Here is a 144,179-nt window from a genome sequence, read left to right on the forward strand (position 1 = left end):
GTTTAAAAGCAGAGAACTAGAAGTACCTACTTTGCAGAAAAGAGCAGAGAATTTTTCAATACATTCCTAGCCTGAAAATTGTTAAAGTGTTAAAATGTTGATGACCATTACTAGAACAGGAAATAAACTGTTTATTGTCTCGGAAATAGTCCTGAGGCCAAATTCAGCCCTAGTCTCCTTCCTTTTCTATGGGGCAGTGTTGCCAATTATTCTGCTCAGAACATACACAAACTGGTGCTAAAAAAATAAAGGGTAGCTCCTAATTTGCAAGTACTAGGCCAAATTCCTTCTATATTCCACATATTCTCCACCCAGCCGGCTCCAAAGACTTGCTCCTCCTAACCTCTAGCCTGGGAATTTGCCCCAGTCATAAGCACCGACTCCGGGGCTGGAGCATCCATGAGAAAAAAATAGTAGGTGCTTAGCACCCACTGGCAGCACCCCATCCCCCCAGTCAGTGCCTCCCCCTCCCCCCAGCATCTCCCACCTTCTGGGGCCCCACCAATCAGTGCCCTTCCCTCCCAGCACTCCCTTCCTGGCACAATCAGTTGTTCCGTAGCATGCAGGAGGGGGGTGCAGAACAAAGTAGGAAGAGGCAGGGTGGGGTGGGGCCTGGGAAAGGGGTTGGAGTGGGGGCAGGACCTGAGGCAGAGCAGGGGTCAAGTACCCCGGTATCAAAGAAAGACAGTGCCTATGGCCCCAGTTACAATAATCAGTAGCCAGACACCAGTGGCTTAACGTCAACAGGCAAAGCTGCTCTTTGCTTCAGTTGGAATTGGAGTAAGCTGTGCTGATGCAAATCATGGCTTATACAAGTTTATCTTGTCTACATTAGGGGGTTGCACCACTGCAGCTGCATTGGTGCCTGGCCAAGGAAAGCTGTAATTGGGGGAAAATCCCACTGTAGATGAGGCTTTGTGCATACCTTGACCTGCTAACGACCCTTCCACTTGTCATAATCCCTACTCCATTGCTGATCATTGAGGAAAAAAAGTCTTTGGTATTTTTATTATAAAAATATGGTGACCCTGTTCCCGCTAGAACAAGAGAGATCCATTTCTGAGGAAACTCCCCAATAGCCTTGTTTGAAGGTTCTGTTTCATGTGAACTCACCTGAGGGGTCCAAGCTAGTTGGACCTCTGAACATGCCTCCTGGATAGAGCCAGACTCACAAGTTAGCTCCTGAACACTTGTCTTCCCCAGTGTGTAAATCACTCTTAGGCAGAAGAGAAGTGTCTGGACACATAGACTGGGGCAGCAGTGTGCATGTCCAGACACAGAAATACTGTAAAAACTTAGGTGCTCAATGAGTTTAGGTGCCTACAGGGTTCAACCAGAGTTTTGTGAACCATAGTGAAGCCTAAAACTGCCCTGCCCCGTGCTCACTACTCTCCCCCTTCAACTCCAGTGTGAGCAGCCTCAAGGAACTTGCAAACCCCAGCAGACCACCTGGGAATGCAGGTCAGAAAAGCACTGAGGCCACATGGGAGTAGCCAGGCAGCCCTCCTGCATGACAGCCTCCTGCCTCTCTATGTGCTGCCTTCCCAGCAGCCCTCTTCCCGCCTGCTTGAGCCCTCCCCACCTCCGAGCTGCCTGAGAGTGCGGCTGGTGGACACTCCGGCTGGCAGGGCAGCTCACGTTGCTTCCCTTCCGGGGAACATTCCATATCTGCTGGGAGCCCCTAACCTTGCTTGCCATGGGCCCCTGCACTCTGTCCTCAGCAGCAGCCCTGCAAACTGTGCTTCTCAAAGGGGCTTCTGGAGCCGGTGCATATGTGTTGCTGTGGGAGCTGCCATTTCAGGGCTGGGCAATAGGCTGCCACTTCCCTCCCTTGCCCTGCCCTCAGTAACCAGATTTTCAGTAGACACTGCCAGGGTCCCTTTTTGACTGGACTTTCTGGTCAAAAACTGGACACTTGGCAACTCTTCAATCTGGGCCCACGTGCCTCAACCCTACTCCCACACCAGCCAACCACAATCCCTATGCCACAGACCATACAGGGTCTTTATCCCAAGTCCTCTGCAACGGGGTATTCCTGAGATAGTCTAGCTGGCCCAAAGAGGTGGCAAGGCCATAATGAATCAGATTCACTTGCAGGACAACAGAGCAGTTAGAGGTAGCGTTGTCAACTTTCTAATCTCACAAAACTGAATACCTTAGCCCTGCCCCTTCCCTGAGGCCCCGCCCCCACTCACTACATTCCCCCTCCCTCGGTAGCTTGCTCTCCCCTACCCTTGGTGACTTTCACTTACCTGGGGCAGAGGGTTGGGGTGCAGTAGGGTGTGAGGACTAACTTGGGGTGCAGGCTCTGGGGTGGAGCCAGAAATGAGGGGGTCAGGGTGTGGTAGGGGGCTCCGGGCTGGGGTAGGGAGTTGGGGTGCATGAGACTCCAGCTGGGGTTGCAGAGTCTGGGGGGGGGCTGGGGATGAGGGATTCAGGGTGTAGGAGGAAGCTCCAGGCTAGGGGTGGGGCCGAGGGATTTGGAATGTAGGGGTAGCATCCCAGAGGCAGAAGATAGGTTGGAGAGATGTAAACCTTGGGAGGGACCAGAATGATGGCCACTGGGGAAGATGAGGACGACGACGGTGAGGAGAAAGATAATGGTTAAGTATGAGAGATCACAGTAAAGTATGTAAGATAATGGTTAAGTAGGTTAAGAAAGAGAAGGGTTTAAGTATGGATGTCCAAATGTACTTTCAGTATTATCTCCATCTGCCTTGCTGAGTTTAAGTGTGTGTATAATCTTTGCTAAATTATTAATATATATTTATATATATATATATAAATAGTTCCTATGGTGTGAGTGTTGCACCTGTGCACATTGGGGTTGCCAAATTTTATGATAATTTTATGATAATCTTACTGGGTCTGATCTTGGGACAAGAACCTGTGTATCCTCAAGTTACAATTATATATACCCAACTTTGGGTCAGACTACAGAGGTGCCAGGACAGGTAGGGACTAGCCTGCCTTAGCCCTGCAGCACCACTGACAGGAATTTAACGACCCAATCGGCGGTGCTGACTGGAGCCACCAGGGTCCCTTTTTCAGCCGGGCGTTCCCGTTGAAAACTGCATACCTAGTAAAGGTAAAAGCAGCAAAGAATCCTGTGGCATCTTATAGACTAACAGACGTTTTGGAGCATGAGCTTTCGTGGGTGACATGCATCTGACGAAGTGGGTATTCACCCACGAAAGCTCATGCTCCAAAATGTCTGTTAGTCTATAAGGTGCCACAGGATTCTTTGCTGCTTTTACAGATCCAGACTAACATGGCTACCCCTCTGATACCAATAAAGGTAGAAAGATGTTTTCAGCTCCTCTAACTTAATGGCAGCTCATAATCCTCATAGCCACATGCATTACTACCTGACATCTCTTGCCCCTCAATTTACCCTCTCCCACCCTCATCCTTACCCATTACCTGAAGGTTTCAAGGGGAACAACACAGGGCCATTTACAGTAATTCTACCTTGTATATGCACTGAGGGATTCCTTGAGTCAGCTGCAGGACAGTAATGGCACCTTTAAATGATATAGCGCATAGCTGGTCCAGAGCAAGAACAAAATATATCCTTCAGTCTGTTTGTGCATCTCCCCACTGCATTGCAATATCCACTGAGCTCTGACAGCACAACCAAAACACTCCGCCATGTGCTGTTCATAGGACAGCAGAGGGCCAGGGCAGAGGAAGAAGAAATGAAGATGGGAGAGGGGAAGAAGGGAACAGCTACCTCAGAATTCCAAATTCTGTACACCTGTGAAAAGTTCTATTAGTGCATTTATGTACAGTAGTAATTCCCTGAAGGACTTTAGTCCAAGATCCTTTCACAAACATTAAACTTCATAGCATCCCTGTGTGGGAATACTGAGGTAAAGTCTTCAAGATCCCATTTCAGCTAAGTACTTAGGCATGTATGTAACTTTCAGCACAGGAGTAATCCCACTGAACTCTATGAGACTACTCCTGTGCTGAAAGTTACAAGCATAACTGAATCTAACATGCTCCTATTACCATAATATCCATTACCATAATATCTCAGCATCTCCAATCTTTAAAGTATTTATCAGCACAACACCCCTATAAAGTAGGGTATATTTATGCCATTTTATAGATAAGGAACAAAGATGGAGAGGCTAAGTGACTGCCCCAAGGTGATCCTAAAAGTCTGTGGCAAAGTAGGGAACTGAATCTAAATCTCTGAAGTCCCAGGTTAGCTCCCTGACTGCTAGATCATCTCCAATTATAGGTTCAGTAATTTGCCCAGGGTCATACAACAATCAGTGGCAAAGACAGGAACAGAACCAAGGAGCACCCCAATCTACCTGCTCAGTAACATTTCATTTAACACAATTCAGTCTGAAGTAAATAAGTAACTATTCTTCCCACTAATTACAAATTTACTTGCTTTGGAAAACATACTTTATGGTACCTACTGTTTTTCATATTTTACTGTATTTCAAACAGGATTACTTGGAAGCATGTGCATTTGTGTTGGTTGTAGCTTAGTAACCATCAAAACTTCACAAAAAACTACTTTCATGCCCCCTAACTCCTCATTGAGATCTGACTGTTAACTGTCTTCTGAGGGAGGTTTTATTATGATGATCAAATGTCTATAAAACAGAAAATGAAAGTTACCTGTATTATTTTAGAAACCTGTGTGACCCTACCAGCATAATGTAATTCTGAAATTTGTACATTTAAACAAAACAAAAACAAAAACAAATGATCTATGATACTGATGGGCAGACCCCTCTGCAGATCACTGCAGGAGTCAATGAAGCTCTGAGGGTGAAGGGATCTGGACTCCTGGACCTCTTTATAGGTTTGCCAACCCCAAACATTCAAAAATTATGAGCTGGGGCTTTAAGAAAATATCAAATAGCATGAGCCGTGAATAAATTCCTGAGAGATGGCAACATTGTGATATTGCAGGATCGGAGCCTAAGTAACCCTGCACTGTGATGTGATGAACAAAATCTTTATTGTTTTCATAAATGTGACTTTTACATTTAAAAAATAATGCCTTGAGTACTTATCCTAGCGCACAGCTTCTCTTGCTGTCTGCAAATACCTAACCATTTTTAAAATTAATTATTCAGGTTAGTCATTTCCCTACCGCAAAGGGATATTTTTTCTCAAATGGCACTTAAACAAAGCAAGAAATCCTATTTCATTTGATTCACTTTGAGATGACATGCTGAAAACCACCTCAATATTACATAGTGAACAAACCCAACAAAAATGGCAATGGAAAATGGCAAGCAAGGCAGTGCCAGTCTCATTCACCACCCAGTGTCATACAGAAAACTCAGCATGGCAGTGCTATCAGCACCAGGGACATATGTCTAATTAAAAGGATTTTTTTTAAAATTTAACATACAGCTAGCTTAGCAGAATTCTAAATATAAATACGGTCGTAGATGGGTGAGCTCGGGTATAAATGGAAATGGCCAAAGGCAAAACAACTGTTAAAGTAGCAGGATTAGAACAAATCAGCATTTTATTCCTCTTCTATTAAGGAAACTTCTCTGCAGATAAATCACTGATTAAACAATGAAGGTATTAGATTAGACTGCATAATTAAAGGGAAAATGAAATGCACCCAACAACAGCCTGATATCCTTGTGCACTTTGGGAAACATTCTGCTGGCTTGAATGCAGAAGAATGAATGGCTGGGCAGATGTGTCGATGGGAGGGCTTTGGCTTCCTTGGCCATGGGATTCTGGTTTAGGAATGAAAGAGAGGTTCATCTACCTAATCAAGAAGTGGAGAAGCATCTTTGCATGCTGACTTGCCAACCTAGTAAGGAGGGCTTTAAACTACATTCAAAGCAGGCAGGTGACTAAATCACAGAGGTAAGCATCAATAAGGTGAACTTAACAGAGGGATAGATGTTGGTGGAGGAGAAGTGGAATCATAGGGTCATAGAAGCAATAAGAGGGAAAAATCGGTGGGGGAATCTGCTCCACAACTTATATGTCAATATTAAATGCAAAGAGTATGGGGAATAAAAAGGAAGTATTAGTAGATAATCTCAGTTATGACAACTGGCTTCACAGAGACTGAGGGGGGATAAGTGTCATGACTGGAATATTGGTAGAGAGGAATATTGCTTGTGCAGGAAGGATAGGCAGAGTAAGAAGGGGGGAAGATGTTGCAGAAAGAATATATACAGTACACATGTTCTGAAGTGCAGAAGGAGGCATGAGGCAGACCAGTTCAAAGTCCCTGGGTAAAGATAAAACGGGGAAAACTATAGTATGATGCTGTGGCAGGGGTCCATTCTAGACTACCAAATCAGGAAGAGGAGGTGGATAAAGCATTTTGAGAAAAAATAAAAATATCCAAAACACAAGACTGGTAATAATAGGGGACTCTAACTATACAGACATCTGTTGGAAAAGTAAAGTGGCAAAATATAAGTTCTTGGAATGTGCTGGAAACAACTTTTTGTTTCAGTAAGTGGGGAAAGTAGCAGGGCACTCAGCCATTTTAGACTTGATTCTGACCAACAGAGAGGAATGAGTTATAAAGGTGAAGGTGGAAGGCAGTTTAGGTTGAAGTCATCATGAAATTATAGAGTTTGTGATTCTAAGAAAAGGAAGTCATGACAGCAGCAGAATATAGACAATAGACTTAAAAAGCAGAGTTTAACAAACACAGAGAACGGGTAGGTAAGGTCCCAAGGGAAGGAAATCTAAGGCCTGGTCCACACTACAGCGTTAAATCGATTTAAACAGCGTTAAATCGATTTAATGCTGTACCCGTCCACACTACAAGGCACTTAAAATCGATTTTAAGGGGTCTTAAAATCGATTACTGTACTCCTGCTCAACGAGAGGAGTAACCCTAAAATCGATATTACTATATCGATTTAGGGTTAGTGTGGACGGAAATCGAAGTTATTGGTCCCATTCTTTTACTGAGCTACCCAGAGTGCACCACTCCGGAAATCGATGGTAGCCTCGGACCATGGACGCACATCACTGAAGTAATGTGCCCTAGTGTGGACGCTTAAAATCGATTTTATAAAACCTGTTTTATAAAATTGATTTTATTAATTTTGATTTTACTCTGTAGTGTGGACGTGGCCTAAGAGTTGTAGAACAGCTGACAGCTTCTCAGGAAGACAATATTAAAGGCACAACTGCAAATTCCAATGTGAAGATAAGAAATAGTAAGAAGCCAATATGGCTCCATCAGGAACTCTTTAATGACCTGAAAGGTATCCTACAAAAAGTGGGAACATGGATGAATTGCTAAGGAGAAGTACAAAAGAATAGTTGTATGCAGTGTTGTTGTAGCCATGTTGGTCCCAGGATATTAGAGAGACAAGGTGAACCAACTTTCGTAATGAGAGAGAGAAGCTTTCGATTTACATAGAGCTCTTCTTTCAGGTCTGGAAAATGTACTCAGAGCGTCACAGCTAAATACAAGGTGGAACAGGTCGTTGAGCATATATTTCAAAGCCCCGTTCAAGGTGAAGTGGCCAGTTAACATCCTTGTAGTCATAGGACAAAAAAGAGGGTCAGTTGGTTGCAATTTATTGTAATAAGCCACCTTGTCTCTCTAATATCCTGGGATGAACAGGCTGCAACACTGCATACAACTATTCTTTTTCTTTACTGGGATCATGATTTTTAGTTTCTAGCCAAGTTATGAATGTAAGCTCCCAGGCTCATCTTTTGAAAGTGTTGTGAGGATGAGGACTGATAGGCCAGATATAAAGTAATCACTTTGTGAAAAAGTGTTCACCCACAGGTGATCAGGTTTTTTTGTCTTTTACCAGTCCCCTGTGTGAATTCATTCGAGAGCAGAGTAAATGTCTAGTTTCACCCACATGGTATTTATTGGGGCATTTGGTGGTGTACCGCATCCAGAGCACATGTTGTAATAGGCATGTGTGGGACCCATAAACCTTGAAAGGTGTGTTATGAAGGTTGTTAATCATAGTAGCTGTAGAGATATGTCTGCAGGTTTTGCATCTGTTGTTCTGTTAGGGTCTGGTGCTGCTCTGAGTTGGTGCTAGGAGTTGTTATAAAGAGGACGGTGATCAGTTGTTCTCCTTGCCTTATCTTCAGCGGATATGAAGTAATGGGCTTAATCTGCAGAAAAGGAGACATAGGTTAGATATTAGGAAAAGCTTTCCAACTACAAGGATAGGCTTCCAAGGAGGTTGTGGAATCCCCACCACTGGAGGTTTTTAAGAACAGGTTAGAGAAATATCTGTCAAGGATGATCTAGATATTCATAGTCTTGCCTTAGTGCAGGGAGCTGGATTAGATGACCTCTCAAGGTCCCTTCCAGCCTTACCTTTCTACAAGTCTATTAACCTAGCAGCCATGCTAGAGCCTTCAAATTCCTGATTAACAGCTGTGTCTGGGTCTTGATGATACATGAAGAGTACATGACTAAAATCTTGGCTGCAGTTCTGGTAAGTGGTAAATCTCATGAAAAAGTGTGTCTGAGGGGTACTTTGTACAGAAAAAATGATCTAAGTTACCAGTGAAATTGGATGATAGTCATATATTTGTCTTTAACTGTAAGAGGTCTGCCTGCATGTCTACTAAGCTTAGAACTGTGTAGAAACTGCTGATGGAGCAGTTTACAGAATGGGAGACAGTCTGCTCTCTCCCCTTGGGATTTTATTAACTTTCTTTCTTTGTTGTTTTTCTTTCTTAATCTGAAATAAAAGACCCCCCATACATGCTACACATTTTGCTCCTTATAGGGGGCTAACATTTCATGTGTATCTGACAGTGACCTGCATTGCCAGGGCACTGGACTAGGTAATCTAATAGATTGTTTCCATCCCAATCATTTTGAGACTAAAAAGATAGCTATATGATTAAAGCACTAGACTTGAACTTTGGGGAGGTGGGTTCAGTTCCCTACCCTCTCCTAAATTTTTTACCTAATCTTAGGCAAATCACACTGCAGCTTTTCCCCCTGCCCCTCCCATCTGTAAAATGAGGACAATTTATTTCCTTTTCTCTATATTTGGATAGTACATAGCACAATGGCTATAAAAGTAAGCTATCAAACAGGTAGCTTAAGTCTATTAATAGGTGCACAGTATCTAGCACAGACTATGACTAGGGCCCCTATTCACTATGGCAGGGGTCAGCAACCTTTTGGAAGTGGTATGCCGAGTCTTCATTTATTCTCTCTGATTTAAGGTTTTGCATGCCAGTAATACATTTTAACGTTTTTAGACAGTCTCTTTCTCTAAGTCTATAATATATAACTAAACTATTCTTGTATGTAAAGTAAATAAGGTTTTTAAATGTTTAAGAAGCTTCATTTAAAATGAAATTAAAATGCAGAGCCCCCCCGTACCAATGGCCAGGACCCGGGCAGTGTGAGTGCCACTGAAAATCAGCTTGTGTGCTGCCTTCGGTACACGTGCCATAGGTTGCCTACCCCTGCACTATGGTAATACAAGTAATAGTAAGGTAGCACCTCTTGTGGGGGGGGGGTCTATGCTAAGTGAGCAAAACTCTTCAAAAGGCATTCTCAGGTGAAGAAAATGTTTAATCCTTAGTTTCAAAATATGCAATGTCCTGCAATCTAAGCTGCACATTTTAAACATGGGGATACCCAAATAAATCCAACATTTGCATGTGTTTGAGCCTGGGTAGGGGATCCAATGTCTTAGAGCATTGGGAACCTGATATGTTTACCAAAGAATCCCACATAAGCCCTGAAAAGAAGTAGACATACTGCAGTGCCCGCAGAATGTGTGCAATTGAAAGATATGAGCGACTGCAGTATATTTAAATAGGTGCTTCTCAACTTCTGAAATGCCTGAGAAGCAGAGCTCCCATAACTGAATTATACGTGTATTTCATTGTATGTGAACATACTTTAAAATGGAATAAGATTTACGGGGGGGAGAAGTAGATTGCAAGGGGAAGTTTCTTCAATCAGGAGGAAAAGCAGAGGGTGTCACCCAACCACTGAAAGGCTAAAGATTTGCCATTCAACAAATTTCTAATTGTTGTCATGCCTATATGCTCCTTTAACTATAGCAACAAAAATGAATGGTGCTCGCTTTTGTGGTGGTGGAGGGTTTTCTTCCCTTCCTCATGCTCTAGGGGCCTGGCAATACCTATACAATAGGGCAAAGAATCCTGTGGCACTTTATAGACTAACAGACGTTTCGGATCATGAGCTTTTGTGGGTGAATACCCACTTCATCAGATGCATACATCCGACGAAGTGGGTATTCACCCACAAAAACTCATGCTCCAATGTGTCTGTTAGTCTATAAGGTGCTACAGGACTCTTTGTCACTTTTTACAGATCCAGCCTAACACAGCTACCCCTCTGATATTATATAATAGAGATAAATACCACTCCAGGGATGGACAGCACACATGGTGAATCGGGAAAGCGTCTGAAGTGTCTTTACAAAATCACCAGATAGGGTTTCAGGGCTCAAATATATACATTTTATACACTTTGCTCTGATTTTAGTTCTGCTATGGAAATAATTTAGTTTAAATGGCATTTCGTCACAGCAACTGTGCTATTACTATCTGGAGCCCATAGTTAATTAATGGCCATTATCTATGACCTTTCCATTTACTTTACGGTGAAAATTCCAAAGTTCAAACACTATGTCTTTCTAAATTAGACTCTCACCCTCATTGCTGGGGCCAAGAAAAGCAGCATAAGTTAGACTCCATAGCAGCTTCTCTTCTTCGGGTGGCAGAATGGGAAAGCAGGAAGCATACATATTATCTTAAATTCACATTGGTGCTGATATTTTCAGCCTGGCACAATTTATAGACAACTTGCACTGCCAAATCGAAAAAAATTGGTTGACAGTCTACATATTGACTTTTAAGGAAGGCAACACCTGATCCAGTCTCCAAAGTCATTCACAAGCACAGTTTAGACCAGCATTTCATTACAGCTGTCAGAATTATTGTGAGTAACAACTAGCAAATCTGCAGGATTGCAGCTAAGCTTTGATTAATATTTAGGTATCCACATTTGCAGAAGCAACGTTTGTTATTTGCTTTTAAAATGCTTTTGATATTATAGCCCAGGATTTATAGAGAGGTATTTTTCTACAGGATGCTTCCCCCACTTTAATAATTTATCTTTTATCTTGGTTTCTGCCAGATGAAAGATTTTTTCCATAACTTTGTGAAAATTCTAAAGCAATTTTTATGCACACTGATCAAAGTTGGACTATTGGATTGATGCAATTAGCTGCTCATTAAAGTCACGGGTCTGACGCATTCCCATTGATTTGACTAACCTGATATTTTGTGCATTATAAAACTAAAAATGCTTGTAAGTCGTATATCATCTAGCAATTTACAATATTCTTCAAGTTAACATTGTACTTGAACATATTCCATGTAGGTCTAGCACATATGTGCTATGCGGCTCTATGTATGGAATAAGACATGCATCTAAGGCAGTTTCATGGCATTTGTGGAATTCAAATAATTTGTATTGGAATCCGGCACCTTCTGCTCTTTCTGCTGCTGTTCCTTGCCTTTCAGTTTGGTTATGTTTTCCACAAGGTATCAGACAATAACATGAGCTTTACAATCTCTTACCATCAGACTTCTGGGCTTGTTCTTTCTCTCTTAATTACTTCTATAAAACAATCCAAGTTTGAAAAAATCATTCCTACCATTTTTAGTTAGAATTTCGCCTGCACAACATTTCTGATTGATACTTCTGAGTAGGGAAGGGTGGTTATTTTAATGTACACTTCCAGAACAAGTCAATTGATTTTGATTAGAATTTCCGTCCCACCACTCAAAAAAAGAAAAAAAAATGGCCTATGGACAAAGACCAAATATGAAAAAAATTAACAAAGTAGGTTGCTTGAGAAAGTTATGAGCCTCTGAAGAAGAAGTTAGAATGGGAGTTGGAACTACCATGCCTCTTCCTAATTCACATAAGAAGCAATTCAGGGAAGTCCCATGGCATGTGTTGTACTGGAAGTCAGATAAGATGACCATAGCAGTCCTTCTGGGTTTTATAATGTATTAATCTTATATTGCATTGCAAACAAAAGTTATTCATCTCCACAACTCCCCTGTGTAGTAGGCAAGTATTATTGACCCTGTTTCACAGCTGGGGAAACTAAGGCAGAAAACTTAAATGGCTTGCTCAGAGCAATCAATGTCAGAATGAGGATGGGAATGCTCAAGCCCTTATCTCAATCCCATGCTTAGAGCACTAGATAATGTTACATCTCTTGCCACTTGAGCAGCCCCCCAGCAACATACACAGTCTCCACTGGCTGCTCAGCGGAAGAGTCACAGCTGAGTTGTAAGCCGTTGGCTGGTGGCCGTGGAGGAGCTTGCAGTATTTCTAAGTTCAATGATAGGAGCCCAGGCTGCACTCACTCTCTCCTACAACTGGGAATTGCTCTGAGGTCCCTCCAGATGCTGAGGGACATGTAGCCATAGGTTTTACAAATTTTAGGGATCTGTCCTGATTATCCATGAGTAAGGGGACTCAAAGTGGGTGACTAGGCTGTGATTTTTAGGAAGAATCACAACTGCAAATCTTCAATTTTCCAGATAGCTTTTTCTTTTGCGGAGAAAGGTCATTTCACATTTTTGAGGTTATCAATTTACTTTTTGAAATGGACACTGAGGTTACCTGTGACATATTCAGAGTCCCAAAATTCAAGTGGGGCCCAGCTCTGTGGACATTTTGGTTTCCAAAAGCCATTTCTACTTGGGATAGATAACAAAAAAAGACCTGATTGTATGCAGAGGAAAACACAACTAATGGATTTCAGCAGTATAAACAACAAAACTCTTGTTTCTCTATAGAGCAGCACAAACCAATTTGAATTAATAAGACTTGGAATCTCTTCTCTGACCAACTTGTGCATGGACCACTTCCTAATGTTAATGGAATTATACATATATGCAGTGAGAGGGAGTCTCCATAGCTGAGATGTTGGGACAGATCCTCAGCTAGTGTAAATTGATATCACGCCTTTGATGTAAATCAGCATTACCCTCTTGACAGCAGATGAGGCTCCAGCGCTTTACCTGGAGGTGAGAGCATGGCCTAGTGGAGAGGGCACTGGCCTAACCTCAGACCTGTGGATTCTACTCCCTGCTCTGCCATTGACCTGGAGCCAGTCCACTTCCTCTCTCGGTGCCTCAATTTTCCCCATCTGTAAAATGAGGATAATGATCCTGACCTCGTCTGTAACATGTTATGAGAGCCTCATGAAAAGCACTAACTACAAGCTAGTTATCTTCACTACCTCTATCGGAGATCCACAAAGTAGCCTCTAAAAAGGTCTTGAAAGAGTAACCTTCTTAATGAAAGAATGGGCTCTCTTTGTTGCAATTCTTATCTCCTTTGCCTTACTGTCTACATCTGATGTATTTTCTAAGTGCTCTCTGTGTAATGGCCTTTGCATCCAGGAACTTGAAGATGCTTTTGAAGTGCTATGCATTACTGCTCAAATGGCAGATGAAATAAACAAACAAAAAATCAAACCACAATGAAAATAGTGCTATTTATCCTGAAGCTGTCACTAAAGCACAGAAAAGCATGTTGCTGCCAGACCACACACAGCAAATGCAGAGATTATAAAGAGAGTTAAGTGGCCACCTATGAATATGAATCATATTTTGATGGAAATAAAGCAGAGGGAGCTTCATGCTGGGAAATATTCCATGAATGAGTCCAATGTAGTCATTCCATATGATAAAAGATGCCAGTTCATAATTCATAAGGCTCTTCAGTTCTGAAAGCCTTAAATACTGAGCCAGAAAAGGCTTCTTGTTAAGAGTCTTACAAGTCAGGCAAAATAAAATGGAGTTTTGCCCAAGTAAAGAGTTCAGGATGCAGCCATAAGAAGGAAATATTGCTCACTCCTCAGGAACAGAGGGCCTTAGAAACAGAAAAGCCAGTGCAATTCAGTGGTATGAATAGCACAGGATTTCTGGAACTTGTGCAAGGACTTAACTCCTCTACTTTGTGCTCCACCATAGAGACGGTTAGGAAGGAGACCGTGAAGGGAAAGAAGACATTGTCCCCACTGACCCAAGTCCAAGTATACAAGCTGGTGAAGAGAGGGGGATTTACACATAAAGCAATAACACATTGAGAGAAACAGAACGTGTGTGTGTGTGTGTGTGTGTGTGTGTGTGTGTGTGTGTGTGTGTGCTCTTGCCTTCTAGCACCACAGAAATTGCTCTGATTCCACTGGTTGTGTATCCCCCCCATGCTACTTATTTACATTCCCTCCACCAACACCTTTACCAATCCCGTGCAGCAATACTGGGTTTTTGGCCCTTTGCCTAGGGCCTGTGAGGAGCAGAGGTCTCCCTTCTCCAAGATCTGAGAGACGAGGCTCAAATATCCCTTCTCCTCTCTCCACTCACTTCCTTCCTGTGACTCCCTTATCAGTCTTGAGTTGGATCTTTAGTTCACCCTCCAGATACACACACCTGATTAGATAATTAACCTCAATTCCCCCTTAGAAGGCTAATTGAGATAATGGATTGATGTTAGAGGGATCAGAGTGGAGCATCACCTTTTAACTACCAACACTCTGGGCAAGTCTACACTACAAAATTAAGTAAAGCTAAGTTACATAGATGTACAGCCAGCACAGTAATTGAATCAGTTTTACACGCAGGGCCGGTTCTAGCCATTTCGCCACCCCAAGCATGGCCAACGCCGCAGGGGGCGCTCTGCAGCTCGCCGGTCCCGGTGGATCTCCCGCAGAAGTGGCTACAGAGGGTCCGCTGGTCCCGTGGCTCCGGTGGACCTCCCGCAGGCGTGCCTGCGGATGCTCCACTGGAACTGCGGGACCAATGAACCCTCCGCAGGCACGCCTGTGGGAGGTCCACCGGAGCCGCCTGCCGCCCTCCAGGCAACCGGCAGAGCGCCCCCCACGGCATGCCGCCCCAAGCACGCACTTGGCGCGCTGGGGCCTGGAGCCGGCCCTGTTTACACCTCCACACTATGCTCCTTCTGTCAGCAGCGCGCATCCTCACCAGGAGCGCTTGCACTGATTTAAATGCCAATGTGAGGCATTTGGGTGATGGTTTCTGAAAGGCAGTAACAGTCAGCATAAACAATGCAGCATCTACACGGACACAGCATCAAACTTACTACTTAAGCACTACGCCTCTCACAGAGGTGGAGTTATTAAGTCAGTGTAGTGGGCGACTTACATGGGTGGGTGCTACTTTTAGTGTAGATGCTTACATAGTTAAGTCCACATAAGCTGCCTTACATCAGCCTAACTCTGTAGTGTTGGCCAGGCCTCTGTCTCACATTTCTCCCCCTTGACTAGCTGTGAGGCTGTTCCTTCCCCACGCCCAACCCTCTTAAAGGTGGCATTAGACTCTTTGTGCTCATGCTTGCTCTATAGGGTGGCTGTCCATCCTCCTTCCACAGAAGTCACATTTTATAGGTGGGGGACTCTTCCTCATAACTCTTTCTTTCTGGTGAAAAGGGTACCTGGGACACTCTGGCTCTTGTCACCCCAACACTTTTCCCCTAAGCCTTGTTTTTACCATTTCCTCCACTCCCTGTTCCTAGGAAGGTTCCATTTTCCTCCTGGCTTGTTTCCTTTGGTCTAGGATTTTCTGATTCTTTTATTTCATGCCTTATTTCCTCATTGCCTTTTCTGCCACAGGGGACCCCTGTTTTCCTCTTACAAGGGAAGGGGCTCTTGTCTGTCCTACCAACGACTGGATAAGTTAGCCCATTGACTACTCCTACCCACTTCTATTTGAACTTCGCCTGTACCTCTGTGGGTATCTCCTTTCTCCATGAACACACTCCAACTCTAACCTCCCACCTGGCAGCATCCATTGAGGCTTCACCAAATCCTTCCAGACTGTCATAAACAGATAGTTAAGGGTTAATGTCTCTTTTACCTGGTTACAAGCAGTGAACCTGGACCACCTGACCAGAGGACCAATCAGAAGACAAGATACTTTCAAATCTCGGTGGAGGGAAGTCTTTGTTTTGTGGTGTTTGTTTTGTCTGTAGTTCTCTCTGGGTTCTGAGAGTAACCAGACGTACCTACAGGCTCTCTAATTTTCTGTTCAAATAGTAAGTACCAGTAAAAAGGCAGTTTAGTCTTTTTGATTGTTTTCTTTATTTGCAAATGTGTATTTTGCTGGAAGGAGTTTAATTTGTATTTGTGCTGGGGGGAAGGCTTCTCTCTAGTGCCTATAAGCTGAAAGACCCTGTAACCTTTACCATCTTAATTACAGAGACAACTTTTACTTTTTTCTTTCTTTTATTAAAAACTTTTCTTTTTTAAGACCTGATTGATTTTTTCCCCTTGTTGAGGCTCAAGGGAATTGAGTCTGTACTCACCAGGGAATTGGTGGGAGACAGAGAGAGAGAAGGGAGGGGGGAAGTGGAATCCCTCTGTTTTAGATTCACGGAGTTTGAATCTGTATTACCTCTTGGGGAGGGGAAAAGAGGAGGGGGGAAGGTGCATTTCCCTTTGTTTTAAGATTTAAGGAGTTTGAATCACAGTGATCTTCCAGGGTAACCCAGGGAGGGAAAGGGTTTACTTTCCTTGTGCAAGATCCAAGGGGTCTGGGTCTTGGGGTCCTCTGGGAAGGTTTTGGGGGGACCAGAATGTACCAGGCACTGCAAGTCCTGGTTGGTGGCAGCACTACAAGATCTAAGCTGGTAATTAAGCTTAGGGAGATTCATGCTGGTACCCCATCTTTTGGACGCTAAGGTTCAGAGTGGGGGTTATACCATGACACAGATCAATGAGCATCCCAAGGTGGTATCCACTAGCCTCCTCTGGAGCCTCCACCCCACTTTTACAAGGTTGGTGGACATTTTCTTGTTCTGCCCATCCCCTTTAGTCACAATCCACTTGCTGAATTCTGTGAACCCATATTCCATGACAGGACAGTCTCGCTTTATCTGCCCCAGATGCCCATGTTGGTAGCAAACCACTCCCTAGTTCCCTGAAAGAGTTCCACTCGTTTCCTCTTCCTTCTCCCACCTCCCGTTGCCCATGCTGCAATCCAGGTACCTTCCCTTTCTCACCAAGTCCATTCCCTGAAATGGCTGGACTTCTTTCTTGGGACCTGCAGGGTCATTGGCTAATGCCTCCAGACCCAAATGTGCTAATGCCTCCAGACCCAAATGTGCATTTTTGAGGAGGGTCTGGAGAAATTCTCCCAATAATATGCCATCTGCTATTTCCCCCACACTTTGGATGCCTGGCCTTAGCCAGTGAGTAGCTCAGTCAGGTAATTTTTGTGTAAGTGCTGTGAGCCATACCCCTCCAGTGACCTAAAATTTCTGACTAAATTTTTCCTCTGAGAATGCATCAGGGTCTTCCACTGCAGCAGTCCATCTTGCACAGGTTAACCCCAGGGTCCTTCCACTGTTCTCCATTGTGGGATTCACCAGATTCTGCTGCACCTGCAGCTGTTCCTTTATGAATTCTTGTAGATTCTATTGCTGTTCACCCTGTCATACAAGGAATGACTGTCTTTTCACATGATGGGACTACTGGGACAATTGCATGATCTTTTGCATTTCCTTTTGTTGTCCAAGTAACCATTGCAGAGTCTGCTACATTGCCTGGACACCAAATATTCACACTCGCTCCACCCCATTTGGTTCTCTGTCACCTCTGATGGGGGAAATTAATCCCAGAAAATCCCCATGTAACAGGGCAGCACTGTGTCCCTGCTCTCTTTTGTCACAAATCTACTCAGACTCTGCCAGTCAGGTAGCAATGTTGTACAGTTTATTTATATTTGCTCCACCCACACCTTTACAGTCCCATGCAGCAATGCTATTCACAATGTCCCGAGGAGCAGAGCTCTCCCTTCCCTGAGGGCCCTCAGGCTAGGCTCAGCTAGCCTTGTTACTTTCCTCACCTCATTTCCTTCCTGTGCCCTTCTTATCAGTCTGGAGCTAATGGGCTAATTGGCTCTTTAGCTCACCCAGCCCTAACCCTAACCCTAACCCCACCTGATTAGATAATTAACTTCAATCACCCTTACTGGGGGCAACTGATTGGTGTCAGAGTGATCAGAGTACAGGCTCATGTGGTAACTCCCAGCACTCTGTCACAGTTTGTGTATAAAATACAGGGCTGTGTATAAAAGACAGGGCTGCCCAGAGGGGGTGCAAGTGGGGCAATTTGCCCCAGGACCCGCAGGGGCCCCCACGAGAGTTTTTTGGGGCCCCTGGAGCAGGGTCCTTCACTCGCTACGGGGGCCCTGGAAAACTCTCACCGGGCCCAGGCCCCTGGAGCTTTTTCTGCTCCCGGTCTTTGCTGGCAGGGCATCCTTCCACTCCGGGGCAGAAGGATCCCCACCCCTGAATTCCTGCCAAAGCAGGACCCCCCACCAAAGTGCAGCCGGGTCTTCAGTGGTAATTTGGTGGCAAGGCGGCCATTCCTTTCCAGGACCCATTGCCAAAGTGCCCCAAAGACCCACAGCAGGAGCCCCCCACTGCCAACTTACCGCTGAAGCGGGGGCCCCCCCACTGCCAAAGACCCCAGGAATCCTCTGGGCGGCCCTGATTTTAGAACCCAAACCACAGCATCCACACTGCTATTTTTAGTACACTAGCTTGAGCCAAGCTAGCACAAGTCTGGAGGCTCTTTCCCAACAGCAGAGTAGATTTACCCTTAATGGCCTTGGGCAAGTGTAGCGAGGCACATGCTGGGCCTGTCTGTTTTCAGCCCCTGTTGCCCTCTCCAATCAGTCAGGAACATCTCAGCTCAATGCAACACCAGTTTTCTTTATTTACAGTTGTTTTCCCACCACCACTTCCCATCTATGTACAGGTTTTTCAACCAACTTTGCCAAGAGCAGGCCTGGCCAGCAGCAGACCAGAGGGCTCCCTCAGTGCCTGGCCTCTCTTCTCTTCATCCTCCTTGCTAGCTTCCTCCCACCTTTATAGCCCCTGGCTAATGAGGCTGGCAGGTGCTGCCCATTACCAGGCAGGCACAGGACTATCCAACCAGCTCCAATCAAGGGGAGTGGATTGGGGCTGGAGTGGCAGGGGCTGATTAAATGCTTCTCACTCATCAACACCCTGTCAAAGCCAGTCACTTATACTCTCTGCACTTCAACTGATGGGACAAAATGGGGATAATAGCTCCCTACCTCAAAGGAGTGCTGTGAGAATAAATCTCTTTAAAAAGATTGTAAGATGCTCAAATTAGTATGTTCATAGGATGCATAGATGGCAGCATTAAGCTAGGTGCTCCTCAGTCCTGCAGTTTTGTGAGTACTGGCTGAAAGGGGGACTCACTGACAGTTCAGCTCCATCTAGTCTACAAGGCCAGGGAGCCAGGACTCAGGGTCTATACCAATCAGCTTGATGTCCTGAAAGTGCAGTTTGTTCTGAAATGTGCTGATTGGTTTGGGGAAGTACATGTAAACTTTTTAAGTTTGTGTTTTTAACTACATTGGGTAGCCACTGAAATACTATGGATTTTTTTTTTCTGTTGAGTAATGGCAATGTATGTGAATAGGAAATAAAATTTTACAATCTAGTCATTTTTTATGTTGTCTGTGTATATTTTTTCCCAAATATTAGCATGCAATATTAAGATGGAATGGGCAGTGGGGGTGACGGTAAGTGATCAAAGTGCATATTAAATTTCAGATGGCTCATATGGAGTGGAAGAGAGAGCTAAGTGAAGTAAAACCTTGGGCCTGTAAGGAGAAGCTAGCTTTATTCTTATCTACAAAGCAGCTACTACCGCAGTGTAGTCAGAATTTGCAATTGCTTGTGCAATTAACCTCAAACTTTCAACAAAACAAATTTCCTCAGGGCTATATATAAAAAAGTTTATACATAATGGAGCTTCCACCCCCACCTCTCCTAGAATATCATATGGGAAGTAATTATTCGGTTTATAATGGAAAACGTCTTACTATAAATATAGACTCTCTACTGTGACTCCATAATATTTTTAAAAGATTTTTCTCCCTTGAATTAGTCATTAAACAGCAGCAATCCGTATTTTTTTCTGTTCCCCCACATTTTTTGTAAGTTGTTCATGTTCCACAATAGCTAATCAGCAGCATGCATGTTATATCCACAATAAGCTTTTTTTACACTGCAGTTTTCTGAAGTCATTAAAGACTCAAGATGTATTTTATTATTAATATTGAATTTATTTCTATCCTATGTAGAAGTTAAGCAAGAGCAGTATTACATAGTAATTATTCCCTACATTTATATGGCATTATTAATCTCAAACAATCTCAATATGCTTTGTATCATAGCCAAATCACATTCAAACCAATAAGAATCTTTCCATCGACTTAAGTGGACTTTGGATCAGGGCCTGTGATAAATGAAGGGAGTGGGACAGCTCCCTTTTATGGACTCAGCCAGCCAGTTAACTATGAAATGCCTCTTAGTAGTTGTACTTGCTTTACCTGTAAAGGGTTAAAAGTCCCACTGCAATGCATAGATAAAAGGAAGTGAGTGGGCACCTGGCCAAAAGAGCCAGTGGGAAGGCTAGAACTTTTTAATATTGAAACAAGACTCCCCTTTTTTCTGTCTGTTGTTGTTGTCGGGGAGAAGCAAACACAATGCAACTATGCTGTAAAAAGTTTGGAGCCAGATATGAAAAATCGTTAGTATCATACCTAGAAACTACTCATTTGAAACCCCAGATATGTAGGTAGATCAGGAAATGTCTAGGAAGACAAAATCAGGTTTATCTACTTTTATTTCTTTATGGTTTGTCGACTCCTCTGTGCTAAACCCAAATGCTTTGGTTTTGTTTATAACCTTTAAGCTGGACCTCAAGCAAGTTATTCTTGATGATTAATCCTTGTAAATGTTTGGGTTTTTAAATCTAGCAATAGCCTGAGTTTCCAGATGTATTTTCTTTCTTTTTTGTTTTTAATAAAATTTACCTTTTTTTAAGAATAGGATTGGGCTTTTGTGTCCTAAGAGGTTTGTGTAAATGTTGTTTAATTCACTGGTGGCAACAGCTGGTTTCCTTTGTTTTTCTTTCTCTGCTCTTCCCTGGAATGGGAGGGGTGAGCTTGAGGGTACCCCACAGGAAGGAATTCCAAAGTGCATCTTCCTGGGTTCTCAAAGGGGTTTTGCACTTGGGTGGTGGCAGCATCTCCCCATCCAAGATCAGAGAGAAGCTGTAACCTTGGGAGTTTAATACCAGCCTGGAGTGGCCAATATTAATTTTTAGAGTCCTTGCAGGCCCCCACCTTTTGAACTCAGAGTGCCAGAGTGAGGAATCAGCCTTGACAGGGCCTTTGTCAGGACCCCTCACCCATCACTGAAATTCAGACATCTCTAAGATGGAAAACAACAGCTCTAGCACCCAGTTTTACGGCAGGGATGAGAAAAAAATAGCTTCTCTAATTGAATCTACAAAACACAATTTAGACAGGAAGGTGTCATACAGTATACACAATATGAATTTCTATTTTCTAGAAAAGGAGAAACTAGAATTGGAGACTGTGTATGTATGTATATATATATATATATATATATATATATAAAAACACCTGTGTTCAAGGATCATGATTAAGGGCTTGTCTACACATAAACTGCTACAGCAGCACAACTGCAGCTGCACTGTTGTAGCACTTCAGTGGCCTCTCTGCCGAGACTGATCAAGCCTTCAGACTGCTATCCCTTCCTACTTCTCCACGTGGGCACCAGTGATGCTGCCAAGAATGCCCTTGAGCAGACTATGTGGCTCTTGAAAGAAGGATAAAGGAGTTTGAGGCACCAGTCATGTTCTCGTCCATCCTCCCTGTTGAAGGAAAAGGCCCAGATAGAGACCATTGAATTGTGGAAGTAAATGCATGGCTATGCAGGTGGTGTCAGGAGAGGGCTTTAGATTCTTCAACTATGAGATGTTGTTCCAGGAAGAAGGATTGCTAGGAAGATACGGGATCCACCTAATGAAGCGAGGGAAGAGCCTCTTCGCAGGCAGGCTTGCTAACCTAATGGAGAGGGCTTTAAACTAGGTGCACCGAGGGATGGAGACCTAAGCCCTGAGGTAAGTGGAGAAGTGGGATACCAGGAGGAAATACAAGGAGGAGGGTGCAACAGGGGAAGCTTCCTGATTCATACTGAGAAAGTAGGGCAATCGGCTAGTTATTTTAGGTGCCTGTCCACGAATGCAAGAAGCCTGGGAAACAAGCAGGAAGAATTGGAAGTCCAGGTACAGTCAAACTATGATGTGATTGGAACAACAGAGACTTGTTGGGATAACTCACATGACTGGAGCACTGTTATGGATATGTATAAACTGTTCAGGAAGGACAGGCAGGGGAGAAAAGGTAGAGGAGTTGCACTGTATGTAAGAGAGCAGTATGATTGCTCGGAGCTCCAGAATTAAACTGAAGAAAAGCCTGTTGAGAGTCTTTGGGTTAAGTTTTGAGGTGAGAGCAACAGGAGTGATGTCATGGTGGGCATCTGCTACAAACCACTAGACCAGGAGGAGAAAGTAGACAAGGCTTTCTTTGGACATCTAATAGAAGTTTCCAGATCACAGGCCCTGGGGACTTCAATCACCCTGACATCTTCTGGGAGAGCAATACAGCAGTGCACAGACAACCCAGGAAGTTCTTGGAAGTGTTGTGGACAACTTCCTGGTGCAGGTGCTAGAGGAACCAAGTAGGCGCCATGCTCTTCTTGACCTGCTGCTCACAAACAGGAAGAACTGGTAGGGGAAGTGGAAGTGGGTGACAACTTGGGCAGCAGTGATCATGAGATGATAGAGTTCAGGATCCTGACTAAAGGAAGAAAGGAGAGTAACAGAATACGGATCCTGGACTTCAGAAAAGCAGACTTTGACTCCCTCAGGAAACTGATGGGCATGATCCACTGGGAGGCTAATAAGAGGGATAAAGGAGTCTAGGAGAGCTGGCTGAATTTTAAAGAAGCCTTATTGAGGGTACAGGAACAAACCATCCCGATGTGCAGAGAGAATAGCAAATATGGCAGGCGACCAGCTTGGCTTAACAGATAAATCTTCAGTGAGCTTAAACACAAAAAGGAAGCTTACAAGAAGTGGAAACTTGGACAGGTGACTAGGGAGGAGTATAAAAATATTACTCAAGCATGCCGGGGTGTAATCAGGAAAGCCAAAGCACAATTGGAGATGCAGCTAACAAGAGATATCAAGGGTAACAAGAAGGGTTTCTACAGGTATGTTAGCAGCAAGAAGGTGGTCAGGGAAAGTGTGTGACCCTTACTGAATGGGAGAGGAAACTTAGTAACAGATGATGTGGAAAAAGCTAAAATACTCAATGCTTTTTTTGCCTCAATCTTCAAAGACAAGGACAGCTCCCAGACCGCTGCACTGGGCGGCACAGTATGGCAGGAGGTGAGCAGTTCTCAATGGTAAAAGAACAAGTTAAGGACTATTTAGAAAAACTGTACATGCACAAGTCCATGGGGCCAGAGGAAATGCATCTGAGGGTGCTGAGGGAGTTGGCTGATGTGATTGCAAAACCATTGGCCATTATCTTTGAAAACTCATGGCAATTGGAGGAGGTCCCAGATGATTGGAAAAAGGCAAATATAGTGCCCATATTTAAAAAAGGGAAGAAGGAGAATCCAGGGAGCAGACTGGTCAGCCTCGCCTCAGTCTCTGGAAAAATCATGGAGCAGTTCTCAAAGAATCCATTTTGAAGCACTTGGAGGAGAAGAAGGTGATCAGGAACAGTCAACATGGATTCACCAAGGGCAAGTCATGCCTGACCAACCTGATTGTCTTCTATAATGAGATAACTGGACCTGTGGATATGGGGAAAGTAGTGGACATGATATGCCTTGACTTTAGCAAAGCTTTTGATACAATCTCCCACAGTATTCTTGCCAGCAAGTTTAAAAAGTATGGATGGATGAATGGACTATAAGGTGGATAGAAAGCTGGCTAGATCATCAGGCTCAACAGGTAGTGATCAACAGCTCTATCTAGTTGGCAGCCGGTATCAAGGGGAGTGCCCCAGGAGTCGGTCCTGGGGCCAGTTTTGTTCAACATCTTTATTGATGCTGAGGATGCAATTCATCCCATCATCCAGATCAAATTTGTGGATGACACTAAGCTGGCGGGAGAGGTAGATATGCTGGAGAGTAGGGATAGGGTCCAGAGTATCCTAGACAAATTGGAGGACTGGACCAAAAGAAATCTGATGAGGTTCAGCAAAAACAAGTGCAGAGTCCTGCACTTAGGATGGAAGAATCCCATGCACTGCTACAGGCTAGATACCAACTGGCTAAGCAGCAGTTCTGCAGAAAAGGACCTGGGGATTACAGAGAAGAAGTTGGATATGAGTCAACAGTGTGCCCTAGTTGCCAAGAAGGCTAATGGCCTATTGGGCTGCATTGGGAGCACTGCCAGTAGATTGAAGGAAGTGATTATTCCCCTCTATTCAGCACTGATGAGGCCACGTCTGGAGCACTGTGTTCAGTTTTGGGCCCCACACTACAGAAAGGATGTTGACAAATTGGAGAGAGTCCAGCGGAGGGCACCAAAAATGTTTATGGGGCTGGGGAACATGACTTATGAGAAGAGGTTTAGAGAACTGGGCTTATGTAGTGTGCAGAAAAGTGAGGTGGGATTTGACAGCAGCCTTCAACTACATGAATGGGGGTTCCAAAGAGGATGGAACTAGGCTGTTCTCGGTGGTGGCAGATGACAGAACAAGGAGAAATGGTCTCAGGTTGCAGTGTGGGAGGTCTAGGTTGGATATTAGGAAAAACTATTTCACTAGGAGGGTAGTGAAGCACTGGAATGGGTTACCTAGGGAGGTGGTGGAATCTCCATCTTTAGAGGTTTTTAAGGCCTGGCTTGACAAAGCCCTGGCTGGAATGATTTAGTTGGGGTTGGTTCTGCTTTGAGCAGGGGGGTGGACTAGATGATCTCCTGAGGTCTCTTCAATCCTGATCTATGATTCTATGAACGCTAATAGCCTCTTCTTACAGATGGGGAACTGAGGCACAAGGAGATTATGGTCAAAAGTTTCCAGTAATTTTGGTTGCCCTGTTTGTTACTTCTGTAATAAATCAGGCAGAGCTCCCATAGATAATAGTCTCCACTGCACACACCTGATTCATCCCCAGAGCAGCTCCATCATGTAAACTGAATGAGATAGGAGTCCTGTGGAAAAAATAGTATGTGATCATGTAATTAAAGATTGAATCAATTCATACTCGCAATGGGGGCAAATTAAGGTTGCACAGGCAGCTTTGTACTGTTTCTATCTACTTCCCCTTTTTCCACATGTTCTATATTTTTATTTTATTATTACTTCTAATTTCATTTCCCCTACTAACCAGGATGGTCTTTTAACCAAAGCTGTTCTCTTTCACAGTTGTGGAATTTTAGTTTTATGACCATCTAATAAACTCTTCTTAAACAACTCCCAAATTTCATTCACAGTTTTCTGTCTAAATTTTTCCTCTCAATCAATTTCATTCTATCTCAGCCTTGAGAAATCAGCCCTTTTGAAGCACCAAGCACAAATATTACTGATTGGGACAATCCCTCTGTTTGCCTGTAAGTAATGTAATCAAGTCATAGGCACTGGCTCCTGGCAACCATCAATTTCCAGGCCAGATCTTTATCCATCATAAAGAGGTCTAAAATAGTTACCACATGTTGGGTGCAATACCTTTTATGTTCGAAAATTATCTTGTATCATTTTTAGAAATTTTGATAATGTTTTACTGTTGGCTGCATGAGTCATCCCACATATTTCTCCCAAAGTGAAATAGCCCATAATACCACCATTTTTTCTTTCCACACATAACATAGGTGTTTAAGGAGCAATTTATCCCTCTCTCTGGTTTGATTTGATGATCTGTAATAGAACCCCACCAGTTCACTTCCTGGGCTTTGTAAAATAGCACATTGTTCCACATACATTCAAGATCCTGCAGGTCTGAGTTATCAATAAGTCTAAAACAGGGGATGGTGTCTTTAATTTGGAATGCCACACTGCATCTCTATACTCACTCTGTCCTCCTCACTGGTGTTTTTAACATTCCACTTGTGTTACCAGGCTTCAGTAATGCCAATTATATCAAATTTCTTCTCATCAATGAGAATATTCAATTCCTCTTGCTTATTACCCAGACTCCTAGCATTAGTAGATAAGGAATAAAAGTTATTCTCTTTACATTCTCTGCCACGTAGGTTCAACTTGTCTGTCTTATCTTTTAGAACATAAGCGCTTCAGGGTAGGCACCATCTCCTATTCCATATTTGTTCAGTATCTAGCACAATGGACCACCAATACTGGTTGGGGCATTTAGGTGCTATAAGAATATAAGTAACAAATACTATTAATAATCAGTATTAACAAATTCTAATACATTGCTCTGGCTATTTCGGTGAAGTCTGATAAAGGTGTCCAGGTATCTGTCACATACAGGTGTAGTTTGACTTACATATTTAATTGGTACTCTAGATCTAGGGTGACCAGACAGCAAATGTGAAAAATCGGAACAGGGGGTGGGGGGTAATAGGAGCCTATATAAGAAAAAGACCCAAAAATCGGGACTGTCCCTACAAAATCGGGACATCTGGTCACCCTATCTAAATCTTACGCCAAAGAAAACACCTGTAGCCAATCCTATAGTAATCCTATCTAAAGGTTCATTAACTAGAAAAAAGAAATGAGAATTATTTGCAGGTTAAAGCAAGCAAACATATATACACAAATGAGTTACCATCTAAAACCTAAGAGTGACAGGATTGTAATGATCTGTCAAGCTAAAGTGTCCTTTAGTGCAGACCAAGAGGTAACCCCGGGGAACTTTTCATCAGTTTAGAGTCTCTGGCCCTGTCAGAGTTCAAAACTGTGAGGAGAGATGGAAAATTTTCCTAGGACTTGTTTTATTTCCTTCATTCAACTTCCAAGTCCCCAGGACAAGCTTCCTTGTGTGGAGCATTGTGATATTCCTTGATGGCCCATCTGATTTTGATAGTTCTTCTGGGTGTGCAGTGGGGGATGATTCCTGTGCCTGGGTTCACAAGGTCAGAGCAAACATTTTCAAAGTTATAAACCAAGACTTACACATTTTGTTATGGTATGGAACACCAACATTGCAAGTGAGATTAATGCATGCAACAACTTACAAGCATTTCATAGAGCCTAAAATATTACTAAACACAGTATAAAGACTAATACCTGTTTTGAGCAAAACTAGCATACAGGTGCACTGGTCTGGTCTCCAACTGAGTTTGTCAGTTCTTGGCTAATGCCTGCTGTCTTGGCAAGAACTGGCACCTGGCACAAAATGTATGGTTCTGGGGTTTGTTTTCTGTTAATGCTTTTTTCCTGTGTGTATATTAAGCTGGCTTTATTACCTATTCAGCATATGATTAGTTCAAGGATTCTTTCCAAACTGTTGTAACATTTTGATTGTTATAAACACGACTATAACAATTTTTATAATTATATTTCTAATGAACTCTTTAGCCCTAGAACAAGTGAGAGACCACTACACTGCCACCTCCCACCACGCTCTCTTTTCACAGAGCCATCTAGCTCTCCTTAGCTAGGTCTGCAGCTCCTCCATCTCTTTCCCCTTTATGCACCACCAGCCCTTATCTTTAACTCCTCTCCCAGGTTGGTTAGCAATGGTGCTGCTATGGAATGCCAGCTACTTCTCAGGATCACCTGTACTCAGTTCTGGTTCCCTTCTTTGTCAATGCTTCTCCACATGCCTAGCTCTTCTTCCCTACTTACCTCGCATGCCAGCTCCAACCCACGTTGCTCCAGATCCTCCTGCCCAGAACATCTCTCACACTTGCCACTATCCCTAAAATCCCCTTCAGGAAACCCTCTTCTACTAATTACTCTACACCTTCGCTTCTGGTTAATTGGATTTCACCTATTGGTGAATACTGCTTTGTAACAAATAATGGTAATACAAAAGTTCTATTACAGTTGCACCCTTTTTTCAAGTAAAACTCTAATTAGAAGTCAGGTTTCATTGTATAGGACATATTTCAGAATAGAAATTGCCACGTTATATTCATTAGTCACAAGACACTGACATCTAAAGTGTAGTGCTCCAGGTCATAGTATTTTGAAATTGTAAGTGATAGTAAATGTGTCAGTCATGGAAAAAAAGCTACCAATTGTTAAGCATTGTTTAACATACAACCTGGGTCTGTGTAACAGGAATGCTGACTTTATTTCCAAAGCCAGTGATAACATTCACATCTGTAATAGAAATAATTCATTTAAATGATGTGACAGTAACAGCAGTTACAGACAGCATAACAACTCAGTGCCCAGAGTTTCAATTCTAGGCTCTGGACCCAAAGGAAAGGGTCCTGAATGCTAAAATAGGCAAAGAATATCTGTCAGTTTTTTGAGTGGTAGCCGTGTTAGTCTGTATCAGCAAAAACAATGAGGAGTCCTGGTGGCACCTTAGAGACTAACACATTTATTTCGGCATAAGCTTTCGTGGGCTAGAAGCCACTTCATCAGATGCATGAAGTGAAAAGTGGGCCACTCTCTTACCACTTCAAAAGTTATTTTTCCTCCCTTGGTATCCTGCTGTTAATTGATTTACCTCGTTAGACTGACCTCACACTTGGTAAAGCAACCCCCATCCTTTCACGTATTTATACCTGCTCCTGTATTTTTCTCTTCATGCATCTGATGAAGTGGGTTTTAGCCCATGAAAGCTTATGCCCAAATAAATGTGTTAGTCTCTAAGGTGTCATAAGGATTCCTAGTTGTTTTTGTCAGTTTTTTGTCCAACATACACGATTTATAAGAGGAAGGCTGGTCAAACAGTCAAAAAATAATCCTACCCTGATTTATGAATCCATTTGTGATCAAAGTTCACCAGGATTCCTGATATCATCCCATTTGTTTTTGCAATTATTGAAACAATTGGAAGTCTTGTGAAATCTTGATGAATTTACCATATGTGGTTGATTATTCAAAAATCCATGCATTGCTTGTTATTGAATATTTGTTACATGGATATTCTTCTTCTCCTACCTAAAATATTTCTGTCATGCAATCAAGGAGAACAAATAACATCACGTGGCTTACAACATCTGCCCTACCAGACAACACAAATAGTCAGAACAGCTTGTGAACAACCCACACTCTGAAAATTAGTAAATACATATGAAGAATAATTACACTAGAAGGAAATCAGGATTGGTTCACCAACTGTTAGCTAACCAGAAAAATAGTGCTGGACTCTTCACAAGTGTAGTCATGACAGATCAGTAAATTTCTCCTGAGAGTTGAGCAATATTGGAGATATGGAAGAATGTCAACATGGCTGAACAACACCGTACACAGCCAATCAAATGAATTGTGCAAATAACTGCTTCCTAATTGGCTGTACTGAGTTCCATGGAAGCTATAGTTTCACTCCTTACAAGAAAACAGGGTTTTTTTCTAGGCCTCTTACTTCATCAACTTCTTTTTAGACCTCTCAATTATAGGGGGAAAAACCTCCTGCTACTTTCTGAGATTAGCTGGCATGCTGTCCTAGCTACTTGAGCAATTCCAATAATGAATTTATGTAACAATGCATACAGTAACCTACTGTTTTGCAGAAAATCAACATTTATTATGTCTTAAGGTAAAGCTTCACCCTTGACGATATTTATTTCTCAAGTCAATAAATCTTGATTTAGAGCTCACTTATATTGATATAAAGTATAGAGGACTCCAAAGTCAATGGAGCAAAACTATAGAATAACTGACAGCAGAATTAGGTGCAATCTCCGCTTATTATTTTGATGGCTAAGCTCCTCCTGTTCTTATGTTTCTGTCAGTGATAAGGGGAGTGTATAGCAACCATATCTATTAATGCAAGTTGCTTTTAAAGGTTTGGAAGTTTTGTCTGAATAATAAAAACCCCTAAATTTTAGATATTTATAAGCCTGATCCAGCAATTTTTCCATTAATTTGGATGTACGCAGGGCTAAGCCCTCTCTCAATGAACACTATAAAATTGTGAACCCATTGAATCAGCAAAATAAGACTGGAAATTCTCAAGATTTGTGATACTTACTGCATCCAGTTGTACTGGAAATACTTTGACAATAGGCTGTGTATTGATGCAGTATTTCAGCATTTCCGCTTCTGCTGAAGCAAGCAAAACTGATACAAGACTCTAGTTACATTTTAAAAAGAGAGAGAGAGAGAGAGAGAGAGAGAGAGAGAGAGCTTGGATCCAGATAAAAATTTAGGGAAGTTTGGATTTTATCAGAATGAGTTCACCCATCTCTTTTGATGTCTGAAAGCCACGGGTATGTTTGATTTTTCTTGTTGCTGCTGTAATTATTCTTTTGAATAGTTCAGTTAGGAGATTAAAAATTGGAACCAACACCTTCCATATACCACAGGGAGGAATGAAATGAGATTAATGAGAGCATCTGATTCTGCAGCCAAGCCCCTCAGAACCAAGCTCTTGCTGTGATCTAATGTATTTATTGACTTTGTTAAACAGGATGAAATTATTCAGATATAAAAGTTTGTTTATAATGTCATACCCCAGATCAGCCTTCATCAAACAGTGCAAAGCCAGGACACTTTTCTGTTCAGTGAATCACGTAGTAGGTTTTGAATATGGAATGTGAATAAGCTCATTATGGAGAGGAGAGCAACAGGCAGGAGTGCCAACAAATGGAGAATGTGGTTTGAAAAATGAGATTGGTTGTGGATTTGGTATAAGGACAGAATAGTGCTCTTAGGGGAAGCAGTGGGAGAGTGAATGGTTGGGAGTATTAAAAACAAACAAAAAAAGTGATCAGTTGGCAAAGAAGAACTTTATTTTCTACAACATGCCAAGGTTAGCACCTGAATGGCAGTCCGTGTGCCCTGCATAATTGACATGCACCATTTCACAAACTCGGGGTTGGTAAGCTATTGGGATGTAGAATGCTACACTCTTAGGCCAAGATTTTCATAGGCAGTAGTAGGGACCTCCATTTTTGGAGGCCCAATATGATACACCTTAAAGGGGCCTGATTTTCAGTGACTGGGGCATATAGGATTTTCTGAAAATTGGGTCTCTCTAATGCATCTCAAGCTGAGCTCCCTCAGAACAGTTGTCACTTTGGAAAATCTTGGCCACAACATACTGTGATTACAACCAGATGCTAATCAAGCCATAATGCTAATAACAGCTTTGTTATGTGATTAATAAACATACCTAAACATAGCCAATAAACAGTAGCTTCATTACAGCAAGGAAAGTTATTTTTATTTTAGAACTAAGCCCATCATCCAACATTAAAGACATAGGACTAGATATTTGTAACTGTACATGCAATTGCAGCTGTTATGCACACAAACAGCTATTGCGCTTGCAATCCTAGGAGTTTTGCCATTGACTGCAACAGGAGGAGAATTGTGCCCTTGCTGCTAATTCTGATACCTTTATTCCCCTCAAGCAGCAACCTGAGTAGTTTCACTGATTTGACTTGTGGAGTACAGTGCTTCTCAAGGTGAGCAAGGGTGCCAGAGTCTGGCCCTGAATATTCTGTGATCCATCTACTGAGAGAATAAACGATAGTAAGATTTTCTAATACTACAGAGATCTAGCATCTGGCCTGTTATATCCTTGGGGGCAGCCAATTTAGGAAGAACTCACTTGAGGCCAGACAGCAGATAGCTACCAAAACTATCTTTTATTTACAGACACAGAGCTCACCTAACCGGCTGAAGCTGGCTGGGCTATCCCCTAATAATCTAACTCAGTTGCCATAGGAACAAAAACCTTGACAATCAAATACACAACATATTCCTCCCCCCTAATAAGAACATCCCCTAAATAAAACACACACTAGACTAGAGAAGGAGGGTAGACTGCCTTCATTCCTGGCTAAACCCTGGGGATTATTTTGCCCCATAACCGTGGGTTTGCCCTAGCTAAAGATCCAGCCTATGAGGAGGCCTTCTGTCTCTAGGTGGATTACGGCAAACTTCTGGTGTTGTTGCACCTGAAAGTACTATGGGCTCAGGGTCCGCAGCACGAACAGGTGAGGAGGTGGTATCAGCTCGTGCTGGACAAAGGGTATCTCAGCCACTGGCAGTAATGGAGGAGTGTCATAATATAATTCCCAAATCTGGACCTTAGTGTCCAAAATATGGGTACTAGCATGAATTCCCCTAAGCTTAATTACCAGCTTAGATTTGATAGGCTGCCACCAATCAGGACTTATTTAGAGCGCCTGATAAACTCTGGTCTCCCCAAACCCTTCCCTGGGGATCCCAAAGACTCAGATTCCCTGAGTCTCACAACAAAGGGGAATAAACCATTTCCCTTCCCCCCTCCTTTCTTCCTCACAGCTTTTTCCCGCCCTGGGAACACTAGGAGATCACCTGATTCAACTCCTTGAATCACCACTCCCGCCTCTCTTTTTCCCCAGAGAGAGATACACAGATAAATGCTGAGAGCAGGTTTCCCTTCCCTCCTCCCCTTTCCTTTCTCCCACCAATTCCCTGGTGAGTGCAGACTCCCTTCTCTGGAGTTTTACAAAAGATAGCCAGAAAAATCAATTAGATTCTAAAAAAGAGGAAACTTTAATAAAAGAAGAAAAACATAAAACTTGTCTCTGCACTTAGATGGTAAAAAGTTACAGGGTCTTTTAACTTATAAACAATAGAAAGAAACTTTCTCCAGCAGAAACACAATTTAAGCTACTTCCAGCAAGTACACATATGCAAATGAAAAAGAAAACAAATTAAAAGACTATGACCGCCTTTTCTACTTACAATTCTGAACAGATAAGAGACTGTAGCAGGGAGATTGGCAGAAACCTGGTTACACCTCTAGCCCCGTCCAGGACTCAGAGAGAACAAAGCCAAACCCAAAACCCACAAACAAAGTCTTCCCTCCCCGAGAGATTTGAAAGTAGCTTGTCTTCTGATTGGTCCTCTGGTCAGGTGTTTGGGGTCCCTGTTTGTTAACCCTTTACAGGTAAGAGAGACATTAACCCTTAACTATCTGTTTATAACAAGGAGAACAGTCAGGAACAGGTGATTTGTGATTCAGTGTCTCACCAGAAGAGGTGAAGTCAGATCACTCAACTGCAGACGTGTCCTGAGGATTGGCATGACCTGGCAACAGCTGATCTACATGTCACCGCCAGGAAAGATTCTCTGCAGTTCGGACTGTGTAGGAAACAGGTCCTGTTTGAGTGATGATCGTGGCAGGGACCCATTTAGCTCCGGAAGTATAATTCCGAGCCAAAACCAGCTGTCCCGAGCTAAAGGTTCAGTCTTTTGCTCTGGGTGCCCATCTGATGACTTGATATTGCTGCTGACGTTGCACAATTTGTCGGGGTTCAGAAGGTTTCAGCAGATCAAAGCAAGTGGGCAGCTGTCGTCCCATCATTAGAAAGGCCGGGGATGCCTTGGTAGTAGCATGAGGTGTGTATCTGTAGGAAAGTAAGAAGGTATCCAGACGCTTTTGAATGGAGTGTTGTCCCCTTGCTGATTTCAAAGCATGTTTCATTGTCTGCACAAATCTTTCAGCTAATCCATTAGTGAATGGATGATATGGTGCTGAAATGATGTGGTGTATCTCATTTGCCTTCATAAAATTTTGAAACTCCTGAGAGACAAACTGCTGTCCGTTGTCGCTCACAAGTTGTTCTGGCAGACCAAAACGACTAAAGAGTCCCCATAGTTTTTGGATAGTACTCTCTGCAGTAGTGGACTGCATTAGAGAGACTTCTGGCCATTTAGAATGGGCATCTACTGCCACCAAGAACATGCTTCCTTCAAGGGGGCCAGCGAAGTCAACGTGAATACGTTGCCACTGATTTTCAGGCCAGTCTTATGGGTGTAGGGGTGCCCACTGGGGTGCATTCCTCACACCCTGACATGACATGCAAGCTTTTGCCTTCTCTTCAATAGCACTGTCCAATCCAGGCCACCAAAAATAGCTAGTGCAATTTCCTTCATGCGCACTATTCCACAGTGACCGGAATGTAGCTGTTCTAACATCTGTGATCTCAGTGGTGGTGGAAAAATGACACGTCTCCCCCACAACAACCAACCAGATTGGACCGATAACTCCGTCCTCCTGGACATATAGGTAACAAGGTCGGGTGAGACCGGAGAGGTTTGTCGAGATTTTCCATGCATCACCAGATCCATAACTTGGACAATACTGAGTCTATGCGAGTTGCCTTCTTTATCTGAGTAGCAGTGATGGGTATATTCTCTACCTGTTCAAAGTAAAAGATTTCCTTTTGGGTACTATCTTGATGTTTGACTGGCAAAGGCAACCTTGAAAGGCCATCTGCATTGCCGTGCAGAGTGGATTTCCTATATTTGATTTCATATGTGTGTGCTGGAAGTAACAATGCCCAACGTTGCATACGACTAGCAGCTAATGGGGGAATGCCTGTGTAGGTCCAAAAATTGACGTCAGAGGTTGATGGTCTGTGAGAATAGTAAACTTCCACCCAAACAGGCACTGATGAAACTTCCGAATTCCAAAAACAATTCCTAATGCCTCATGTTCGATTTGGGTGTAGCTAGTTTCTGCTTTGCTTAGAGTGCTTGAAGCAAAAACAATAGGTCTCTCTTCTCCCGAAGGCATAATGTGTGACACAACTGCTCCCACTCCATAAGGGGAGGCATCGCAGGCCAGTTGTAGGGGTAAGGATGGATCAAAGTGCGTTAGAACTTCAGAATTTAGCAATGCATCCTTAGCTTTGTTAAATGCAACATCACAGGCTTCAGTCCACTTCCAGGCCTTATTCTGCCCAAGGAGCTCGTGAAGTGGTTTTAGCAGTGTGGCTAACTGTGAGATGAACTTTCCATAATAGTTCAGTAGTCCTAGAAACGAGCGCAGCTGGCTTACATTTCGAGGTGGGGGAACCTCCACTATAGCCTTAACTTTTGCCGGGGCCTTATGAAGACCCACAGAATCAATGATGTGTCCCAAATATTCAACAGAGGGTTGGAAGTATTCACACTTGTCTTTGCGAACTCATAGGCCATACTCTTCCAGTCTTTGTAGGGTAGCCTCTAAATTCTTTAAGTGATCCTCTTCATTCCTTCCAGTGACCAGGATATCATCCAGATAGCACTGAACTCCTGACAAGCCACACAAGATCTGGTCCATAGCCCTCTGGAACAGGGTGGGAGCAGACGTTATTCAGAAGGATAGGCAACAGTATCGATAAAGCCCCTTATGAGTCACAATAATCAACAGCTCTTGGGACTTTTCATTGACGTGCATCTGTAAATATGCTTGACTCAGATCAATCTTACTGAACTTTTGTCCCCCAGCCAGGCCTGTGAAGAGGTCATCGATGCGGGGAAGTGGGTATTGCTCTGCACACAACACTGGGTTGACAGTGACTTCAAAATCACCGCAAATCTGGAGACAGCCATCTTTCTTCACTATTGGAACGATAGGAGTGGCCCATGGGCTATGGGTAACTGGTATTAGGACTCCATTGGTGACCAGGCGCTCCAGGTCTGCTTCAACTTTTGGCCTGATAGCATATGGCACAGTTCTGGCTTTCAGATATTTTGGTGGACTGTCAGGTCTAAAGTTCAATGTCATAGTGATTCCCTTCATACTTCCCAGATCCTCTCCAAAAACAGCAGCATGTTTCCTTAGTATAGGGGTTAGACTGGTTTCTTCTTTAGTGATCCGGTGCACTTCTGCCCAGTTCAGCTGAATCTTCCCAAGCCAGAACCGACCCATTAAGGCTGGATAATTACCTTTCACCACAAACAGTGGCAATTTAGCAGCCTGTCCATTGAGCTCCACCTTAACATCAATAGTGCCCAACATGGGCACAGCTTCTCCCGTACAGTTTTTGTTGCCTTAAGCAGAAGATGTTGTCACTTTTCTTTATACACAGTCTCGGAGACCAGCGAGACGGCTGCACCAGTGTCCAGTTCCATGCGTATAAGTTTGCCATCCAACAACGGGGTTACCCAGTATTCATGTGAGCCCACTGCCAAAGACAAAACATGCAGTGGCACTTCCTCTTGTGATAAGGTGTCACCTTGATCATCCTGGGTCTGCTCTAGGGTATGCAGGGTTCCTCTTTTTGTTGGCCAGACCACAGACCTCTTTTTCTTTTGGTTACAGACACACTCAATGTGTCCCTTTTTGACACAGTGTCAACACACCAAGTCCTTACACCAGCATTCTGATGCCTGGTGACCTGGCTTACCACAGCGGTAACATTCCTGACTCTACACAGTTTTGTGGGTAGGTTCTTGTGACACTTTTTGCACCCTAGGAGATGCACCGATGTATTGCGCCTCCCTTGTAGCCAGTTCCATAGATACAGCAATATCAACAGCCTTCTGTAATGTAAACTGAGCCTCTGTCAGTAGGCGCTTCAGTGTAGCTACACTGTACAGGCCACACACTAACCTGTCACACAGGGCATCATTTAACATCTCCTTAAATTCACAGTGTTCTGCTAGCTTTTTTAAAATTGCTACAAATTGTACAACTGTTTCATCTTCTTTTTGGTCTCTTTTGTGGAACCGATATCTTTCAGCAATTACCAGTGGTTTGGGGGAAAAATGGGACCCCAGGATTTCCACAATGTCACTGTAAGATTTAGTCTCAGGCTTAACAGGGTGTAGTAAGCAGCGTAGCAGGGAGTAGGTTTTAGCCCCTACAACACTTAAGAATATTGGTACCTTCTTCTCTTCTGTAATGTCATTTGCAATAACAAAAAGCTCAAAATTCTCAGTATACACATGCCATTACACTATATTCTCATCAAAAGGTTCCAGTGACCCGGTCAGAGTAGCCATGATTTTTAGTTTCATTTTCACAGTCAGTGCAAACAAGCAGTTTTTTTGTTTGTTTGTTCTTTACCTTGATTTCTACTTCCTTCTGTTATTGGAGCAGCACCGGAATCCCATCTATCATCGCCACTTGTTATATCCTTGGGGGCAGCCGGTTTAGGAAGAAATCACTTGAGGCCAGACAGCAGACAGCTAACAAAACTGTCATTTATTTACAGACACAGAGCTCACCTAACCAGCCGAAGCTGGCTGGGCTATCCCCTAATAATCTAACTCAGTTGCCATAGGATCAAAAACTATGACAACCAAATACACAACATGGCCAAATCCCATAAAGCTGTCAGTGCAGAAGACTGACAGATAATATGGCTGAAAGACTAAAAGTCAGTACAACAAAGGCAGGTAGGTGAAAAGCTGACAGGAGGGTAACTGTCCACTGGTTCAGAGATGGGAGGGAACTCTAGCATCCCCTGAGTAGGAGGTTAGTTTCTAGGCAGCAACTTCTCTGCCTCTAAAAGCTCGAGGGGTTTGTTTGTTTTTGCAAATGCAGTTTATTTTTACAATCACTCTGATCCGCAGAGCAGTGTAATATGAATGGTTCTTATATCTGGAGGTGAACATATTTCACTGCTGATTCCTGAGTCTAGGGTGGGAGAGGTTTATCAGAGCCTCGAGTTTCCTGAGTGAGGTGTTAGCATGACTAGGTCTTGTAGTAAGAAAAGGCCCTAAGATATAAACCTTGGTATCAGAGGCCTGGTATGAGGCCTAAAGCCTGAACTAAAGTAATGGTCAAGACTTTGCTAACATAAAGCAAAGTTAAGCTGTGAACCAGAGGCAGGCCCTGCTCACAGAAGCTGGCAAGGAAAGGGCTGATGCTGCAAGAAGATACGTACCTAAAAGGTACTGAAAACTAGAGATCAGAACATTCACATACTTGCACATTCCACACAGATAACAAGGAACAGGCTGACCCATCCCAATGACAGGGCCAAAAGGGTAATATGATGGATAGAGTTGTTTTGTTCTAACCAACATGTACAAGGTGAGAGGCGGCACCTTGCTACATAGAGGAGTTGTACCTTGCTACGTAGAAGGGTTGTACCTCAATATGCCAGGAGTGATGTGTAACTTGTTTGTACCTATGTATAAGAATGTATCCCTGGGGCGGTGTCTTTGTCCGGCCGAGGGGGCAGTGGAAAGTCCTGCCACTGACTGAGCCGAGTCCATTGACCGGGGGCACATATTCGTAGTATACCCTGAGTTAGGCTAAGAAACCTACAGGGAACTATTATTGTGTCCAATACAGCAATAAACCTGGCTGAAGTGCCTTCGTACCTTACTAGACTCTGTGGTCATTGGGGGTTCTCTTCGGGTCTGCTGTGTCAGCTATCTGCAGAGCTGGGGCAGCACAGGAGGGAACACACGCAAGCAGCCGAGTGATATCAACATTGGAGAGAGCAGAGCACCACATTGGTAGCATCTGACAACACCTTTGACAACAGGTCTATGCCAAATTACAAAAGGAATGAAGTTCCAATGCTTGCCTGTGACAGAGTCCCAGCCAAGATTCCCAACAAGTTCTGGTCTGTGTTGGGAGAAGCCATGAGAGCTTGAAGTGAGACAAAATAAGCATTATGGCATAGTGGCATTTTCTGACAACCTGACATCTTGCTTATAGCAGCCCTCTTTCCATATCCCCCACTGCTCCCTGGGCTCTGGGCCCAGGCTTTTTCCTAGAAATGAACACTGCAGAATGTTCCTGCAGCAGCTCTTTCAGGTGACTATCCCCTCCCCATGCTGGCAAAGAGTGGGGAGGCAGATTTATAGGTGCCTTTCTGTCCATGCTAGGGCCATTTTGCACTGATGCTGAAATAATGCCTGAGCAGGAGAGCTCAGAAATTTCACTTTTCTTCTCCCAGGCAGCTGCATGAGAGGGCAACAGTCATCACAAGGAAAGGTCACATGGTGCATTATGGATGAGGAGAAGGAGCTTTTTTCATTGTTGATGTAAGAAGCCTCCAGAGGGATTCAAACAGGGTGTGACATGATCAGAGAAGTGGGAGATGAAAGTTTCTTCAACAGCAGCAGGATTTTGAAAAAGCCGGAGAGGAAACAGCCAAGATGCACTGCAGCAAAATAGAAGATTACATTAATCAAGGAGAGGCCTGTCTATGGACAAGAGTTTACACATGCACCCAGCTTGCAGTGGATGAATACTGCTGACAAATTCCCACAGACAGACATTCCGTTATATTTGTAAATGAGTTCATTGCTACAATGCTTGCCTGGGTTTGCTTTCCTTGAATATTCTAGCACACACGTTTAATCATGGGAATATTTGCAGAACCAGCACATGTTAAGAGTATATTTGTGGGTGGCAAGTTAATTTTGTACAGTATCTGTATTCAAAACTAGAACCCTAATGTTCATCTAACCAGGGGGAAAGAAACATTCTGTGAGCAACTATATATGCCAATCAAAGCTAATCACAGTTTGGGTGTCAAACATCAAATACATACAACTAACTACTTGTAAACAATCTCTAGACTAGAAATTATTGAGCAAGTAATCGCAAGTGCATCTGAAAAAAAATCATGGTGTTCAAAAATACTACATGATAGAAGCATAAACCTTAATATTTTAGATGAAAGATTTTTTGCGAGTGTATGAAATTTTTGTATCCTCATTAACACAAATTCTTTGCCAGTGAAGTTTCCCAGAGAATGTTACAATGAATTTTGCAACATGCATTCAGTTTGCCATAAGTATTATCAGTTTGAACATAGATTGCGGGTGAATGCAAAGGAACACGTGGCAATAGTCTTTTTTTTAATAAGCAGTAACATTATTTGGATAAACTCTAGGCTGTAACTGTTAATAATATAGACTTCTCTAATGTCTGACATAATGCCTCTCTCTCTTCCTTGCTGTCAGACTAAAAGTGTACAATCATAAGAAAAGAACAGTCCATTAAGGCCGATACCTCCATTACAAAAGAGAATAATCAAATTTGTGTTTGCCTGATGCTTTTTTACTTTTATTTATTTACCTGTGTAATCACCAATAATTAAAATATGCTCACAGGTGATGTGATCCACAGTTCAGTCCATTAATATAGAGTTTGATTTTGCAGCTTCTTGTATACAATCCATATCCCAAAACGCTTTACAATATTGAATAATGCATGGCAATATTTTAACCAGCTTTTAAGCAGTTCATTCAGAATTCATCCATGCATCCTCCAGTGGCCAAGTCTTCATAGAGTCTTCATTTAAAAGCAAATCCTTAGCATGTTTAAAGATGGTATTTTAAGATAATTCCTGCAACAGATCTAAGATTTAGGTATTTTTCTTTCTTTTGCCTGTGCTACATTTTAAAGAGAATAAATCTCATTAAGAGGTCACATCCCAGAAATCAGAGCAAGTTAGCTGGAGGGGGAGACACTACATATTTTTAATTACTTCGCTTAACAGAGAAAATGCGTTACCATGTTGTGATGCTTCTCAGGGCACCCAGGGGTGAGAGTCGCCTTGTTTCCACCTGTCTCAAGCACAAGGGAGTCTTGTCTGTACTAGCTGGGTATTAGCTCCCTAACTTAGAGTCACTCATACTCTATCCTCTGGGCTATACCAGTTGTGTCTTTGCCTTGCAAATTGATAACGGATGCACCCTAGTCCCAAAGTCCTTCCAAAGCATCCCTCTGTGGTATACAGCCCCTGATCACTGGATACTAGCAGAGATCCTCTGTTCCAAAAGGAACCATGTACCTTAGACCACTGCTCCTGTAATGAGCACAGCATTGAGTTCAATTATAAAACTAAAAGGAAACTTATTAAAGAAAGAACTGAGATTCAAATAAGAACCAGTGAGAGAGATGGGGACAAATGGTTTCATATAAAACAACAGCATAATACTCATTCTAAAGCCTGAACTTAACTGACAAGTTCTCCTCCTCCTTTAAAAAAGTTTCTTTCACCCAAATTTCTATTCAGTGTTTTCCACCAAGCCTGGTGAAACCCCTTCTCATAAGATCAAGCCTGCTGTCTGCTTGTCCTCATGGACTGAAGGAATACCAAGGGGATCAGCTGGAGCCCAGATACAGTTCCAAAAGTTCATTGCCTTACTCCTAAACAGGATAATTCCTGCTGTTTACCTCTGCCTGTTAATTTCCTCTCTTTGAAGATTTCACAAGCCTTCATTAGCATTCAATTCACACTTTTGAGTGGATGACCATTGTGAATCATAAAATTCTCAATCTGTATATGACCAGCCAGAGTCCATATGCCTGCCAGGAGTATGTGGATTGTCTTTTGGTGAGCTGTTTTTTCTCACAGACCTAGAGAACATATTTTTTAATACCTATGCATAACTCTTCATGTATTTTCCACACAAATATCTCACAATAATTATGTGACAGAGGCTTTCATTACAGCCTTTACATGACATTCTTTTGGTGAACCCAGGGAAACCCTGTGTCCATGTTGCACTCTGCCTGTTGGCTTTCAAGATGTCCTTGGATCACATGTGTTTGCATTCCCTCCAGAGATGCCATTTCCCAGCTTTAGAGGAAAGAGCAAATGAGAACATCCTGTCAAGGTGGGGGTCAGATTAATCCAGAGCTGACCCAGGCTGAAGAGAAGCAATGAAATCAGGAAGAGCTGCATGATCCTGGAATTATCTGAGCAGAGGTACAAATTGGAACCAGTAGGGAGAAATGTTTGGATAAACTGCTATAGGAAATTCAGTGAAGGATCAGATAAGCACAGAAGGCAAACGTCCTATCTAGGGTGGAGGATGTTGCAGAGAGAGAGTAGATTGGTGTGACCAACAGTGGGTGTTGAAGTTAAAGTGGCCACTGGGGACAGAAGTTAAAGGAAAGGGTGAGCTTTAGGGATCCAAAGCAATACTGGTGGAGGAGTTAGGAGACAGGACTAGGCTCAAGGTGGCATTAGTCAAGAGGAGCCAGGATTCAGTACTGACAGAGAGTTGGATGAAGACTGAGGGGCGACACTGAGGCAGAAGAATAGTGAGCTGCTACCCCAGGCCATGCTGTCAAAGGACTCCATCAATGAAGGGAATGCTTTAATCCAAGACAGTTTCAGTGTGCTACCACAGTGGTGTCCCCCAACTAAGGAACTGATAGCTGAATATATTTGTAACACGGGTAGAGAATATTGTGTAAATTTGTGACTTTTTTTAAGAGCTACACTGATTTACATCAGCTGAGGATCTGGTCCAATTTTTAAAATTTCAACAGGTCCCTTTAAATTGTCCCCAGGGTGGCTTGGGGCTTCAAGAGCTGTGTTTTCTTCATAACATGTTTTTCTTGTTCTAGTTCCTCCTGGAAAGGTAATACCAAACTAAGCCATTACAAATTTGCTTTTTTGCCTTGATATGTTAATACTTCTAGTCTCACTGAAGACAATAATGGTTTAACTACTGCTTTATGACTTAAGTGTTGAACTCCATCCAGTTTGCTTTTATTATACTATGTTACTCAGACCTTATCCCTCTCTGTTTAAATTTCCTTTTTAATCAATATTTGAATACAAACACACAAAAAACAGACAAAAGAAATGGGCAATTATTTGGAAACCATAATCTCAGGGTATTCATGATATAAAATGCTTAATTTTATATAAGAGCTTGGCATCATGTATTAATCCACTAACAAATGGCCCAGTTCAGTCACACTTGTTTGTGCCAAGTTGTGGTTTACTCTGTAATTAGTTTCACTGGTTTTAATAGATCTCCTTGTACAGAAGCCTGCTTGGTATGAATGAGGGTTGCAGAATTGGGCCTCAAATGATTTATTCACCACAGTATGCTTATGGGCAACACAGCAAACTGCCAGTTGCTCTGCTCCTATTGGTAGAAGTGACTACAACCAGTTAAAAGCGATATATTGTTGCAATTAATGATCTAGCCTGCACCTGCAATCAATTAATTAGTCAGGACACACTACTTTGCTGAAGGGTATCATGGGACCTGTTTGTGTAAAACAAATACTTGTAGTAAAGAATAAAATCACCTATGATTTTTATTCCCGCAAACACATTCTAAATCGCAGTGTTTCTGGATTTACTTCTAATCTGCAGATTAAGGAAAGGCCATGCACTCTAGTGGAATGAAGAGCTGGGATTTGGGGGGGTTCATTTCATGTATATATGGGCTTCTGGTCCTCCCAGATCTACCATGGACATACAGTATAACCTTGGAAAATTCAACTAAACATTATCTTTTGCAGGTTCCCAAGCTGCAAAATGGTTATATAGTATTATTTATCTCATAAGGGTGTTGTAAGGCTTGAATTCATCCATGTCTGTTGAAAGTTTTGATATCCTCAACTCCAGGAAAAAGATAGCAAAGCAGTTCAAAGTGTTAATGTATTGCATGTAAGCGGGACATCCACTAGCAGGGCCAAGTATGGCAGATATATTTGGGAATAGTCGTGCTTGGAAATGGAATAATACCATTTTACTCACAAGGAAGTTACACCAATGATTAATTTGGTCCATTCGGGTTTGTAATCAATACCCCATCCACACACACCATCATAGGACACATGAATTAGCATGCCCACAATTGCAGGACAGCACCAACATGTAGCAGGAGAGGGAAAGAAGCAACCACGGAATCTAAAACTAATAACCTCTGATCATTATCATGTAAGCAATAATGCATGACATCTAAAACCAGTCCAGGGATTTCATTTGAATAATATCAACACTAAAACAAATCATCTATTCTATGTTCTCTCTTGCAAACATCCCAGCCTGTTTTCAGCTACCCAGCTGAACTGTGCAGTGTCCATCCCCCTGCTCCCCTTCTGGCACCATAGAGAATCTCTCACAGGAACAAAGATTAAAATGGTGACTGCTGAGCCTAAAATATCATCAACAAAACATTGCAATCCTAATGCATCTACCGCAAAGACAATTTGCAAGTATCAACATTCAAAGGAGCCTGGACAAATCTCCCCAACATCAGTAACAAACAGCAAAACAGAAACAAGTGAAATGAGAAGCAGACAGTTCTCTAAGGACATTTAAAAAAAATCATCTTCATCCAGCATAGGAAGCGAGAGGAACAATGGGCAGCATGAGGAAGCGTACTCAGTTATTAATACACAGAGCAATTCACCCATCTGGGTAATGCTTAAGCATTCAGTAGATAATATAGTAGACAGCTGGGAGTAAATCACTCCTTCCAATCAGTAAGAAGAGAAACTTTTGAAAAGCTATCATCAATGTGGCTACAGTGACGAATTTACTCATGATGAAAATAGTGATTGGCTGGACCACTTAACTCACTGGCAATTCACTTCGGGGCCTGACTTTCAGAAGTGTTTCCAACTCCACAACTCCAGCTGAAGTCTGTGGGAGAAGCTGGTGCTCAGCAGCTCTGACACCTCTGCCATTGCCACTCACTTAGGACCTGGTTTTGAGGCCCTTGCTCATGCTGACTAGTACTTACTATCCCAAATCAATGGGTTGACTCATGTGGCAAGGCACAACTACTCACAAGTAAGAATATTGGAGTCCAGACCCCAGTGTTTTCATTCTGGATGTGTTGACACTGCAAACACCAACAAGTGCTTTTCAAAAGACATTCATTCAGTTTTTCGTGAACCAGTTAATTTACAGCTGTGCACTTTGGACCAGATTTACAAAGGCATTTAGGCATGTAAAGATACAAATATCAGCCTAATGGGATTTACAAAAGCATCTAACCTGTTTAGGTGTTTTTTGTGCATCCCACTAGGTGTTTATTTGCATCTTTAGGAGCCCAGATACCCTTGAAAATCCATCCCTTAGTCATGTTCAAGTGGAACCTACATAGGTAAAGTGCCGCATATGAAATGACATACCTTTTACAACCGAGCTCCACCGCAATTTCACACCAATCCAGCACACTGCAATAATTCCACTTCCTTCAGTGAAGTTACTCCTAATTTACACTCGGACAACTGAGAAAATTCAGCCCTGTGACAAAGACCCATTTAGTTTTCTTACCTAGTTGATTGTTTTCACAGGCCACCCATTTATCTATATTTGTTGCATTTTATTTGCCGGGACCTTGATTCTCTTTTCATTTGATTGCATATAAGGTTATACCTTATTTAATTCAATTCAATAATTTGACTGAGAGAGACAGCATGTGGTCTAGTGGGCAGGCCCTTGCAGTGAGAACGAGAACACCTGGATTCTATTACCATCTCTAACAGTGACCTGATGGGTGATGGTAGGCAAGTCATTTCACCTCTGTACGCATCTGTTTCTCTTCCAACCCTTTGTCTATTTAGATTGTAACTTCTGGGGGAAAGGATTGTCTCACACTATGCATTTGTACAGTGCCAGCACAATTTAGAATATGAATTTTGGCATGATGGAGAATAAAAGGCTTCTCCACATTAATACAGTGTATCACATCCGTGAGCCCAAAGCAAATCTCACCGATGCGATACAGTGTATCACATCCGTGAGCCTAAAGCAAATCTCACCGATGCTAGATTTACACCAGAGTAATTCCATTCACTGCAGTGGAACTTTTTCTGATTTATGCCAATGTAAGCGAGTTCAGAATGAAGCCGTGTGTGTCTAGGTCAAATGTCACAGTGGTGACGGGCCCTGAGTCTCCTATCAAAAAAATTTCTTTTCAGCAGAGATATATTAAAAATAATGTGAGGAAGCATGGAGGTTGTGTTTTTCCTTAGCTTGACTATAGTGGGGGGAAGGTCACAATTTTTTTTTTTTTAGCTTTAGTGTTTACCAGAATTTGAAACCATGCTGGGCCAGCTCCTCAGCTGTTGTATATTGGCAGAGCTGCCCTGAAGTCACTGGAGTTACACCCATTTACACCAACTGAGGAACTGGTCCACTAATTTCAAAAATGTATAGTGAGTGAATGTGTAATATGAAGAGATTCCTTCTAGGTGGTCGGGATTGCTGGGATTTGCACCTGAATCAAACATAGATGACATAGGACTTAGAAGTCACATGGAGGTTACCCATGAAAGGCAAAGGAACTAGAATTGCATTTTGTTGAAGAGAGACTTCCATATCTTTCTTTTACTAATGCACAAAGAAGGCTTTCTTTGGCCTAGCTGATGGTCCACTTGAAAGTCACCTCCACGCACATAAAACTCAGCTGAGGATCACATTTTTCTTTTATTACTCCCCAGCTATTAAAATTCTCATTGGAACTGATGAGTGAGAATCCTGGCCAATTTCTTCTTTTATTATTTAAAAAAAAAACACACACACACACACAAACATACACAAGTCTATTCAAAATCATTTTAAAGAACTTTAATCATAACAAATGTGTCGGAGCAGTTCTCAACATTTCCACATATACAAAGGACAAGACACCAGAGGTCAACATACAAAAATAGTGTATATTAAAATTGGAGCTAGTGGGGGGAAACCAAAAACTCATGGACTTTCTAGACACCATCTAGGACAGGAAGAGTAAGGAAAGAATGGTTTTTAAGACATTCAGATTTATAAACAGCAGCTTGATATCCCCTTTGCAAAGTCAATATTTGGCAGAATTTTGACAAGACAGCCCTACAGCTTATATCCAAAGGGCTATTAGCCCTTTAAAACAAAGTTTCTGAGATAAATTATACACATTATTGCAAATGAACAATGTCAAGGACTTTAGTTAACAACTAGTGAGCAATATCAACCTACCATTTGAGAAGATTATTATTAACCTGCAGGGGGAGGTGGGAAGGGAGAGTTGAAAAGGGCAAGGGAACACACCTACTTAGCCTAATACAAGGAGAAGCCGGTGCTGCAGCTATAGAAAAGCCATGGCAATACCTTGGGTGCCTCTAGGCTAAAATCAACCTTTACAACATCTCATGGACCAATTAACAAGACTGAAAGTGGTTTGAAAATGTATTGGAAGGGGTAGGGATAAGAAATAAGGACTTGCAAAATATAACTGTGTGGGACTTCTTACTTTGATTTTAATTGAAACCAAGCACACTTGTCTTTACAAAAACATGTCTATACACACCACACAGAGAGAGAGAGAGATGGAGAGAGTATTATTATATATCACTGCTAGTCTAAAGACTTTTAAGTCTTTGTACTGGCATTGAGAGGTGCTTCAGCTGTCATGATGATGCTGGATTGTTGTGTTTTGTTAACAGCTCCTGAAACTTGTCTGTACTGATCAAGACAAGTATCGTCACTCCTTCCTGTGGAATTTGCCAATATAGCAACCTTTGCTAATAAGGTTCGTTCAAAATGCAAAGGAAGTCCAGTCAGGACTACTGGATTTCTGAAACTGCTTAGTTTACAGTTTGCTTGAAACACTCCTGGAGGCTGGAGCTATTAGAAACAGAGTAGCTGAAGCAATCTGATCTGAAATCAATTGCAAGTAATCTGGACTAATATTGGAATGCTGACAATTGACTTCCCTAGAGAACATGTCTGTGTGCATTGATTCCATTATTACTCTTTTCAATGTACTTCCCATACATCATGGTAGACTACTGGCTTCTGTTTTGATTGTCCCTTGGAAATGTCAGCTTTTATATGTAGAAGAGTCACCTGACTGGATTCCACAGCTGCTCCCTTTGAGTTTTCCAGCAAGTGCTCCACATCTGCAGATCTCATCACTTTACTTCCAGGGCTTAACACACACGCACACAGGCACCCTCTGCATAGTCAGGTTTAGTTTCTGCAACAGGAACCCTGCTTGCACTCATTTAGATGAAAAACAGGGGCAACCACTGCTTTCCTGTGACAACATTTAAATAGCCATAGAGCAGATGGTGCAAACGTGACCTGAATTAAGAACAGCTTTACTCTTTTTTGTATCTCTTTTTCTTGTTGGACATTAAAGAAGAAAATAATTTAAACCAAGAAAAAAAAAGGAGGGGGTGTTAGAAGCCACAGCAAAACATTATGTAAGCAGCACAATAACCTAAGACTGCTCAGCAAAAGCAGCAGCATTTGACAGGTATTCAGTCTATTTCTGGGCTACTTTTTCCATACTGCATGAAGATGTATAAAGCAGGGGTTCTCAGACAGGGGGTCGGGACCCCTCAGGGGGCTGTGAGGTTATTACGTGGGGGTTGCGAGCTGTCAGCCTCCACCCCAAACCCCGCTTTGCCTCCAGCATTTATAATGGTGTTAAATATATAAAAAGTGTTTTTAATCTATAAGGGGGTATCACACTCAGAGGCTTGCTATGTGAAAGGAGTCACCAGGACAAAAGTTTGAGAGTCACTGATATAAAGGAAAGTGGTCCCTCATTTCTTGGAATAGGTCTAACTACTTGAAAACCTAGAAGAAGAAGCTTATGGCAAGGTTCTCAGATTTCTCTTAACTACTTCCCTGGAATAATTTTTATGGTAACCACTAGGCAACAAAGCATAAGACTGCAAGGATGTTATTTGACTGTTCCAGCTATGATAAAACCTATAGTATGTCCTTACAGATTGATTGATTCTAGAGAGGAGGAAAAATTGTAGTAAGAAAGTTCATGCTTCATTTCAGCATGTTAGTATAACAGTGGGCTAAATCCTGCTTGGTCCAATTGGGCCAAATCCTGTAAAAGTGAATTAAGGTTTATCTACACAGGCACACTCAGGAAAATTAATCCAAATTAACTCTGGGTGTGAATTTAAAATGGATTGGATAAATTGCATTAAATCGCTGTGTGGACACACTCATTTGGAATTTAAATGGCCTTAATTCAGTTAGCTTAGTTCACTTTCCTGAGTGTCCAAGTATAAAGTCATTTATATAAAATGTCTTTTCCTCAGGCAAAATCCAGGTCACTAAACTAAAGCAAAGGTTTAACCAATTTAAACCTGGCTGATCTTTATTGATAGATGACTAGTCATTGCAGATTTATAAAATTATAGCTACCTTTACATATATTACATAGCATGTAAATTCTCATTAGCTGAGCCCATCAAATGGCTTAATGAAGCAAAAGGCCTGATTGCTGAGACACAGGTGAGACTCAGGACTAACACCACATAGATCACTACAAAGGCTAGAAGTCAATAAAAGTTAAATTGTCCTGTGCCATAAAAACTTTCCTACCTTTCAATAAGCATTTTAAATTTAATTCGCAACATGTGAGATTTTATTAAGATTTTGTGTCACAGTTTCCAGCTGTTACAGTATTTATGATGTATTGCAAACAGAAGCACACACATACATCTGAAGCTAGTCAGGACTGAAAATCCAAATCATGAATTTCTATTTGTTTCCCCCCAAAAAAAATTAAATTAATTACAATACCTTCACCACTGAGGCACTAGCTTTAAAAAAATTCAGTTCATTTTCAAATTACAGCTCCTGTACTATCTTATTTTTGAAAAATCAAACATGAAAATATCTTGTTTTCTTTTCATTTGTTTTTAGAAAAATCAGGGTAATTTTAAGGGTGAAATACTGCAATTTATTCACTTAAAATAGATGATGGGACTGATGATGGAAATAGACTCATAAAAAAAGATACAACTTTTTAAGTGTTGGTGAGGTTCCTTGTTCTGTTGTACACTGCTTCCACTGTTTAGCTTTATCATCATTCAGAATGCTGCAGCATAAAGGTGTGGCACTTATTTATGGAAAAGCAGCAAAGAGTCCTGTGGCACCTTATAGACTAACAGATGTTTTCGAGCATGAGCTTTCGTGGGTGAATACCCACTTCCTCGGATGCACATAGTGGAAATTTCCAGGCGCAGGTATATATATGCAAGCAAGAAGCAGGCTAGAGATAACTAGGTTAGTTCAATCAGGGAGGATGAGGCCCTCTTCTAGCAGCTGAGGTGTAAAAACGAAGGGAGGAGAAACTGGTTTTGTAGTTGGCTAGCCATTCACAGTCTTTGCTTAATCCTGAGCTGAAGTTCATCTGCAAATTTGACACCCTTGGTTTTCACACCTCAGCTGCTAGAAGAGGACCTCATCCTCCCTGATTGAACTAACCTCGTTATCTCTTGCCTGCTTCTTGCTTGCATATATATACCTGCCCCTGGAAATTTCCACTACATGCATCCAACGAAGTGGGTATTCACCCACGAAAGCTCATGCTCCAAAACGTCTGTTAGTCTATAAGGTGCCACAGGATTCTTTGCTGCTTTTACAGATCCAGACTAACACGGCTACCCCTCTGATACTTGACTTATTTATGGGTAATTTATCATTAGTGAGGCAAATTTACAAAGAAATCCAGGGCTTAAATACAGGTCAGAACAGGAGAAAGGAGACTGCATTCATGTAATGAGGATGAATATTTCTTGTGCGTGCTGTTTCTGTTGTGAAACAGACAAGCAGAAAGACCCAAACCGAAAAAAGCCAGATGGATCAAACATCACTAGCAACAAACACAGACAGTATCTGGTTGTTTTGTTTTGTTTTGTTTTTGAATTATCTGTTAATCTTGGCAGCATTCCACAAGATACTTGACCTGCCTGGATGACTGACCAAAGACACTAAATGTTGCAATAATTTGTATACCACAATATTACACTCACTAGTAGTCACATTTTACAGCCCTTATCTCCCTGCTAAATCCAGATATGCAGCAGGCCTGTCTTGTCTTGTCTAACCCAGATGGGAAAAAACAAAAAACTTGCAGTTTCAGTGTATCTGACTAGTTTAGCAACTATCCGAATTAAGCGGAGACTCAGCTAGATCAACCTATTGGTTTGGTAAGTGCCTTAGGTCACCTCAGCAGGAAAAAAAGTCATTAGAATCTCCATGGCTTTGTTATTTTTGTCACTAAGATTTTTTTGTGAGTTGAACACTCTACAGTATGTGTATAGTGGGCAATTAAAGACAGAACTTGGAGGAAATTAAAAAATCTTTAGGTATGTTAGTACAAGCTTCTATATTCAAATGTTTGAAAATAGTGCTGGTTGGAACCCAGAATTCCCATTTGATGGTAAAACCCCAAAAAATCATTTTTAAAAATTCATGGGCTTTGAGCGGAGCCCAGAGCTGGAGCATGGAGCAGCTCTGGAGCAGTAGAGCTGCAGGTTTTTGCCTGGAGCTGGAGCAGAGCTGGAGCACAGCTCCAAAGCCCTGAAAAATTCTGTTCTGCATCAGAACAAAAACTCAAGATTTCTAAGTTTTCCATGGAATCCAGGGGAGTCTGAGATTTTAGTTTAAAAAAATAAATAAATAAAAATTCTATTTAGACTTACTCAGAACAAAATTGGTGAGGTTCCCTAAGCTGCCCAGGCTATTAAGAAGCTGGGGAAGCCTAAAAACCAGGGGTCCCCAGGCTATCAGAGTCCTGGTTTTGTGGCAGCCCATGAAGCAGGCAAGCTGGACGGAAACCAATAGACAGGTTCCTGCAAAATGGTTTAATTTTGACAAATCAGCATTTTCCTGTAGAAAAATGTCCCACTAGAAAATTTCCAACCAGTTCTACTCGAAAACACTTGTACTATTGGATTTACAGTCACAAAAGCATCTCCCTGTTAATCCTACTTTTAAACTGCAAAATAAAATTTCTTCAAGGCAAAGCTACTTTTCATATGCTTTTGAAAATGATTCAAAAGACTGAGCATGATTCAAGAAGCACCTAAGCCCATGCTTAAATCCATCCCTATACAGGAAAGCACTAAAGCATGTACTGAATTTAAGCATGTGCCTAAGTGCATTTAACTCAATGCATAAGAGCTTTCTCAAATAGGGATGTCTTCCTGACTCAGAGCCCAACTGTTTAAAGAAATATATTTCTTACGCAAATTTTAGAATTTGAAAAGCATTATAATTCACCAAATTATTTAAACGTGAAACTATACATAAGCAGTTCAGCCAGTAGATTGGCTCAGATCCTTTGAGAACGGGGCATTCCTTTCGCATAGCAGAAAGCAGAGCCTTTCTACTATGGGACAAGTTGATTTTAAAAGAGAACCAACATCGACCCATCAGCTTCACTTTCTTAAATTCCATATAATTTTTCTCTGGAGTGGAACCACAAACTTCACCAAAAAAATTATTACATTTATTCCATCAACAGAGGTAAAAAGACTAGCTACAACATTTGTATGTTACTGAAAACTGACCCATGAGCTGAGAGATATGAAATAAACAGAATCTAGTTATTCGTAGTAATAGGACAATCAATTTCCAATTCTTTAGGGACTACATACAACTTAAGCCTTGGCTACACTCATGCTTTACAGCACTGCAATTAGGGTGCGAAAAAACACCCCCCGAGCGCTGCAAGATACAGCGCTGTAAAGCGTCAGTGTAATCAGGGCAGCAGCGCTGGGAGCCGCGCTCCCAGTGCTGCACGCTACACCCGTAAGGGATGTGGTTTACATGCAGCGCTGGGAGAGCTCTCTCCCAGCGCTGCCGCTCTGACTACACTCACACTTCAAAGCGCTGCCGGGGCAGCGCTTTGAAATTCCAAATGTAGCCATAGCCTTAGATTTGGAACGGAGAAGTGAAATTTGAATCTGAAGTCAAGCAACCTGACAAGTTGGACAAGCTCTCAGACAGTAATCGAGACTCAAATCCCTCTTTAATGGGTCCCACCACAGAAATTCAGAACCATTCAGTGCATGCAATTGGGAATAGATGATGGAAATTTTCAAGACTGATGCAATAACATAAGATACGCTTTATAATTCTTAAAATAGGCAGGTAAATACTCTTGGGCAAGTAACTACTCGACTTTCTCAATTGCCTTATTTACATCAACTTGAAAAACAAAACAGAAAAACCCAGCTCTCTTACATAACCCTACATTTTTTCTTACATACAAATGTGAAGTACAGCAATACTGCCTTTGTCTTCAACTAAACAACTTCTTAAATCAAACAGGCATGACCGTGACATTGACATGGAATGTCTAAAGAGCTTTATGGAGCTGTTCTGGACTTTTCTTGCCAATTTTGTCAGTCAAGTTTATTTTTGCAATGGGACATGACCATCTGCTTTCCATACATTTGTCCTTCAATAGAAGCATGCTTGTAACTCATGCTATTCCCAGGATTTAAGGACTTCTCACAACCCATGCACTTTGCAAATTTCTTAATTAGGCAGAAAGCTTAACTTCCAAAATAATCAGCCTCAAAACTCAAAGGGGTCTAAGATCTGAATTAACCAAAATTACAGTTGCCTGGCCAAACCACTCTTGAGCTACGATATGACAAACCATCCAACTCCCAGGCATCAGAAATAACTAATCTAATTCAGCTCAAATGTGCCTGATAAATGTCTCCACTTATCACAAATAACTAGTTCCAAGCCACTGCCTAATCATCCCTCCATTCAATTTTGCCCCTCCTCCACAACTCTTCATCCCAATCAGTACAATTTAAGACATCTTCATGACAGTAACGGCTCCCCGCTAATTTCATGAGCCACCATCCAAGCCCAAATACCCTTTCCTCTCGATCATTTGACAAACCCTTAATAACTCTCAAAACCCAACCTTCCAGCCCTGCTCATTTCAGGGCCTCTCATCCCACTTCAGGCAGAAGTCTCTGTATAGTCCCCAGGCAAGCAGCAGTTCAATGGCTCCTCACCTGAGCACCAGGCCAGGATGCAGCACCTACTCCAGCATTGATACAAGATGGGCAGTCCCAACAGGATCCAGGAACTCCAGTGTTTAGGGAGAGGGGCAGTTTAGGGGGCAACAACCAGGGCACAGGATAAGAGGCAGCTTATCACAAGGAATTGAGGCAGAGGTGTGGACTCTTCCACAATGAAGAAGCTGCCTCAGGGTATACAACACCCCCAGTATAGCCATACAGCATTCGTCCATTCTTGGTTACTAATGATCCACTCAATCCTAGGTAACAGATAATCTTCCGAGCCTCGCTGTGTGTGTACACGCGCTCCCCTCAGCTTTCAAAACCTTCCTCCCTCTCATGTTCCCATGAGCACATGTAAATCCTCACTTTACCAGTATGCATATTGGCTTCAATGTGATATTAATATATATGTGTTTGTGCGTGAATCCTCTCTAATCCCTGCTTCTGGTGTTTAGGAGACTGCTTAGTGAAAATTTAGCTAGTGTTTAGATCTAAAATAAAGAGATATTTACTGAAGCATTAATTGAATGCTGTAAAAATGCATTCCCTGGACATTTATAAGGCTTTAAATTTCAACTGCTTAGACAACACAAGTGCTCATTTGCTAAAGATGCTAAGGGCAGTTTGAGAAATGTCAGCCAACGCCATTCAATTTGAGAAGCGTGAAACAAGCAGCGTAGTTTGACTTGGGTCAATAATGGCATGCAAAATGTTAACGTGACAGAGAGAAAGAAAGAAGAACAATCCCAGCTGTCAGGCATAAGGACAGTGTAAAGGAAAGGAAAGGTCATTCATATGCTGTAATTCCATTCCAGCATTCCAGTAGAATCTTGCCCTGCTAAATACTCAAACATAAAGGTCTTTGCTTTAACTGTATATGAATTCTTATAGCCTCCTGGGTGATGTTTGGATTCATTTGTCATCATGCATTCCCCCCAGAAAGAAAGAAAACTCCAAATTTAAAACCACATACCCTGGGCAGCTGGCAAGAGGAAACATTTTGAAGCAAGCATTCCACTAAATGTATTTACTAGACATATGGATGTCTCCTGTATGACTTATTGTGTTGTAATACAGCTTGAATTCACAAAAATGTGTTTAGATCTGGGATTTTTGGTTCTGGCCAATCACTGATGAACAGGTCACAATGTTATCTTAGTGCAATAGGTATTAACACACACAAAAAAAATCCAGATAAAGTGTAGGCTTATAGTAGATTCAAATCATGTATCAGTCACAAGTGAAAATAAATTGTTTGGTCTCATCCTCACCCTGTTTGCTTATTTTGCAGTGGATTTGTTACTTGCATAATCTCCATTCAAGAAAAGCCTCATGCCTGTAACACTAGCGGGGGATGGGGTTTGGCTGATCTGGATTAAGGATCACTGGAATGATTGGGGCGAGGGGGTTGCAGGTAGGGAGACGACACATACCTGCCTGCACAATATATGCTCAGGCTAATGCCAGCAATATCTCACTTTTGTAAGGAATAAATTCACTCACAAATTTTAAAATCACTTGAAGCAGAAAAGAAAATCTTTGTAGCTCTGTGGTCATCAGATGTAATTTCTACTCAAAAATCAACTATTTAACAACAACAACAAAACTACTACTCCCCAACACACACACACTCACACACCCCTTTTGAAAACGTGCCACAGCCCATACTTAAAAACTTTGTCTTGAGGAACACAGCCAAATGTTAGTTTTGGTTACACTAGTGTAAATACAGAATAATTCCACTGAGTTACTCACTGTGCTGTTGATTTTAAGGTGAAGGACTAGAGAAACCATAATTCACTTGATGTATTCATCTATTCCTGCTAATATTTTATTCATACCAACCTTCATTAATAAAGATGAAACTTTAGACTCACGATTGCTCCCTATTTACAAAACTACTATGCTTCTTTCCATATCATCTAAGCATGATCAATCACTTAATACACAATTTTCTAAAAAAATTGCACATACCAAAATTGCATATTTTGAATTTGTAAAATTCACTGAACAAACTTTCACAAAGTGAACCCTATTTCTGTCGCCCAGCAAAGCACAAGCTAAAAATGGAAGCTGAGACCTTTAAAATAAAAGAAGCTGTACTCTCCAGTAAACAATCAAATAATACACCTTCATAAAGGCTGTCCAAAAATTCAGGTGCATAAATAACTTCAGGCAAGATTTAGTATAAATTATGTTTGCTCAACTAGTACTTATGCCATAAAAAAATAAAAGTTTGTCTTCCTTTTTCAAGAACTGAGTAGTGATCAAAAGAGATTAAGAACCTACCCAGGAGCTGATCATTTTGGCATGAAATTGGTGCAGAACTGGGATATTATGTGAGTTTAAATGTTTTTCCTGGGAATAATTTCTCTAACACATTTTTCTAAGTCATAGCCATAGATAGCTGTCTCCTTTCTGAATGCCAGGTTTTGGACTGAGGACTATAAAATGGAATAGACCACACTGCATTTTAAAGCCTGAGTATTAACCTACTTGAGAAATGGTCTAACACTGTACATTGCAATATACTACAGCTCATTTCTACACTCATCAGTATAAAGCTATGTGATCTAACATGATATGAAGGTTGCAAAATTTCAATGCGAGTTGCACTGCCTAAAACAAAGAAGAAACTTCCCCCATAAAATTATATTTTTGAATAGGCATTAACCCACAAAAAATCTTGAGGTTTTATTTATTGCACTCACACAAAAACTGTAAAACAGGCAAATATCAGAATCAGAAATTAGGTCAGCCATGCATTTCAGCAGGCTCTGAATAGTACAAGAAACTCACACTAACCAAACAATGTACTATGTTAAGTAATACAGTATGGTGTTCTAGTCAGATGATGCCTACATCATTAATACCAGATTAAACCCCATGTTTGCCTGTTATGAAATGTGTTATGCAGTGTAGCATTTTAACCTAATTTCTGGTTTATCCTTCCAACTACACTCATCTGTGTGGGGAAGGAAAACCACCACCTTTTATGAGAGACATTATTTGAAAAGATCAAGAGAACCTGCTTTGTCAAGAGCTTCAGTTAGGCATTTTATGTTCATTCCAATGTTAATATTATTAGTACTGTACTCACAGGGCCTTCTACTCCACTGTCCTGCATCTTGTCTAGCCATTTACACTTGTGCTCAGTGAGTGCAAAATCGGTGTCAAGCACCGCCATTCTGATCTGGTAGCATTTCACGCCCACACACCCCCTCACGTGCTGTGAGGGTAGATGATTACAAGGGGCGAGGCAGTAGAGCAGTATGTCCTCTAACTGTATTCTAGCATGGAGTCTTATGAAGGCAGAAATATTAGCAGGCTACAGCTCCATACATGCTAACACATAACATGGATGTAAATACAGTTTTCCTTACAAGACGATGATACAGATTAACAATTTTAATACCGCATGCGTTTGGAATAAATATTCCTTCCTATTACATCCCACGTTCACTGATGTCCAGGTGCATAATGTTTATAATAAGCGTTTGTAAACCAGGTTCTCTGCATATTGCATATGGTTCTGCATGTGCTTTTCTTAGTGGATAAAAGGAGGTAACAAATGTGTCACCTCTGGGGTATTTTCTTTGTTATGCCCTCACAAATGACAGTAGATAAAAGCAGGCACAGTGCACCAGGAGTTTTATCTTCACGCGTAACCTTACATATATAATTTAACAATCAGGCATATATATGCCATTTTTTAGAGAACAGACATAAAGCAGAGGAGAGAGAGAGAAGAGAGAATCTAGCACTAAGGAAGTTATGTGCTCTGTATTTTATTTTCGAATGAGAATGATGTTCATAATGAACCAATTTTTCCTCAGTTGCACTGGTGCAACACTACTGACTTCTTTTATGTGCCTAACTCAGTTGGAACAAGGTTCTCCAGTGTTATTACATAGGGTTGAATCATCTCAAATTAACTATTAGAAAGCATATTAGTAATAGATTAGAGGTCATTGTTCACTGTGCTTACAGCTATGTAATTGTTCATTCTTCGTACTAGCAATACAAATCAGGCAAACCAATAGTTTTTTTCTACCACAAGTCCCACTCTGACCCTTAAAAAAAAATTAAACAAATCCAGACTTTCAGCCAGATTCTGATACCCTTACTCATGCTGAATACCTTACTCCGCAAGAAGTCCCACAAAAGCTGATGAACTGTCTTAAGTGAGGTGTTAGCATAAGTAGCCTAATCTGGGCCTTTATGAGCAATCAATTGCAGTCATGTGAGCTTTGTAATGTCAACATGCAGTAAAAAATATATCATTTCCTTTTGGAAGTTTCACACTTGGCCCTAAGAGTAGCAAGCTTTATATCATTGAAAGAAGGCACAGGGCCTGATTATGATCTCACACAGGTTTTACACCAGTATGACTCCAGGGGGTTAGGAGAGGCAGCATGGTCTAGTGGATCAAGCACTAGTCTTAGACTCAAGAGCCCTGGGTTCTGTTCCTAGTCCTGCTCCTGACCTTGGGCAAGTCCCTTTCCCATCATTGGTCTGTCTTATCTATGTAGAACATGAACCCTTTGAGATGAGATATTTGAACAATGCTTGGCACAATGAGACCTCAATTTCTGTTCTGTCATCTAGGCATCCATGGAGTTACTGTCAGTAATGACACAGCTGCAACTATGACTGAACATGGAGGAAAGGCTGGTCCCATATTCTAAAAATCAATTTGCTATCTAGTCATTGACAGAAGCACATCCAGCACTTCTATGACCCATCTCTTCACTAATCCCCAGGGAGACCAGAGCCTTGAGAAGCCTGTCTGACAGACCAGAGGTGAAACAGCATGTCCAGTGTTTACACTTCAAAGCCATACTTCATGACAGGGCTTTGGCTGCACTTTTAGGTAGCCCTATTTGTTCACTTTATTGCTCCTCTGCTTGGATCTTGCTTTAACAAAATACTTGGAAAGGACACTTCACTATAGGTGGAAACAAAATGAAAGTATATGACAAAACACACATCAGATATGAAACACAAATCGCTTGTAAAATGTTTCCTTTTAAAAACTATTATGCAACTTTCTAACTTATTTTAATGAATGTGCAATTTAAAATATTTAAAAAGCCTTACTAACTAAATGAATTTTTTTTACAGTTCCCTTTCACCTCCCATTAAAAAAAATATGTATGGACTGGCATTGGACTATCTTTACTGAGTCTTACACCGATTCTCATGTTTAATTCTACTTATACATATAGCATTTTGATTTTAATCTACTGCATTTAAAAACAGAGTGATCATATCATATACTTTTACAGTATTACCAGCTAAGTAGATGTCTTTAGTCTCATAACATGATAAAAATCATTAGAAGTTACAGTCCATATGATCAGTGAGGATGGTGACACATGCAGTCTCTCTCAGTGCAGTTACCATCAGATGCTCATTATGATTTTCTCTGTACTCTGCTAAGAGGTCTCACATTTTGCCTTTTAGGACTGCCTTTAGACTGTAAAACAGCTGTCCAGTGTTAAGCGTTCTGTAGTAATTGGTCAATGTTGCAGTGCATCATCTCACTCGAGCCTGTCATCACCACCACCTTCCCAACCCCATAATTATCCCATCAGAGTATTCTGGGAGCAGACCCTTTTCAGCCACAGGAAATCACAGTGAAACGCTTGGAAATGCAAGACATATTGTGGAGAACAATACCAAGGAGAAAGACCAAGACGCACGCCACCAAGATCACAGTGCAAACACCTGACCAAGTGGAGCTTTTCACAACACCCCTCCTGTCTTGCTCCTCCTCTCCGACTTCCTGCGGGATCTCTCCTTGCAGGGGCTGCTGCTCGGTTGGGATTGTCACAGTGACAGACTTTTGCTGACTACCTGGCAGGAGGCGACAGCCAATGTCTCCTGGCAACAGCGCTCTCTCCTTGGAGATGGGCAAGGGCAACATGTAGCACCCATTGCTAGGAAGTTTAATGAAGACTGGGGTGTGCTCTGAAGTATGGGGAATTGCAATCACAGCAATCACCTCTGGGTCATCAGGCAGCTGGGATACAGAAAATCCCGGTGGCAGTTTAGTGATACCTCGGCACCAGGGACATCTCAGGTCCTTCTGGCTTGTCCTCATCTGCTGAAGGCAAACAGAACAACAGGTATGCTTACAGTCCAGCAACTTGGGCCTCCGTCGGGGGCTGTAATAATTGAAACAAATTTGACATTCCAGCAGAGAGTCCTGGGACAGTGTCTCCATTGTAGCCCTAATGGAGAAAACACCGAGTATCTTACAGAGTCTTGCCGTATAGTCCAAAATCTGAAGCCTGGTGTAGTTCCTCTCTTTCCACGACTTCCTTTTATCTCATCAGTGAAGGACAGAGGTTAGGAAGTTTGTAGACAAGCATCTGACTTTAATCTTTTGGTATCTGAGCAAAACAGAAAATTCAAATGAACCAGGTTAATTGGGAAGACCAAACAAAATGCAGAGAGAAAAAAAACCAGGATTTTAAAATGCAGGAGAATAGAATCTGCACTTCTTAAAATGATTAATAACTAGTGTCCTTTTTTAGAGCCAAATTTTCAGGTCAGTCTTTACTAGGCTTCCATTTCTGTAGCTACATGTAACCACCAACACAATTTTGCAATGGCAGTTATGCCCATAAAAATGGAGGCTAGAGTCTGAAACCCTGGCCCTTAGCCCATTTTTCACTTAACACATTTTTAGAATTTCCCAAATATTTCTGAACCTTAATAATTTCCAATTAAGCCTTTAAACCCTTAAGGATTTTTAGCTATTTCCATCCATTACTAAGTCTGTACATGAGATAAGTAATGCAAATGCTTAAAAATAATAAGTTTTTCTAGGCACCTAAGTTATGCCAGTAAAACATATGCATGAATAAGCAAACAACTAACTACACTGGTGTGACCCTAAAAACCCTCAATGCCAACTGACAAAGGGAACATTGTTCTGTTAGAGTAACTCTTGACAGGCCTGAGAAACTCACTACACCTAACACTTTGCTTTAACAGCACTTACCAATAAAGGGTCAAGTGAGGTTTCTAATAAAAGCTTATGTCATATTGATACTCATAATCACTGTGAGATGTACTTACAGATGATATTTAAGGAGTTGTGTGTGTATGTACTGAAAATATGTTTTAGAGACTGTGTCCCAAGCTGGGTAGGCAAACAGGTTTTTGCCAGACAAAGAGATGTATCTCCCCCTCGGTAGATTACGCATTGTAAGCCAACACAGCGAGAGCCCCATTTTGCATACAACCTGAAGCCAGCACACCAGGGAATGAACCAGAGGAGAATCATCCTGACTCTGTGAGCAACACAATGAATTCGGGAGTATTGGCAGGGGTGGGGAAGGAGAAAGACATTTTGTTATCCTTCATTGAGGAAGAAAAAAAGGACAGTGCTTTCTGCATTCATTGCAGAAATGGGGGATCCCAGCCAGGTCGGCTGAAGAAGCTGGGGAACTGCTTTGGGTGAGAAAGTACTTTAGACAGAGATATAGTTAAGTTTAGGCTCTAAGAAACATGTTATACTTTTGTTTTATATGTAATCATTTGTGTTTCCATCATTGTCCTTATTCACTTTCTCTTAAATTTTAGTCTTTGATAATAAACTTATGATTGTTTTCACTATAAACACACCTCAGTGCTGTGATGTTATATTGGCGCTGATATTCATTCAGTTGAATCAAACAAGCTGGTGCATGCACTATTTCTCTGGGGACAACTTAGATGGTCATTTCTGTGAGTGTCCAGTGACAGGGTCTGGACTCTACAGGGGAAGACTTCAAAAGGGATTGGTCTGCACCTCTTATTAACTTTGCAAGGCAAAGCAAGAGCTGAAAGAGCCCTCAGGAGATTGTTTGGGTGGCTAATAGACTGGCGGTGTCAGGCAGTAGTGTAGCTAGGGGGGGAAGCGGGGCAGTGGCCACTCCCCCACTGAGCCTTGTCAATTTCTTGGCACCTTTTTACTCACCTGGGGAGCAATCAAAAAAAAAAAAAAGCACCACCTGCTGTGGCGCTTTTATTTTACTCACCCGCCGGCGCTCCAGGTCTTCGGCGGCACTTCGGCAGCAGGACCTTCACTCGCTTCGCAGGTCTTCAGTGGCATTTCGGTGGTGGGTCCCTCAGTGCCACTGAAGACACCCAGAGCGAGTGAAGGGCCCACCACCAAAGTGCCGCTGAAGACCCGGAGTACCGCCAGGTGAGTAAAAGGACTGCAGTACTGCTGGGTGCGTAAAAGTGCCGCAGCGGGTGGCACCTTTTTGATCACTCCCCCTGTTCCCTCCATCTGGCTATGCCACTGGTGTCAGGGAGTGGACACCTAGTTAAGCACGAGCAAATCTTCCTCTCATTGAGGCAGGGGAATAACAAGGTGACTCTGACTCCTGGCACCCCAAGAAAGCATCCCAACTGAGAAATGCATATTTGTGTGCAAATAAAAAGGAACTACCAGCTTTTCAGTAACATTAACTCTTTGCATAGCTACAAGAATACTTTGTGGGCAGAGCTGGGGTTCTTTCCTTTGAAAATGTAGCCCAATAACATCAATGGAAATTGAGCTCGAGACTGCAAGCAGTATATGACCCAAGGATGGCACTATTCTAATGCACTATATTAACATATTAAAGAACAAATATTTATTAATACTGTTCTCCAGTATTAATAATTGTACTGGTTCTATTTATTTTTCAAGATGATTCTTTGAAGTTTCCACCTATTTCTTAGTTCAGTACATTAGAGATGATTTGTTTCCTTTACTATTGTCCTATGGGGTTTTTGTTTTGTTTGCCTATGATTTTGCAGGGCTTGTGAGGCACGGGGTGGGGACATTATATTTTTCATAGATTTAATCCCAAAAGGGACCACTGTGAACATGTAACCTACTATATAATACAGGCCCTCCGACTTCCCTGAATTAATTCCTATTTGAACTAGAGCATGTCTTTTAGAAAAACATCTATTCTTGATTTTAAAACTGCCATTGATAGAGAATCCACCACAGCCATCAATAGGATGCTCCAATGGTTAATCATCCTCACTGTTAAATAACTATACCTTATTTCCAGTCTGAATCTGTCTAGCTCTAGATCCAGCCATTCAGTCTAGCTATGCCTTTCTCTGCTAGATTGAAGAGTCCATTTTCCAATTTTTATTTCCCATGTAGGCAGTGGTGAGCTGGAGCCGATTCGCGCAGGTTCACAAGAACAGGTTGTTAAATTTAGAAGCTGGTGTAGAACCGGTTGAAGGGGTGGCTTGGCTTCCCTAGGAGGCAATTTAAAGGGCCTGGGGCTCCCAGCAGTGGCTGGAGCCCCAGGCCCTTTAAATTGCCACCAAAGCCCCACTACTGGAGCCCTGGGGTAAGGCTGCGGAGCTCTGGGGGCTATTTAAAAAGTCCAGGGCTCCCACTGCTTCTACTGCCCCAGCCCTTTAAATAGCCGCCAGAGTCCCACTACTACTCCAGGCAGCTATTTAAAGGACCAGGGCAGTAGAAGCAGGGGAGTCGCAGGCCCTTTAAATAGCCCCCAGAGCCCTGGGATAGTGAAGGGCTCCAGGGGTTATTTAAAGGGCCGGGGCTCCAGCTGCCTCTGCCGCCCTGGTCCCTTAAATAGCCACGGGATTCCTGCCGCTTCCCCAGGGCTCCCACGGCTATTTACAGGGCCGGGCTGTAGAAGCAGGGGAGCCCTGACCCTTTAAATAGCCCCTGGAGACCGGGCTGCTGCTGCTACCTTGGTGGGGGGGGGGTGAAACTTGCAGGTTCTGAGGGGGCAGTTGGGGGCAGGACGTGGGTTGGGGTCGGATGGGTGTGGGGTGGAAGACAGGCATGTGGGGCTTGTACTGTACTCACTGCGCAGTTCCCTACTGGATCTTCAGCAGCACTTCAATGGAGGGAGGGGGTGTCTTCACTCCCTCCGGGTGAAGGACCTCCCCCGAAATGCTGCCAAAAACCCGGAGTGAGTGAAGGACACACACACACACACACACACACACCCCCGATGTGCCGTTGAGGACCCAGCAGGGAACCAGTTTTTAGGATTTTGGGAGCTCATCACTGCATGGAGGTACTTATAAACTATGATCAAGTCAACTCTTATCCTTCTTTTTCTTAAACTAATAGATTAGTTCTTTGTGTCTATCACTATAAAGAATGTTTTACAATCCTTTAATAATTCTCATGGCTTTTCTCTGAACCCACTCGAATTTATCAGCAACCTTCTTGACCTGTGGACACCCAAACTGGACCCAGTATTCCAGTAGCAGTCACCTCACTGCCAAACACAGAGGTAAAATAACTTCTACTCCTACTTGAGCAAAGCACTGGGAACTCTGTTTAGCTGATTACCCACCATGATGCCCATATCATTTTCAGAGTCACTGCTTCCCAGCATAGAGTCCCCCATTCTATAGTATGGTCTATATTTTCTGTCCCTCCATTTGGGAGTACTAAAATGCGTATTGTTTGCTTGCATCCAGTTTACCAATCTATCCAGATCTTTCTGTATCAGTAACTGTCCTCTTCGTTACTTACCACTCTCTCAATCTTTGTGTCACTTGCAAACTTTCAATGATGATTTTGGTTTCCCAAGGTCACTGATAAAAACATTATCTAGCATAGGACCAAGTACTGATCCCTATGGGAACCCACTAGCATCATACTGCTCAGTAATAACTACCTGTTTACCATTACATTTTGAGATGTGTCAGTTAGTCAGGTATTAATCCATTTAATATGTGCCATGTTAATTTTATATCATTCTAGGGGTTTTTAATGTCATGCAGTACCAAGTCAAATGATTAACAGAAGACTAAATATATTACATCAACACTATGACCTTTATCAACCAATCATGTAATCTCATAGAAAAAGGTGACAAGTCAGTTTGACAAGTTAGTTATACCTTTCTGTCCCTGCCCACTTCACTGTATTTAAGAATATTCTTTAAAGGAGTCAGTTTGCATATGTTTGTGGAGAGAACTTTTAAATAAAAGTATTTCCTAGTAAGTACTAATGGATTAAATAATAATTAAACACTTGCGCAGTGATGTTCGTGTTTTTCCTATAGTAGTTTCCCCAAGACTGAGTCATCAGCCAAGGCTTGTAGCTGTGAGGAGGATTTTTCCTTCTCATAAAATGTTCTCCCTCCTTCTCTTTCCAGTTCATACAACTGGTCACAATACCCTATTTAACATGTAACATTATAGTTACTATCCCAGAGATGATGGAAATAAACGATGGAAATATGGGAGTGCAATACTGGATTAGGCCATAGGGCCATCCATTCCTGTATCCTGCCTCTGGCAGTGGTCAATACTTGACACAAAAGACAAAATGTGTGCAGTAGCCACATCCTCAGTTGTCACAGATTGATACCACTCCACTGAAGTCAGAGGAACCAGGCCAATTTACACCAGCAGCAGCTCTGGCTCACAATGCATCTTACCAACCTCTCAGTGATTATATCGACACCAAAACAACCAAGAGCAAAACTGGGCCAAAATATGTATCTTATGGAACCAAAGTGATGATCACAGAAAGTGACACCTGTGTTCCAATGGTTAAAAAAAAAAATTTGCTTTTCAAAATTGGGCACATTGGTCGTAATGAAAATGTTTGTATGTGCAAGAAATACTTCACAAAGCAGCTACGCTTCAAGCCGCATAGCTCTCAGGTGTGACTGTAAGGGACAGCCCCTGCAAAACAGGACCATCAGGAAGCATTCTGCTCAAGGAAGAATGAGTGTAGGCAAGGCAGAGGCAGCTGCACTTTCATAGAGTGCAGCTTGCTCACATCCACTGACCAATGCATAAAAGAGGGAGTCATAATCACCCACGTGGCTCATAGACTATACATCTGTCTTGCCCTCACATAGGCCACAGACTTACCTCTGTCCCTTCCCTCCTCTTCCCTCCCCCAAACTGGCACACCTGTGTAAGAACCAACTACAATCTGACCAATCATGGGGGAACAAGGTAGAATAAGTAAAAACTTTCAAACTCATAAAAATAAACTTGAGTGAATTCTTTGGGCAGATCTTAAGAGTGTGCATGCTTGGGGGAGTGTTGTCTGTTTTAATATGGTACAGGAGCTAGCTGTTCATACTATCAATGTACATAACTCTGAGATAAAAAATTAAAGGTACAGTCCAGGTTATACACAGATATCCATTAAAACAAACAAATTACAAAAAACAACATGAGAACATTGAAGCTATGAAAGCCCATAAACTCAGTTGGTATAAGTTAATATTGCCACACTAAGATTCTGGCCCCCAAATTTTGGAAGTCAGAAGATTAATTGGTGAAGATCCAAAAAATATCTTTGACCCTATTTGGCACTCATTTACACTAGGCAGGGGCGGCTCCAGGCATCAGCATGCCAAGCGCGTGCTTTGGGCGGCAAGCCGCAGGGGCGCTCTGCCGGTTGCCGCAAGGGCGGCAGGCAGGCTGCCTTCAGCAGCTTGCCTGCAGAGGGTCCACTGTCCCGCGGTTTCGGCAGACCTCCACAGGCAAGCCACCTGCCTGCTGTGCTTGGGGCAGCAAAATGCCTAGAGCCACCCTTGATACTAGGGTATCTCCATTGACATTACTGGAGTTAAACCCAATTTATACTGATGTCAATGAGATATGAATCAAGCCCCTTATCTCTGATCCTCTATCCCTGTCCAGTACTGTAGTCGTATCTACAAGTACTATCAACTCAGTGACTCAGCATCTTATATCTGACCCAGTGTCTCTGTGTGGTATTTCGGTCGCTGCAAGCATAGAAACGAGTGGAGAATTCAGAACTTAACAACAAAATAAAAGTCACCTTCAGGCAGAAACTAGTCTAAGAAATTTTCATCCCAAAAGGTGTGAAAGTTTTGAAAGTTATGAGCAATTTAAAGGGAGTGGGATAGAATGGAAACCCTTATAGAATTGTAATTCTAGGCTTACAAGTTGTACAACATACTGTGTAAAGACTAATGAAAGCAGTAGTGACTTCATTTGCAGGAGATTTTCTACTGATAAATAATAAAACTCTCTCTCTATTATAGGTAGAGCGTAACCCTGGAAATGGTCACTTCTGAGCATGTGTCTTTAAATATCATCTTATTTACAGCCACACACATTATATGGATATAGTGGGGTGGCCAAACTGTGGCTCACAAGCCACATGTGGCTCTTATATGGTTAAAGTGCAGCTCATGGAGCCTCCCACATTTCCCCCCATTCTCCACCTACCAGACTGGGAGGTGTGGGGAGCTCAGGACCTCTGCCTTGCAGCAGGGTGGTGGGCTTCTGACCCAAGGGGCAGGGGTCCCTGGGCTCAGGGCTTCAGAAAGAGCAGGGCAGAATCCCTGAGCCCCAGCAGGTGCTCCTCAGCTCTTAACTTTCTTCTGAAGATTGCAGACTTCTTCTGAAGATTCTTCGGTCGTTTGCGGCTCGGAGGGTCAGTAAGTGTTTGTGGTGCTGAACCAAACAAAAAACAACTTCCTTTCCCCGAAGGCCTGAAAATGTGATCAAAATATTTTGAACAGGCCAGCTGGAACATTCAGTTAGGCTAATTCCAGGTGAAGATTGCTTAGGAACATCTAAGAATGGGTTAAATATTAGTCTCTGTCACCTAACCCCTTTGTCTGTACTGCAGCAGAGTTCCTGACATCATTTTGGAGGTGCAACATTTGACATAATGGCAGCAAAATGAGTAATTTTACCTCAAAATATACCGAAGCCCCACAACACTCATTCATTCTGCCACAGCTCAATTTTAAAAAGTAAGTCATCACCTGTAGTCAGAATTAAATAGGGAAACAGCTACCACCCATTTGGCTCACTGTGTGTTGGTGAGGACAAAAGGTAAATCATGTGAGATCTTACAACATTTACGTACCATTTCAGTTTAATGAATGTGTCAAGAGTTAGTGTTCCAACTGAGAGCTTCTTCGGCCCTGGATTACTGTCTATCTAAATGAATTCCTTAGAGTTTGTAATCAACCTGCTTCCTAAATAAGGCAAAAGGTGCCAAGTTATCCAAAATGAACAGCTGGTCCAAAGGTTTGCCAGATTGGACTCTTCCCAGAGCAGAGATTTGCACAACCTGTGGAGCCAGCCAGGTCTCGTATGATGGCATTGCTGACTTCAGCATCAGTCAGAAATGTTGTTTTACCATTAGTTGCTCTGATTATCGAGTGACAGCCAAGAAAAAGTTGCTGACAGAGAAGAGCCAGTAAAGACTGTCAGAGGTAGCTATCGGACTCTGAAGGAGAAGGGGAACATGACAATGGCCTAGTCTACATTTCGCGTTTAAACAAAATTTAGCAGAGTTAAACCGATTTAACCCTGCACCCGTCTACACAACGAGACCCTTTATATCAATATAAAGGGCTCTTTAAACCAGTTTAAAAGTTTAAAGAGAGGAGTAGCGCTGAAATCGGTATTGCCATGTCGGATTAGGGTTAATGTGGCCGCAAATCGATGGTATTGGCCTCCGGGCGGTATCCCAAAGTGCACCATTGTAACCGCTCTAGAAAGCAATCTGAACTCAGATGCACTGGCCAGGTAGACAGGAAAAGACCCGCGAACTTTTGAATTTCATTTCCTGTTTGCCCAGCGTGGAGCTCCGATCAGCATGAGTGGCGATGCAGTCCCAAATCCAAAAAGAGCTCCAGCATTGACCGTACGGGAGATACTGGATCTGATTGCTGTATGGAGAGACAAATCTGTTCTATCAGAGCTCCGTTACAGAAGACAAAATGCCAAAGCATTTGAAAAAATCTCCAGGCTATGATACAGAGTCCACAGCACAGTGCTGTGTGACAAGCATAATGGAAAGCCAAAGAATCAAATGGACACTCATGGAGGGAGGGAGGAGGGACTGAGGACTCGAGCTATCCCACAGTTCCTGCAGTCTCCGAAAATCATTTGCATTCTTGGTTGAGCTCCCAATGCCTGAAGGGTCAAAAACATTGTCGCCAGTAGTTCAGGGAATATGTCGTCAATTTACCCCCCGTATCCCCTTCAAAGAAAAGGGTAAAAAATCGTTTCTCACCACTTTTCAATGTCACTGTCTGTCTACTGGATGCTGCTGGTAGATGGGGTGCTGCAGCGATAAACATCAGCATCCTCTCCCCTTTCTTCCCCGGCAGCAGACAGTACAGTACAAAATGACTGATAGCCATCCTCATCATCATCCCGTGAGTGCTCCTGGCTGGCCTTGGTGAGGTCGGCTGGGGGCACCTGGGTAAAAATGGGAATGACTCCCTGTCATTCCTGGCAGACGATACAAAATGCTAGGTAACCGTCCTCATCATAGCAGCTGGAGCCTGAGCTCCATCAGCAACCCCGTTCCCCCCCTTTTGTGTCTAAAGAAAAGATTCTGTACTCTCTGGACTATCATAGCAGCGGGAGGCTGCCTCCCCCTCACTTTATCTCACTAAAAACTCAGTGTTTCTTATTCTTGCATTCTTTATTACTTCATCACACAAATGGGGGGACACTGCCACAGTAGCCCAGGAGGGGCGTGGGAGGAGGGAAGCAACGGGTGGGGTTGTTGCAGGGGCACCCCCTAGAATGGCATGCAGCTCATCATTTCTGCGGGATCTGTGGGGCTCTGAACTGGAGTGGCTGTGCTCTCTGGCTCTCTAGTACACTTGCCCCATATTCTAGGCAGGAATTACTCTATTGCTAGACAAAACATAAAGAAGGGAATGACCCAGGGAGTCATTCCCATTTTTGTCCATGCACCCCCAGCCGACCTCAGCAAGGCCAGCCAGGAGCACCCATGACAGCAGCAGACGATACAAAATGCTTGATAACCGTCATCACCAATTCCCAATTGCAAGCAGTACAAAATGATTGAAAACTGTCATCTCATCGCCAAATTAGAATGGCGGACAGTGCAATAGGGATGGTAACCATCTTTGCTACCTTGCAAAGGCAAATGAATGCTGCTCTGTAGCACTGCAGTACCGCCTCTGTCAGCAGCATCCAGTACACATACATTGACAGTGACAAAAGGCAAAACAGCTGCCATGGTTGCCATGCTATGGCATCTGCCAGGGCAATCCAGGGAAAAAGGGCACGAAATGATTGTCTGCCGTTGCTTTCATGGAGGAAGGATTGAGTAACGACATTTACCCAGAATCATCCGCAACCCTGTTTTTGCACCATCATGCATTGGGATCTCAACCCAGAATTCCAATGGGCAGGGGAGACTGCGGGAACTATGGGATAGCTACAGGATAGCTACCCACAGTGCAACGCTCCAGAAATCGATGCTAGCCTCGGTACATGGACGCACACCGCTGAATTATTGTGCTTTGTGTGGCCACATGCACTTGACTTTATACAATCTGTTTTACAAAACCGGTTTATGTAAAATCAGAATAATCCTGTAGTGAAGACATACTCAAAGAAATCAGATAGAGACAGAAGCAACTGGAATTATGATTAATAACCCTGAATGGTGCAGATCTGAGACATAATTAGTAATATTAATAAAAACTAACGGGGCATGAAAATCCACAAGCAATAAAACAGAAGTGTCAGAAAGGTGCAGAAGTGGATCTTTGGGCCCACTGCAAAAAAATAAAGAGAGTCTAGTGTGTGAAATGAGATTTGGTCAATCAATGGAGAATATAATAGTATTTATTTGCCTGTTAACATAATAATCCTGTCATGTAAGCATGATATCAATGATATTGGGCCACTGAAGTCAAGGAGAGTTTTCCATTGATTTTTTGAATGGATTTTGGCTCAGGCCTATAGTGATGAATTATTTTCATGCACACTTCATAGCTTAGTCAAGGTTCTAAATTATACGCCTCTACCCCGATATAACGCAGTCCTCGCTAGCCAAAAATCCCTACTGTGTTATAGGTGAAACCCCATTATAGCAGTGGTGATTTAAAGAGCCTGGGGCTCCCCACAGCAGCCAGAGTGCCGAGCCCTTTAAAGTGCTGCCAGAGCCCCGCTGCCGGAGCCCCGGGGTAGCGGTGGCAGGGCTCTAGTGGTGATTTAAAGAGCCCTGGGCTCCAGCTTCTGCAGGGAGCCCAGGTCCTTTAAATTGCCGGCGAACCCTGCTGCCGCAGCTCCGGGGTAGCAGCAGCAGGGCTCCATTGGTGATTTAAAGGGCCCGGGGCTCCCTACAGCAGCTGGAGCCCGGGGCTCTTTAAAGCGTTGCCCGAGCCCCGCTGCCAGAGCCCTGGGGTTACTGTGCTATATGCAAACTCGTGTTATATTGGGTCGCATTATATCGGGGTAGAGGTGTATAAACTTTAAAACCTTTTAAAAATAAATTTTAAAAAAAATTGTATAACGAAATTCAATATGCAGAAGATTAAATATAACAACACATTTCAAAGGCTGATTTATGGACATTGATATGCCATTGACAGCTTCAAACTTTGGACAAATTTATGCATGCACATATATACCATACAGCAAGGTTAATATCAAACTTTTAGCAAGGGAGCGTATTATAGCAGTTCACCTTTATCAAGGAAGGTTCATTATGTAAACTCCCCAAACACATTAAGCATTCTTTGAAAGCATTACAGAGTATGTATGATTTATGATGAAAAGAGTTCCATTAATTTCAGGTGCCCTAAGGCTAGAATGCAGATATGGGGGAACAGCCTTTTTTCAACAGGGGAACTAATTGCTAGAATCATCTGCCGTCAGAAATGAAAGGAAGTGTCTGCTGAAGTCTCTTCAATTTAGCAAAGATGGGAAAATTATATATTAAAAAGTTTGGCGATGTTTTCACATTTGTGCACTTTTCAAATAATGTTATATTCTAGCTTTGCTGTTGTTGTGCATACCTGGTGTTTACTATCTGATTTTCTCAGGTCTTATTTATGTAACTAAGTAACTGAGAGCATCACAAACATTAATGAATGTATTCCTCCCAGCACCTTTGTTAGTGCATATTCCCCTTCAACACCCAGGGAATGGAGGGACAAAGAAAAGAAGCAATTTGCTCAAGATCATATAGTAAACCTGCAGTAGTACAAATGCAACCCAGATTTCTTGAATCTGAGTCCAATGCCTTTCCCACACCACCACCCTTCAACTCATGAAGTATGTCTCAGACAGAGGTGGCAAAGTTACAAATAGAATCTTTAGGGCAGATTCTGAGTTGTAATCTGGAAGCACAAACAAGCTGGAAGCAGATGGGGGAGTCCCGAGCTGACAGGGAATCCACACAGCACACAGGGGCTTTTCCATTGCTTCCAGTGCACACATGAGCTTTCCCATTGACTTAACCTAAAACACAATTCACATGATACAGAATCCTGTGGTTTGGGTTTATGAGCAAATAAATTAACAATGGGACAATAAAGTTAATCACACCTTGTCCCTAGACTTGGCTACTCCCAGGGTTCCTCCCTCCAGATCACTCAAGCCCACACCTGAGATCCTCCCTGTCTGAATAGTTATTCACACTTGTGTAGAGTGAGTATAAAAGGACACAAAATGATGCTCTTCTAATTTGGTGTCATTTTATACCCAAGAGGCCAGATTCTCAGCTGTTTAATTGTCATAGTTCCATTGACTTCAGTTGAGCTATGACAGTTAAAACAAGTTGAGGATCTGGCCCAATTTCCACAAGTGTATACGACTTTGCAAGTGAAAGGTAGTGGAAAACCAAGACCACTGAAACTGTACTTGAGATTGGACATTTCTAAGGGCTAGCTACAGCCTGGCTTTTGCTCCAGCTGATTGGTGCTGAAGAAATTTTGGCAAATATGCAAAAAATTTCCCCCTGCACGAGGTGACTGAAGTGGAAGCTGACCAGAATAGTAGGCATGGCCAGGAAAAAGCAGGCATGGACGGAATGTCTATCCCAGCCAGTGTAAAGCTCTCTGAAGTTGCTCTACTTTACGCCAGTAACAGGGGTCAGGGGCATGAGGGTAGCTTGAAAGTGTAGCTCAGACACAGCGCAAGATCTGGGCCTAGAAGTTTCCCTTGTGGAGAAAAAGTGAGACAAAAACAAACTCTGAAGTTTACAGCTACAGCAACATGATGCAAATTCTTCTATTTGCCCTCACTGACTTTTTTCCTCCAGCCTGTTATCTGCAAACCTAGAGAAACTCTCAAAATGTTCACATTCCCAGGTTCCAAGAGTTCATTTTGGTTAGTCATCACTGAGAGTAAGCAGCACTATTCCAACAGCAACAGTACTAGACACCTGTTATGTTCCTGTTCACCAAAACATAGATATGCTTATTCCCGTGGAGTCAAAACATCACAATTAGAGCTGGATGGAAATTGTCAGACAAAATATTGTCAGAAAATGCCAGTGTATCCAAATCAAAACATTCCATGAGAGCATGCAGATTCTGAGGAAATTCCAACAGAAAAGAGGCAGGTTCCCTGCCAGTTCACTCACTAAGCTTCTCAGCAGTCTGGTGGACTGCTGGGGAGCCCCAATTCATAGGCTTCCAGCTCCTTGGCAGCTTGAATTCCCAGGATCCTCAACAGCCCTTCCTGCCATCAGACTTGGGACTTCCTTCCCACAGGAGCAGCACGGGCAGATGGAGACCTGGGACAGGTAGCAGTGGCACCAGTATGTTGCCAAATTGGAATATTTCCTTGTGTGTAAAATTCCAGGGTCTGAGGTTTTGTTCCAATTCAAAATGAAACAAAATGTCAAACCCTTGCAATTTCACTCAGGATGGATATTGAATTTTTCAGCCAGCTCTAAGTAAACCCATATGGTCTTATCATCCTTCTTCGTCCTTTGTTGTCTTATCTTAATTATGTCCTAATCACTCTAAAAACACAGGAGAGAAGAAAATAAATCATCTCTCCCACAGAATCAGAAATTCACTTGATACTTCTGGTTAATTTTAATACGAATGATTGGGAGTGGAAAGGAGTGAATTTATTCCACAACCATTAGAAGTACTTTTTGTTTAAGACATCAGAAGTAGGTAACCAGTAAGAAATATTTGGAGGCTGTCCCAAATATACTGCCACAGTCTTGCAGTTGGAGATTTGTCTGAAGAAGGATTGTAGGATTTGGTTATTTTGTGCTCTAAGTTACAGTTTTTTATTCCAATGCAATATCTTCTTCAAGGAGCTTTTCATTTACACCATGAGAACGCTGTAACACTGAAAGCGTGATAGCTGTTTACTGCAAGATTCCCTATTGTTTCAGAACAAGAAAAAGAGATACCCACAAGTACAGCACCCTTTCTCACCTGTGCTTTAGAGAACCTTATTAGTTAGATGACAGAGTTCCCTCTCCATTAAAGCTCTGTGCTTCCTCTGACATTGACGGAGTCTTACTGATACCAGAAGAGAAACTTAATTAAATACGTGCGCACTCTCTCTCTCTCTCTCACACACACAGATTTTGGTATTTTACTTACACCGCAATAAATCTAAAAGGGAGAGATCTAATTTAAAATAAATCTATGAGACACACATACCTCACCAATATAGGTCAGTGGGTGGTTGAGCTGGAATCAGCTTGAATTAATGTAGAAGACAGTCAGTCTAATACATAAGATAATTCTCCAGCTCTGGGGTTATTGAATGACTTATACTAAAACTAGGTCAAATCCTACCTGCAAATAAGTCCAAACAATGGAGCAAAGAAGGGATTCAAGGCTAACATAGTTCGCACGGGGTCTAGGATGCTGCAATTTCACAGGTACCTAAAGAAACAATGCCTTTCAAATGAGAGTTTAATTGTGGCAATTCAGCTCTGTTTTCCTGTCACCAAGGCCATGTCTACACTACCTGCCAGATCAGTGGTAATAATCGATCTATCGGGGATTGATTTATCGCATCTCATCTAGATGCAATAAATCGATCCCCGAATCAATGCCCGTACTCCACCTCAGCAGGAGGAGTACGCGGAGTCAATGGGGGAGCTGCAGAGCAGCATAGCTGAAGTTGCGTATCTTAGATTGATCCCCACCCCTAGCGTAGACCAGCCCTAGACTACTGCACTTGCTTTCATACACACAAAGCGTGATTTCCTGAGGAAGTGATTCTGGGACCCACAAAACTAAGCAGTTAGGTTCATGCCTTTATTCTGGTGAATTTGTTTTCTTCAACTGATGGGAAATGAAGCAATAGGACTAGGGGCACAAAAGAAATACATTTTTCTCCACCCAGCTGATAATCACATTAGATAGGATCATGATAAGAGCAAACTGAGTTACAGATTTCATGATGATAGTTAAAAGAATTCTCTCTCTTTAGATCATGACTAAATGAAATCATTTATCAGTAGGGGTTTTTCTTTTTAACGTATTTTTTTTCCTTTTTCTTCTGCTTTTGTGTGAATTTAGTGCTTGTGAACTGTATTGAGAGCCCAAGAGATTAAAGTCTTCTTTTTACCTAGAGAACAGGTGTAGCATGAGCTATAACCCTCTAGGAGTTTGTCTTCACAAGAAAAAATATATATATTTAGGGCCCTACGAAATTCAGGGTCCATTTTGATTAATTTCACATCACAGGATTTTAAAAATCATAAATTTCATGATTTCAGCTATTTAAATCTGAAATTTCAGGGTGTTATAATTATAAGGATCCTGACCCAAAAAGCAGCTGTGGAGGGCGTTGCAAGATTATTTTAGAGGATTGTGATACTGCTACCCTTACTTCTGTGCTATTGCTGGCGGCGGCACTGCCTTCAGAGCTGGAGAGCAGTGGCTGCTGGCCGGGAGCCCAGCCCTGAAGGTAGAACCACTGCCAGCAGCAGCACAGCAGTAAGGGTGGCATGGTGTGGTATTGCCACCCTTACTGCTGTGCTGCTGCTCGCTGGGCACTACCTTCAGGGCTGGGCAGCCGGCCAACAGTTGCCGCTCTCCATCTGCCCACCTTTGAAGGCAGGGCAGAAGTGAGGGTGGCAATACCGTGACCCGACTAAAATAACCTTGCGACCCCACTGCAACTCTCTTTTGGGTCAGGTCTCTTTTTGGCCCAGTTTGAGAAACTCTGGTCTCCCCATGAAATCTGTATAGTCTAGGGTAAAAGCACACAAAAGACTAGATTTCACGGGGGGAGACCAGATTTCACAGTCCTTGATGAGTTTTTCATGGCCTTGAATTTGGTAGGGCCCTTTATAGAGTTAACTAACATGAATCCTTAAGGTTGTACTCTAACACGGTCTAATTTTCTAGTGCAGACAAGCTCTGGCAGTGAGCTAGTACTTCACTCTCCACACCTTTTCAGTCCTTAACACCTCGGCTAATACTGCCAGCTAATACGTTGTGGTGGTGGCTCTTGTGATGTACAAACTAGCTTTCTGCAAATTAGACCGATCAGCAAACTTGTTTCCCACCAGACAGCAATTGCCTGGTAACAACTTTTGGCACCTGATATTATTAATACTTTGCTCACTTTCTAATTTAGGGTCCAGTCCAGCTCCTGCTGAAATCAATAAGAATCGTTCCCTGGATTCCAATGAGAGATGGTGCAATCCCTTGCTGAATAAGTGTTTATTATCTCCAATTTCTGAGTGATCTGGTATCCGGATTTCTAACACCATCTCTCCCCCAATAAAACCCCTTTAAAAAGCTCTAGTAGGATATACCCCAAATCCAAAATTATTTCATGTTTTATAATCAAAAGGTGCCTACCCTGGCTATTGACATTCTATAAGGTCCCAGTTCAGCCAGATCCTTAAGCACATGGATACCTTTAAGCATGCAAGTAATCCTAATGAAATTTGTAGGACAACTCACATGCTTAAAGTTAGGCACCTGTGTAAGCACTCTGCTGAGCGAGGGCCCAGAAGTATGATCAATTAGTACAACAGTCAGGGGCAGCTCCAGGCACCAGCGCAGCAAGCGCGTGCCTGGAGCGGCAAGCCACGGTGGGGGCGGCCTATCAGTCGCTGTGAGGGCAGCAGGCTGACGGCTTTTGGCAGTGCGCCTCCGGGAGGTCCACTAGTTCCACAGCTTCAGCAGCAATTCAGCAGTGGGGACACCGATGACGCAGCACCAGCGGACTTCCCACAAGCAAGCTGCCAAATCCACACGACCAGCAGACCGCCCGCAGGCGTGCCGCCAAAAGCCGCCTTGCCTGCCATGCTTGGGGCAGCAAAAAACATAGAACCATCCCTGACAACAGTAATAACCAGTAATCACAAAAGAGATATTCCACTCTCTCCCTCTGAAAACACGCACCCCAAGGCAACTGCACCTTCCCCCGGAAAGCTGGAGCTAATAGGGTGGGCTTTGCATCGTGCCCTACAGTTTAACCATTTCAGAGCAAAGGGAGGGGAATGAATGCCAAAGGTGAGAGGCCATCACAGAAAATCCCCACAAAGTCGACTGAAAGACTCCCATTGACTTCAATGTGCTTTGGATCTGGCCCAGACAGATGGGGAGGAGGGGAGAGGAATCTCTAGCGCCAAGTATCTCCACTGATCCCCAACTGAAGCAGCATCATATGTGGAAAAAGGCGTCTCTCAAGTAGGTAATACAGCACTCTCCTGTTCGTGGCCATGACTAAAGGCTAAAGGTTGTTGGAGACAAGCCTGCCATGTGCATAGTATCGCAATTTCACTGTCAGGAGAGAGAAAGATAAATTAGATACCTGAAGGCTGAGCTCAGAGCTGCAAGCCGCATAAGCTCTGACAATCATGCTTGAACAAAGCCAGGCATTCTGAAGTTCAAATTCGAAGGAGCACTAAAATAAACAATCCCTGTAGGCATCACTGTAAACCTACAGTGGCACTGCTTCCTGGATACTATATTCGATTCCAATATTCATTCATTTGCTATAGCCCACGGACACTTTAGCTGCAAGGCATTTATCAGAACTGCCAATGTTCTCCAAGTCATATCTCATTCTCTACAGAAAGTTTCAAAGTTCAGGCCAGATGATGCCCACTGTATTTCTTTCAATCAGATGCAATCAATGGTTGGCTGCTTTCAAAATCTCCTATTTTTGGTTATATTTACCCAACTTCATTGGATTTAAACTGTTTGTGAGAGTGAAAGGGCATGAGTGAAAATATTGAGAAAAGGCTGTATTATACCTCTTGTTTTGGGGCCTAACCCTGCAGTGTTGACAGATTGGCAATTTACCAGCACAGGATTGGGTTCTTGGCTAGCCTGAAGAGTATAGCAAAGGAAGTAATGGATTTAGAAAACATAGCAAAAACAGATCCTCTACCCCAAAGATGCCATATGCCCCAATTAACCAATTTTACTTTAAACGACTGCTCTTGGAAACCACACTGCGCTTGTGAGCACTTAGTTAAACTTACTTTTGATTTATTGTAAGAAAGGGTAAAGATTTAACTAGAAATGAGAGAAAGTGGTGGAAACAAATGGTTACAATACAAAACAAAATCATAACATGCACACCTGGGTCTATACTTATTAATAGCTGCCTTTTCCAACTAACAAAGTAGGTTCCTCCCTCCCCACAAAAAATGCTTTGTCTGTTGAAGAGCTGGCTGGTTTCACAAGAACAAGGATCCAAACATTCATGAAAACAGCCCCACTCTACAAGGGTCTGTGAATGGATCCAAAAGATCTGTGTGATACTGAGGCTTTTTTCCCTAGTCATATTCAGGGTGATCCCCTGTCCTGTAATGTTCCTTTTTTACTTATAAGTGGTGTTGACTGTTAGCAGTTGCCTCTGGTGATTTTTCATTGAAAGTTTAAGGGCTGTTCTCCACTAGGAACTTACAGTGGTATAGCTACATCTCAGGGGGTAGGGGGTGGAGAATCCACACTCCCAGGAGACATTGCTATACAAACCTAACCTCTGGGGTAGACAGCACTAGGTCGGTGGAAGAATTCTTCTGTTAACCTAGCTACTGCCTCTTGGGGAGGATGAGCACCTACGCCAATGGAAGAACCCCTGCTGTTAGCATAGATAGTATCTACACTGAAGCACTACTGCTGCACCTCTGTAACATTTTAAGTATACACTTAGCATTGTGCAAGGCTAAACAATTGAACCTTGATTTCCATCACCAGCTAAACAGGGCAGGATGACAAATCCTTCCTGCCTGAATGTGCCATCAGCAAGACAATTATCCCCTACTGATTAATTTTTATTCCAAGTCCATAAAGCATACTTTCATATACAAATACATTATTCCTCAAATATTACCCATATATTCATCACAAAATGATTATGAATCTCAGCAAGTTATGAGCTTTCTGTAGACACCTTACATGTTACTCTTTATGGAGAAATATCCTGTAAGACATGCGTTTGGTGTGATGAGTTTGTCAGGTCTGAGACGAGAGTTGTTTGCAAAGAACAGGAGACCCTTCTCTTAGAAGAGTCTGTGTCAGAATCATTCTCATCAGTTTACTGGGTAAAACATCTACCTGATGTAAACTTGCTATTGTTTTCCTCAGCTCTGTCAGGTCCCAGAGAGGAGACCTAACTAGGGAGGGCACAAAATTCCAGGCTATAAGCATCACAAGAGAAAAAGGGTTAGTTCATGAACTAGTCTTAAGAAGTAAAGAGTGATCTCTGTCCTCAAACTGGTTCATGGTTAACAGTTACAGGTAAAGCCCAGACTGGCATTTGGTGCTTAAACTTGGATTGTAGCAGTATGCCTGTCTGGAGCAATAAGGGTGAGAAAAATATTCAGGACTTTTTTTTTAAACTCATAATCAAAGCACTGTATACAGAAAATGATCCTTAATTTAAATAGCATTTAAAAGTTGAAGGCCCCTAGAGCAGGCTTTGCACATGTGCAGGAGTGTGGGGACTCAGCCAGTATTCATGATCCGAAGCTGAAAGCTGCTCCTAATAAATCCATACTATTGCGTTAAAGAACTGGTCCACACATATTCACTCTTATACTAATAAGTAATGCAGCCAATGCAGGGAGGTCCTGGCAGTACTAATGCAACGAAAGAGGAAGAGACAAAGGGTGAGTCTAGACATACAGTGCTACAGCAGCACAGCTATACCGATACAGCTAAGCCACTGCAGCACATCTGGTGAAGATGCTCTATGTTCTCCTGCCGACACAGTAGCTGTACACATGAGCACTTATGACAGTGTAACTTATGTATCTGAGGGGGGTGAAATAGTCATACCCCTGAGCGACATAAGTTTTACCGACATAGGCTGTAGTGTAGACATAGCCAGAATGTGTTCTCATACATGCCCATGGAGCATATGCAACAAAGTGTTGTCCTTGTAGAACAATACGATTAATTGCAGCCTGAAGTGCATATGGCTTAACAGACAATGCTGAGATCTAACTGGTTACCATAACCAAGTCATAAGATTAAAGTGACTTTTCAGCCTGGCTGGATAAAATAATCTTAAAGGTGAGCTGGGGAGAACAAAAACTCTCCATTTTGTACCCTTTTTGCTCTGTTTATGACATATAAAGAAGGCATAGCACATTATTTTTAAAATGTTTGGTTTTCTTCAGCTTGCTTTACATTATAAATATCAAGTCTTGACTTACTTTCTTTTGCTTGAAGACTCCTTGGGAGACCTCTGAGATTCCAAGTGACAAGAAACTAAAACCTGAGCAATGCAGAGGAAGAGGAAATTTTAGGGTTTGTCTTCACTACCAAGTTAACTTTAAGTTACTGTTTGAGTGTTGCCCCTATCGCAAGTCCCATCCATGCATGAAAACGGGCAAGGGTCCGGGGAGGCAGTCAGGGGACAGAGAGCAGAGGGGGTTGGATGGGGATTGGGAGTCCCGGGGATCCTGTCAGGGGTCAGGGATGTGGATAGGGGTCGGGGGGGGTATTTGGGGGGTTAGATAGGGGGTGGAGTCCCAGGGGGGCAGTTTGGGGTGGGGGGTCATAAGAATGTAAGAACGGCCATACCGGGTCAGACCAAAGGTCCATCTAGCCCAATATCTGTCTACCGACAGTGGCCAATGCCAGGTGCCCCAGAGGGAGTGAACCTAACAGGCAATGATCAAGTGATCTCTCTCCTGCCATCCATCTGCACCCTCTGACAAACAGAGGCTAGGGACACCATTCCTTAACCATCCTGGCTAATAGCCATCTATGGACTTAACCACCATGAATTTATCCAGTTCTCTTTTAAACGCTGTTATAGTCCTATCCTTCACAACCTCCTCAGGTAAGGAGAAGAACTTCCTTTTATTTGTTTTAAACCTGCTGCCTATTAATTTCATTTGGTGATCCCTAGTTCTTATATTATGGGAATAAGTAAATAACTTTTCCTTATCCACTTTCTCCACATCACTCATGATTTTATATACCTCTATTATATCCCCCCCTTAGTCTCCTCTTTTCTAAGCTGAAAAGTCCTAGTCTATTTAATCTTTCCTCATATGGGACCCTCTCCAAACCCTAATCATTTTAGTTGCCCTTTTCTGAACCTTTTCTAGTGCCAGTATATCTTTTTTGACGTGAGGAGACCACATCTATGTGCAGCATTCGAGATGTGGGTGTGCCATTGATTTATATAAAGGCAATAATATATTCTCAGTCTTATTCTCTATCCCCTTTTTAATGATGCCTAACATCCTGTTTTCTCTTTTGACTGCCTCTGCACACTGTGTGGACATCTTCAGAGAACTGGTCCTGGGACGGGGCGGTCAGGGGACAAGGAGCAGGGTGGGGGTTGGATGGGTCGGGGATTCTGAGGGGGGCAATCAGGGGGCATGAAGTGGGAGGGGGTGGGGCCAGGCTGTTTGGGGAGGCACAGCCTTCTCTTCCTGGTCTTCCATACAGTTTCGCACCCCAACGTGGTCCTCAGGCCAAAAGGTTTGCCCACCCCTACTCTATCCTGATTTTATACTAGCTAAGGTCCTGGCTTACAGACAGAAGCTCAACCGGGTAGAATGAAGTTATAGACACCATTCCTTCCCACAGCCACAATATCTGCCTGACCCAGCTGAAAGATTTCTGTTACAGAATCAGAGTTTCGTAGTGAATTTAACTACATTCTAGTCAGACAGGTTGCCAGGCCATATCGATTATTAACCAGCTTTATTGTTATTTGAGTTGGTTGAAATTTTCAGAGTTTTATTTTTTGCTATGAAATTTTTTGTTGACATTTTGAATTTCAGGAAAAAAAAAATCAAGTATGAACTTTTTGTAAAAGATTCAACCTGCTTTTCAACTAGCTATTGAGCTGGCCAAACTAGTTTGAATTTCAAAATGTCAACACAAAATATGTATTGAATTTTGATGGAAAAAATAGGGTTTTTTTGTGGAAAATCTGCCATATTTCAGGTATTTCTATTACTGATCCATGATCTATGTATTCCTTCGGTAGCAAGCTTTGGTGGCCAGGGACCATCTTTATGTTCTGTGTTTGCACAGCATCTAGCAAAATGAGGTTCTGGTTTGTGACTGGGGATCCTGATACTGTAATACAAATAAAAAACAATAATTTACACTGATCATTATGACAACCATTACTCTGATCTGTGATTTTTAAGGGCAATTTCTTGTCCTGTGGAGGAGCACTTATGAGGGGTGGGGGAGAATGAGGCTTTATAAACAGCATGTCTGTATAGATGTAAACAGCTAATAAAATGCCAATAGATGACATTCAAGAATAAGTACCATTGTTCTGGTGTTTTGCAGGACCATTAAAACTCCTTGTTCTGCACTGCAAATAGTTTGCTCTGGCCCATCTTTACATCAGCTCTAACCAGGCAGCACACTGGGAGTAGAAAGCCAGTCAGTACCAGCCATGCTTCTTGTTACCACAGCATCGGGCTGATGAAGGGTAGGATGGCTCAGCTGCATTCACACTGCCAGGGCCAGCGCTTCCATTAGGCGACCCTAGGTGGTTGCCTATGGGCACATGGGAGCTTCTGGTTCCACTCCCGTCGCGCTGCCGAAGAAGGACCTTCTGCCGACGTGCCACGGGAAAACAGCGGCAGGCAATTGAGCAGCTCAATGACTGCCACTGTCGCCTGCGGCATTTCAGGGGAGGGTCCTTCTTGGGTGGTGCAATGGCAGTGGAACCAGAAGCTCCCACGCGCCCCATGGGGAGCGCACAAAATGCAGCCCCAAAAATTCTGCCTAGGGCACCAGAAACTCTGGCACCGTTCCTGCACACTGCTAGGTGCATTGTACGTTTCCTTTGCAAAGGAGCAATGGGTGCCCACAGCTGGCATGTGATGCTGACTGCAGCCAAAGTGCTAGCCAACTAGTCATGCTCTGATTGGCTTGGGGGTAGCACACTAGGCAGGGTTCACCCAGCACCCCTTTGAAAGGTAGGTGGAGAGTCTTGACTGGCTGCTTGTGCTTGGAAAGTCAGTGATGCCTACAATCCCTTCCACTCACCAATCTCCTATATTTCCCCAAACCAAGTGCAGAGCAAGATGTAGCCCAAAGAATGTTGTTTTTTTCATCCTGCTGAAGACGAAAAAGAAGAAAGAAGTCAGTCAATTTCCCTTCCCACTTGATCTTTAGTAATACCACACACACATACACCACTCTCCTTGCCTGTATAGTTCCGATGTCTCACTGGAGACAGCTCATCAAACTCTTGATAAAGATTACCATCCTTCAGTGAACCCCCCACAGGCACACATTCCAATAGCAGATTCAATCAAGCTGACAATCCTTCCAATTAAAACCTGGCTGTCAGTGGCAGTCTCTACATGGCAAGTTTGACAGCTGAAGAAAAAAAAAACGACTCAGAATGCTCTGCTTCACCCACTCTTTATTACTCTCAATCCAACCATGACAGCGGCTTTTTATTTTTTCACCATTTTAAAACCTCCCAACCTAATTTCTCAGGTTTGCTGAAATGTGAGCTTTTAAAAAACACAGAAACTTCAAAAATACCTAACATATAAACCTAGGCATAGGCGCTGACTCCGTGGGTGCTCCAGGGCTGGAGCACCCACGTGGAAAAAAATCAGCAAATCCTCCTCCCCCTAGTGCCTCCTGCCCACCGGTGGGCCCCACCAATCAGCTCTTCCCCCACTCCTTGCGCCTCCTGCCTGCTGCAATCAGCTGTTTTGCAGCATGAAGGAGGCTGGAGGGAGGAGAAGGAGTGAGGATGTAGTAAGCTCGGGGGTTGGGCAGAAGGGTGGGGGTGTGGCCTTGAGGGAAGGGGTGGAGTGGGGGTGGGGCCTGGGGTAGAGACAAGGGTCAAACACCCCCATCATAATAGACAGTCAGCACCTGTGAACCTAGGCTTTGGCTACACTAGCACTTTTGTTGGAAAAACTTGTTGGTCAGGAGTGTGGAAAAAAACCTGATAAAAGAGCCGGTGTGAACAGCGCTATGTAGGTGGGAGACACTCTCCTGCCAACATAGCCACCGCTGTTCGTTGGGGGTGATTTAATTATGCTGGTGGGAGAGCTCTCCCCCCCCGGCATAAAAGAGGCTACACGGAAGCTCTTACAGCAGCACAGCTGCAGTGGTACAGCTGTGCCACTGTAAGGTCCATAGTGCAGACATAGCCCCAGTTGTGCTACTCAATTGAAAACAAGATTAAAAAAATGAGATGCAAGAGTCAATTATTTTGCTCAGATGTCATATGCAGTAGTTCACATTTAGCGAGGTGATGAATTTGACCATGGGAGAAAGACATGGTCTTAATCATTCCACCCACTGCTAGGGGAAATTTGTGATATAAAGCATTCAAGCTCATGGAATTTGATGGAATTGCATTTTATACACACCTAGGTCATGTGATACTTCAGCTGACATATAAACCAGCAAGAACCCTTCTGTGAAGAGTTAATTGCCCTTTCCCTCCATTACATGTGAGTAGATTACCAACGCTCCCCCACATCCAAATTGACTCCAGATCATAAGTCAAGACAAAACTTTAAAATTTAAAATCACCTGACACTGTAAACTGAACTAAGGACAAGAACAGGGCTGACATGGATTTTACTCTGACAACGGACAATGTTGAAGAACTACCAAGCAGACAGACGTGGTTTTCATTGCTTCTTATGACATTTTTTGCATCTACAATGCTAAAGCTTTTTCATAACCAAGCAATGAAAACCACGTTTGTCCGTTTTGGTAGGTCTTTAATATTGTGTATTACAAGAGTAAAACACATTAAAGTTCCAATCCAGCCCAATATTTGTGTTGTGCACAAATATGTTTGCTGCAATACATGATTTTCGAGTCACTATCTTTGTGGACTTAAAGACTGAAGGCACACTAACAGCAATGGAATGCCATTCTTGCTTACTCTGGCTTCCTATCAACTAGCCTGATGCAGATTTGTGCAAAAATATATTCACATGCTGTAAAGCAAGTAATAAGAAATGTAATTATAATCCACATCCATCTTCATGCTGGAAAAATGCAAGAAACTAACTGGCTGGTGATCATCATGAGTCATAAATATTTCCAAGTTATGAAGTTACTGTTTTAAGGTCTTGTTCTGATATCTTGCTCCCCAGGAATCATCTGTGTTTCTTGATGGGTGTGTTCTCTGCATGATATGCCACCCACCTGACATGAAACTAGTATAGAGACATCAACATTCTTCTTTCAATCCCCAAAGCGCTCCTGTTGAACAAATTTCTTTCTCTAATGAGCAACTTCTTTCGATATGCCAGACTGCAGCTGCTAGGACTCTTGGAAATCTATAAAACAAGATGTACCATCCCGAAACTCCTCATTGCCTTAGAGGGCAAGGATAGGTAAGATTTTCTTTCTCAGAGCTTGGCTGTAGCCTCTAGCTCTCATCCAGATCACACCACAAGATTCATTGTCTGCAGCCAAGCTCTAAGACACAGCCCATTTGCTCCAACCCCTCAGACAGAGACAAACACATACAGAATTTCTATCAAGCGTTCTTACAACTACAATACCCACCTGCTGAAGTGAAGAAACAGATTGACAGAGCCAGAAGAGTACCCAGAAGTCATCTACTACAGGACAGGCCCAACAAAGAAAGTAACAGAATGCCACTAGCCATCACCTTCAGCCCCCAACTAAAACCTCTCCAGCGCATCATCAAGGATCTACAACCTATCCTGAAGGACGATCCCTCACTCTCACAGATCTTGGGAGACAGGCCAGTCCTCGCTTACAGACAGCCCCGCAACCTGAAGCAAATACTCACCAGCAACCACACACCACGCAACAAAAACACTAACCCAGGAACCCATCCTTGCAACAAAGCCTGTTGCCAACTCTATCCACATATCTATTCAGGGGACACCATCCTAGGACCTAATCACATCAGCCACACTGTCAGAGACTTGTTCACCTGCACATCTACCAATGGGACATATGCCATCATGTGCCAGCAATGCCCCTCTGCCATGTGCATTGGCCAAACCGGACAGTCTCTATGAAAAAGAATAAATGGACACAAATCAGATGTCAAGAATTATAACATTCAAAAACCTATCGGAGAACACTTCAACCTCCCTGGTCACTCAATTACAGACCTCAAAGTCACAATACTCCAACAAAAAAAACTTCAAAAACAGACTCCAACAAGAAACTGCAGAATTGAAATTAATTTGCAAACTGGACACCATTAAATTAGGCTTGAATAAAAACTGGGAGTCATTACACAAAGTAAAAACTATTTCCCCTTGCTATTTTTCTCCTACTGTTACTCACACCTTCTTGTCAACTGTTGAAAATGGGCCATCCTGATTGTCACTACAAAAGTTTTTTTTTCTCCTGCTGATAATAGCCCACCTGAATTGATTACTCTCATTACAGTTGGTACGGCAACACCCATTTTTTCATGTTCTCTGTGTCTATACATCTTCCTGTATTTTCCACTGCATGCATCCAGTGAAGTAGGGTTTAGCCCACAAAAGACTATGCTCAAATAAATTTGTCAGTCTCTAAGGTGTCACAAGTACTTCTCATTCTTTTTGACAGAACAGAGACACTGGATTTATGGCTTATTACAACCATCTCTAACCCATTAACTCCTCCCTCCCCCCCCCATTTTTTTTTTGTCCTATGACTGCAGATGTGTTAACGGGCCACTCTACCTTGAATGGTCCCCTACAATATGTGCTAACTACTTATGCTAAACAATCTGTTCCATCTTTCATTTTGCTGTGACACTGGGAGTTCCTTTCCCAGACCTAAAGAAGAGCTCTATGTGGCTTGAAAGGTTGTCTCTCTCATCAACAGAAGATATGACCTCACCCACCTTGTCTCTCTTTATTTTTTGGTGCATTTTGGTGCATGCTAAATAACTATTACTAATAAAAACAACAGCACAAAACTGTCTGCATGATTAATAGAAAAATTAATCTGGGAATGATATTACTTCTTCAATAATTTCTCACTAACTCATTATTGCTGAATGTTTATTATCTTCTAGACATACTTCACTAACTTCACAAACTCACAGGTCCTGCTCCATTAGCCTTCCTGTCTTGTACTCCTCAGTCAGTGTAACCCCAAGTGTCTATTTAAAAATCTAATCTGTTTCAAAAAGGTAGAATTGTATGAAATGTACTTTACATCTTGTTTCCTTTCCTACTCCATTTCCTTCCCCTGCTACAGAAATGGTGCTTGTTTATACCATAGAAGCACCTGCTCCTGGTGCTGAGATATCCCTTCTTAAGGCAGGCCAAGTTTTCATCTTCATGTTCCTTATCCTGACATTAAAAAAAGGTTCTGCAGTTACATTAACTATTCTAGGCCAAGCCAGTTCAAACCAGGCATTTTGCTGCCAGCAAACTAAGAGCTGGTCAACAAATTTCAGTCAAAACCATTTTTTAATAGAAAATTTAGTTTTCAACTAAAACAATTTTGTGAAAAGTGTCTGCTTTCTGCGGAAAATTCTCACTTTTTATCAAAAAACTAAACATCAGGAATCCAACATTTGGAAATGTTGGCAGGGTATCTCATGGGAATTACAGTTTGGGTACCTCATACTCCCATTCTGCTCTATAGGTTGGATTCCCCAGCTAGATTATCTTTCCCATGATACACCACAGCCATGGGACTTCTATGACACACCATGGTGGATCAAAAGGAGGAGAAACAGTGATCAATCATGGAAGATGTAGTCCAGCCAGGGAAGCTGGCCAGCACATGGGAGTATGAAGCACCTCAAACGCAGCTCCCATGAGGCAATGTGGTAACATTTCCAAATTGATTTTTTTTTTTAATTTTAGATTTTTTGATGAAATTCTGAACTTGTGTGTGAAAATTTTTGAAGAACCATTTTTTTCCCAGTTTTGTCAAAGTTTTCCATTGTGGGAAATGGTTTTCTGATCAGCTCTGTGACAAACCCACTGTAGTTTAGGCCAACAGCAAAATTACTCACCTCTCTCCCTCAACCCTGAGGAGAAAGGAGGAAAAGCAGGAGCCAAAATTCCTTCTTTAGGAATATTCCTGAAGTGGCAAAGCAATGCCCAGTTCTGTCCCTTACTATGGTCTGTGTCCTTGTGGTACAATGCAGCCCTTTGTTTAAAAAAAAAACCCAAAACCTCTCACTGCCAAAAGGCCCAATTCTGAGGTCTTTACCCAGGCAAAACTTCTATTGGCTTCAACTGGGTTACACCAGTATGGCTGAGAGCAGAGTTTGGCCTATAGCCTTAAAGTGATCTTAAATTGCTAGAAATACAGGTGAACCAAGCAGAATTAAATGGGTTCAGGTGTTCTGAATGCCAAAAAGGCCCATTTCTCAAGTTACTAACATCTCTTTCCAGAACTATAACGTATGTGAGCTCATGGGTTGATGTTTGGCAGTGAGATCAAAACACAGTGCCCTGTTAAAGAGAAAAAAAATAGTTCCTTTTTGTAGTCTTCTGATATCAGTGCCACCTACCTAAAGAGAAAAGACTGAAACAGGCAACTAGACACTGAACATTTCAAACACCCCCCCACACACACACACACTTTTCTTTTTTTTGTTACTTCCTACGACTGGAGAGGTGTTAATGAGCCACTTCACCTTGTGCTTATGCTAAACAGCCCATTCCAGCTTGTATTTAGCTGTGACTTGAAGAAAAGCTCTATGTAAACTCAAAAGCTTGTTTCTCTCACCAACAGAAGTTGGTCCAATAAACGATATTACCGCTCTTCTCACAAATATTTCAGATTGATTAGAAACATCATTTTTTCAGCATAGTTCAATACAATGAATTCTTGTAATGTTGACTATGAACTATTTTGAATGTTGCTTTGTCCTTTTCTTACATACATATACAACTCTAGGCTGAGAAAAAAATGTGGGTTTTGAGTAATCAAGTATTCAGATAACGTGTAATGGAAGTCTCCAGGTGGTCTTCTAGTAGCAGTGGTCCATATGAATTACGATATTGCTCAAGGTCATTAACTTACAAAGCATCACTGATTTTTTTTCTCTTATACACAACTTTTCCAATTGTCACAATCAACAAATCTGAAATAATATATTTGCTGCAATGCTTTGGCCCATCTGCATTAGGAAAAGTCCATTGTGGCTGATCCAGTTTTCAGAAATACATTGAGTCTAACACAGGGTTAATTCTCAGGGGAACAGGATTTCCCAAACTCCTTGCCACAGAAGGATTCAGTTGAGCTAGGCAGCAGAGGGATAAGGTCTTAAAGCTAGAGCAGCCCTGCTAGAAAGTATCATTATGGCTGCCCAGGCTGAGGGAATCTTCACTAGCTTTAATGGTCATTTAAATAGTTTTCATATTTATACTCAATGAATGGCACATATTCAGTGAGATCTGCCCTACCCCTCAGTGAGATCTACTCCCTTCTGGATAACTTCTCAGAAGGGTTTCCATTTCATGTAAGGCCTGGTCCACACTACAGCGTTAAATTGATTTAAACAGTGTTAAATCGATTTAACACTGTACCCGTCCACACTACAAGGCACTTAAAATCGATTTTAAGGGGTCTTAAAATCGATTTCTGTACTTCTGATCAACGAGAGGAGTAACCCTAAAATCGATATTACTATATCGATTTAGGGTTAGTGTGGACGGAAATCGAAGTTATTGGTCCCATTCTTTTACTGAGCTACCCAGAGTGCACCGCTCCGGAAATCGATGGTAGCCTGGGACCATGGACGCACACCACCAAAGTAATGTGCCCTAGTGTGGACACGTAAAATCAATTTTATAAAACCTGTTTTATAAAATCGATTTCATTAATTTCAATTTTACTCTGTAGTGTGGACGTGGCCTAAGGTTGGGCTGAAGAGTGCTATCCAAGTTAGTCTGATTAATGACTGGTGTTTTTCTTTAAGTAAGGTAGTTAGTGAAATAGATGTGTTTTGCCTGGTTTTCCCCACAGCAGCTATGCTGTTGTGACAGACAGAATTCAGTCTAAAGAATTCAGTCTGACCGGCATGAATTTTATCCGTATAAAAACTTATGATCTTAATAATTAGTGTTCTGTATGTATGCTCCTTACAGATATAAATTTCTCTGTCTCGGCTGCCTGCAAAGTGCTCACTTCCTTTTACATGGTAATGAAGTATTTCTAAAGGTATCATTTAAAGTTGTTAGCTCTGCAAAAGAATGAGTAACAGCAGCCTCGGCGGAGGAAGAGTGAACAGGACAGCAGTTTGGACTGTGAGGAACTGACAGTCCCAGAGAATATTGACTTGCTTGGAAATGAGGCAGCCAAACTGGTATTCAGAAAGCAATGTGTTTTATTTTGCTAACATGAGACATCATACAAGAGAAATCACTGTCTTGGGCCTAAGCAGTATACTAATGAGAAACCAATGACATGTAAGGCCAAATTCAGGTAGGGTGTAAGCAAGTGTGTTAAACCCAGTTAAGGCATTATCCACAAAGGAAATTTTTACTGGCTATACAGGTATAAAAAAATTATTAAAGTAAATGCTTGAAATGAAATATACACAGGTTGAGAGGGAAGGTACTGTACATCTGGAGTCAGGCTTGGGTTATGGGGGGTTACAGATACCGTCTGCAAGGATGAAAAGATACATACATATTGCATAACCGGCATAGACCCAGGTTGGGGTGCAAGGGTTTTTAAAGTGTCAGTGAATAAGTGGGCTCGGGTTTGCCACCCATGGAATGAATAAGGAGTCCAAGTCAGTCTCGGTGGAACGGATAGGTACATGGGTGGGATGCGTCCCTTGGTCCCTCAGGGAAGGAAGTCGGTTATTTCCCTGGTCGGTTGTCTTAATTACTAGTGTAGTATTGGCGGTGTCCGGTGATGTGTTCGGTATAAATGTCTCTGGACCACCTGATGGCATCAGACACCATGAGCTGTCTTATGATCCAGGCGTAGCGTCGACCGACCCCACATGCTCTCAGAATCGGCTCTTTGTGGGGGTCCCATGAGCCCAGGGCTCCAACGATCAGGGCGTGTACCTGGACTTCATAGCCCTGGGCTCTCAGGGTCTCAGCCAGCGAGGCATATTTCGACTCCTTCCATGCTCGGGCCTCGTGGAAGGCAGGTGACCAGTTTTCGAAAGGCATTGTGACGTCTACCAGGAGGACCTTCTTTTCTGTGTCCGTCACGACGATGTCGGGTTACAGTCGACTGTCTGTCCCGGGGATGGCGGAGTCAATGGTGATCTTCCCCAGGGAAGGTGGGATGGCTTTCACTAGTCGGTTCTGGATGGTGTTGTGGCGATGCCGCCAGGCTACGGAGTGCTGCTTGTATCCACACAGGACGTGCGGCAGTGTCTCGTTCACTACGCTGGTATTGTTATACCAATGTAGTCCCTCATGTGAACACACTTATTCCAGAATAAGAGTAGCTTTTTTTCAGTTTAGTTAAACCTCTTCCCCATGACAAACTAAAGCCACTGTTACACCAGAGTGTCCACATTAAGGGTTATATTAATATAACTGTAAGCTTATTAATAGCAATTAATACTGTAACTCCATGGCTCTCAACTTTTCCAGAATACTGTCCCCCTTTCATGAGTGATTTGGCTTGCGTACCCCCAAGTTTCACCTCACTTAAAAATGACTTGCTTACAAAATCAGACAGAAAAATACAGGTTTCACAGCACACTATTACTGAAACATTGCTTACTTTCTCATTTTTACCATTTAATTATAAAATAAATCAATTGGAATAAAAATACTGTACTTACTTTTCAGTGTATAGAATATAGAGAAGCATAAATAAGTCATTATCTGTATGAAATATTAGTTTATACTGACTTCGCTAGTGCATTTTATGTGGCCTGTTGTAAAACTGGGCAAATATCTAGATGAGTTGATGTACCCTTCAGAAAATCTTTGTGCACTCCAGTGGTACATGTACCTCTGGTTGAGAACCACTGTCTTCACTTATACCAGTATAACTTTCCCATGTAGACAAGGCCTTACGCCAAGTCTGAATTCTACCTGTGGACTTCAAAGGCCCAACAGTGTATAAGACTTGAAGGTGTCTCCTTATACAGACATACTTTTCTTGGTATGTAGGACATGCAGTATGAGCTGGGATAAAGTGATTACTTTGGAGTTGTGAGTCAGGAAACTAAAGGCTTCTCTATACAGGGAAATTGACCAGAACAGCTATTCTGCAATAGCTATTCCACAATAGCTCTCTATGTGGATGTTCTTATTCTAGAATAAGAGCATTCACACAGAAAGCTATTCAGGATTAGCTACTGTGCTTCAAATATATACCTTATTCTGGAATAATTTAACATGTAGACAACCCCTAAAATTATTCTGCCATGTGAGATTTTTAGGTAAATTATATGACGGAGTTTAAGTTATATTTATTATAATAATATGTATTCCTAGGATATCCATTCACCATAGCATCTGGGCAGCAGCGCTTTATCTAGTTGTGGGTTTATATTATTATTTTCTCTCCAATATCTGTAGTACTTAAAAAAATCATTCACAATTAACTGAATTGCACACAGGGCCACTCAGGGAGGATGCCAGGGACTAGGAGGTGGCATGAGAAAAGCCAGCAGGTGAGGTAATATCTTTTATTGGACCAATTTCTATTGGTGAGAGAGAGAAGCTTTCAAGCTACACAGAGCTACTTCTTTCAAGTAGCTTGAAAGCTTATCTCTTTTAATAAAAAAAATTATCTCCCCCCACCCTCAGTCTCTCTCCTGGCACCAATAGCATTGCAAACAAAAAAACAGTGCTACTAATGGGGACAGAAGACCAGGGAATCAATAATGTGAGCAAGATGGGTACTGGCAGGGCTTGAGCAAGAGATTAAGAGCATTTAGAGATGAGATGTAGGCAAGGCTGAACTTTGCAGGGCCTTGAAAATGAGAGTCAGAAGTTTCCGTTTGTTGTAAATAGAACCCTAGAATCCTGCTTTCCATTTCCCTGATCAAACAACTACACAACCTACCATGCTGACCAATATGGTCTCGTTATTTCCTTGTCCTCTTCCATCTGTCTATATCCATCTGTTCTCTCTCACCCTATGCGTAGACTAAACTCCTTGAGACAGGAACCGTCTTTTTGTTCTGTGTTTGCATAGCACCTAGCACAATGGGGTCCTGGCCTACAGTGCTAGCTACAGGGCTACAAATAATAAAAATACACAATAAGCCATTCTGCAGGTGTGTGTGTGTGGGTGTGTGTCTATATTTGTATACACATACTCAACTTTCACTATACTTAGTACTAAGTACTTAGTCTCTAAGGTGCCACAAGGACTCTTCATTGTTTTTGCTGATACAGACTAACACAACTACCACTCTGAAACCTATACTTAGTACAGGTGTGCCACATTGTGTCAGCATGGCATCCAATATTAAACTAGCAAAGGTTCTGGTACAGCCCTCATCATCATAACATTGTGCACAATTAATTTCCCTTCAAGCTTTCTATAGCTGCTTTCCTTCTTCCATGATGTATATGGCACTATGGGATTTAATATGTTACAATCTTTAATGACAACTACTGTATATCTGAAACTTGACAGAAATTGCTGCTAGTAGAAAATTAAATGCTGAACTCTTTCCAGTAATTCAGAACGTTCCTAACTGTAACACTAAACCATGCAATATATTCTAATTACCACAACAGGTCCATTAAAAAAAATCTTCCACATGACCCGTTTGACTGTTGTGCTGAAACATTTTGGAAACCATCTGAAACAGAATCCTAGATAATACTTTGACATCAGTGCTGAATTATGTTACATCAAGAAATCTGAATCTCTATTATTACAACTGGTTACAAAACACCTTGATTTAAGATGACCAGGTGTCTGGTTTTCAACTGGAACACCAGGTCAAAAAGGGGTCCTGGAGGCTCAGGTCAGTACCACTGACCAGGCTGTTGACTGTCCAGTTGGTGGCGCCACGCAGTGGGGCTAGCAGATTCCCTGCTAGGTGCCGTGCTGTGTGGCTCCCGGGAAGCAGCCAACATGTCCAGCTTCTAGGTCCAGGAGGGTCCTTTTGCTGCCCCGTCCCCCGCCCACAGGTACAGCTCCCATTGGCCACAGTAGGGCAGGGCAGGGGACGAACTAGTGCACCTAGTAGGTGGCTGTTGAGGGGTCACGGTACACACCTCTCCCACTGCTGCTCTTCTCCTCCTGCTCCTCTTGTGGCTGGGCTCGAGCTGCAGTGCATGCCCTGCGGTGAACCACGGTCTGTCACCCCATTGCCAGCACCCAGGAATTGGAGGAATCTATCCCCATCTCTGAGTGCTGGGAATGGGGCTGCATCCCCATCCCCCTCACTGCATTCCTTCTCATCCCAACCCCTTAACACCTCTATCCCCCTCACTGTATCCCTTTCCATCCCATCCCGCTCCACCCTCCACCACTACCCATCCCTGTATCTCTTACAGTGCTCTCCTACCCATCCTCTCTACCTCCCAGAGCTGCCAAACTCATGTTCCTCATCCTCCGCAGCCCTGCAATGCATTCACCTCCATACACTGCTGCACTCCCATTATGTCCCTATATACCCCATGCCTCTCACATCTACATGCACTTATAGTCTTCTGCCTCCCCTGCATGCCCAGCCACCCCACATACCCCCCCATCCCTCCTCTCTCCTTCACTGCCCCCTCATCTCCACCCTACTATCATCCTTGGCCTCTTTCCCACCCCATCCTCTCTCTTCCACCCGCACCCCTCATATTTTCCCCTCCAGCCCACCTTCCTTCCTTCCTTCCCAGCTGGGTGTGTTGGTGCAGGCAAGTGTGTGCATGCATGCAATGCATTTGTGTAAGAGACTGTGTCTTTGGGTAGAGAGGTGTGCGTATTGCTGCATGTATGTATACCTGTGTGAATAAAATTTGCAGCCTAACTCTGACTTTTAATTCTTTTGCTGGCTTGCGCACAAAAAAATTTATGACATAAAATGTGTGTATTCATTTTATAACAAGTTTTTAAAAGAGAAGGGAACTCTAAAAGAAATGTATTATTTCTTAAAAAGTGAATGTTGTTGACCAGTAATTGCAGAAGAGCCAATGGATCGTATATTTCTCGCCACCTTTGACTAGCTAGATCATAAATTCTCTTTTTATGTGTATGTCCAGCACCTACCACCCTGGAGCCCTGATCTTAGTTGGGGTCTCTAGGCACTAAACAGCAATTATAATAATAAATAACGTGGCAGTACATGTGTTAGTGCACGCTAGATGTGTACACATGAATACACACTTGTATCTGCAGTAGGTGTGGGAGTTAGTATTTACAGGTTTATTTACCTGTGGGCATAGGTACTCCATTCCCAGAGAGCAGGTAGGACAGGAGAAGCCATCTGTTCAACTTAGTGCTGTCTGCATTGGAAGTTTGGTCAGTACAACTGCAAGGTACCTTTACCGAAATAAATTTGTAGCGTAGACCAGGGATGCATCTACATGCGCATTTTCCTGGTCTATGTTATTTGCATGCATTTGTTGGAATGCTCTCATGCATCCAAAACAACTTGCATTTGTAAATTCAAATATTGTGTAGTTAGGCACCTAAGGCCTGATCTACACTTGAAACTTAGTTTGACGTAGCTCTGGCACTCAGCAGTGTGAAAAATCCACACCCCTGAGCACCATAGCTATGCTGACCTCATAGCTAGGTCAAAAGAAGCATTCTTCCATCAAACTAACTGCCGTCGCTCAGGGAGGCAGAACAGAACCGCTTCTGCCAGCTTTCCAGCAGCGGAGAGTTCTCCTCATACAGTGAATTCTCCACCAAACTATCTCTGGTCCTTTTAAGGCCTCTTTGCTTAAATGGACCAGAAAATCCAGTCCCAGAGTGAGTGAAAGTGTGTGGACACAGAATATTCCACTCTAATCAAATCTAGTTCATTCAAGAGAACATAATGTGAGATATGGGGTACCAAATGCATCGTACAGTGACTCAGAAAGGCCTAGTAACCACTTCCTATTTAAAAGTCCAACTAATCTTTCTGAAATTCTGCTATGTTAACAAAATGCTGTTTCTTTTTGCAAAAACTCTCAGTACTTTCATCACTGAGAAAGTTGAAAAATTGGGAAATTTACAAGTTTACATCAGAAGGGAGCCTACTTAAGAGAGTCTCTCTCAGTAAATAAACCCGTGATGTTTTCTGTTCAGAGATAAGTTTAACAGCTTTCTATTGTGCACAGTGTGGACGCATTTCTTCTTTCATTTCATCTGCTGGTTATTTAATAGTTCTGTGGTGGGCTGAATGGTTTCTCCTTTGGCTGAGGGTATGGCTACACTTGAAACTGAAGTGCGAGCGTGGTCACAGCGCCAGCGCTGGGAGAGAGCTCTCCCAGCGCTGCAGGTACTCCACATCCTGATGGAGTTTAGCTTGCAGCGCTGGGAGCCACGCTCCCAGCGCTGCTGCACTGTTTACACTGGCGCTTTACAGCGCTGTATCTTGCAGCGCTCAGGGGGTGGTTTTTTTCACACCCCTGAGCGAGAAAGTTGCAGTGCTGTAAAGCGCCAGTGTAGCCAAGGCCTAATATTTAGCTTTCTTGAAAATCTTTACTTTGGTAATGTTCTCCTACGATCTGAAGATATTAAGCATAACTGCATTACATGGGGCGGAGGGGAATCCATATTCACTGAGTGGTCTTGCTTTTCAGAAAAAGCGGACCACTGACTGACTTAGTTTAAAAACAACAAAAAACAACACTAAAACAACAACGCAATCTATGTAAATACATGTTTCGTGAGTAGGAATAATGGAGAAAACTGATGGCCTATAGTGAAGCAAATCAATTTAGTACTTCCATTTAAATTACTTCTCCGTACAGCAATAAAGGAGCAATTCTGATCTTTCTTACACCAGTTTTATATGGAGTAACTCCACGTGTGTAACTCAAGTCCTTCCTATTTACATCAGTCTGAGAGAAGAATCAAATTAATAGCACCTCAGAAATAGCCTTTCACTTATTTCAGTGCTGTGGTTTCCATCTACATGGAGAGTTTTGAATGGATGATACTGATATAACTAGCTGTTTGGGCCCAGGTTGTAGCACTAGTTGCCTGCTGAGCAAGGGTTGGAAAGCAGACTACCAGAAATCAGACAAGACAAGAAAGAAGTGAGGGTATTACAGAGTGCTGCAGAAGGCTTATTTTATTAGGGTCAGAGTGGAATCTCCTTGGGCTAGGCTTTCTAGTTGAAAAACAACTTCAGTGATGACTATCAAGAAAGTTCTCTTTATTTTAAGAGGTATGTTTACCTATACAAAGCTTCACAATTTCTATTTAATTCAGAATTACACAACTGTTCATAGATTGTATCCTTGACCTAAATGCTTGCATATTTTTCTGAAGTCCTTTTTACATACAGAAAAGACACAGTCTTTTTACCACTACATGTTGTCCTCTCCTAGTTAGTTTGAGAATTGCATATCAAGAGTATACAAAATATTGTACAAGTGACCACAGATCTTTCAACAACAGTGTTTGGCTTTTGCCTCAGTCATATCCTGCCATCTTGCATTGGAAGTAACCTGATTTATCTTCTTTGCATATGGACAAAGTTGTGTATCATTAGAAACTGCAGATTTATGATACTCTACGCACACTGAAAGATTAGTATATTGTAAATTTTAATGCCTTTGAGGTTACCACTGTAAGAATTACAGGGCAATTTAGAGCAATGCTGTTAGCACTGATTCACAATCTTTTAGCCAGATAAGCATTACTAAACAGATATCATAACTAGAAACAACGTGAAATGAAACTTTTAAACACATATACAGAAAATATGCCTATTAGCAGATTTGTAATTTGTACAATCATTTAAAAGTAGAGTGACCAGATGTCCCATTTTTAAAGGGAGTGTCCCATTTGTTGGAACTTTTTCTTATATAGTTGCTTATTATCCCCCACCCACTGTCCCATTTTTTTCACAGTTGCTATCTGGTAACCCTATTTAAAAGAATATCAGGCTTGATTCTTCATTCCATCCAAGCCTGTCGACAGAAATTCCAGGCTCCAGGGCCAGAGGTAACGAATCCGTCACTTCCAGGACCATCCATGCTGGCCTGTGGGGCCTCCCAAAGTGTGGGCCCCAGAGCAGTCTTGCTAGCCTAGATGCCCTACTGCCCGCCCAGGCAACTTAAGAGGGCCTGGGGGTTACTGCAGCAGCAGCCATGGCTCCCCCGGGTCCTTTTAAATCACCTGGGCCCCTGGGCAATTGCCCCCCTTGTCGGAGGGCCTGATTCCATCAGACCAGTTTTACACTAGTGTAATTCCCCAGAAGCCAATAGTGATACACACGTAAAAGCCAGCGTAAGAAAGTGGAGAAACAAGTTCATTGCTTGTACCACATCAGAAGTTACTCATGGTGACAGCTGGTCAATAAAACAGAACAAATTCTGAGAACATTTTTGCAAATTTAAACATGTCATGAATGTTTTACTGAAAATGTTTGGATTTTGATTTTTCCAGCTTCCCCCTTCATTCCCACTACCCCCAATTTTACCATAAAAAAGGATGCAAAAGGGGGCAGAAAATGCAGAAAAAAATAAAAAAAAAGTTTTATTTTTTATTTAACAAAAGGCAAATTTCAACAAAAAATTGTGGGGGAGGGGTTATGAAGTTTTCATTTTCAGAAAAGGCCACTTTCATCTGAAAAAATTTAACCAGCTACATCCATAACAAATACTGAGAACCATCAGTCCTGGAGCAAAGAGCTTGGCTGTAAGTATGGCATATGTCAACTTTCTTTTTAAATTTCAGATATAAAATAAGAATATAAAAGTCATGGAAATGCATTCAACATTGAAGATGATCTCATTTTGCATTTCTCCTACAGGCAGAAGCTACACTCCATTGCCAATCAGCAGGGATGCTAACACCACCAGTCAATTGCATGTTGGGACATCTGAATATTTGCATGAAGTGAAATAATCCTGATGCAATAGCTATCCTCATTTCTTATTCACTGTTATGGATAAAAACTGTTATGGATAATATGGTTAACACATTGGTGTTTTTTTCTATCCGTGCAAGATTCACAGATAATAAATTAGAGCAGGTGTCGGCAACCTTTCAGAAGTGCTGTGCCGAGACTTCATTTATTCACTCTCATTTAAGGTTTCGGGTGCCAGTAATACATTTTAACATTTTTAGAAGGTCTCTTTCTATAACTCTATAATATATAACTAAACGATTGTTATATGTAAAGTAAATGAGGTTTTTAAAATGTTTAAGAAACTTCATTTAAAATTAAATTAAAATGCAGAGCCCGCCAGACCAGTGGCCAGGACCTAAGCAGCGTGAGTGCCACTGAAAATCAGCTTGTGTGCTGCCTTTGGCACCTGTGCCATAGGTTGCCTACCCCTGAATTAGAGTATTAATGGTGGCTGGAAGAAAATTAAATTGCACAAGAATCTTTTTGAATTGGTCACAGTCTTCTGTGCGTCTCTCTTATGAAAATCATGAATACGAAGTCTCTACTAATGCAAATATCCAGCTTGGCCTCCATTTAAGTATCTTCTAGGAAACAATACGCCATTAGACTGTGGAGACCTATGTGAAGATGCTCCCATATGCAAATCACCTTACTCTAATTATGCTGTAGATTCCATTCTATGCAACTGTAGACAAAAGTCTACTGAACATGTTCATTTATCTTAAAGCCAAGATAAGTTCCAAATGCAATGACAGATGATGGGCCCTTTCCATACCTTCATGTCCTCACAAAACAAAGGAAAACTGCTTAGATATTGGAAACATTATGATGAAATGAAATGGGAGTTGTTTCAGATATAAGAAAATAGCTTTGTGTCTCTATGTACCTTTAATAAGCTGGGTGGCCTAGTACAGTGGTTCTCAATCAGGAGTAAGCATACCCCTGTGGTTATGCAGAGGACTTCCAGGTGGTACATCAACGCATCTACATATTTGCCTAGTTTTACAACAGACTACGTAAAAAGCATTAGCGAAGTCATATTTCCACATACAGACAATGACTGGTTTATACTGCTTTATATACTATATACTGAAACGCAAGTCAACAGGAGCTGCAGGTGGAAGGTACCTTTGAAAATACAGCCATTGACTTTAAATGGGGATTGCTGTAGCAAGAATAAGAAAATACACTTCAAGTGCTTAAGAAATAATATAGTTAAATTTATTACAAGTAGATTTCCTGTTAGAAGGGAGTGAACGGCTTACAACTTCCTATCCCATTGATACACTACATTATGGAAACACAGCAGCCACCATTAAAAGTTAACATTTTCTTACAGGTATCACAGCTATTTCCTTTACTAGTTATATGGAGAACTGTCGTATCATGAATGCCACCGCTGGCAAATTTTGATGTTCTAATAGCAATTACTGTATAATGGAACTCTTTCTAACATCAGTACCAGCTGTGGCCAAATACCACATCTGGCAAGTAACAACATAATGCAACACTTTGACATTTCTATATGTAAACAGTCTGTTTCCAAGAAAGACACTGACAGTATTCTCAAAGTAAACAGTACAAAGATTTTCACCATGTAAGACATCAGAAGTCAGTAGTGATTTGCCATTCATTTTCAGTGCTTACTGTTTACTCAACTAGAAGCTTCTGTAACTCAGAGACCATGCTACACTCTGCCATCTGTCCTCCATTTTAACAAACAAACAAACTTAATTTTGGAAATGTTCAGATAACCAGCTAAGACCAGAATGGGAAATACAGAAGGAGAAACTAGAACTAAAATACAGCAAGAGAGTCTGTTCCAACCAGCTTGATCTATAAGCACAGAAGGTGGAACCCTTTTAAGAAAACCTATTCTTACAGAATTTTCAGACCACTTTTACAGATTCAAAAGGTTTTGGATAGTTCTAAGCTTTTAATGAACTTTAAACCTCAAATCTTTCAGGTTTAATTCCTCATTCAGATTTTTTTTAATGCTGCTCTTTAAAAATTAAACATTTTTCAACAATAGCATTGCTCTAGCAAGCAGATAAACTACTCTGATTTACACCATTGTATCAAGTAGTTGTGGGAGCTGCCATATTTTAAGGGGTAGACATCCTGCCAGTATGACCTCTCTGACTTAACTGATGTTCTATTAGTCCAATAAACTTTCCATTAGAGAGGTTTATTGTCTCCTGGGGGATGGGCCACCAGAGTAATTGTCCTTGGGGAGGGGCTGGTAACTGGCTAGGACACAGCCAAAATGTTATGGCCTGTGTCATATAACAGGTCAGATAAAATGATCACATTGCTCGCTATTGGCATTGGAATCTATGAATCTACGCAAAAGCAGCTGCCTCAGAAAGATACGGAAAGAAAGAAAGGTAGCTGGTTGCATCTCTTGAACAGATCCCAAAGATACTTGCAAAGGAGTGGAAGAGGAAGAGGGCCACTATGTAGGCAGATACTACAGTTTTGGTTGTCATAAGAAATTAGCACCTTGCAGGATTGGGTCTTTAACTAGGAGATGACTCTTAAAGAGAGCTAGCCATATGCCAGCTTTGAATTGTTATTGGGGGAGGAGGCCAGAAAGGATGTTTTTGTAATGCCAGTGTTTATACTGAAATTACTGACTCAAGAGTTGGGAGAGGAGGCAAAACAGAGTTCTATCACAGATTGCATTGTTCTAAACCAGAAAGCCTTCAAGTAGAGTTCACTGCCCATTTACAGGACCTAGTCACTAAAACCCTGGCTTGCACAGGCTTGATCCAATGTCCACTAGAGTCAGTGGGAGCATTCCCACTGACTTCACTGGAAGTTGGATCAGGCCAATGGACCTGACTGACATTTACATGGACTGTGGCCAATTTATTTCATGTTATTAATAGTGATGAGGGCAACAACCAAAGGTTAGTGATGGGTTGGATATAAGCTGAGGCATAGGAAGGCCTTGGTAAAGGGCAAAACATTGATGTAGAGGTGCTGCTCCTATAAAGTGCCAGACTTTATCAACTGGATGCATTGGTTATTTATTTATCACATTCGTTGCGAAAAGTTAGAGGCAATTGTGTGGGAGAGTTTGGCAGCTGGAATGGAGGAGAGGTGTTTCAGAGATCAATCACTAGGAGCCCAGATCTTGCAAGGTACTGAGCACCCTCAAAGTCTGTCAGACTGCTCAGTAGAAACTGACTCAGCATACTTTGCTGGTTCAGGACCTAAGCAGATGCTGGAGGGCTGGGCAGCTGGAGATGCTTGCTATATATTCTTCCTTCCTCTTGTTGCACAGGGACAGTATTTCAGAGCTGATTTGCCATCATAATGTGGCATGCAACCGCATATTGCAACCAATTGAGACCAAGAGTACCAGAGAGGAGAAAATAGATTGGAATGAAAACCCTCTTCTTTTGGGGGGAGAAGGAAGGGGTCCACAATATATTGCACAATCTGTGTCAATATCCCTACAAGAAATGCTTATCTGTGCTGTGCCTTATGAGCAAGACCACTGAAAAATCCTGAATGCAATTAAAACATTTATGTTTCACTTCCCCCTGCAATTTTATAATCCTCTCTCTTATCTATCAGTTTAGAAAGAATATTAATACTGGCATCGGCTGTTCTCAATCTCTTCTGCTGAGCCTGCTTTCTCAAGCTGTCCCAGTCTTTCAGCACCCAGTCATAGCTGCTGAGAGGAGAGGAGACTCTGTGGTTCAGAGTAAAGAATGGAGAGAGGAGAAAGTCAAGCTCAGCATTGGAGTTAATATACAAAGGAGCAGATCCTTATTCAATTGAGCTGTGACAATTTACACCACTCCAGGACTTGTCCAAACACATTCAACTCAAGAAAGAAAAAGGAAAAAACCAAGAGACACAAATGATACAAAACTGTTGGCATCAGAGCTGCACTAGAGTCAAACAATTCAAACCTAGATCTGACCTTACACCAAATTCAGGGTGGTCAGGCATGAAGCTTAGGTTTAAGTCCATCTAATATTTTGAATGTCAAAAAGTTTTAAAGCTCCTCTTGGTAATTCTCTCTTACTCAAAACCAGGAAGTTACAGTGCTGAAGTACTGCTCTTAGCATGAAATCATGCAAGCATTATAAAAACACATGGCAAATTGATTGATTTATGCACACAAACATCTGTGGCATTATTTTTAAGTGTGTGCTGCTTGCTGAGTCAAAAAATGTTCAGGACATTCAGTTCTATGGGACTCGATGTTCTACGAGATAGTCTACATGTTTTATATCAGTCATGGTCCTAAATAAATCCAAAACTCCCCAGCCATACAGGACTAGTTAAAATTCAGTTTTTATCATTTATTCCATTTGAGTCCAAGCTAGACTTTTCTAATGGTGGTGATTTTTTTTCATCCACATCTCCTCATGCATCTCTATACTATGCACAAAGAGAAAACCAGTTGTCATGTCGACTTCATGAGACTCAGAAATTTCCATTTCTCTTCCCCGCAATCCATTGTGGGGCTTATAATTGCTTTTGTTGACAACAAAAGCTTCAGCAATTAAGTCAATCGGGGCTTGAAATTTAGGCAGAACACCACCTCATAGTTTGTTCTGAAAGAAGCAAATGTGGTTTATTTACAAAACAATGGGTGCTCCAACAAGTTGTTGGCGCCTCATTCAGCTGGAAACAGAGCACTCAGTTGATGGGATAGGCACAACATCGGTAGGGTTGTCACTTCTCTTAGTCAGGCCAATACTAAATAAAAGGAATTTCATCACTTTTTTGTCCCAATCTGTCTCACTCTCCGGCTATGTCTACATTACACAGCTTTTAGCGACATGGCTTTGTCGCCACAGCCAGTGCCAAGGAAAGTCGTGCGTGTAGCTGCTGCTTGTAGGCTCTCCTGCTGATGAAAAGCTTCTATCCCCAACGAGCGGAGTTTGCATTGTCAATAGGAGAGCGCTCCTGTCAACAACATGCTGTTCACAGGGGCACTTTTGTGGCGGGGGAGGAGAGTGTTAACACCGCTGAAAGACAAAAGTTTGTCATTCAATTGCCAGGTTAGACATAGCCTCCTATAAAGCAACCTGATTTAAACAAATCACACACAGCCATAAAAGTGACGTGTTTAACTAGGTTCCAGTGTAGAACCGGATATGAGAGACTGAATACTGGATAGAAAGAAACTTTGGAAAAAAGGATAGAGCACAAAATATTCTTTATGTATAAGCCATTTTTACAGAGTATGGTCATTTTTATCCATTGCTTGATCTCATAGAGAATCTCAGTAGAGATGGCCCTAAAATATGATGCAATGGGTATTGAAACCCACGAAGATTTTGGCTTGAAGCAGCACAAAATTCAGATCAGGATTTGAGTTCAGGTTCCACACAAACTGCAAGGTGCATTTGGGACCTTCAAAGTGATCTCTTGTTGCCAGATTTTTCACATTATAGGTAAAGCTGGTAGTGCCACCTCTAGTTAAGGTTTCCCAACACTTTCATTTTCAGTTACTTATAAACTTTGTTAAAGTTTTAACTGTTCAGGCTAAAATTTTCCATGTGGATGTCTGCCGCAGGCTGAATTTTTGTGGAAAGTTGTACCTCAAATGGTTTGTCCATTTCTGAGAATGTGCTTAGGAGAAAATTTTGTTCACATCAAAAAAATTCTTACAATTCTTTTGTTCTGCAGTTGTAACACCCCCTTTTCCAAATTCAGCCAGGAACATTGAAACAAAGATATGCTCACTTCTTAGAATTTGGCAGCAAAATTCCCCAAAGATTCCTTTTGTACTGGGTATGCACCATCCCCACAGAGCAACTCAGCATGTTCCATCCTGGGGCTGCAGTAACTGAGCAGGACTTTCCTAGTTGCTGCAGGCTACTGTGACACCAGATGTTGGAACACAGTAGGGAGATTCTCTAAGATGCTCTTAATCCCCTCCTGCAGTGCCAATCCTCTGCAGCAAGAGAGGAAAGCTACCTACCATACTGACATGCAGAGGACTGGGAAATGTGATGGAGGACAGGGTGAGGAGGAGCAGGGATGGTGGTAAGAACAGGAATCAGTGGGGTGGAAATATGGGAAGGAGGTGGAATGGAACCATTGTTGGGGGATTGGATTATAACAGAGAACATGGAGGACAGAAGCAGAAGCAACCATAATCACTGAATATTCCCCTCCAGAGCCTGAACAAGAACCCAAGATTCCTGAATTTCAACCTTTCATCTGCTGTCAGCAAGTAGCTGAGTCTCTTCACTCACCTCTAGTGACTGCTCCACATACAGGATAACAACCAGTTACTCCATTAGCTCACGTGGGAGAAGTCTCTGCTATGGATCTAAAAGTCTGAACCCTGCTGATGGCCCAGATGGAATATTATTTTTTCCAGGGTTTGGGGTTTTTTTGGGGGGTGGGGAGAAGAGAAGGGGTGCAGGGAAGTTAGTTAAGAAATTACATTAAAAACCCTATGTTAAAATAATGCTAAGTTTGCACAGTCAAGTATTCAGAGGTTAGGAAATATCAGAATTAAAGTTTCCTGTGCAACTTTAGTACAGCCCTCTTGTGTGTATACATTCTGATGCAGTCTTTAATTACATGATCATAAACTATTTTTTCCACAGGCAGGGCCTGCTCTGGGGATGACTGAGGATTGTGCAGTAAAAGACAATGTTACTATCTGCCAGACCCTTGCCTTCATTACTTGCAGAAGTTGCAAGACGTGAAGCAAATGTGGCAAGGAAATGCAGGAAAAAGAAAGGATGGTCTCCTGGAATGTCACCGTGAGAATCAGATTCTGCCCCTGCCTTTGCCACAGAGTTTCTAGGTCTTAAAGAAAAAATGTTCATGGGTGGTCACTAATTGTGTGTTCCTCATTTTCTGGGACCCGAGACACCTGGAGCCAGATTTGCCAAAATGCTGGATACTCAGAGCTGCAACTGAAGTTGACTGGAGCGTACTACAAAACATATGAAGTGCTATAACAGGGGTCGGCCACCTCTGGCATGCGACTCGCCAGGGTAAGCACCCTGGTGGGCCGGGCCAGTTGTTTACCTGCTGTGTCAGCAGGTTTGGCTGATCGCAGTTCCCACTGGCCGCGGTTCGCCGTTCCAGGCCAGTGGGGGAGGCAGGAAGCCGCGGCCAGCACATCCCTTGGCCTGCGCCGCTTCAAACAGCCGCCGTTGACCTGGGACGGCGAACCATGGCCAGTGGGAGCCGCAATCGGCTGAACCTGCTGACTCAGCAGGTAAACAAATTGGCTCGGCCCACCAGGGTGCTTACCCTGGTGAGCCACATGCCAGAGGTTGTCAAAGCCTTTGCTATATAATGCTAAGTACTCTGAAAAAGTGGGGCTCTAGCCATCTTAAATTGGGTAACCAAAATTAGTGGACTCTTAACAAATTTAGCCTTAATCCCCAGCTGTAAAAATGGGGAGAATAAAATCTCTTACTGTCATAGGGGTATTGTTATGATGAATTTATCAGTGTTTGTGAAGCACCTTATGCTACGGTGAAATTCCCATTACAAAATACAGAAAGGTATGAATAATTCTGTGTTCGGGGCTGGATGTGGCTGGTGTTGTATAAATAAGGTCTGGGGCCACACATTAAATGTAGAGGATAAAAATAAATGTTAAATAATTACTCACTCACTGAATGAGGCAGGAGTCCTGTGGGGGAAAAAATTTATGACCAGGCAACTAAAGATGCACAAAGGGTCTGAATTAAGATGGCACAGAGACCCTAATTCTGACTATGCCTAACATTTGAGTGCATGACTTTTGTAACCTGAATCTTCCTATAATGTAAGTTTTTTAGAGTAATTTAAATATAATGTAACTATAAACTCAATTTCATCATTAATAATGTGTGGAAAAACTAGTAGCACTGTGCTTCCAGGGTGATTGATGCAAACAGCATATGGCTTTGAATGACATTCTTTTTCTTCTACTGGTTTGCAGAAAGAGGTATTTTAATTATCCTTTAACTTTATTTTCATAGACAGAAATGCTATTGCTTTTCTGAGTAAGCCAAGATTTAAATAAAAAAAAATCAATCATAATCAATCAGTAATAGCAGATTGATATTCAAATCAGAGTTTGCAGTTTTATAGCACCTGTAGAGGAGTATCTCAAATCACTTTACAACCAGGAGTAGGTATCCCCCTTTAACAGATATGGAAACTGAGGCAAAGAGATTTGAGGTGTCTTGCCCAAGATTAGAATGGGACTTCATAGGGAGTGGAATCCAGATATGGTGACCAAACAGCATGTATGAAAAATCCAGGGGTGAATAGGTGCCTTTATAGAATCATAGACTTTAAGGGACCATTATGATCTTGTCTGACCTCCTGCACAACACAGGCCACAGAATCTCATTCACCCACTCCTGTATCGAACTTGTGTCTGAGCCACTGAAGTCCTCAAATAGTGGTTTAAAAGACTTCAAGGTGCAGAGAATCTTCCAGCAAGTGACCCATGCCCCATGCTGCAGAGGAAGGGGAAAACCCCCCAGGGCCTCTGCCAATCTGCCCTGGAGGAAAATTCCTTCCTGACCCCAAATACGATGACCAGCTAAACCCTGAGCATGTGGGTAAGACTCACTAGCCAGACACCCAGGCAAGAATCCTCTGTAGTAACTCAGATCCCACCCCACCTAACATCCCATCGCAGGCCATTGGGCATATTTAATCGCTAATAGTCAAACACCAATTAATTGCCAAAATTAGGCTATCCCATTATACCATCTGTCATAACATTTCTTCCCAGATCTGGACCTTAGCGTCCAAAATATGGGTGTTAGCATGAAAACCTCCAAGCTTAGTTACCAGCTTGGACCTGGTATCGCTGCCACCAGCTAGGAATTATACAGTGCCTAGCTCACTGTGGTCTCCCCAAAACCTTCCCTGGGGGACCCCCAGACTCAGATGCCTTGAGTCTTACAACAAAGGGAAATAACTCCCTCCCCTTGTTTCCTTGTTTCTTCCTCCCAGGCTCCCCTCCCTGGACGACCCTAGGAGGAGATTCCCTGCTTCCAGTCCTGGAAACACATGTACCGAGAGATCTAATCTCTGCATACTCTCTAGGTGAGGGGGAAGAAAGTCAGGCTTAGTAAATCTAACACCAAGAGATTTTCCCCCGACTTCTTCCTCCCACCAATTCCCTGGTGAGCTGCAGACTCAATTCCCTGGAGTCCCCACTAAAGAAAAACTCCAACAGGTCTTAAAAAGAAAGTTTTATATAAAAAAGAAAGAAAAAAGACATTAAAAATAGTCTCTGTATTAAGGTGACAATATACAGGGTCAATTGCTTAAAGGAAAAAAATGAATAAACAGCCTTATCCAAAAAGAATACAATTTAAAACATTCCAGCAACTACATAAATGTAAATACAAAAGAAAAGAATATAAACCTATTGTCTTACTATCCTTGTACTTACAACTTGGAAACAGAAGATTAGAAAGCCAGGAGATAGAAAAATCACTCTCAGAGCTGAGAGGGTCAGACCCAAGACAAAGAACAAAGGACTCACACCCAAAACTTCCCTCCACCCAGATTTGAAAAAGTCTTGTTTCCTGATTGGTCCTCTGGTCAGGTGTTTCAGGTTCCCTGTGTTAACCCTTTACAGGTAAAAGAACATTAACCCCTAGCTATCTGTTTATGACACCATCCTTTCCATAAACTTTTCAAGCTTAGTCTTGAAGCCAGATATGTCTTTTGCCCCCACTACTCCCCTTAGAAGCAGGGCTGGCTCCAGTCACCAGAAAAACAAGCAGGTGCTTGGGGCAGCACATTTCTAGGGGTAGCATTCTGGCACTGGCCATCATAGGTGCTGACTCCAGGGTGTGGGGAAAAGTGCCCCCGCCGCCTCCGCTTGGCATCCTCCTGCTCCCCTGAGTGCACCGCTGCCGCTGTGCTTCTCCCCCCTCCCTCCCAGGCTTGCTGCGTGCGAAACAGCTGTTTCGCGCAGCCAGTCTAGGAGGAAGAAGCCAAGCGGCAGGGCGCTCGGGGGAAGCAGCGGTGGTGGAGCAGAGGTGAGCTGGAGCGGGGAGTGGTTCCTCTACCCCAGTTACTTCCTGCACACCCCCTCAGCTCACCTCCACTGCGCCTGCTCCCCTGAACGTGCGACCGCTCTGTTTCTCCCCTCCCCCCCAGAGTTGCCGCCTGCAAAACAGCTGTTTTGCAGCAAATCTGGGAGGGAGGGAGAAGCCGAGCAGCGGGCGCTCAGGGGAGGCGGCGGTGGTAGAGCAGAGGTGAGCTGGAGCGGGGAGCGGTTCCTCTACCCCACATTACTTCCTGCGCCCCACCACTCTAGCTCACCTCCACTCTGCCAGCTCCCTGAACGCCCTGCCACTCCACTTCTCCCCCCTCCCTCACCTGAGAGGGAGGGAGGAGAAGCGGAGCAGCGGTGCACATGGGGGAACAGGCAGAGCGGAGGTGAGCTGGGGCGGGAGGTTGCGGGGGGCCCCCAGAAAGCAATGAGGGGGGAAATGCAGCACGCCAGGGGGGGAGGCAGGGCTGGGGATTTGGGGAAGGAGTTCGGAAGGGATGGAGTTAGGGTGGGACTGGGGGGCATAAAAAAAAGGGGGGGAGTGGCCAAAAATTTTTTTGCTTGGGGCAGCAAAAATCCTAGAGCTGGCCCTGCTTGGAAGTCTGTTCCAGAACTTCACTCCTCTGATGGTTAGAAACTTTCATCTAATTTCAAGTCTAAATTTCCTGATGCTCCAAATATCGGGACTGTCCCTATAATATCAGGATATCTGGTCACCCTAAATCCAAATGCCTCAAGGCGCAGCCCTCTGTTCCACCCACTGCATCATGCTACCTCCCACAGTTAGACTTATTTAAATATTATTCCCTTTAACTGTAAGGCCAGTGATAAAGCTGATCAACTGCAGGTTTTTCCTGGTGGTGAACTCAGCCAGCAAGCAATTTCTAGTCATGTGTCATGGAAAATACAAGTACAAGCAAGTGCAATGGGTGTGTGCATTTATCTGAACAAAAATGATTTATTATATTGGTTTTAAAAGTAAATTAAACAGTGGACCAAGGACTTCAGGCAATCTGCCAACGTGGTATCCAGAGCTGTAGCAGTTGGATCATACTACTTCAAAAGGGAAAAGAAGCAACAGGAACAACCTAACTCATTTTATTTGCAGCTAATCTGAGCTGGCAAAAGACACAGCATCTGATGGAATATTCACTCTATATAAATTTTTTTTTAAAAGGATAAAATGTATCAGTCACGATTCAGACTATAATTTTAAAAAAATCACGTAATATTTTTACCTTATTATCTAACCCAGTGGTTCCCTGGGGGGATTCGCAGACGTTTTCCAGGGAATACATCAACTCTTCTAGATATTTACCTAGTGTTACAACAGACTACATAAAAAGCACTAGCAAAGTCAGTACAAAGTAAAATTTCATACAGAGTGACTTGTTTATACTGTTCTCTATATTATATACTGAAATGAAAGTACAATATTTATATTGCAGTCAATTTTATAATTATATGGTAAAAATGAAAAAGTTAGCAATGTTTCAGTAACAGTGTGCTATGACATTTTTGTAGTTTTATGTCTGATTTTTGTAAGCAAGTAGTTTTTAAGCGAGGTGAAACTTTGCAGTATGCAAGTCAAATCAGACTTCTGAAAGGGATACAGTGGTCTGAAAGATAGAGAGCCACTGATATAACAGGCATAGTCACTAACTGGTGCACACTATACAAACTCTTTTGCCCCAGCAAGGTAAACTTAATTCCCATCATGCCTCATCATCTGAGATCAGAGCGTGCAACTACTGGGGTTATGAGTAAATCATCATCTTGCTTTCAGGTAGTGGCATCCTGTTGAATGTTCCAAGCACTCGAACCTTGCCACCGTTTTATGATTTTTAAGTTCAATTATGGAGGAGTAACTTGATCAGAGCACAGCACTGTTTGCTGTTTTGGTATCAGACTCACACAGCTTTGTGTGGAGCAATATGGTATTAATAGCACTACATTTATTTATAATAATAACAACAAGAACATCGAGTTACAATAACAAGAATTAAAAACAGCAAGAGTTTTGGAAGGGATAGAAACAATCAGATTCCAAGGCATATGCCAGTCTCTAATAGATGAAAGTTGGGAAAGAGCTTTCCCTGTGGGCCGGGTATTCCATGCCTGCCTACTTCAGGATTTCTTGCACCTTTCTTGATGCATCTGGCACTAGCCACTGTCAGGGAAATGACTACATAGAACATTGCCACAGTGGGTCAGACCAGTTCCTGTGTTCCTATGTAGAATATTAATACACTAGATTATAGTATCCATGGTATTAGTACACAATAACGAAGTGAAATAAACCAGTAGTTTTCCCACCTCCCACAAGGTACCATACACTTCCCAAATCCACCCCTTCCATCCCCCACACACATACGTGTGACCCCCTGGTCAATGTGTCCCTCTCTGTGCCAAATCCACAGAAGATGTGAGTCACTTCCAGCTTGACAGCCTAACTCTTTAGGTCAAGCGGTAGAGACATACTCTAGCTCTGGAAGACCCCAGCTCAATCCCTGGTATCAAGGTGGCATCTATCAAGAAAGTAGGGGCTCTCAGCAGTTTGAATCCCAGATGAGCTCCATTTAAGTGACAGCTGCTTTCTTGAAACAGATGATTGAACCAGAGACCTCCAAAGCTCAAAGCCTGAGTTTAAAGAACCAGGCTCCGTAGCTGGGGCTGTAACAAACAAACAAACAAACAAACATTTTCTGTGAATCTGAGTACAGACAGAGGAGCATAACACACCCTAACCCAGGGGTTTCACCCACAACACAGGTTTGCCTCCAGAGTCCCAGCATGCTTACATCCTACTCCTGGGTCTGAAAGAATCCCTCCCTTTCAACTTAGCCTAAGGCCAGGTCTACACTTGAAAAGATTTGCCAGCATATCTACCAATATAACTCTACTGGCAAGAGGAGGCACAGCTTACCCCAGGGGAAAAGTACTTTTGTCAGTATAGCTTATACCAGTCCCCTAAACAAAGTAAGCCATACCAGTAAAAGCACGTTTATGGCAGTATTACCGTGTCCGCCCTAGGGCTTTTGTCAATATAGAAACATCACCCCAAAAACAAACAAACAAACGAACCACCACCATGACATTGCCATACCAGCAAAGGTTTCTAGTGTGGACCTGGTCTAAGATAATGCTGGGGAGAAAGAGGAGTGAGAAGGAGGAATTTCCAACTTTGAGAGAACATTTGGAGCTTAATCTCATCTTCCCAGTGTCTCCCAAATTGCCACTGAAATCAAAGAGGCCAACATTTGTAAACATCCATGTGGGCAACTTGGGTGTGCAAATCACCTGATGCACACATGGGTTGGCACACACAAACACCCTTGCACAAATCCAACCCCAACTTATACATGTATTTTTTCACAAACACATTTCCTTGTACACCCAAAATACCAAGGCCTAAGTTGGGAAAGCCTCCTCCCCAGTATGGTCTCTTCACCGTATAACATGTTTTTCAAATTAACATTATACCTCTTATGTTTTCTTGTCAGCTATTTTAATGACCCTGGGGCAACTGGTAGGAAGGGACAGATTACAAATTCATTAACATCTGTACAGTACTTTGAAGAGCAAAAAGGCCAGGTTAGGGGCTAAGTATTTATTACTCAGCTTTAACTATGAAAGTTGCTACTACTTCTCTATAATTCAATTTATGGTCAGTTCCTCTGAAGTTTTAGGCAGGGAGCTGATCTCATCCCAGAAACTTTTGCTTCCTTTCCCCCCTGCTGTTTCTTGGTGAGGCTTTATGAAGCCACTTCTGTTCTATGCCACACCAGCTCTCTCTTAACTTCACCTAAAGAAATTCTAGTCAGACTGTTCAGAGTAGCAGCTCTGTTAGTGTGTCTCCAAAAAGAACAGGAGTACTTGTGGCACCTTAGAGACTAGCATATTTACTTGAGACAGGACTCAATTCCTCATAAAACATTCAACCCTTCCTTGGGTCTACATCTTCCATGGCTCTTTTAGGATTGTTTAGATCTGACCCCAAACTGCATACCTAACCCACTGATGGAGTTTCACCCCACAGAACTGTTATTGCTTGCAGGGCCGACTCCAGACACCAGCATTCCAAGCAGGAGCTTGGGGTGGCAATCTGCAAGGGGCGGCAGTCCGTGTGTTTTTGCCCCCAAGCTGCACACCGAATTGCAGCCATGGATGGCGGGGGCAGTCCATGTGCCATTAAGGCAGCATGTGTGTCTCCACGGCAGCAGCAATTCGGCAGCAGCTTCTGTCTTCAGCCAGAAGGCAGAAGCTGCACCGCCATGGACAGCTGAACGTAGAAGCTGCCGCCGAATTGCCACCATGGAAACACGTGTGCTGCCCTGACGCACACGGACTGTCCCCGCCATCCGCGACAGCAATTCGGCGCACTGCTTGGGGTGGCAAAAACAGTAGACCCGGCCCCAACTGCTTGCCCACTCACTGCACCAGAACTGAGGGGTACCTTGGAAACTATGGCCGGCAATACTGCAATCAGAGTCAAACATTTTTTTACAAAAATTCACCTGTTTAAAATTGTTAGATCCTGGATAATTAACTTAAGATGAAAGCTGAGAAGGTTTTCTATTGCTGTTTTCCCTGACAGAAGACTGTGTAACACAGCCACATCAGTTTCAAAGGATTCCACTCCCCTCCTCACAGAGCTAAGCAGCGGAACAGCAATTTGTATAGAAAATGGCATCAGCAAAGTAGGCAGGCAACTCTTGATAGGCTCAAGAACAGCTGTGGAATTTCTGTAGAGGACCTATAGTGTGTGGAGTGGGGGAAAATGTCCAGGCTCAAATCTAGTTTCCAGCCCACACCATAGCAGCAGCTAGAGGTAGAATCTTAAAAACAGTATAGAATTTGAGATGTGCTGGGATCCCATGTTTAATATACTCCCCATGTTCTGCCAAAAACAAAATCAAAGGGCCCAACTCTGCAACCCTTACTCAAGTTGGCTACTAAACAAATGTTTTTGTTTGCTTATTTTAAATAAGTGTCAATTATCCCCATGTCACAGATGGAGGGCCCAATCCTGAAAGCATTCTCTATTACTATTAAGTGTTTATATTGCATTAGTGCCAGAAACCCTAATCAGTATGAAGGCCCCATTCTATTAAGCACTGTACAAGTATAGAAATAGACACAGCCCAGGCCTCAAAGATTTGCAGTCTATGGTCTTCCCTGGGGTTCTGCAGGGGTTTGTTTTGGGACCGGCTCTGTTCAATATCTTCATCAACAATTTAGATGTTGACATAGAAAGTACGCTTATTAAGTTTGCGGACGATACCAAACTGGGAGGGACTGCAACTGCTTTGGAGGACAGGGTCAAAATTCAAAATGATCTGAACAAATTGGAGAAATGGTCTGAGGTAAACAGGATGAAGTTCAATAAAGATAAATGCAAAGTGCTCCACTTAGGAAGGAACAATCAGTTTCACACATACAGAATGGGAAGAGACTATCTAGGAAGGAGTATGGCAGAAAGATCTAGGTGTCATAGTGGACTACAAGCTTAATATGATTCAACAGTGTGATACTGTAGCAAAAAAAGCAAACGTGATTCTGGGATGCATTAACAGGTGTGTTGTAAACAAGACACGAGAAGTCATTCTTCCGCTTTACTCTGCGCTGGTTAGGCCTCAACTGGAGTATTGTGTCCAGTTCTGGGCACCGCATTTCAAGAAAGATGTGGAGAAATTGGAGAGGGTTCAGAGAAGAGCAACAAGAATGATTAAAGGTCTTGAGAACATGACCTATGAAGGAAGGCTGAAGGAATTGGGTTTGTTTAGTTTGGAAAAGAGAAGACTGAGAGGGGACATGATAGCAGTTTTCAGGTATCTAAAAGGGTGTCATCAGGAGGAGGGAGAAAACTGGTTCACCTTAGCCTCCAATGATAGAACAAGAAGCAATGGGCTTAAACTGCAGCAAGGGAGATTTAGGTTGGACTTCAGGAAAAAGTTCCTAACTGTCAGGGTAGTTAAACACTGGAATAGATTGCCTAGGGAAGTTGTGGAATCTCCATCTCTGGAGATATTTAAGAGTAGGTTAGATAAATGTCTATTAGGGATGGTCTAGACAGTATTTGGTCCTGCCATGAGGGCAGGGGACTGGACTCGATGACCTCTCGAGGTCCCTTCCAGTCCTAGAGTCTGTGAGTCTTGACCCTAAAAATACTTAAGCACAAGGTCAATTTTACACAAGTTTGTATCTCCCTATGGGACTATTCACCTGGGTAAAGTCAACCATGTGCTCATGTCCAGCAGACTGGGACATGCTGAAATGGCATGCACAATTCCCAGTGGCGGATCTACATGAAGAGCAACTCCAGGAGCAGGCCCGGGGAAACTGAGACACAGAGAAGCTAGGAATGTTGAACACACAAGTGAATCGGTATCAGAGCCTGAATTAGAACACTGAAGTACATGCTTCCCAGCTCAGACTCAATTGACTAAGCCTTGGCTTCTCTTATGATGAGCAGCCTGTTCTATGTTATTACAGGATAAATATAATTTACACATACAATACACAGACTGAAATATTTATTATCCTTCATGGCATCATGACACTTAATCTGGACATTCCAAAGAACTTGCCAATGCTTCCAGGGAGACTGAGACGTGCATACCATACTTTTGTCAGGTGCGGCTGAAACAACTTTTTCCGTACAAAATAATGATCCTCATTTTTCTTGCCAGCTGTACCAAGCGTCACCTTTAAAAATTGACAGATGTTACAGGTGAAGCACTGAACTCTTCATTGAGTTCTTTACTTTTATTGTAAATGAAAGTATGTATGGGGGGGGGGAAGAGGGGATTTTCCACAGATCTATGCCCTGACAACGTTGTGAATGACAACACTACAGAACTGTTACAACTCTGCAGTCCTCAACAGCGGTTCTTTTAATATTTATTTATCTTTTCATTCAAATTAGCAAAGCCATAATTACAATGCTAAGAACAGCATTTTCAAGAGCAGGAAAGAAAAGATTTTTTTTTTTGTCATTGTCCTATGAGTTATATATTATTTCAGTCTTAACGGACACTTTGGTAAGGCCTACGACCTCAACCTGGACATACAGGTTGAAAGGAAGATCTGTGCGTATATTGTGTCTGAAGGTTACAAATGTTTATAAGTGGCCCCAGACTTACACAGACAACCCCAGCCCTTGAGCAAATGTCAGTCAGAATAGAATTACTGTGCTTATTTGAAGAGGGGCAAAACAGAACATGGACCCTATTTCTGAAAGGAAGAAGAACAGATTTACTGAGGAAAGAAGGAGCTGATGAATTTCAGCATTTTGAATTAAGGGGGTCTTATCATAAGCCTGCTTTCTTTGTTCTCTTTCTTTTGCCACACACACACTTAATAGCTCCCCCAAGAGCAACTTATCGCATACAAATCTTTTGCTGTGTTTTAAGCAAAACCACAATTTAATTTTTTTAAAGGCAACCAGTGAATCACTTCCAAGGAAAGTCATGCCAACAAATAGCATGGTTGAAACAAAGCACTTTGGTGCTAGTCCTTGGTAACATTTGTAGACCATATTTTTGGCAATGCTGCCTTTCCAAAGAGGCAATTTCTAATTCAACAAGAACAAAGCCAAATTCTGTCACCATTGATACATTTAACCTTTATTCTTGTCCTTAAAAAAAAAAATGCTTAAAACCCATCAGAACCTTTTAATATGAATGATGGTTTTGAGTTACTGGATAGTTTCTCCACTAACTGGCATTACAAGAAAAATAAAGGGAAAAGATCAGTCTCTAAAGTCATCTGGATTTTCTGCTCAGCAAACCTCACTTAAACAACGTTGATGCAACCCCAGACATCACCCCGACAGAGTTCAATACAATCTCCGCTCATTGCAATACTCCACAGACATGAGCATTAACCGTTACCGATATCGAGGGTATCTTTGGTGTATTACCTGAATCTCTCATTGCGTCTCGTTTCTCCCTTTCTGCATGATGATATCAAGTGGAAAATGTTCAGTGGTTTGCAGGCAGGAGGCGACAACCAGGAAGCACAGTTGTGACAGAGCTTTGTTCTGCCTGCAGTGAATTACATGCAGCAAGGGTTAGACACAGCAGCAAATTATGAAATCAAAGCATCCTTTTAACCTGGATCTATAACTATATTTCAGGGGTGCAGGGGGGCGGGCTATGACATGCTTCCAGATTCATTGAGCCTAGAAATAAAAATAAATAGAAAAAATAAATATCGATTCCCTATCTCCAAGTTCCCCTTTTTTGAAAGCAGCCTCCCCTTTAGCAACTCCCTCAATGCCGAAAAGGGAAACAAACACCCTGTGGCTATTACATATGAGAGCTGACGGGAATAGGAGACAGTTACACAGATAACACATGCACGCACACACCAACGGATCAGCTGGCATTTCAGACATCGCTTTACCATCCCTGCCACTGTCCCCCCCCTTTTAATAGACTAAGCCCCTTTTTAAAGCCTCACCCCTCCCGAACGCAGGAAACATGCAAAGCTACCCCCACCCCCAAATTGCAGGGCTCGTCTCCCCCCTAAGCTCCGGCTCCTTGCCTTGCCCTTCCAGCGATCATTTCACCCCTGTCAAGCAGAATCAGCCAGATGAGAAGCCCTAAACAGCTGTCTCTCCTCCTGCTCCGGGAGGCCCCTCCTCGGGAGAAAGGGCTGAAGCTAGAAAGCCCAGCGGGCTGGAGATAACAACCCCTCGGAGAAGAAGTTATTTCTTTCGGGAAGGCCCGGAGGCAGGAAGGAAATGCAGCCCCCCGTGCTGCTAGAGACAAAGGGGAGGGTAGTGGGCAGAGGGGATGGCTTCAGCCCGGGCTCAAAGAGGCATCTGAGGACACCACCGACTCAGGCAGATGGCTGTCACCCCATGCGAGAGCCGGCACTCACCCCCAAGCCCGGCACACCAGCAGCCCGACCTAGTTCCGTCGGCTGATGAGCAGGGCAGGGCGAGACTCCCCTCACCCTCCTTTGCAACTCCGCTTGTCCACACACACACACACGTAAGTTACTGGGGTCCTCTCGGAAACCACTAGCTGGCGGCTGCTTTCAAAGGCTCCAGACACACGGGCTGAAAGCAGCAGAAGACGGGTGTGAAAGAAGCCCACTGACCTGGTTCTGTTTCATTTCGGGCTGCTCGCCCTACAACAGAAGCTGCACGTGCCCCCTCTGCTCCCCTGCCCGCTCCTCTGGCCGTGCCGCTGGCCAGCGCTGGGCTCGCAGCGCGCTAGACTCGGAGACAGCCGGGAGCAGAGCTGGGCGGGGGGGGGAGCGGCTCTTTGCTTTTTAAACACACTTGGGCTCGCACGCCTGCTCGCAGCCTCCTCCCCAGACAGGGAGCGAGCCCGCTCCCTTGTCAGTTTCACAACTGGCACCGAACCGCAGCGGGAGCCCTCCCTGCCTTACCCCACCAGAGACGGGCAAGGCGGGGGCCAGGAGACTCCGCCCCTCAGGCCGGCCTCCTTCTTTCCGCCCCAGCTCTGCCACGGCAGGAGCGATCCCCCCAAGGTTGGTGGGAGAGCGATCAGGTGTGGCAGTCCCGCGGGCAAGAAATTATAATCATAGTCATGTGATCATGCCAGGCGATGCCATAATAAAATCATAGCGCTCTAATGAGCAATCAATAGCAAATCACCCCATCCCCTTGGTACTTCTGTCTTCTCTCTCCAAAGCTCTTTGCAGGCCTGTAGAACTAAAAGTACAGCATCCTTCAGCACTGTTGCTCTCAAACAACCCCCTGCCTAGGAGCCAGGAGTGGGGACAGTCATACAAAGGGAATCCTGGTCCCCACTGTGCAGACGAGAAACAGAGGGGTTAAGAGGCCTGCTTATGGTCACACAACAACTCTGTGGCATAAATAGAAAGAGAAGGCAGGGACTCTTTCTCTGAGTTTGCTTCTCTGGGCCATGCTGCTAGGCAAAGTGCAGGGGCGGAGAATAGAGAGGCAAGAAGGGGTACTATATATAGGGGCTATTTATAACTTTTTAGCTTGGGGAGCTGTAATAACCTGATTTTTTAATGTATTTTATTGCTTTTTAATAGGGAAAGGATGATGGCACTTTCTAAAAAAAATACTAGTCAGTGTATATTAGGTATTCCTTTCAGTGCCTGATCTACAGAGGATATGGGTCTGTTATAGCTCTCAGTTTAAATTAGGCTCTCACATTATAGAGTCTCTTGCTTTTCACTTTGGAGGTCCCCAGCCAACATGGCAGTCATTACATCACTGTCAATGTACATTAAAATAACACAGGAAACAGACACAGGACCCAGTGCTGTTTACTCAGAAAACAGTCCTGTTTCCATCATTGGTTTAGGACAAATGTATTCAGATGTCTTGGCATGGCACATGAGGTCAGCAAGTGTGAAACAAGAAAGATCCATAAATTAAGATATCAGATAAGCCTTTCTCCTCTGTTGGTTGAAGAAGTTCAGTACTGTGGGATACATTCATCTTCCAAAGGCAGAGTTGCTTTTGATGTGTTGATGGCAAGTTCTGGGGAACTGGATCTACAGACAAATTGATATGACCCCAAGAGCCCATGCTGAAATAAATTTGTTAGTCTCTAAGGTGCCACAAGTACTCCTGTTCTTTTTGTGGATACAGACTAACACGGCTGCTACTCTGAAATGTGTCTCCAATGTAAATTAAACAAGGTGTGACCAAAGATAATGAAAAGCACATTTACATGCAAAGTAAACAAAGCAAGCAAGTGAGGGAAAATGACCACTGAACAATCTCCATGGAGGATGGAGACTACACCCCCAGAAAACCTTTCTGTCTTCTTTAACAGGGTCAATAAACTTGGAGAAGATAGCAACAAGAGTCCTGTGGCACCTTATAGACTAACAGACTATAAGAGAGATAAAAGAGAAGGCAAAAGGCCATTTTGTCATCCTTCACCTGAGGAGACAAAGACCAAAGTGATTCGGATTCAGATCCTGGCTGAAGGATCACCAGCCATGCTGGAGGAATGACTTTGGTGAGAAAACTACTTTGAATAAATGACGCTAGTTTGTTAAGTTAGATTTGAGTCTTAGAAATGTATTTTTACTTTTGCTTGTTTGTAACCATTTCTATCCTTAGCCTTTTTACTTGGTATCACCTAAATCTGTGTTCTGTGCTTACTAAGCTTGTTTAACTTTGTGTTAACCTTAGTTAAGTTAACAGGCTACTGTGTACTGTCTCTTTAAAGGACCAGCAAACTTTATTATGTTTTCTGAATGTTAATAGTGAGATGGGCTGAGCCTTGTCTACACTGGAGAGTTGCAGCGCTGGTGGTGGGTTTACAGCGCTGCAACTTACTCACTGTCCACACTTGCAAGGCACATACAGCGCTGCATCTCCCTGGCTGCAGCGCTGGCTGTACTCCTGCTCTGCCTGGGGTATAAGGATTGCAGTGCTGGTGATGCAGCGCTGCTCCACAAGTGTGGCCACCAAAAGCTCTGTAAATGGCCTCCGAGGTATTTGGAGGCATCCCAGAATGCCTGTTCAGCCACTCTGCTCATCAGTTCACACTCTACTGCCTTGCCCTCAGGTGACCCACCCTTTAAATGCCCCGTGAATTTTAAAACTCCCCTTCCTGTTTGCTCAGCCAGGTGTGGAGTGCAATCAATCAGTGAATCTTTCCAGGTGACCATGCCTCTATGCACCAAACAAGCCCCAGCAAGGCGCAATGGTGAGTTGCTGGACCTCAGCAGTGTTTGGGGGGAGGAAGCTGTGCAGTCACAGCTGCGCTCCAGCCGTAGGAATTACTATACCTATGGACAGCTCTCAAGGGCCATGCTGGAAAGGGGCCATGACCAGGACGTGGTGCAATGCAGGGTTAAAGTAAAGGAGCTGCGGAGTGCCTATTGCAAAGCCCGCGAGGGAAACCACTGCTCTGGTGCTGCCCCCAGGACCTGCCGTTTTTACAAGGAGCTGGACGCAATACTTGCGGGTGACCCCACTGCCAATCCGATGACCACGATGGACACTTCAGAGCGGGGTTGGGGGAGAGAAGGTGGAAGGGGAGGGGGGGACGACACGGAGAGTGAGGGTACTGGGGTGGGGGGAGACACCCTGGAGTCCCAAGAGGCATGCAGCCAGGAGCTCTTCTCAAGCCAGGAGGAAGGTAGCCAGTCACAGCAGCTGGAACTTGGTGAAGGACAGGCAGAGGAGCGGGTTCCTGGTAAGTAGCTTTTATTTTCAGGATGGAAATGTTTCGGGAGAGGAGGGAGGGTTAGAGCTGCATGCATGCCTAGATGTGGAATAGCCCATTGATGTGGTCTATCACGTCGCGGTAATCAGCCTCGGTAATCTCTTTAAAGGTTTCAGCCAGAGCATGGGCAATGCGCTTGTGCAAGTTTATAGGGAGAGCCACTGTGGTACTTGTCCCAGTCAGGCTAACGCATCCGTGCCACTGTGCCGCGAGGGGTGGGGGGACCATTGCTGCACACAGGCAAGCTGCATAGGGGCTAGGGCAGAATCCGCATTGCTGTAGAAGACCCTCCCACTCTTCCCAGGTGACCCACAGCAGCGAGATATCTTCCAGGATTAACTCCTGTGGAAAATGTTGGGAGAGCATTCAGTGTAGATGCCCCCTACAGCAGTTTGCTTTCCCCAATGCACAGAAACCCCTGCACATCCCTGAAGCAATCATTCCCCCTTACTCACCATTTCCTGCGTCCAGTGGGTTAGATGCCCTCTGTTTGGTATGGGAAAAGTATGCTAAAGTGAAGACTGTAAACTCCTTCACTGTGTGGGAATAACTGTCTGGGTGAGATTATAAACAATGCAGCCTGTGTTAACTGTTTCCATTTTTGTCTTTCGAACAGTGTCCTTGACTACTGGACTGCCTGTATCATCCATTGGCCAGAAACTACAAAACCTCAGGAGAAGCCGCGAAAAAGCAAAGACGACATGCTGAAAGCAGTTATGGATCAGTCTGCCAGAGAGAGTAAAAAACTGCAGGACTGGAGAGAAAGGGAAAGCAGGATCCGCCAGAGAAACGCAGCGGCTAAGAAGAAAAGCACAAAGCAGCTGATAAGCATCCTGGGGCGCCAAACGGACTGTATCCAGTCACTCGAAGCCATGCAGGCAGAGCACTACCGTGCCGCCCCCCCACGGTCCCAAAGCTCTTTCACTTATGCTCCAATGTCAGCTCCAAACCCCTTTCCACAGCATCCAGGTCCTTACCACCACAAGCTGCCCCCAACACCTGTACGTTCACCAACCAGCCCTGAAAACTACGACCCTTACCCTCTGCACTCAACTCCCATCACCATGCAGTATTTTCATCCTAAAGTGTAGCAGTCATTGCACAGCACTCCAGATAGGACATATTCAAACCTGTGATTGTACAGTTCACCACCCCAACCCCCTGCCCTTTTAGGTTCCCAAAATGTTGTGTGTCTGTCAAGAAAGTTATTTTCTTTTCAATAAATGAATTCTTGTCTTTGAAAACAGTCTTTATTATTGCAGAAAGTGAAAGATAACGTAGCCCAGGAAAGAAACATGGACTGCAAATAATTTTAGGAAAAACAGATTCCTACTAACATTGTAACCACTGCACTTCACTCCCGTGCAAGGCACCAAACATTACTGTTGGTTTTCAGCCTCAAATTCCTCCCTCAAGGCCTCCCTAATCCTTGTAGCCCTGTGATGAGCCTCTCTAGAAGCCCTGCTCTCTGGCTGTGCAAATTCAGCCTCCAGGCGTTGAACCTCAGAGGTCCATTCCTGACTGAATGTTTCACCCTTCCCTTCACAAATATTATGGAGGGTACAGCACGCGGATATAACCGCAGGGATGCTGCTTTCCCCCAAGTCTAGCTTCCCCTACAGAGATCTCCAGCGCCTTTTTAAACCTCCAAAAGCACATTCCACAGTCATTCTGCACCGGCTCAGCCTGTAGTTGAACCGGTCCTTGCTCCTGTCAAGCTTCCCTGTATATGGTTTCATGAGCCAAGGCATTAATAGGTAAGCGGGGTCTCCAAGGATCACAATGAGCATTTCAACATCCCTTACTGTGATCTTGCGGTCTGGGAAAAAAAGTCCCTGCCTGCAGCTTCCTGAATAGGCCACTGTTCCGAAAGATGCGTGCATCATGCACCTTTCCAGGCCAGCCTGTGTAAGTGTCAATGAAACGCCCATGGTGATCCAAAAGCGCCTGGAGAACCATAGAGAAATACCCCTTCCGATTAATGTACTCAGATGCTAGGTGGGGTGGTGCCAGAATAGGAATATGCGTCCCATCTATCGCACCTCCACATTAGAGAAACCCATTTGTGCAAAGCCATCCAGAATGTCCTGCACGTTCCCCAGAGTCACGGTTCTTCTTAGCAGGATGCGATTAATGGCCCTGCACACTTGCATCAACACGATTCCAACGGTCGACTTTCCCACTCCAAACTGGTTCATGACCGATCGGTAGCTGTCTGGAGTTGCCAGCTTCCATATTGCAATAGCCACCTGCTTCGCCACCGGCAGGGCAGCTCTCAATCTTGTGTCCTTGCGACGTAGGGTGGGGGAGAGCTCCTCACACAATCCCATGAAAGTGGCTTTTCTCATCCGAAAGTTCTGCAGCCACTGCTCGTCATCCCATACTTCCATGACGATGTGATCCCACCACTCAGTGCTTGTTTCCCGAGCCCAAAAGCGGCGTTCCACGGTGCTGAGCATTTCCGTGAATGCCACAAGCAATGTAGTGTCACATGCGTCAGGCGACCCGATATCATCGTCAGACTCCTCACTGTCACTTTGGAGCTGAAGGAATAGCTCCACTGCCAAATGTGATGTGCTGGCAACACTCATCAGCAAAGTCCTCAGCAGCTCGGGCTCCATTTCCCACAGAAATCACGCTGCACAGAAACCGTTGGGAGACTCACAATGGCGCCAAAAGTGGACGGAAAAATAGTGACTGCTGAGACATGAAGCAATGCACCATGGGGCGTTGGGACAGGAAGCGGAATGACCCGCACCCTTCCATCCCCTTCCACAACCCACGGTGCCAAAATGGGATAAGATGCTCTGTGGGATAGCTGCCCACACTGCACCACTCCCAACAGCCCTGCAAATGTGGCCACACTGCAGAGCTGGTAGCTGTCAGTGTGGCCACACTGCAGCGCTTTCCCTACACAGCTGTACGAAGACAGCTGTAACTCCCAGCGCTGTACAGCTGTAAGGGTAGCCATGGCCCCAGAGTTGCAAGGCAGGTGTTGATTGAACCCCTTGCTGGCCTTGGGGAAAACCCCAAAGCGTCACCTCAATGTTTGTTTTTGTTTGAAACAAACTCTTCTCTCACCTTAAAATTTTGTCTACAGAGCCACTCTGGAAATGGTGAAAGTGAAGTAGTAAAACCTCGGAAGTTGACAAAACTAAACATTCTCACAAAAATCACTGCAGTCTCACTCCACTCCTCAGCAAGGATTTAATGGCAGAGCAAAGTCTCATACAGCTTAGACGTCATTGCTTTTACTTAGAATATTCTACTGTGCATTCACTAGTAGAACATGAAGTTAAACAAATAATTAAAACTAAGCTACAGTTCTTAGAATAAGTGACCAAAGCACATTGTGATTCATTAGGCTTTTAGTTTTTTGCTTGTGGTTATTTTTTTGTTTGTTTTTGTTTTCCTTTATTCAATAATTGAGCTTTATGTGGGTGAAGAGTACAGAAGTCAAATAGGCCAAATCCAACCACCGATCTGGGTCCAGGATGCAGGGACAGTGGTATAGCCTTCTCCTCCCTTCCCCATCCTGGCCATAAATGAGCATGAGTCCAGAGTTAGCCTTACTATTTTTGAGAGCACCTCCAAAACCAGTTTTGGGCATGCTCTACCCCAAATATCTAACTGACTCCTGTTCACCTGATTGCACCACAGGCAGCCAGGGGGATCTAAGGAAGAACAGCAAGATGACTATTTGCAGCACCCACAAAGTTAATGGAGTTATTTTATTTTATAACTGTTGGAGTTTGGAGTAAAGCAGGATCTTTAGGATACTACTATCCTGCTGCATCTGGAGAAGTGCAGGTCAGCTGCTTGTGCTGTTCATTGGTATCATAAAATTATGGGGTCCTGGTCTAGGCTCTTTGGCACTACAGAAATACAAATACAACTAATAATTTGCCAAATAAATCTGGGATGTCTGCACTGGCAACTATGAGAGTGATGAGTATGTTTGTTTCTTTCTGGAGAATTTCATTAGCCTGAAGGCTGGTGGATTTATTTCACAAACACTGGCTTAATGTCAACCGGGAAGCTTGTTTTCAATTTGTTCTCAGGGAAAACCATGTACACAATGTGACCCAAGTATTTGCACCACAATAATTCAAGGTTCTCTAGGTCTGTTCATAAAGTCTTTGAGATATTGGGCTGTTTTTACAATTAAAAAAAGAACCATATATAGAGTTCACATCAGGAATTTGTGCTACATCCTATTCTTAAAGGGACACTTCAAAGCTGGTGGGCACTAAATTTTAAACACGCTTGTCTTTCAAGTCTATGTAATTATTTTATATATATATATTATTCCCTCCTTTTCTTCTTTTAAAAAAATAATGACAATTGTTGAATTATAAACAACCCTACCATAACAAACCAGTGTGGAAACAATGGAGGAAAATGGAAACAGATTTCCATCCCTTCTAGCACCAGTTAGCCCCCTTGTTATCAGAGAGGCCAAGCACTGAATGGGTTAGAGACTAAACTGTCGTCTTGCTGATAGAGATAGTCCCCTGTAAGTCAGGACTGAAGTATGGTGGCATTATTATTTTACTAGTATTGGTATTACAGTAGCAGTTAAAAGACCCAGCTGAGATGGAGGCTCCATCGTGTTAAGAGTTCTACAAACACATAGCAGAAGACAGTACCTTCTCCAAATAGCTTACAGCTGTGGCCCTGATCCTGCACAGACTAATCAATATGCTTAATTGTAATCATCTGACTAGTTCTACTAAAGCTAAGGGGAATACTCAAGGGCTTAGAGTTAAGCATGTGAGTAAGTCTTTGCAGGAGCAGGGCCTAAGTAGGTAAGACATACAAAAGACAGTGGAAAGGAAGTATAATAATTCCAATGGACAATTTTGCACTGCTTCTGTTACAACCCTAGCCTCCATGAGAATAAGAGAATTTGAATCTCCAGGGGTGTCAGTTAGTACCCTTGAAAAGTTCCCAACAGTTGACTTAGTAAGGAAAGGAGATAGATTTCACCTTCAAATGCCTCTGTTGTGTTGTGGAGGGGGTTTTTATGTTTATTTGCAGCAGATGTTTGTGTTGGTTGGTTAGTAGGGTTTTTTTTTTAAATGTAGTATTAAGTTTTAATATGGTGAAAAATATCATGGTGTGACATAGACCACTTGACAAAAGGTCTCCTGTTCTTTGCAAAAAGCTCTTGGCAGAGACAGGATAAACTCACTACACCAAACTCATCTTACTTTATATGTCCTCTTTATGGATAAATGTCCTGTATCTACAGAAAGCTCTTACCTTGTTAAGACTCATAGTCACTGTGAGATGTATGTACGGATAATATTTAAGGAATAATGTAACTAACTGGAAAGTATGCTTTATGCACTTGGATTAGAAATTAGTCACTGGGTGTCACAATAATGGCCCATTCAAGGAAGATGGAGTTGTTACCCCTCCCCACTCAGCTAGCCAGGTAGTGCAAAGTTCTGTTGTCTACCCCTGCCACAGTCAATGGAAAACCGTCAGACAATGACAATCAAAACCATATCTTTTCCACAAGAAGGGAGGGGTTCACCCGGGCTATGAATAGAAAAATGCTTTAATATAACAGGGTGCAGGGCAAGGTACTCTGGATCCGTTCACAGAAGAAAACCCCTAGCTGAGGAGCTTGCGTTCATGAAGGTTTGTATCCCAGTTCTTGAGAAACCAGCCAGCTCTGCAAACTGAACTTTGCAGGACATCCTACTTTATTAGATAGTATAGATAACTATTGAGAAGTATACACCCAGGTTTGCATTTTATGATTTTGTTTTGTGTTGTAACCACTTGTTTCCATCACTCTCTCATTTCTAGTTAAATCTTTATTCTTTCTTAAATAAACATTCTTTTGTTTTATTATAAGTGCTCATAAGGGCTGTATACTTTACGGGAGCAGCGAGTGATGGTAAAGCTGGTACATTGGGGCAGCCTACACCTCTGGGTCAGAAGAGCTGGAACTTCTGTGAGTAGTCAGTGTCAGGGGCTGGGTATCACAGGGGAACAATTGAAAAGGATTCAGGGATTGGGGTGCACCTCTTGTTAACCTGCAAGGCAAAGGAAGGGCTGGCATAAACACAGAGGAGAGTGCTTGAGTGGCTGAAGGGCTGGCAGGGTCAGGCAGCTGACACCCAGCTACCACAAGAAAGACTTCGTCTCACTGGAGGCGATGGTTAATAAGGTGGCTTATAGTCCAGGGTATGCCAAGAACTATCACGCTTAGCAATGACCTCTTAAATACATACCTAACGCAAATAAAGAAGACTGCAATGAAAAGCAGGAAAAAGGTTGTTCCCTATTGCCTACCGCAGTGAGGGCCTGGATTTGTTATTTCATAGCTGCTGTGTGTTCTCCTATCCCATACTTAACATTCCCATCACATTAGTTTGGCTGAGTGAATTTCCATTTTTTTTTAAATAATTGAACTAATTGTGGATAATAATTTATTCCAAGAAATAAAATCAGGCCCTGTTTGCTCAAGCATAGTTAGTATTGATAGTAACTGTTTGCAGGATCATGTCCTAACAAGTAATACTAGCTGCCAGGAGCTGTCCCAATAATTTTCAGCACCCTTTTCTGTATGTAACTGACTTCAGTCCATCATGAGCAGTCACTGGTCACCACTGGGACCACTAGTATGCACCACCAGTATACAGTAGTAAGGCCCCAAGTCAACCAAGCAATTAAGTAGGTCAGTATTGCTAATGCCAAGCTTTCAAAATCAGGAGTCAAGCAGTAACAGATCATGAAACTGGACTGAAAATCATGAGATTTTTAAAAATAATAAATTAGGGGTACTTTTTCTTTGCCGTCTGGTTTTTGAGCCATTAGGATATACTCAGGTTATATTTTCAAGCTTTCCTCAGCAATCATGAGGGCTAGACAACTGCTCTCTTTTTCTTTTTTTCTTTTAATGAAAGCTGACATTTTCTCATGATCACAGGACTCTAGGAGCTGGGCCAAATACTCACAATAAAATTGTGAGAGTTAGCTGGCATATGACATGGTTATTTACTCATTGATATGCTAACGTGCTGAATCAGGACCTGCACGTTTGTAGGGTCAGGCCCAAAAATACGACTGGGGTACTGAGATATTCTTTCTGCAATAATTCCTCACCTGCTAGCAAAAGCCTTGCTCTTGTAATGAGCTCTGTGCAGGCAGTCCCCAGGTCTTACATGGAGCCTCATTAAAGGACAGGGCTTAACATTGTGATAAAAATATAGCCTATGCACCCAAAATTGCTTCTACTGAAATGAATAATGATATTCCTAAAGACTTCAGTGGAAGCAGACTCAGGCCCCATTGGGTACATATAACTGTCATTTGTACATACTCATACCCTCTGCTAAAAATTATTATGAACATTTTGGCTCATCAAAATCTGACAGGCACATACACAATCCCTTGGTTTTTTTACATAAACCACCTTTTATTGCACTCTTGAAAAATATTAGGTACTGTGAGCTTTTTTACAGATTGTTAACCTGCAAATGTGCTTGTAAAAAGGCAATGTATTCCCAGTAACTCAGTTTTATAAAGTACCTGGGATCCTCACCCCGCCCCCAAAAAACCTCTCTCAAATGTAGGAAGAGTCTTCTCCCATGTGCTAACAGTACTAAGCTTCATGATGGAGGAAATGTTTATTACATGAGAGCTACAGGCCCAAAATCTGCATCATGGGCAGCCCTCTTAACTACTGTGGGGTTGAAAGAGGATGAGTAAAAAGTCAGTGTCGAATCAGCCTCTAATCTTGTCTCCCACAGGAATTCATATGTATCCATGCACATAGCAAACACTCTAAAGTAGATATTTATGCCCTAATCCAGCAAAGCATTTGAGCATGTGCTTGACTTTAAGCAAATGAGTAGCGCCACTGAAATCAATGGGGGCTGCTCACGTGCTTCAAGTAAGATATGTGGGTGAACACTCAGCTAAATGAAGGCCTTACTGTGGAAACACCCAGCAAAATATATAACTACAATCGCACAGTTAAAGAGAGTGATGTTCACCCCAGGACTGAGGTCCCATACAAGGCCATATGAACCACTCTAGCCCTGTGTTAAGGGCTTATGTGGGTACACAGAGCTTCCCACAGAGTGGGTTTTATGGAAAGAACACTAGAAGGATAAAGGAAACTTGACCCAAACAAATCAGACCATGCGCTGTTAGTCCAAAGGTGCAGATATTGGTTCAAATGCCAATACAGCTTGGACAAAAAGCCCAATATCATTGCTGATTCCCACAGGTCAGCATTTGCCCCAGGCCTATGCCACCCATGTAGTCCTAGCTTCTGCTTCCACTTCTGCTGCAGCCAACAAGGACAGCAAAAACAACAAAAACACACCAAGAAGGGAAGAATGAGTGTCCTGACAGAGCTAGATGTTATCTCTCTAATCTCCCACTTGCCAGGTGATGTTGAGAAGTACAAGCTGACTTGAATCAAAACTGGCTGTTTCCTTATTTTAAGTATGTCAATACAGAACCCTAACTTTATTCTTTTATAATTAATATTTCCTTGTACACTAAACAAAACACATCTAATGAAGGGTATTTACACACAGGCAAAGCTCAATTACCAAACCTTGATTATTCATGAAGTTCTTTCCTCCAAAGCAACTCTGTGTTCTTTGATGTTCACTAACTATATTGAGAGTCCATCAGTTATACGAACCCTCATTCATTCAAATTAATTCAGTGTCCTCCTTTCAGGTAACTGAGGTTTGACTGAATTGCACAAATAATATACAAACACAACACAAGGGAATGACAGATCATGACATGGAACTATTTCATCATATACTATACAACCACTTCTCTTAGTGTTAACGAGTTATATACAGGAGTACCAATGTGGTGCTGTGCCATGGTACAATGGTAAATATCTGGGCATAACTATATTATATGCAAAAAACTACATTAAAAGAACACTACTAAAGTTGCAAAATCAAGCACTCAAAAGTTAAGAAATGCCAGAATTAAGGTGCCTCTTCAATCACAATTTGTGCATATGGATTATGACACAGTTTTTAACCACATGATCATATACTATTTCTTCATAGGATCTTGGGTTCCATTCCAGACTCTGGAGGGGAGTGTTCTCTAGTGGATACAGGCCTTTCTGTCCCGGTGTAGTGCCCCAATCTTGACCCCTTCTGGCTATGTCCCCTCTAACCTGTCCCACTCCCATGTCCCCCTCAGCTCCTCATCAGAGTCCCCCCACAACCCCTTAACTCCTCCAGCTCCTTCTCCCAGTCCTAGTCTTCCTACACATGGCCCCTCATTTCTGTTCCAATCTCCTCACTGAGCTAATTGCAATCTCCCTCTTCCCTTCCCCAGACCTCCTGTCTTATCTCAGTCCCCATCCCTCAACCTCCAGACCCACGTTTCCCTCCCCTGACTCCACAGTCTCTTTGTCCAGCCTGTTCCAGTATCTTTCCTACCCAAGCTCACAGTCCTAGTCTTACCCCACAAGCTCCTTTACCCAATCTGCTATCATCATCTTCCACTCCACGCCACACCCCCAAGAGCCCTGTGCATTTCAGTCAGCTTCCTCCTACACACCGTCTGGTGCCAGCAAGGAGAACATTCATAGCACAGGTGAGAAACTCTCCCTGCTCTCAATTTTTGTGCTGGCATCCAAGACTTTCCTGGTGGCCGGGAGAAGCAATTGCAGGGAGAGCCCCATTCAGCCCGCTCATCTCTAGGCTGCAGCAAGCTCAATGGGATGGAATCTTCGGAGAATTTAGCTGCCAAATTCTAACAAAGTTCTACTGAACACTTGCATACGAGACTTTTCAAAGGCTTATGACTTGACCAAATGCGAGCATTTTTTTCACAGGGATGGCAAGCAGTCCTTCGCTGACATCAGCCCCACTCCCGCCAAATTTCAAGTCCCTGCTCCAAAACATTGTGATCTTCTTAAGGAGAAGGTTGTAAGAAATTTTTTAACATGGGCAAATCATCATATGTTTTCCCTTATTTTCTCCGCATAAATAATCAAAACGTTTTATCTGAAATTAAAAACAAAACAAAAAAACAAAAACAGCCTGAGCCAACCCCTCGTATGTGGCAAACTCATAAACAAATGAAAATAAATTATTGTACTGGAAAGTGTCAGACAGCACTATTGGCAGTGCTATCAGCTCCACCTATAATAAAAGACAGGGTGAAGGAGAAGAAAAATTCTCCTCTTTAAATGCTAGAAAGCTTACAGGGAGTGGAAGAAAGGCGGGATTAGCAAGTGAAGCTACCTTGGTGAGGTCAGAACATGTAGGGATAAAGTGAGGAAGGCTAAAAGCCGCATTGAACTGGACCTTGCAAAGGGAATCAAAACCAATAGTAAAAGGTTCTACAGCCACATAAATAAGAAGAAAACAAAGAAAGAAGAAGTGGGGCCGCTATACACTGAGGATGGAATGGAGGTTAAGGATAACCTAGGCATGGCCCAATATCTAAATAAGTACTTTGCCTCAGTTTTTAATAAGACTAGTGAGGAGTTTAGCGATGATGGAGGGATGATAAACGGGAATGTGGATATAGACTCATAGACTCATAGACTCTAGGACTGGAAGGGACCTCGAGAGGTCATCGAGTCCAGTCCCCTGCCCTCATGGCAGGACCAAATACTGTCTAGACCATCCCTGATAAACATTTATCTAACCTACTCTTAAATATCTCCAGCGATGGAGATTCCACAACTTCCCTAGGCAATCTATTCCAGTGTTTAACTACCCTGACAGTTAGGAACTTTTTCCTAATGTCCAACCTAAATCTCCCTTGCTGCAGTTTAAGCCCATTGCTTCTTGTTCTATCATTGGAGGCTAAGGTGAACAAGTTTTCTCCCTCCTCCTGATGACACCCTTTTAGATACCTGAAAACTGATATCAGGTCCCCTCTCAGTCTTCTCTTTTCCAAACTAAATAAACCCAATTCCTTCAGCCTTCCTTCATAGGTCATGTTCTCAAGACCTTTAATCATTCTTGTTGCTCTTCTCTGGACCCTCTCCAGTTTCTCCACATCTTTCTTGAAATGCGGTGCCCAGAACTGGACACAATACTCCAGTTGAGGCCTAACCAGCGCAGAGTAAAGCGGAAGAATGACTTCTCGTGTCTTGTTTACAACACACCTGTTAATGCATCCCAGAATCACGTTTGCTTTTTTTGCAACAGTATCACACTGTTGACTCATATTAAGCTTGTGGTCTACTATGACCCCTAGATCTCTTTCTGCCATACTCCTTCCTAGACAGTCTCTTCCCATTCTGTATGTGTGAAACTGATTGTTCCTTCCTAAGTGGAGCACTTTGCATTTATCTTTATTGAACTTCATCCTGTTTACCTCAGACCATTTCTCCAATTTGTCCAGATGATTTTGAATTTTGACCCTGTCCTCCAGAGCAGTTGCAATTCCTCCCAGTTTGGTATCATCCGCAAACTTAATCAGCGTACTTTCTATGCCAACATCTAAATCGTTGATGAAGATATTGAACAGAACCGGTCCCAAAACAGACCCCTGCGGAACCCCACTTGTTATACCTTTGCAGCAGGATTGGGAGCCATTAACAACTACTCTCTGAGTACGGTTATCCAGCCAGTTATGCACCCACCTTATAGTAGCCCCATCTAAATTGTCCTTTCCTAGCTTATCTATAAGAATATCATGCGAAACTGTATCAAATGCCTTACTAAAGTCTAGGTATATCACATCCACCGCTTCTCCCTTATCCACAAGGCTCGTTATCCTATCAAAGAACGTTATCAGATTAGTTTGACACGATTTGTTCTTTACAAATCCATGCTAGCTATTCCCTATCACCTTACCACCTTCCAAGTGTTTGCAGATGATTTCTTTGATTACGTGCTCCATTATCTTCCCTGGCACAGAAGTTAAACTAACTGGTCTGTAGTTTCCTGGGTTGTTTTTATTTCCCTTTTTATAGATGGGCACTATATTTGCCCCCTTCCAGTCTTCTGGAATCTCCCCCGTCTCCCATGATTTCCCAAAGATAATAGCTAGAGGCTCAGATACCTCCTCTATTAACTCCTTGAGTATTCTAGGATGCATTTCATCAGGCCCTGGTGACTTGCAGGCATCTAACTTTTCTAAGTGATTTTTTACTTGCTCTTTCCTTATTTTCTCTTCTAAACCTACCCTCTTCCCGTAAGCATTCACTATACTAGACATTCCTTCAGACTTCTCAGTGAAGACCGAAACAAAGAAGTCATTAAGCATCTCTGCCATTTCCAAGTCTCCCGTTACTGTTACCCCCTCCTCATTGAGCAGTGGGCCTACCCTGTCCTTAGTCTTCCTCTTGTGTCTAATGTATTGATAAAAAGTCTTCTTGTTTCCCTTTATTCCCATAGCTAGTTTGAGTTCATTTTGAGCCTTTGCTTTTCTAATCTTGCCTCTGCATTCCTGTGTTATTTGCCTATATTCATCCTTCGTGATCTGACCTAGTTTCCATTTTTTATATGCCGCCTTTTTATTTTGTAGGTCACGCAAGATCTCAAGGGTAAGCCAAGGTGGTCTTTTGCCACATTTTCTATCTTTGCTAACCATCGGAATAACTTGCTTCTGGGCCCTTAATAGCGTCCCTTTGAAAAACTGCCAACTTTCCTCAGTTGTTTTTCCCCTCAGTCTTAATTCCCATGGGACCTTGCCTATCAGCTCTCTGAGCTTACCAAAATCCGCCTTCCTGAAATCCATTGTCTCTATTGTGTCTATTGGATGATATGGAGGTGGATATTACCGCAACTGAGGTAGAGGCCAAACTTGAACAGCTTAATGGGACAAAATCGGAGGGCCCGGACAATCTCCATCTGAGGATATTAAAGGAACTGGCGCGTGAAATTGCGAGCCCGTTAGCGAGAATTTTTAAGCAATTGATAAACTCGGGGGTTGTGCCGTACGACTGGAGGATTGCTAACGTAGTTCCTATTTTTAAGAAAGGGAATAAAAGTGATCCGGGTAATTATAGGCCTGTTAGCTTGATGTCTGTAGTATGTAAGGTCTTGGAAAAAATTTTAAGGGAGAAAGTAGTTAAGGACATAGAGGTCAATGGTAATTGGGATGAATTGCAACATGGATTTACTAAAGGTAGATCATGCCAAACCAATCTGATCTCCTTCTTTGAGAAGGTGACAGATTACTTAGATAAAGGAAATGCGGTAGATCTAATTTACCTCGATTTCAGTAAGGCGTTTGACACGGTTCCACATGGGGAACTGTTAGTTAAATTGGAAAAGATGGGGATGAATATGAAAGTTGTAAGGTGGATAAGGAACTGGTTAAAGGGGAGACTCCAGCGGGTCGTATTGAAGGGTGAACTGTCAGGCTGGAAGGAGGTCACTAGTGGAGTCCCTCAAGGATCAGTTTTGGGACCGATCTTATTTAACCTTTTTATTACTGACCTTGGCACAAAGAGCGGGAATGTGCTAATAAAGTTTGCGGATGACACAAAGCTGGGGGGTATTGCTAACACGGAGAAGGACAGAGATACTATTCAGGAAGATCTGGACCACCTTGTAAACTGGAGTAATAGTAATAAGATGAAATACAATAGTGAAAAGTGCAAGGTCATGCACTTAGGGATTAATAATAAGAATTTTAGATATACGTTGGGGACGCATCAGTTGGAAGCGACAGAGGAGGAGAAGGACCTTGGGGTATTGGGGTTGATAGCAGGATGACTATGAGCCGCCAATGCGATACGGCTGTTAAAAAAGCAAATGTGATTTTAGGATGCATCAGGCGAGGTATTTCCAGCAAGGATAAGGAGGTGTTAGTACCGTTATATAAGGCGCTGGTGAGACCCCATCTGGAATATTGTGTGCCGTTCTGGTGTCCCATGTTCAAGAAGGATGAATTCAAACTGGAACAGGTCCAGAGACGGGCTACTAGGATGATCCGAGGAATGGAAAACCTGCCTTATGAAAGCAGACTCAAAGAGCTTGGCTTGTTTAGCCTGGCCAAAAGAAGGCTGCGGGGGGATATGCTTGCTCTATATAAATATATCAGGGGGGTTAATGTTAGGGAGGGAGAGGAATTATTTAAGTTTAGTACTAATGTAGGCACGAGGACGAATGGGTACAAACTGGATACAAGGAAGTTTAGACTTGAAATTAGACGAAGGTTTCTAACCATTAGGGGAGTGAAGTTCTGGAACAGCCTTCCGAGGGAAGTAGTGGGGGCAAAAGACTTTTCTGGCTTTAAGACTAAGCTTGATAAGTATATTGAGGGGATATTATGATAGGATAGTTTAATTGGGCAATCGATCTTTGATTATCACCAGATAAGTCTGCTCAATGGTCTGCGGGGAGATGTTGGATGGGATGGGGACTGAGTTACTGCAGAGAATTCCTTCTTGGGTGCTGGCTGGTGAGTCTTGCCCACATGCTCAGGGTTTAGCTGGTCGCCATATTTGGGGTCGGGAAGGAATTTTCCTCCAGGGCGAATTGGCAGGGGCCCTGGAGGTTTTTCGCCTTCCCCTGCAGCGTGGGGCCTGGGTCGCTTCCTGGTGGATTCTCTGCAGCTTGAGGTCTTCAAACCAGTTTTGAGGATTTCAATAACTCAGTCCTGGATTAGGGGTTGTATAAAAGTGGATGGGTGGGGTTCTGTGGCCTGCCTTGTGCAGGAGGTCAGACTAGATGATCATATTGGTCCCTTCTGACTTATGAGTCTATGAGTCTATAAGTTCAGTAGTGTGGATCCACCAATGAGTTAATTATTCACATTACAGTTCCTGAAATGAGAAATCATACTAAAGAAACAGAAAATCTCTGAACATAGTGCTTTATGAGCAAGCAATACTAAGTAATATAAGGCTTTTTATATACTCTTTTTAGCGTTGTAAACTGTATGATATCTATACATACAAGGCAGAGTTCAGCTCCAATGGAAAACTCCCACTGACTTCAAAGGGAGTGAGACTGGGCCCACAGCGTATTTTAAGAGAGAGAATAATCATTTTGTAATTCTGAGTGTGGTGTTAGGTGAATGTTTATGTTGTCAACTCCCTTGACTTGCTTATATTGAACACATATACTAAAGTTCTGATCTTGCAAACACTTATGCATATAAGTAAAGTTACTCATAAATAATAGCCCAACTGAAGTCAATGGGACTACACATGTAAGCAACTTTACTCACATGTCGAAGCGTTTGCAGGACCAGAACCAATACATGGAAACATCAGATCATATTCTAGGGCATGCATGGAAAAATCAGCACACTGCTGTGTTTGCTTTCCTGAGAACAGTGTTCCTTGTGGATGCTTCCTGAATATACCGTCCTCCACGACTAACACTACAGCTGAAAATGCTCCAATAGCCCCTGCTGTTAAATTTATTGAATAACAAAGCTATGTGGAGAATTCCGTGGCTTGCTCAGGATATAAAATATAGCCATTTACCTACATGCATATGAAGTAAATATTTTTCTTCTTCGGGCTTCTAACACTCAGCCCCACACTAGATCAAGCCCTCAGCACAGGCTACACCATTAGGCTAGTGCTTTGGGTCCACAAGTGTCAGCAGGCACATCTGAAAGAGAGAAAAAAATATCCTGGACAAACAAGTGTCTGGTCTGAATGAGACAAATTATACAATTTTGTGTGGCCCTGTCCACCTCCCACACCTTTTTGATTGAACATCATCTAACGTAGGGTTTGATCCCGTGAGCCTTACTCACACAAGTAGTCTTTACTCATGTAAGAAGTTTCAGGGACTTTAGTAAAGTCTAATTTGAAAATAGTGGGACCCTTGTGTGACATGTTTTCAGGATCAAGTCCTTTGATTGTCATTTTTTCAAGGCAGGGACTGTGTCATATTTCTGCAGACAGCTCATGCACACATATGGTGCCATGTAGAGAACAGTGATTTGATATTCCCACACCCCAAAATGCCTCTTTGACTTGTAGATGTCATTCATAAAACTAGGTAAACCAAAAAGAGGCTGCACTCCTGACACTTTTTTTTTTTTAATAGCTCTTTTCAGGCCTGTTCTTCAAAGAGGATTTTAGGAAAAGTCCCTCACCATTGCTGTAGTACCCATTCAGCTCTCTGTGCTAGCAATGCTGGGAGAACTAGTGAAGACCAGCTGATGACATTTTCTCCAGGCTTGCTCTGATCAGCATTAGATGTCACAATGGTAAAAGTATAGGCAGCCGCTCTACGTAAGAGTCATAACTAGCACAACAGAGCTATACTGGTGCTACAGCAAGGGTGGGAGATTTCTGTAAAATTCCCCATTCCACAGCCATACTGGGTTATTATATATTTTACAAGCACTTAAGGAGGAAATAAGCTTCCTATTAAGCTGATAAATCCATCACATCTATATTTGCTCTCCTAGGCCTAGTCTGCTCCTGTAAATTTTGTACTCATTTTCCAGCAACAGAGCAATTTTATCTTGTTTAGCACTGTTGCTGGAAAATAGGCACACATGTTTCTAGGGTAGATGAGACACAGATGAGTCAAAGACTTTTCAAAGTCAAATTGGAGTTAGGTGCCCAAATCACTGTTGAAAAGAGGACTTTGGTTTCTAAATCACTTTGGTGCTTTTGAAAATGTTATTGTAAGTCATTGTCTGGACTGATCAGAATGTCCTGCAAGAGGAAGATGTTTCTTTGAAGCATTCCCATGGGTTGGAAAAAGTTAACTAAAGCAGGAGGAAGAGTTTAGCTCTTTGCTCTGGAAAAAGTATTAATGGCTTGAGTTGCATTTCAAAATTCCCCATGGATTTCACTGAATCAGAAAAGTTAAATTCTATGAGGAGTTCAATGGGATGGCAAGTCATGCCGGGCTGGACCCTAAGGGCCTGATCCAAATCCCATTAAAATAAATGGATCAATTCCAATTTACTTGAATAGGAATTTGGTCAGGCCACAAATACAGTCTGCTACAAACAGATACTATAAGGTCGCATATGCACCGTATATATCAATGACAAGTAAACCTGTGGAAGAAGGAATGGGAAATGTCACCATTTCTAACAAGGACCGTGAGTTAACCTGAATCATGGTTGTTTTATCCAAACAGAGTTGAGTGTATTTTTTTTTTTTAATATTCAGTTCAAAAATATCACTAATAGGCAAGCCTATAAAAGGATAGCTCTGAGGAGCCTGCATGTAAGTTATAATGGAGCTGCCAAGTTTCAACCAGAAAGGCTGGAGGGAAACTGTCCAGGACAGGAGGGGGATTTGGAGAGCACTTTGTTTAAGCCTGAAGTGTTCAAGAATGTGTTGCACATTTATTATCCTCAAAGAAAGTACTTGGCTGCTCCCAGTAGGGGAAGGGATTTGTGTAATGGTAACTGTGCCCTCAGTGGCTGCCAGAGAATTGTAATCATCCATAGCAATGGTTCTCAGCCTGTGGGCCACTTGCGGCCCAATCAGCACAGAGCTGCAGCCCATGTGACAGCCTCAGGGCCACACAGGCAGTATATACATTGTCTAGAGGCGGCCCATATAACACATGGCCTTGGCTACACTCACACTTTACAGCGCTGCAACTAGGATGTGAAAAAACACCCCCCTGAGCGCTGCAAGATACAGCGCTGTAAAGCGTCAGTGTAATCAGGGCAGCAGCACTGGGAGCGCGGCTCCCAGCACTGCACGCTACACCCATAAGGGATGTGGTTTACATGCAGCGCTGGGAGAGCTCTCTCCCAGCGCTGCCGCTCTGACTACACTCACACTTCAAAGCGCTGCCGCGCTAATACATTAGAATACATCTAATACATTAAAAGCAAGAGGAAGACTAAGGACAGGGTAGGCCCACTGCTCAATGAGGAGGGGGAAACAGTAACGGAAGACTTGGAAATGGCAGAGATGCTTGATGACTTCTTTGTTTCAGTCTTCACTGAGAAGTCTGAAGGAGTGTCTAATATAGTGAATGCTTATGGGAAGAGGGTAGGTTTAGAAGAGAAAATAAAAAAAGAGCAAGTAAAAAATCACTTAGAAAAGTTAGATGCCTGCAAGTCACCAGGGCCTGATGAAATGCATCCTAGAATACTCAAGGAGTTAATAGAAGAGGTATCTGAGCCTCTAGCTATTATCTTTGGGAAATCATGGGAGACGGGGGAGATTCCAGAAGACTGGAAGGGGGCAAATATAGTGCCCATCTATAAAAAGGGAAATAAAAACAACCCAGGAAACTACAGACCAGTTAGTTTAACTTCTGTGCCAGGGAAGATAATGGAGCACGTAATCAAAGAAATCATCTGCAAACACTTGGAAGGTGGTAAGGTGATAGGGAATAGCCAGCATGGATTTGTAAAGAACAAATCATGTCAAACTAATCTGATAGCGTTCTTTGATAGGATAACGAGCCTTGTGGATAAGGGAGAAGCGCTGGATGTGATATACCTTTAGTAAGGCATTTGATACAGTCTCGCATGATATTCTTATAGATAAACTAGGAAAGTACAATTTAGATGGGGCTACTATAAGGTGGGTGCATAACTGGCTGGATAACCGTACTCAGAGAGTAGTTGTTAATGGCTCTCAATCCTGCTGGAAAGGTATAACAAGTGGGGTTCCGCAGGGGTCTGTTTTGGGACCGGTTCTGTTCAATATCTTCATCAACAATTTAGATGTTGGCATAGAAAGTACGCTTATTAAGTTTGCGGACGATACCAAACGGGGAGGGATTGCAACTGCTTTGGAGGACAGGGTCAAAATTCAAAATGATCTGGACAAATTGGAGAAATGGTCTGAGGTAAACAGGATGAAGTTCAATAAAGATAAATGCAAAGTGCTCCACCCTAGGAAGGAACAATCAGTTTCACACATACAGAATGGGAAGAGATTGTCTAGGAAGGAGTATGGCAGAAAGAGATCTAGGGGGCATAGTAGACCACAAGCTTAATATGAGTCAACAGTGTGATACTGTTGCAAAAAAAGCAAACGTGATTCTGGGATGCATTAACAGGTGTGTTGTAAACAAGACACGAGAAGCCATTCTTCCGCTTTACTCTGTGCTGGTTAGGCCTCAACTGGAGTATTGTGTCCAGTTCTGAGCACCGCATTTCAAGAAAGATATGGAGAAATTGGAGAGGGTCCAGAGAAGAGCAACAAGAATGATTAAAGGTCTTGAGAACATGACCTATGAAGGAAGGCTGAAGGAATTGGGTTTGTTTAGTTTGGAAAAGAGAAGACTGAGAGGGGACCTGATAGCAGTTTTCAGGTATCTAAAAGGCTGTCATCAGGAGGAGGGAGGAAACTTGTTCACCTTAGCCTCCAATGATAGAACAAGAAGCAATGGGCTTAAACTGCAGCAAGGGAGATTTAGGTTGGACATTAGGAAAAAGTTCCTAACTGTCAGGTTAGTTAAACACCGGAATAAATTGCCTAGGGAGGTTGTGGAATCTCCATCTCTGGAGATATTTAAGAGTAGGTTAGATAAATGTTTATCAGGGATGGTCTAGACAGTATTTGGTCCTGCCATGAGGGCAGGGGACTGGACTCGATGACCTCTCGAGGTCCCTTCCAGTCCTAGAGTCTATGAGTCTATGAGCGCTGCCGGGGCAGCGCTTTGAAATTCCAAATGTAGCCATACAGACAGCTGTATATGCGGCCCACAATGGTAAATAGGTTGAACCATAGGAACATGAATAAATTAAATGCTGTTTGCTAACCTATGATGGGTCTTTCTTCTTCCACCTTCCATGTTAATTCTCTTCAAACCACATTCTTGCTGTCACCCTCTCTACCTATTGTTTTCTATGTCCCTTTTGTTATTTTCTCTTCCCTACAAATCTCTCTCCTTTTTTTTCTTTCCTGTTCTCTCATTCTTTTTGTTGCCTCTTTCCCATTCTCTCTCTCCACTTGTTCTTGCCATAATCCATGATCGAGTTACTGTTTGCTTTCAAATTCCATTCTCAACCTCTCTCTCGTCTCCTGAGTACCTCTGTGATCTTTTCCGCCCTTCTTCATCTCTCTTCCTCTCTCTAACTCTGTCTCTCTTTGTGACATCTTTACCTCCATCTCCAGATGTCTCCCTGACATTTCCCAACCCCGCACCCCTCAGCTTCCTTTCCCTTTGGCATCCCATCCCTATCTCATTTTACCTCCCAAGTTTTCCCATTGCTCATCCTCAGATTCTTCCATAATGTTTTGCCTTTGACCCTCTACCGCTCCTTGTGTTCCAAGGGTAGGCTTCTGTGGTCTAGGGAACTTGGTTTGTAGCTAACCTTCCTGAAGTGACCAGTTTCCTCCTCCGCCATGCCCCCTGTCCCTCCCCATGTTCTCTCCCCATCCATGCTTCAGGATGGGATCCTAGATCAAGAGGGATTTGTCTTTGCCAGTCATATGGGGAATTGAACAGTGAGTTCCACTGGGGGTTCAGCTGAGAGAGAAATGTTATATCACTCCTGTCCTAGCTCAGGTCAGATATATTCCAGGACTGATGTGGATACAGAAGTTACTTGACAAGCAAAAGGATAGAAGTCAATGCATGTTTAGGAAATCCATTTAGGTTCCCTTATTTCTTTTAAAATCTTTGGGTCTAAGCCTCAATAAAGGCTGCAGAGTCTGGCCTTTTAACATTGTATCACACTGATACAAACCCTAAACAATGGCAAATGTACATAAAGAGCACATTTATACCTAACCCCTCAGGACTGAGATGGGGTACAATGACTGGCTTGCATCCTAAGAACATGAGAGTTACTTTTTTGTTTGTTTGAAGTCTTTGAATTGCAATATTTTTAAATTATAGATAATAGGAGATATATATTTTCAACCTGTCAGATTATATTCTTTGGTCTTCTTTGAAAATGTGAGACCTTTTCAAATGTTTCAGGGAAGAGAAGAGTTCTCTGTCTCTTTCATCTAACTGTCTTAAACCTGTGTATTGCAGTCTTTAAACAGTGACATTTATTTTGCGTTGTATTAAGTATTGGTGTTGATTTAAGTTTAATGCTTAGCTTTAACACATTAAAATCCAAGTGGACAAATCCACCCCAGTTTCAGTCCATTGATCTAAATGGGGTGGATTTGGCCCAAGTAGTTTTGAAGTTGTTCATCTGCAGTTTTGTTTCAATTTAATCATGTAATCCCATTCTCCATCACTAGGATTTTTAGTTTTACCTCAGACCCCAGAGAATTCTTTCACTGCCGCTGTTAGGGGATTATTCGGCCTGACCTCTTGAAACTACCTTCCTCATCTTTGATGCTTTATAAATACAATACCCAATTCCAGCCAGCTACAGCCCTATTTGCCTCAAGCTACCTTTTGTTTTACTAGGGAAACTTCTCTGACATACGATGGCAGCTCCAGGAGACTGTCAGGCAGCTGTGGGGAAGTGATAAAATAAACTAGAACCAGACTATAAATCTGAGATAAGTAGGGAACTCAGCTGTCTTGCTCCCACTTCATTGAAAGTAGCCAATCTGCTCTGCCTTGTTTTTTAACTGTGAAAACAGCTGCAGTTGCAAGTTGCTGCTTGCCAGAGACCCATATTTGTCATACCTGTTCAGACATCCCATAGAACAAGAAAGCGCTGATGGCAGCAGTGCATACCTTCCCCAGCTCTCACTGTTCAGTCACAACCACATTCTAGATCCATCCCAGTCTCACCAATGATTTTTTTGTCACAGAGTTGAAAGTTGCTGGAGTTCACTGATGATACTCTAGCTGCTGAAGAATGAAAGTAAAAGAGGTTGTCTAAGGAATGGGGTTTCCTTAGAATCCCTGTCTCACCTTTGCAGGCCTCTTGCTGTTCTTTAGATAAGAAAAATATGCTGCCAAAAATAAACTTATAGGATTTACAGTCCATGGTACCTCTCATGTGCCCATCAACCTGCTATCTAGGCAACCAACAACAGACTCTTCTGTTTCCTTTTCATATCCATTTCCAATTCTGAGTTTCAGCTCATGGAGTTTCCTCTGTTGATGGGAGCCTCCAACTTTATTTGTCTGTAAAGCAGCATGCACACTTATAGAGTTGAATACATAACAACAGGCCCTCCACTGAGTGATGTGCCCCACCCTCATGCGCCAAATAGGCAGGGGACCAGCCACCTAAGCGCCTAGATCTTGGGACACTCATAAAGGTCTACTGCTCCCAGCCCTCTTATTCCCATGAGTGTCTGCAGGAAACATCTAACCCTGTGGCCCCACCAGCCACCCTCATGCTTGGGAGGGTTTCATGCAGAAGAGTAAGTCACCATATAATATTGACAAGCTCTGCAAAGATGATATTGCTCTGCATAATCTCCATGATGCCTGAGGGAACTGATGTCCCCTCAAGACATGGCCCAATCCATAAAGCCCATTTCCACAATATTCTCACTGAGGGTTTTCTTGGGACTGGCAGGAAATGGGGGACACTACAGCAGAGCCAGCACTCCCCTTTTTGCTGCCCTGAATATTTTTTTCATCTGTCCCCTCCTACTGCAGCAATTCACTGTCGGACAGTGGACCAAAGCAGGTGTCCTTTCCAAAACAGAAGTTAAACCCACCTCATGGAGTAGCTAGCAGAAGACTAGTTAACTTATTAACATTACTATTTCCACAATTCTCTGGGGGTACCAGAAGCAAGGGACAATACCAGTGCAGTGTCTTGTGCATAAGCAAATGTCACAGAAAGTGGTTACTTCCTATACACAGGGCTGCCCAGGGGGAGGGGGAGAGGAAGTGGGGCAATTTGCCCCATGCCCCACAGGGGCCCCATGAGTCCTGGCCCAGCAGCGGTCAGGTCTTCCGCGGCATTTTGGAGGCAGGGGGCCCTTCATTCACTCCTGGTCTTCGGTGGCATTTTGACGGCGGGGGGCCCTTCAGTGCTGCCGAAGACGCCTCCAAAGACCCGGACCGCAGCCGGGTGAATACAAGCACCACAGCTCCCCCACTTTGCCTCAGGCCCCATGAATCCTCTGGGCATCCCTGCCTATACAGTATTTTAAAATCCCATCCTCTTCTAGGGGCAGTTAGGCAGAAGCAGCATATTACATTGGCTTGCCCTAACAACTGCAGGGCATTAGCACATCAGTCTGCTGTAATTTTATGCAGCTGCATTATTTTCACAGTTTATAGTAGTGCATTTTATAGTAGTCTCATTTATGAAATACACACAGCAGTTACACATGTGGCTTTATTATTTTCAGCACTCAAAGCACAATTAGTAATTTCATCAAGCTAACACTGTTAAAGCAAATGAGTTACTGTATGTTGCCACCTACGATTTACAGAGCTCCATATATTTACATAATAAGGATAGAGAAATTTAAACAGTTGAATTTAGAGCACTGCTTACAAAATGTTGACAGAAACATTAGGTGAAATTCTGTGTCACTGGCCTCATGTTATAACAGTGGCTCAAGGTCTTAAATTATATCTGGGAAGCATCTGGCTCTATTTTTCATTTCTGGAGAGAACCAGAAATGCAGCATGTCTGCTAGTAAGCAAAATTCTGCTTCATTCTGTTTCCAACCTGAAAGAGACTATATAAAACCAAGCTAAGCAGACAGCGAGGGTCTAGTCAGATAGACCACTAGTTGCAACTGGGCTTATGAGACATCTCTACCCCTAATTCCTGTGTTGAATCA

General features: G+C 42.9%; 1 protein-coding gene across 10 annotated transcripts; it reads right to left on the reverse strand.

Annotated features, from left to right (window-relative positions):
* Positions 1–7,715: 7,715 nt before the first annotated feature.
* RNF152 (ring finger protein 152) lies at positions 7,716–117,900 on the reverse strand. Of its 10 annotated transcripts, XR_003999024.1 has the most exons (6): positions 117,540–117,808; positions 116,353–116,476; positions 82,516–82,587; positions 79,698–79,759; positions 59,564–59,697; positions 59,325–59,405 (listed from the first exon to the last, which is right to left on the reverse strand). XR_003999024.1 is itself a non-coding variant. In XM_030552241.1 (5 exons), exon 5 carries the CDS (start codon positions 59,526–59,528, stop codon positions 58,920–58,922), a length of 609 nt encoding a protein of 202 aa, XP_030408101.1. In that variant the 5' UTR covers positions 59,529–59,697; positions 79,698–79,759; positions 82,516–82,587; positions 116,353–116,476; positions 117,834–117,900; the 3' UTR covers positions 52,134–58,919. The 10 variants fall into 10 exon arrangements, 6 of the variants coding, with proteins under 6 accessions (XP_030408101.1, XP_030408097.1, XP_030408096.1 ...); XM_030552241.1 differs by lacking the exon at positions 117,540–117,808 and adding an exon at positions 117,834–117,900 and having other exon boundaries at positions 52,134–59,697; XM_030552237.1 differs by having other exon boundaries at positions 52,134–59,697; positions 82,516–82,584.
* Between the last annotated feature and the right edge of the window lie 26,279 nt (positions 117,901–144,179).

Source organism: Gopherus evgoodei, chromosome 2, assembly GCF_007399415.2.
Source record: "Gopherus evgoodei ecotype Sinaloan lineage chromosome 2, rGopEvg1_v1.p, whole genome shotgun sequence".
NCBI classification, from domain to species: domain Eukaryota; kingdom Metazoa; phylum Chordata; order Testudines; family Testudinidae; genus Gopherus; species Gopherus evgoodei.

What these genes read in the sequence shown, in the direction of transcription:
- RNF152 (XM_030552241.1), bottom strand. Translation starts at nt 59,528, where the DNA reads ATGGAGACACTGTCCCAGGACTCTCTGCTGGAATGTCAAATTTGTTTC.